Source organism: Melospiza melodia, chromosome 5 (assembly GCF_035770615.1).
Source record: "Melospiza melodia melodia isolate bMelMel2 chromosome 5, bMelMel2.pri, whole genome shotgun sequence".
Taxonomy (NCBI): Eukaryota; Metazoa; Chordata; class Aves; order Passeriformes; family Passerellidae; genus Melospiza; species Melospiza melodia.
Window position 1 is genome coordinate 21,904,188 of NC_086198.1, and position 144,179 is coordinate 22,048,366.

Sequence of the window (144,179 nt, forward strand, 5' to 3'; positions counted from 1 at the left end):
GCTGTTCAGTAGTGTATTAAATATTCTAGGTGGTTCAGCACTTTTCTGAAGATCATGGCTTTTTGCTGTGTTGCTGATGAGAAACATAAATTCACTAGTCACCTTTAGAAATCTTGGTCGAAGCCTGAAGAACTAAAAAAATTGTTATAATTTAAAATTTATTTTCTGCCTTTATAGATTTGTCCTTCCTTGTGTTAGCATTTTCCTTAAGAAGGACTTCAAAGCACATGAACAAAGATGCATGGGGGATCATCCAGGTCACCACGGCAAGTTACAGGTATAAATTTCCTCTGAACCACCTTCAGCTGCACTGTGCTTTAGCATCTCCACTGTTCTAATCTCAGCATTTTGGTGAATATGAGAAATTGCTATCCTGACCCCCAGCTGATATAATTTTCATGACTCCTTTAAACTCTTTGCCATTTTATCAGTCTGTGTTGTTTGGACCATAAGGACTCGTGAGTAAGTTAGCCAGTAACACTCTCAAAAGCTGTTTTTCAGTCAGCAGTCTGTAGGATCTAATTATCACACAAGCACAGATCATTTGATCAATGGTGCCATGTAGAAATCTATGAAACCAGTGTACCACAGAGCAGCACAAACCTAAAGAGCTGGAGAAGGCTAGTTTTGCAGAAAGAATGCTTTTCATGTGCAAAGCAGCACATGTCATCTAACAAAAGCTCAGACAGAGATAAGGAATGGGAGAATATTAGATTTATACATTTTACATCTAGATGAGAATGTAGAAAATGTGAGCTCTTATGAGTATTTTTTTCAAAATCTTACAAGTAATTATTCTGTGTTTTGCATAAGCAAATTCTTGAATATTATGCAAAATGCCACTGTTTGTCTTAGCTGAAGTGTTGATGAAAAGCAAAGGCAACAATATGATTTGAAATGTGAAGTACAAACAGATGTTACTTTTGAATGAACTTCCATTGCTTAACCACTGGCTCTAGTTATTGCCATCCAAAGAGAGAGATGAAGCAACTTTGCATGCTGTGGATGTGGCTGTAAATTTTCAGTATGCAAATTAAATTGTAGCGATTCTTTTAAAGACAGCGCCTCTAAACACGATGGGTGGGCTCAATTTTCAGATGCAGTTTGGCTCCATAGGACACTATACCAACTCCCCATGTTAAAACCAAAAAACATAAGGTGGGATATATGTTTTAACATTTGTACTGTGGTTGCCTGATATAACTGCCAAAAAATAAACATTTCTTGCTCCATACCTGCTTCCTTCTTAACACATCTTGTATGTGCCTGCACTGGGCAGGGCATTCTGGCAGTGGGACAAGCCGGGGACTGGGACAAACCTGTGGTGGGTTGACCTTGGCTTGAGCTGAGAACAGAGAGAGATCACTAACCAGGAAGGGCAAAACAAATTTGACCTGGGAAAAATTAAATGTATTTTATGTCAATCAAATCAGAGTAGGATAATGAGAAATAAACCCAAATCTTAATAAACCGATATCTTCTGTCAGTCCTTCCTCCATGCAGGGCCAACTTTTAGTCCCAATTCTCTACCTCTTCTCCCCTAATGGTGTAGGGAGATGGGGAATGCAGATTATGATTACCAGCTCATCACATGTTATTTCTGCTCCCTCCTAAGGTAGAGGAGTCCTTCCCCTGCTCTAACATGAGCTCCCTCTCATATGAGACAGCTCTCCACACACTTCTCCAATGTGAGCTCTTCCCATGAGCAACAGCTCATGAACTGCTCCAGGGTAGGTCCTTTTCCATGGGGTGCAGCTCTCAGGCACAGGTTGCCCCAGTGTGGGTTCCCCTTGGGGTCACAAGTCCTGCCAGCAAACCTGCTCCAGCATTGGCTTCTCTCTCCTTGAGTCCACAGGCCCTGCCTACTCCAGTGTGGGCTTCACACATGGTCACTCCTTCCTTCAGGCATCCTCCTGCTCTGGAATGGAGTGCTCCAGGCTGTTGGGGAATCTCAGCTCCAGCACCTGGAGCGCCTCTTCCCCCCTCCTTTTGCACTGACCTTGATGTCTATATAGTTGCTCCCATCACGTAGTCTCACTCTTCTCTTCTCTGGCTGCAACTCATTTCTCAGCAATAACATTTTTCTTTTCCCTTTTAGCTACATTATCCCAGAGTCATTGCCACTGCTGTTGATGGTCTTGGCCAGAGTCAGATCCATCTTGGAATCAGTCAGCATTGGCTCTGTCAGACACATGGAAGCTTCTGGCAGTTTCTCAGAGATGTTCTCCCTCGCAATCAAAAGTTTTGGGTTGCCACACAAACGGAGTAAAGGCCTGAATTCAAAGTGTAGAAGTAGATAAATAAGAAGATGGAGTGGCTTAAGTGCTGCTGAAATGCCAAGATCTTTGCTTAGAATAATTGTTTTCTGAAGGCTATTGCAGGCGTATCTAAAACTTTAAATTATGCTGAGATGTGGGAGCTCTTAAAGATGACTTTAAGCTGACTTTTTCCTTATTCGACTGCCCTTCTGCTGTGTCAGCAGATCTTGGATGCAATCAGTCATCTGACCTAAAGTACTTATTTGTAATTAGGTGTCAAAATAAAGTGATAATAGCAGTCTAATTCCAATGGGTCTGTCTACCTGAAATGCAAATCTCTCTCCATTTGAGTAATTAAGCTATGAAATTCAGAGTGCTCAAAGCTTTTGATGTTTTGAAGTAATTAGCAATATGGAGAAAGATACTGCTCTCTGCAAGTACCAACAGCTGATTTGTAGTGAAATCAATGTATTTAGTTTTCTGTTATTAACTAAGTTATATTACTCATTATTTACCAGTATTTTGCCAGCTGCAAGCATTTGTAAGAATGTTTGTGTAGCCCAAATGCACTGCAAAGATGAGCACAAACTCTTCAAATCATTAATTACCATTTACATGAACAGAACATGTAGGCATTGATCCTCATAAGGCAACAGAGCCCTATCATGCAAGAAGCTGTACAAACCAAACCAAAATTGTTACAAGTTTGATAGCAGGCACTGCTGAAAAATGAACAAAGAAAACATTCTGTAGAGAATTTTAAATCCTCTATTGGTATGTTTATGGGACTGTGTAAAAATGCTGCCTGTGCAGAACCACATGGAGCTGTGCAGGCACTCAGCGGCTGCCAGGTAGTTTGCAAGCTGTTGTGTGTTGTATTCCTGGGCCTGGGCACAAAGCACTCGGAGGAAGCAGGATGGCTTTCTTCACTGACATCAAAGTTGTAGGCAGGCTCTGCTGAGTGCTGGGCACAGAGAAAGGGGGCAGAGGTGGTGGGGCTGTGTTGTGGTGTGTTGTGCCGCAGGGCTGGAGACAGAGTGTGACATGGTTCCTAGTGAACCAGATGCAGGAGAGGATTCACCCAGCTGCAGGGTTGTGCTCCTTGATGGCAGTTTTACATTCCAGTGAGTTGCATTAAAAATATTCATTTGTCCAGCCCAAGTGCTCCCTCTGAGTTTTGTCAGGTGCCTGTGGCAAGGTGAGGATCTGTGAGCAGCCACATGCATTGGGAAATACTTAGAACTCTTTCCTTTTGTGGCTTAACTAAAATGCAAACTCTTGGCCTACAGCTCGTGTGTGTATCTAAGGATTAATCTTTGAAACACGCTTCTTCATACCAGCTGGAATGGTATGCTTAAAGCTTATGGTTCTCATGTGGGAGTATAGGAACTGCTGTTTTAACCTCAGAATTGCCACACTTTCATCTGCAGATTTCCTAAAGGATGATTTGGAAAGACAACTGGCCTGGGAGCATGCATTTCTTGCTTGCATTTTCCTTGATATAAAGTCTCTGTTTCCTGTGCAAGCAGGAATATTCAATTTTTTGGTGATATTTTTATTATTATGATTATTTTATAAACAGCCTCTAGTAATCACAGACCATCAGTCTGCAGGCTAAGGGAGCAATACCAACTTCTTTTCAACTCTTGCAAAGGCAGCATGTTGGCCATCATAACTTCATCTTTGTTTAACCTGCTCTTAAAATCCTGCAAAAAAAAAAAAAATTGACCTTCCACATCTTTCTGGGGGACCTGTCAGGTATTTAGTTACCATTTCAGGACATAAACTGAGGCTAGCAGGCTTGTGTAAAGGCTCAGCTTCTACCTGAACACTAAACTAACCACCAGGCACTGTAACAGGCTCTTCAGGGAAGTGATCACAGTCCCAAGCCTGACAGAGTTCAAAAACTGTGTGCACAACATTCTCAGGCACATGGTGTGATTCTTGTGGTGTCCTCTACAGGGCCAGGAGCTGGACTTTGGTGATCCTTGTGAGTCCTTTCCAACTCACTTTCTTTGATTCTATGAAAATAAGGTTACTGGAAAGTAAAAGCACAATTATTTTATCAGTACTGAAATTATGAACCAATTTGAAAAGAAGTTTAGAAGTGTTCTGAGCTGTTTATGTGGTGTTTTGCAAACTAATTAATTTGAATGTTGATATTGCTATCTAGCACTAGAAAGAAGCATGTTTAGGTAGGGATTTGGGCCTGTGAAACATTGTTCTGGTCAATCACAACAAAGCTTAAACTTGTTTGTGAATAACACAAAATGAAGCTGTTTATAATCCTATTCATAAATCCTGGAAATAGATCAGATTTGAGTCACTTTTACAGCAATTTTTTTTCTTTTATCTTGCACTTTTTTGCATTATTTTCAAAACAAAATGAGAAAACATCAATTTTTCAGAGTTTCACTAGTGCAAATGGTAGGTTAATTAGCAGTGTAGAAGAGATTCTGGGAATAGCATCTGCCCTTTCAGTATGGCTAGGCAGGGATGAGGGAGCATTGTTTACACCACAGAGCTCACATATAGTCACATCACAAAGATGGTTGATGGTGATGTCAGTATGCTTAAATCAAGCAGGTGTACAAATTCTTTGTCATTTGTAAATCTAATGAATCAACTTATTCTCTTATTAAGAATATTTAAATCCTGAAATGCCTGCAAAATACCCTGATACATTTTTGACATCATACACCCCATGCATGCAGCCCCACTGTGGGACACACATGGAGCCTACAGGGTTGCAGTAATTGTTACCTTTTGTGATTGCAGTGATTGTGCAGGAACAGAATACCAGGCTTGGAGATACTTCCCAGGATGACAGATAATGAGAAAAGGTTAGATGGAGGTTTTCAGATACCAACTAAATCACAATATCTTAACTCCCTCCCTGTCTCCTCAGTATCCAAAATCAAGATCTTCACAGGTTTTAGAGGTGGGTTTGTTTTGTTGTTTATTTGTTTTTTTAATTGAAATTTCCTAGGCAAAGCATTTCACACCAGAAACACTGTTTCTGATTAATCCTGCAGGTGCAACATTAGTGCATAAAGACTTGTACTTGCATAGCCAGCTCCAGAGATACAGATGCAAATCAGGCTCAGTTTATTTGCACACGTTTAATTATCTTACTTATTTCATTATTCTCCTTTAGTTCATGGACCAGGTGCTGTAAACACTATGGCATCTACAGTACTTACTCCTCTGGTGGTTTCTTCCAAGCTGAGTGTCTGGCTTGCTGGTATAAAAGCTTGGAGCTCACTGAGAGTCTAAAAGAATCAAACCAGTTTGAGAATGGCTGATGAGATACTGGAGGTAAATAAAATCCTTTCATGTTATATTTTACTGCCATTCAGGTGAGATTTAGTTACTTTACTCTTGCAAAAAGCGAGTTTTCCTTTTCTATCCAAAAAAACCCCACCGCTGCCTCTGTTGTGGGCAAAGCTCTTGCATGTAATCTGAGTTTATTTTCAGAGTTGTAAATCTATTGTTTAGATGGGCTATGTGTTAAAAGATACTAGGTGGCCTGTGAATCCTCAAAGTAAGGAGGAGGCACTTGAGAGGTTTTAAACTCCTGGATGATAAAGAAGAGGTATAAATAGTGGCTTGTAGCAGTATTAAAAAGCCTCACCTACATAGAAACTGGCACAATATTTACTACAAGTAATAAATATTTGTAATTGTTATGTGGTGCTTTTCAAATGATATTTCATGTCTAGTTTTATTTTGAGTTATTTTTTACAACTTCAGTTCCTCATGAAAACAAGTTGTATAGCTTATGGTATTACTCCAGCAAAATGATTTCCATAAATAAAGCAAGAGGAAATAGAAAGGAACATATATAAAGATTAATGTATCAGACTTTTAAGCCTACACTGACTAACAATAATTTCTGAGACTTAAGTTATTGTGAAGGAAATCTCTCATATGGAAACAGGCAACAAATTCAAAGCTACCTGAGCAGTATAGGCAATTTACTTTCCTTCCACTTAAAGTATTGCATTTTTATAGCCGTTTTCCCTGAGCTTATTGATTTTGTATGCAGTTTTCTTCAGAGACAGAAAGCAGCTAGATTTGGCACACAAATGGATGCAGGCAGCAATTAATGCTTGTGCTGTTTGTCAGCTGGGGAGTGTTGCTGTGGGGTTCCCTGCTCAGGACAGGGAGTGCTCCCCTTCCTGTGAAACTGCGTGGGGAGGTGACCATGCAGCTGTGGAGGGTGGGCACCAGGTAGGTAAGAGTGGATCAGAGAATCATGTCAAAATAAGAGAGGCATCTACAGAGACAGGCAGTTAATATTTCCTTCTTTAAAAAGAGAATAGTCACAACCAAATGCAACTGGAACACTTTCTCTTGTGTCATTTCCAAATTAATTTCCACTGAATTAAGTGTGGGAAAAAATGCGGAGCAAATGTCAGAGAATGTAAAGTCAATTTTCTAATTAAAGGCAGTTAACAACCTTACCTTTAAGTCCTAGATGTTGAGACAAAAAAGAAGCCAACCAAAAAACCTCATATAGCCTGAATCCTAATTAACATCTGTAACTTGTAGGAGCTAAAACCCACCAGTTTCTTTTAGAAATTGACGTTTCATTTCTTATTGCAGTAAAAATAACAGTTCATTAGGAATCAGGTTAAACCCACTTTAGACAGAAATATATGAAGAATAGGGGTCTAAGTTATGAATATATATATCTATATCATTATATATATAATATATTATATATAATAAATATTATATTACATTACATTATATATATTATGTATATATAATATTATTATATCATAATTGAATGATAGGTATTATTAGAGAATAAATCTAGAAAATTTTTTAAGATTTTCCTTTAAAAAACAAGAAGAGCATTAATTCAGATCTGGGACAAAAATGTACCTCAATTTTTATTTCATTTGAACTTACAACTCTTCATCACAAAGAAGACTTGATGTGTTTGGAAGGTACTGCCAGTTAATGAACTGATGCAGTTGTATCACCAAAGGTGCATGTTATCAATGGTGCAAATCTAGAAAATACTTTGTTACAAACTCACTCTGTATGATGCAATCCATAAATTACTGAGATTCTCTTACTGTACCTAGAATGACAGAGATGTCAATGCCGCAGCTCTGCAGACTGGGAAACACTGGCATCCAGTGCCAGAGCATGAGACACTAATGATCATTCTTTTTTGTTTTCCATCTAAAAAACATGTTCTGTATAGCTGGCAATCAAAACAAGAATCATAATTGATACCTAAACTTCCAATTATGAACAAGCCACACACATCTTAAAACAGAAACCTGAAATACCAGAGGCCAGGTTCAACCCTTCCCCCTCCAGATATACCTACTTGAAATCCTTTCTTGATTTCTGCTGTCTTGCCATTTCCTCTGTCACTGCATGGTGATCCCTTTCAATGGGCAATAATTCAGTGTGTTTGTCTCACAGCCTAAAGAATTATGCCAGATTAAACAGGTACAGTTCCCACACCAAGTAACTTATTAACTTCAAATGAAACCAACAGGGCAAATTGTGATTAGAAATCCTTACAAAAATGCCTTACACCATGGAGAATCAGGAAATTCAGCTATTCTCTGTGAATTGCAACATTGAAAAAAATACATGAATTTAGAACTCATGAGGAAGATGCTTTAACATTCTCAGGAACCTGATTTCCCTTTTGTTCTCCTTGTTTCTGCCAGAGCTGTATCTTCCATTATCTCTGGAACAAGGCATTGTTTTTTTTCTGAAGGGCTTCAGGAAGCCTTCATCTGTGCCTCAGAGTTTGTTAGAGCCCATGTTTACATTTTGCAGGGAAATGAATTATCATTTTTAAGCACAGAACCTTGATTTGAATTGGTGAAAAAGGACTTCACAATTAAAATTGTAAAGCCGGTATGTTTTATTTTAGCTGGGATGCCTGGGGGATATTTCCACCATGCATGGTGGAAATATGCCTGGTGACACAGGTTCCAGGTTTAAATAAACACTGATCCCACAAGCCCACACCTCCCTGCCCACCCATTCCCTGCCCACCCTCTGCCTCCTTGTGCTTCAAATTATAATTAGTCTTTGGTGGTGCCATGCCTCCTGGGCAGGGGTCTTTGATGAAGTAACATAATCTTCCTTGGTGATTGGGTTTGACTTTCTCCCAGGTGAGTTTGCTCTGGCCAGAACCAGGAGCCTGGTTCTTGCTGGCTCCTTAAGCAAAAGGTTCTGCTTTATGGGTTTCAACCATACCTCAATCTTGCTTTACTGAGTTTTCTTATCTTTATGGTCTTTACCTAGCAACTAAATTCCCATGTGTTCTGTTACAAGTTGTGTCTACCTAGCAAGTTACATTCCGAAGATACATCTTTCCCGTATCAGGTTCATGTTGCATTACAGCAAACATATGCTCTGGACAGTGTGTATGACACTCATGCCACAGAACTGAGCCTGGAGCATGTTTCTTCATCATCACTGCTTCCCTGGGAAGTACCAGGAAGGAGACAGGAGTGATGCAATCAGAGGAGAGTTTTAAATGTGTCTCATGTTGTAAGCAGTGATATTTTAGGACTTTTCTTTCCAACGAGTACAGCATTCCAAGGTCTAAATTGTACAGGGCATCAAGTGCAAAAGGGAAAATGTGGGTATTTCCTTCTGCTTGAACCGCCTCTAGATGCCCTAAGGCTCTTCTCATTTATTCAAGGGTCTGTGCAGCCAGCTTTGCCTCCCCGTGTCCCTTCCACACACTCAGGAGCCAGCAGTTCCAGAAAGGATTTAAATCTTTGTGTGTGGAAGGTGACTCTTTGGCCTCACACCTGCACAGAATTGCCAAAGCAGCACTGGTGAGCAGCTCCATGGGGCAGACAGAGCATTTGCCAGCAAAAATCACTGCAACGAGTGAATGCAGCGGCTCAGAAGGTAGACATAGGAAGTTTTTAGTTTACAGTGAAGTCTGATAGAGAAAAGAATTCTTTTGGAAGGGAAAAACTTTATTTGGCATGGTTTACAGAGAGACAATTCTCTTATGGCCTGGTGGATACACTTGAAAGAAAATGCTTTGTATGGCAAGACAGCCACATATATTATTTCCTGCAGAAACTAGTGGTTCTGTGAAAAAACACAATTAGATTTGGGACTTTATAGTATAGAAATATCAAAACCAGTTTAAGTGAAAGGTTCTTGTCCTCATCTGGATGTGGCCTATGGAAAGGAAGTGTTTTATTTGAACTGATATCCAGTACTGCTATTTCAATATTTTATTGTTGTGTATATAGAGTTTCCTTCTAATGAAGGAAACAAGATGCTTATTGTGTCTTTGAAATGTATGTTTTCCTCATAGGAAGGCTCTTGTCACTGTGCTAAAAGATGCTTCAAGTAATTCATATGTGATATCTATCAGAATAATAAATTCTGAGGTTTTGATACCCATAATCCTTTTCTAGAAGAAATCAGAGAGCTTTTGCAATTTTTCTGTGATAAAGCTCATCAATCATACTTGTATCATCTGTTTAATCTGTCATTATTGCATTGTGAATTTATTTCCTATAGCTCCATTTCTTCTTGGTGTTCTGCACATGCATTCTTTGTCTCTAGATTTATGAATCTTGGTCTTGACCTTTGCAATAGTTTAATGGGTATTTAAATCAAATTATTTTAAGTAAACAACAGGAGCCATTTATTGATTGTGAGCCAGAAAAGGCAGGAGTTCAGAGGGTTGTAAATTGTATGTATAAGTGATTCACCTGTGTGAGCATCAGACTAATGCCCTGCCCAGGCAGGAAAGGAGCATGTGTTCCAGTCCAAGGCATGAGTTTAAGCATACCAAAAATTAGGATTCTCCACAAATCATGGCTTATTTTAGGCTCAGTTTTTCCCTCTGATACCACTCTTCTACCTTCCCCTACCCAACAGCACAGGGGGATGGACAATGGGCAGCTGTGATCCCCTGATATCTCCTTTTTGCTTCTTCTTCTCTCTCACATTGTTCCCCTGCCCTGGTGTGGGTCCTTCAGGACAGACCTGCTCCACCCACCATGGGCTTTTTCTTTAAGGAAATATTCCCCTGCTTCAGCATGGGTCAGGAGCGTGGATATCCTCTCCAGTGTGCTCTCTACAGGCATTGCAGGGAGTCTGTGCTTCAGAGATGTCTGTTGTCAGGAGCTGCACCTTCAAACAGAGTTTTACACCAGCCACACTGAAGGAATCCTTGTACCTGTGCAGGATTTGGCATGGCAGAGAAGTGAGAGCTCAGATATGGAAGGGACAGCTCTGTTCCAGGGTCACTCAGAGCCAGGGTGTATCATTAAAGCAATGGCACACTTTAGGCAGGAGTAGGACACCTTTAAGCTTTTTATCCCTGCCTCAGTAGAGGCTGAGTTTCTCTGCCTACAGTACAGCCTTCCTTGCAGTTACTTGTTGCAGTTGATTTTGCTGATGCTGCTGAGCTCTGTTTGCAGGTTGGCAACATCCTGCCATTAAGAGTCGTGCCCTAAAGCCCAGTGCAAACCTTACCAACCTGTCTAAGATGTGTCCAGCCATCATGCACAAGTCCATTGTGAGACTGCTTTTGGCATTAGTTCCTGTTTTGCTTTTAATTAAAAGCTGTTATTGATAAATTTTTGTACTCTCTTGTTCAGATGATTAGGAAGCACATTCCTAAACTCATGTTCCCTGCCTTATAACACAGTGGGGCTTATGCTTGTTTATGAACCAAGGGACAGATATATGGAAACCCTCTGTATGGATTTGTATGTCTTTATTTGTGGACAGTTTGTAAGATTAAATTACATATCAATATTTGCTTACTCTGCCATTTGATTAATACATTGCAAGCAGATTTAGAATCTTGTTTTCTGTAGGTTTTTCCGGAGCTGCTTAATATGTTTACTCGTGGAAGTACTCGCCCATTAGATTGAATATACACAAAATAAATCATCCAAACAGTGATTAAAAATAAAGCATATTTGACCCTCATATCATTTAGTTAGGATCAAATATTTCTGTAGAACTGCTGGACTATGGCAGATGAAAAGAGCAATTCCTGCCTTAACAGCTCACCAAAGTGCCATCACTGCAGTGAAGGATCAGATGGATATCACCTGGGTAATGTGCCTTGTCAGTAGCTGTGATGTACTGTGTAATGCAGGTGGTTTCAAGAGGTTCTCAATCTTGTTATGCTGCTACCAATGCACTGAAGTGGTCCTTTCTCAGAAGTGATGGAGGGGCACCTAAAGTCAGCCTGCTGCTGAGGAGCTCTTCACGTTTCCCAAGGACATTAGGGAGAGTGGGACACATACCAAGACCTTACTAGGTTTGCACACAAGATTCAGTGAGAATGAAGTCTCAGGGATGAAAATGTGCTGAATGTGTCTGCGCTGCAGATCAGAATATCAGTAGTCTTAGAGAAATGATCATTTGTTCCCTGGTGCTATAATGACAAAATTCCAATAGAGCTGGTCAATGCCCATTGTGTTGTGCTCTTGCTTGCTTTTGCTTTTTCTTTCTTTTCCCAAAAAAAAGCTGTAAACCTCTAATGTCCTCTTTTACAGAATCCAATTTGTGACCTGCCATAAGGGGCACTATCTCATTAATCAGTGAAAGCAGAAACAACACGCCAAGCCCACAGAGAATTATGGGTGTGCCTTGCTAACAATTGGAGCAGCTCTCCTGACAAATATGACACACAGTTTGTTCTCAAGGCCTTTGACAAAAACCCACCCAATGTAATTAGGCACAGCTGCCTTTACACTGTATTTGAGATGGTGCTGGCTGCACAAGGAATATTTTCTCTGTATTATCAACACAAATGACGTCAGCACACAGAGTGGCTCTTGAAAGGCTTCTCATCTCCACTGCTCAGGTATGGAGGGCAACAGGAAACAGAAGGGAGGGTTTTTTGACTTAGACATTCCTTTATTTAGAAATAAGAGGATAGAATAAGCCATACCTGGATCCAGTCAAGAGACAAGTATGCAAAGATAGCAGACCTGACCGTGATGTTCTGTGAAGGCTGACCTAGAACAGAGACTAGATGGAGCTAAAGAATACAGTAGGTATTTTATTAAGAGGCCTCAATAGATCCACCTAGGGCAGCACAACCCAAAATGGCCACAAAATGGATGACTGGTCATGGGGGTCTCATACTTTTATAAGTTCTCGTCCATTAGCATATTGGAGTTAATGGCTCACTTATAGCTTTAGCCCATGAAGTCCCACTCTTCTTGTTTTTCTCTCTTCAGTCCAACTACCATTGTTTATGCTCCTGGGCATGAGATCTGGATTGGCTGTCCTTGGTCCCCAGCTAGAGAATGAATTGTTTTGTCTACCTATTCTGTGAATAGAGTTTACCATCCCCTAATATGAAGCCTAGACTTGCACACTAAAGCAGAATAGAATCTGAAAGATATAAAAGCTAAAACCTGAGGCATCAGCTGAAGTGTGTAGTGTTTGTACTGGTTTAGGCTGCTGCTCTTCTTGCTTATCAATTTTTGAACACTCACACTATATGTGTCTCAGTGGCTTTCCAAGACCCTTTTTGTCACACCTATTTTTATGCTTTTTTATTTTTAGAACTTTACTGGAACCCACTGACTTCACTGATTCATTAGAAGTGAAGTCCAGAAAACCCTTCCAAAGGCTGTAAAGTTAAAAATATTCAAGTGAATTGAGTGAAGCTTTCCTACCAACTTTTGGCCAGCTACAAAAATACCAGATTTCTCCAGCTAGATCTAGAGGTGGCAGAGAGAGATTGAGAGATGTTTTCAAACAAAATTTGACTCCCCTAATGGTAGGGATTTTTCCCTGATTGTAGGGATTTTTCCTTTTTTTTCATTCATGCCCCTTAAGTCTTCACAGATCTCAGGGAATGCCACAGTTGTAAATATTATTGACTGCCATGATTATGCAATTTATATATTTTCAATTTTGCAACTTTTGTTCTGATTTTTCTTTCCCTTACTCTATATTTCTCACTGTTTATGTGTCACACTGTTGCTCACAATGTTTTGAAGGTGTTTTGTAGCTCTAAGTCAACTAGAAAATGGTCAAGTGATATAACTTTTAAACCTATTTCTCTGAAGACAGCATTTCACCTCCTTTTTTTGTGTGATCTCAAGTAGGTCGTGAAGCTTCTTTGATATTTCTGTCAGTGTGCAGGTCTACATCATACCTCAGTCACTGCAGAGGGCTTTTGCTTTCCTTAAGTCATGCTGACCATGCTGAAGATCTATGTTTAGATCTTATTTGTTTGAAGGGATAAATGTCAATTATTTTAATTCTTCCTGCCCTAGTAACCTTAAATGTTCTACATTATCATGACAAATGTTCCAACTATATCATGACAACCTGAAAATCATACTCTCCCACCTACCTCCTATATGATAACTCCCCTTTTTCTACAATAATTAGAAATACAGTGGCTCACTTTGGATAACTGAAGAACAGGTATCATCTTTTAACCAAATAAATCACAAACAATGATTGATAATATTTCTCTGTATCCTTTTAACTTTTTCCTCTATTTCTACAGCGTGTCCCAAAGGCTTTTCTGTGATAATGAGGAACTATGTGAGGTTCATGCTTCTGCTCTTCAAATGAGTCCTTGGTAATTACTGGGTTGGTTTTGCTGGCAGAGTGTAAGATGTCAGCAGTGGACCAAGTGCAGTGCAAGAAAAGAGGGAAAGAATATTTCCATTTAGATGGGATAAATGAGACAATTTATTGATATAATAATTAAACAGTGCTCTCAGAGGCTTAAGGTGGTGTTCACATTTTTTTCTCCATTCATTATACTTCACCTTTTCCATTCTCTTTCCAAAATGAATATGTTCAGTGCTCAAACTGAGAAGTATGGATAGCCCTACATATTAGGCACTATCTTCTGTACATATCTGAAAGAGTAGGGCTCTATAAATAAAAACCTATGCTGCTAGCTCAGCATTTCAGTTCATTTAATGAGACACATGTGACAGCCCCACATGCTTTACAGAGCACATCTAGAAGGGATATCCTCTTGTCAGCTCAGCAAAAGTATCTGTGTCTTCCAGCAATATGAGTCTGCTCCAGCCTGGCACTATTTTGAAGACTGGAATGTGGGAAAAGATTGTGTTTCTAAACAAAGCACACCTGAAACAATCAGTTCCTTTGAGGTTCTCTTGAGTCAGATTGTACTGGCACATAAAGCTGTTGACAAAACTTGTTACATCAGATTGTGTCTGGTATGACTGAAAAAAACCCCTTATACAACATATGGTAAAAGAACTGGATTATGTACCTTTTCTCTTTTTCCTTTTGTTTTTTATCTTTTTCTTTTTTTTCTTTTTCTTTTTGTTCTTCCTCCCTAAAAGAGAATGTTCTGTCTTTGAGACCGCTGTGTGCTCAGTTGTCTAGCCTTCATTCACCTGCAAAACACAGACTCAGAGTAGTCACACATTCTCAGGGTACTGGGTTTCTGTTTTGTTTATTCATCCTTTCATTCTCAGCATCTACTCGTGTTTTCCTTTCTTTTTATTCTTTTTTCTTTGAAGCTTTTATTAAGTAGCAGTACAAAAGATCTGTGACTGAAAGATAACAAACCCTCTGAGAAGGTACGAGACAGCTCTTGCAGGGTATTTGCAGCGTGAGGCTGACAGAGCATCTCTCCAGGATGCATTGCAAACAGGACACAGGGCTGGGAATCACATTCTGTGGACATTTTTTAAAGCTGGGGAAGAACCATGACAGGCATCTAATTCCGTTTTTTCACAACACCACCCAAAGTACCTTTAATATTTTCATAGACAACAGACTGGATAGACTTTCTTTCATCCCAGATATTCATGCAAATTAAGGACTCCATGTAATGGGACAACACATCTGTACAATCTGTTGCTAAGTACCTCTTATATTCACTTAAAACTGTTGTGCATTTAATTCCTAACTTAATATCCCCATTGCCAACATAATACACTATGAAGTTGTGGATTTTTTTTTCATTCTTGTTCTGTAATTTAGTCTTCAGTGTTCATAGCAGAAATGCATTTTGTCTGAAGCCACTGAGGGACAGAAATAGTTTTGGGTTTTTTCAATGGAAACACTGATGTTAGGAATGAAGTAATTGCAGCAGTTGGAGGCTTTATGAAAAATCTCGATATCATGAGACTTGCATTAAAGGTGAAAAAAATCTCATCAATTAAAGCACCTGAAATTTATGTAGCTTAGCTTCTGTTCTCATGCACTGACAACACCTTGCAGCATCATCTTTTGTTAGCTTGAGGAAATATCTGGTGTTCATTTTTTCCCCCCTCTAAGTGTTCTTAAAACCAAATAGATCCTTTTAAAATCTTCTTATGGATAAACTAGCTATATCCAGGATGTCTGGTTTCTAGACTTGTCACTTGGCTGGTATTAAGCAATAGCTGCTTTCAGAATCATTGAAAGCTCTTGCATGTGTGCATTTGCCCCAGTGGTCCCGGGAAACACAAGAACTGACGCAATGACACCCAAAGTGCATGGGCACCGCAACTCTCCCTCATTCTGGCTGCTCTCACCTGGCTCAGGTCACTTGGACAGGGCTTCTGACTTGGCAGCACCCTGTTTAGACAGAGTTTAGAGAAACTCTACACATGATCTAGCAAGATAAAGTACAGGCTCTTTTGTGATTCATCTCTTACGGGTGTTAACCACAAGCTCCCGCCCTTCTGAGGGAGCCATCACGTCCTGTCCTGTAACTCAAGTACAATTTTAATGAAATTCAGCACAGTGCATTTAGTAGTTTCTGTAGTTTTTCATGTAGCTCATCAGTCTTTCATGTAATCTATTATATTCAGTTGAGTTAATCATACCAGGTGTTGCTCTTAACAAGCTATTTTTAATTTTTCTTCTTATTTGGAGAGGATTCTAGTGTCAGTGTTAAAGCATTCCTTCAACATGGAATAACAATTTGCTGTGCTTCAAAATTCTGTTGCTCCAGTGGGTAATCATGTAATCATTACCATCTTATCTGTAAGACAGTAATAATTTTGCTGCTGTGGGATGGGAGGGAGCATTGTGAGAATAAGCCTGTAACTACTTGGAATGTAAAGGGATATTGCAATTAGAGATGCTAGGAAAGATCTTACTGATAAAAAGTGGAGAATTCTTCCTGAAGATACAACAATTTAGAGGACTGAGTTCAGATTTTAACAGGACAATGCAAAACAGCTTTGAAAAATGGTTTGGTTTTTGTTTCTTTCTGCTGTGGAAAACTGCATACACAGTAAGGAATAAAATGAATGGGTCATAGCAATAATGTGCACTTCACAGCTCTTTAGACACTGAGCTTTTGTGCAGTTGTTTAAGGGGGCAAATACAGATTTGGCCTGTGGTAAAATTGTGAACAATGCACAGATTTGTCAAAAGTTTCAAAGAATTTGTTTCCTTAAAGATATTTTTCATTAGTTAAATCAATGTGTCAAACCACAAGATGGAGTTAATGCAGTTTGTCAGAGAGACTTGTGCTTTGTTTTATGCCAGAGTTGTCAAATTCATGTCACAAGAAGATTCCAAGTTATCAGTGGCAAATATTAATGAAAGTTGCAGTAAAATACACTGTGCTAGAAAAAAATGAAATATAATGTTCTAGTTCAGGAGTCAGTCAGAATGGAATGCACCACATTTGTCAGTAAATGATATATGAGGTGGAGCTGAAATGTCCCAAATATATTTTATTACTCTTTGGAACTGTCTTTGTTTAAAATTCCTAATTTGTGCATAAATGTTTTGTTTCAGAGAGAAAGCTGTAAGATGGGAAATGATGTGACAGGTTTAATTATATTTAAGAGAATACAGAGGAGATCAAAGCCAAAGAGATAAAAGCTGCAACTACTGTGTGGGCTGGAAACTTCTTGTGAATCATAAGCACCCTTAAGTGTAGTGCTTCAGAGGCAGCCGTCCTGAATTCAGGACAGAGGCAGAACTGAAATGGAATTCTCTTTTTACAGTGTTTTATGACCTGTATTGGCTGCTCTTGGTGAGTCCTCTACTTAGGCAGGCACCAAAATATCTGGGAACATTCACAAGAAAACAGTAAACCAAACAGTGCCACCTAAGTCAGTGGTTCCAAAATAACCCCCCAGGGGCAGAATTGCTGTGAGCTGTTTGCAGAGATGGCATTTGACTGTGGGCCAAGAAAAATCTTGTATCCACAGAGGTAACCAGAACCCCTATGGCAGTAATGACTCTGTCACAGTTTTCATTAGCTATTAGGAATTTGGAAGGAATGGGCTTCCTCCCCCACTACCTTTTTTATTGGTGCTATAGGACCTATCACTAAAGCAAATTTACCAAACTTCTGCATCTCCTTTCTGAAAGACAATACTTAATAAAGGAAGTGTAAGCCAAAACAAGGTCCTGCTAGTATTTCAAGCAAAGATGCATCTCCACAGTTTTGCTTCTGTTGTTTTACTCTAAATCCACTAATCCTATATACTCTGCTCTCCTCAAAGCATTGCTGCTGTATTCCCCCTCTTCAGAAGAAAAAAAGCCAGAATCCCTACATTTCTTCCTAGGAAATTTTTCCCCACTCTGTTCCCCAGCCTCTGTACCCTGATCCCCTAGACCCAAATATCCTCCAGATCCAGTGTGCCTCCAACTCAAGAGTCTTGAGGAGATTCCTTCCCTTCTTGTCGATAGGCCTGGCAAGATGTCTGTTGCTTCTTCTACAGAAGAAGAAGAGGCAAAAGGCTGCCTTTGACATGGGGCATTTGATTGAAAGGAAAGAGCAAGTCTTTTTCTTGGAGGGTGGAAGTCAGGTACCCAGTCAGGTGTTTTGAGGAGGTGGAATCTGTTGTTGGTGCATGTGGTTGAGTAAAGCTGCTTTAGAAACAAATTGGTATTCAAAGTTACCAAAGGATTGTTGGAAGTAACTCACCTCTGAGCTGCTGTCCAGGGTATTTCTCTTCTCCTCTGCTGCTTTTTAGACATGGAGTAGTTCAGTTGGCTTCTCTGCACATCTGAAAAGCCCACTCAAGAGGATGAAGTAGAAATGCTCATAATCATCTTAGTTCAGTCCCAAGCTTATAAAAGTCATCACACCAGCAAGCATGGCTGCATGTATTCTATTTTTTTCTGTTGCTGCTGCTCTTTATTAATGTATGTGTAGAAGAAGATGATAAGGATGAAACACTTTTCCTATGAGGAAAGCCTGAGACAGTTGACATTGTTCAGACTGGAGAAAACAAATCTGAGGTGACTTTTCCACAGCTTTTCAGTACCTAAAGGGGGCCCACAAGAAAGCAGGAGAGGGACTTCTTACAAGAGTGTGCAGTGATAGAACAAGGGGGAATGAATGGCTTTAAACAAAAAAGAGGGCAGGATTAGATTGGCTATTAGGAAGAAATTCCTTAATGTGCAGGAGATGAGATTCTGGAAAATGCTACCCAGAAAAGTTTTACATACTCCAGCTCTAGCAGTGTTCAAGGCCTGATTGAATGTGTCCCTGAGCAGCCTGGTCCACTGGAAGGTGTCCCTGCCCATGGCAGCAGGGAGTTGGAAATAAATGACCTTTCATTCCCTTCCAATCTGCACCATTCTGTGATCCTATGACAATGTAAACATGAATGTCTGGTAAGAGCTGTCACATGTTCTTGCAGTCATTTGAAATGCATACACCAAAACTGATTTTTTTTTTTTTTTCCCCACACAGCAGACTATATTCAACAGGAGTAATGGTATTGCTGCAGAGCAGAGGGAATTCCTGGCTTTCTGGGCACTGGAGGCTTGTAAGCCACAATTAAAAAATTCTCGATGCTTCTTGGAATTGTTTGCAGCATGTGCAGTGAGAAGAGTGTGTGTGCAGGTACACCAGATCACAAAAACTGCCACGTCAAGGCTAATACACATAGAGCTATTGATCTGTTTTTACAGGTTAGACCAGCTCATCTAAAGTGTAATGAAACTGTGCAGCCTTGAAGCAAACACATTCATAGTGGTGCCACTGGGGTCTGTGTCAGAATCTACTGCTTGTTTGCTCACGTAGCAATAAGCTAATTTCAACACCAACTGGCCAGGGAAAACCCTGGGTAGACTAGAGGACCATAGATGTTATGATTTTGTACTCTTTTCACATAAAAGAGAGTGATTTAATACATATAAATTTTGCTTAAGGTTTGTCCAACTCTCTGCAAAATTTGGTGCCTGACCAGAGTGTTCTATGCTGCTGTTCAGAGGCTTCATTTTGTTATTCATGTTTATGCCCAGGGGGACTATCTAATCATTTGAACATTGATAACTGGGCAGGAGCAAAAGGATCAATCTTTGTGATGTTTTTAGTAGTACTTATTTGCAGCAGTCATCCTGGAGAGAGGTTGTTATATGGCATATCAATACCAGTGGTTGTGAAGAATGTGAAAGTGGATGAAAATGAAAGCTCTAGGAATTTTATGAAGTAGAACTGATAGGGATCACTTCCAGTATCAGACAAGAACATTTTTTACATGTGCTCCTGGAAAACATTGAATAGAAGTTCAGAAGCATGTAGTATTTTTAATGCAGCTTTTGCAGACACTGTGAGATAAAAAGTTGTGTGCACAAACTTTGAGTGGCAAAATATGTACTGCAGCCATTTCATAGATAAAAGGGGTGTGTGTGTAAACAAGCACAATATATCAAACCACTTTGTTTCCACAAGGGAGGCTGTCCAGGTTTTTGTAAGAAGATTTTTTTTATATCTTGTATCCAAAAAACTAAAAAAAGGAGACTTATGAATAGGATAGGGCACACTTCATACACACAGAATATACATTCCTGTGTACATCTAGATGGTACACATTGAGTCACTTCTGCAGCTCCAAATTTACATAGCAGTGTTCCAAAAGTCATTAGACACAGCTTACAACTTCAAACCAACATTTTAGCATCTCTGAAGCACAAATAGTTTTTCTTAAAGCTGTGTGAAAACCTGCATTTTCACAGTTCCTTTAGGTACAACCCTCTGGAATCAATAAGAGCTTTTTCCCTGCCTCTCCACTCACTGACAGCATCAAGAAGGCTGAAGCTTTGGCTTTGTGTCAAATTTAGGAGAGACTTACCCTTTTTCTCCCAGAATGTGTCAGAGGAGATAAAATTATATTTCCAAGTTTTTTTCAAAGCCAAAAGTTCCCTTTCTCAAGTACTTTACTGGCCATAGGGTGGGAGATAAGAGAAAGCTTGGGGTGTGGGGCTTCGGGGTAAGTGCCAGCAGAACGCTCCACAGGACTCAGCATGTGTCATTCCCAAGTCCACTGGGGCATATAGTCCAGTATTAAATCTAAACCTCCTTAAGACTGTCCAGATGTTTTGCAGGCACAGCCTCAAAGTCTTAAAAGTGGTGGTATATGATGGGGATTTTAGAGCAAAACCAAGATCCAAGCCTTTGGTAACTTGAATGCACGGATATGCTACAGGAGATTTCTAAGAAGCAACACATGCTGCAGAAAACTCTCCTGAATATGAGTGGATAGGAATAATTCTGTGCATCACTGGGCACTTTTTCACCTCTATTATAAGACATCCATAAATTCCATTTCCTCAAAACAAAGGGAGCATATGGATTTATTATTTTCTCATAAAGGCAGGAACATCTGAAATAATGTGTCACAGCCACAGTCCATTCACTGACAATGCTAAAATTTCTAGTAAACCTTTTTCCTCCACTCTATCCTTACAATTTACAAAATGGAGCACTATTCCTAATTGTTTAAAATCCATACTCCAAAGGAGCTGAACAAATGAATGTCTGGAAGGAATGTCTGGAAGTGTTGAAAATACTTTTTTTTTTGCCATAAAACAATGCTGTAAAAAAAAAAGGTTGTTATATATTTAGAAAAGTGGTTTTAGTTCAGTGACATTTCTCATACAGAAATTGTTTCAACTAAAAGTTTTCAGCCACTGCAAAGGAGTAGGTGAATGCTTAAATTTTAAAAAAGGGCAAGTCCTCCAATTAACCAGTGGAATTACAGCTAAAGCAAGAAAACTTTTGTTTAAATAATGCTGTCAGAGCAAAAGATCATTAACTATAAAGCACAATACCTTTTTATTTGCAAATTTTTTCTTAGGGGATGGGGTGGGTGTGTGGGTGTGTGGGAAGGAAATGCAATACCAGCTCTAGGATGAAATAAAAAACCATATAGTTTTCAAATGTGAAAAATAAAAGTATAATTTTCAGAAGACAACTAAATGCTAGAACAGGACCAGACCCCCAACTTTAGTCAGATTGGGAGGTGCAGTTATAGGGATGCTGTTCATTGTTGGCTAGTCAATACAATGTAATGTCAGGCAGAGATCCCATGGATTTTATCACTGGTGATGAAGGGGTGGCTTGCAGTGGGTGGCTCATCACCAATAAGGTTCCCCAAAGCTCAGTGTTGGGGCCAGTCCTGCTTGATATCTCTTTTGATCTGGGTGAGGGCATTGAGTGCAGCCTTGATAAGTTCACAGATGACACTGAGTTGGGTAGGAATGTTGATCTGCTGGAGGGTAGGGAGGGTCTGCAGGGGATCTGGACTGGCTGGATCAATGGGCTGAGACCAACCAATGAGGTTCAACAAGGCCAAGTGCTGAGTCCTGCCCTTGGGTCACAGCAGCCCCAGGCAGTGCCACAGGCTGGGGCAGAGTGGCTGGGAACCTGCCCAGTGGAAAAGGACCTGGGAGTGCTGGTGACAGCAGCTGAACATGGGCCAGGCTGTGCCCAGGGGGCCAGGAAGGTCAAGGACATCCTGGCCTGTGTCAGCAGTGGTGTGGCCAGCAGGAGCAGTGACTGTCCCCCCGTACTGGGCACTGGTGAGGCCACAGCTCAAGAGCTGTGTCCAGCTCTGGGCCCCTCACTGCGAGAAGGACATTGAGGTGCTGGAGCATGTCCAGAGAAGGACAATGGACCTGGAGAAGGGTCTAGAGGGAAATGCCTATGAGGAATGGCTGAGAGAGTTGGGGATATTTAGTCTGGAGTCCTTATCCCTGTAAACAATTCCCTGAACAGATGTTCTAGTAAGGTGTGGGTCAATCTCTTTTCCTAAGCAAGTGGTGACAGGATGAGAGGAAATTGCCTCAAGCTACCTTCACCAGAGGATGTTCAGGTTGGATATCAGGAAGAATTTATTCACTGAAAGGGCTGTTAGTGTTGGAACAAGCTGCTCAGGGAAGTGATGGAGTCACGATCGCTGGACCTGTTCAAGAAAAAACTTGGATGTGGCACATATTGCCATGGCCTAGTTAACATGGTGGTGTTCAATTGAAGATTTGACTTGATGTTCTTGGAGATCTTTTCCAACCTTAATGATTCTAGGATTATTAATAGTACTTAATTTATACTATGAATTAACTCACTTTTCCATTTTAACCAGTATTTAGTACTTACTGCAGTGGAGCACCCTCACCACGGGTCTTCGTTTCAGCGTGGTTTTCCTTCCCTCTGCTGGGAAGGAAATCATGAAGACAAAAATACAATTCCCTGGTTGTTAATGAGTTCGTAAGAGTTGATGTAGTCCTCTTCTAAACAAATGCCCCATCACATCATGGCTCATGGATCTTAAATTTTGTCATTGGGAATAATCAGTTCAGGTATTGGTAGTGTGCAAGCACTGAGGGATTCTGGTTTGTGTCGATAGCTGTGCTGCCTGCTCTACTTGATCCTAGACCATGGAGTTTTGGAGTATTACAGCCACACATAGGTTCACCCAGGGATAACTCTCATCTGCTAAGAAACAGTGTAAATTATAAATGGCTTGATGGCTTTCTAGTAACAAAATTAATGCCACTTTAAGTGAGAAAAAAACCAACAAAAACTAGCATGAAGTGCAAAGCAGGAAGGTATTTTCTACTTTTCCCAGGAAAATAAGTTTTATCCTGTGTGCTCTGCTGGATCTTTGAGAAAATACAAAGCATTCCTGGTAAATCCTGACAAGCTTACTTAGGCTTTCAGAAGGTCCCTTTCTCTGATAAAGATGCCAACAGTCCTAATATCGGTATAACACAGAAGAAAGAGTCTTTGTTCTGCCTAAGGACCTGAAGTCTTTCAGATACAAAATCTTTGTAGAATTCACTTAAAAATAAAGTCTGGCAGAAAGTACATTGTTTGCAGCTTTTTCAGAGTCATTGGGGCCTTTTTGAGTAGATGCTTAAAGCATCTGAGCAGCTTTAGGAATGTGTATTACTTAAGACAGAGGGTAGCCACTGCAGGCTAATGAATAATAACAGTTCTGCTTTAAAAGACCGGGGTTTATAACCTGTGTTTTTAATCCAGCTCTCTGGCCATGCATTTAGAAGTGCTGCTGGACTAGGAATGCCCCATTAGTGGCCAGGTGAGGTGGATGGTGACTGTGAGGGCAGGGTGTGTCCAGGGCATCGCAGCACTAGGCTGCATGCTGAGAACTGCAAAGGTAAGTTGAACACCTGTCTTAAGGAGCTAGAAAATTTCTGAGTCTTCATGATTGGAGTATCCTGATTTTAATGAAATAACCTAAATGTTATTTGTATGATTATGGCAAACCATTATCATCACAAAAAAAACCAGAACAGATTTGTTTGTGTCAGAATTTTCTTTTTTTATCTTTAGAAATCCATTCTTTGGCAGTTCTAACATCCTCCATGGTTTAATTTTTAAGGCAATTCTTTCTATAGTTCTCCTGCTGTCGCTGTAACAATGTGAAGTAATGATTAAAGAGATATCTCCTGCTGGCTAAGACTCCTCTGTGATATGTTCTGGAATTGAATACCATTGTTTTTAAATGTTGGGCAATTACATAGCAATAAGTTAAATATGAGGAATGCAGTAATGTTAAAATGAAAAAGAAATAGTTTTCTAATTGCAGCAGAACAGCTAAAGCAAAAGGGGATTTTTGCACTCTGTAGCAAACAATTGATGGCATTCATTATGAGATAAAAACACATGGATTTTGAATTAGATTATGGGTATCTACACTTGGCTATTTGTGATGGACACAGAAAGACACATTTATGATACTATTCACAGTTCTAGAAGTTTCCTTGAAAAATGTTTTGTTTCTTTAGCTATATTTAAAGTACTGATGTTGAAAGAATGAAGCAGTACTTGCATAAGAATGTCTTTAGTAATAGTTGGTATACTCAGTTATCTCACTAGCTCTTAAATAAGTGCTCCAGATGAGGAGGCACTGGAGCTGCAAGGAAAAAAAATATTATTTATAAGAATGTGTCACAAAATAATCCTTAAAAGTGCTGAAAATTCTGAAAACTTCTAGACATACATGACCTAGAAGTATCAACCATGTTATAAATGTATATAAGTTTTGGATAATAGGATGGGAGACTGAATAATGAGGTAGCCATAATAAAGAGGTAAAACACATTCAGGGAGCTCTTCACTTCTCCTAGTGCTGCTGATATGGCATCTTAGCAGGCTAGCACTGACAAAAAGTGCTATTCTTGTTTCATGTCCCAGCATTGCTGGAATGAGAAAACGTATCTGTGTGCATGTATTTATACAGAAAAATATATAAATATATATAAAGGAATTAACTGCCTGGAAGAAAATGATGATAGCATTAGAGTTTTCACTCCCACAGTGTTACCCAAGTAATCAGAGGGCTCAATAGCAATACTGAAATTTCTTTCAGCTCATCATTAACCCTCCTCATTTGACATTCCCAGCAATTAACCCCCATGCCCTAAGACAAAGCATCACAGTGGGTGAGAGAGACACCACTGCCAGCCCTGAGGCTGCTTGTGCCAAGGACTTTGGCAGTGGTGTGCCCCAGCCTGAGCATCGTGGCAGTCAGGGCTTGGGATGCTGGCTCTGCTGTTACCTTCAGCTCTGTGCTGGCCTCCCCTTTCCCCACATGTGTCCCTTGCCCATTTAGTGATTTATTCATGATTTGCTCAGTGATTTGCTCATGGGTACGCTCATGTTGCTGTGCCAGTGACTGTGCTCTCTGTGCTGTCCTACCTCACCCTCCTCCTTCCTTGTCAGGGCCTGCAGCTGGTATTGCAACATGGACTCATGACACCTTTTTCTAAGCTCAACTTTCATTTTCTGAATTATTTAGATTTAGTTATGCATCTGTAAATAGGGTGAAATCTACAATTCAATGCAAGAAAGAAGTGTGAATTTTTCACTGATGCCTGAAGCTCCATTGTTCTTTGCTCCTTTGGGCTGGGCAGGTGATACATTCCAGCTGGTGCTGGTCAAGCTGGGCACACACTTACCTGTGTGGGTAGCTAGGGTGAGGCTTATCGTTCCTTAATTCAGGAAAAGCATCTGCTCTTTAGTCACATAACTTGGGAAGCAAGCGTTCCAAGGAACATCAACTAAATATTTGTGAAGGACGACGTGTACTCTGAGCTCTACTCAAGGACAGTTTGAGTGCTGTGGCAAGGCCTAGGGACAATAAGGTGAGGTTTCTCTGCTGTCACAACAGCAACCTGAGCACTGTCAGAGCCAGCAACAGATATTCAGCCTTCTCTGTTTACTGTTGTGCATGGCAGAGTCTCATTCAGTCCTGTACAATGCCTGCTGCAGGGCTTCCAAAGTGCTGTCTAGGAGAAATGAGTGTTTTGCCTTCTTGAGAACCTTACTATGCTTTATCAAATGATAGTTAGATTTTATATTGTTTTTAATTAATTTTCTGAAAGTTTACTGGCTCAAGGGCTGGCAAATAAGAGGATTATGGAAAATGGGAAAATAATTGCTTGCTTCACCTGATTGCCATGAAGGTAAATAAACTGAAGGTATACTTTGAAGCACCTGGAATACAGACTGTGGTTTTCAGCTTGAGCCCCTTAACGCCAAGAGCTTGTGAAGGATCAAAACTTGCTCTGGGGCAGCAGTGCTGATACAAATTACCTCCTTTTATTAAAGAACACAGCTAATGAAAGTGATTCACTGTGTTGTTTTGTTAGTGAGCTTTCTATCCAACTAACAATTCTTCATTTATTTTCTGCTTTCAATTACTTTGTTAACTTGTGCTTTCATTTTCCTTTTTTTAATAGATACTCCTGTGTTTGTACTGTTTTAAGGTGTCCCACTGCTCAAAAGCTTAGACTATTCCTCATAAAGCTCTTAAAGTATCGTGTCCTATTCTGTTTGATTTTAGTTGAATCTCAATTTAGCTTTTCCTCAGTATCATAAATGCATCCCACTTTATTGAAGGTTCCTGGCAACTAAAAGCCAAGCCAAAGTCATTGGTGAATGTTGCATTTCTCAGATGCAGATTTTGCTTGTTTGTGACAAATTGCCATTCTAAGCCATAGGTCTCTACCTTAAGACACATATAAGATTAAAAGAAAGTAAAGTAATGTAGGATAAAGCAAAAAGTTTTCATGATCATATAAAAACAAGCAACATTTACAAATTTTAGCACTGCTGACCAGAAGTGTTTTGGTTTGGTGCAGTTTTATTGTACTGTGGAGAAAACTACCTAACTGAATCAGGTACATAGAAATTATCTGGGATTAGGCCTACCTAAAACATTCACATGGAAGTTAAGGTATTAAATGAATCAAGAACAAAAATGATGAGGCTTCTCTTATAGTTTTTATGTTTTTACTGGCTTTGAATTTAATTATCTTTTAGAACATCTGAAAGCCTCAATGAATATGTCTTTGCCACTATTTATATTCTCAGCAAAATGACATAAATGTATAGGTAGATCCAGATGAATAAGTAACTATCCATGACAAGTCAGGGCATATTTCTGGTACTTGAGCCCACTATCACTAAACAACATGAGAGAAGGCAGGGCAATAACTCATAACATTAGCAAACTGCTTCTTGAAGAGGTTCAGGGTCTTTGCAGAGCACACACCTTTCTCCAGTATGTCATCTGAACCTGTCATTTGCAATTTCTCGCTGGAAGTGAAGGAACAAAGTGCTTGCTCATAGTTGGATGGGATTTGTTTGCCTTTTGTTGAGTGCTTTGATAATAATTTGCAGATATGCGAGATCTAGGTTTTATGAGTGACACCCTTTTTTCTGGAGCAGCTTCTAGTAAAAAGAGAAGAAAGCTAAGACATCTAACTGATATTAACATGATTCTTGGTGTATTCACGCATGCTGTGTATACTTAATTTTGGCAGAAGGGACATGGGTCCAACCACCAAATCATTGAGTTTCTATGTTGATTTCTATGTAGATTTCCTGTACCATAAATTTATATATTTTCGTTGGTATTTCTGTGCCTTACGTTTTGTGAAGAAGTAGAAGGAGAAGCATAAGTATTACCACGCCTGAGTGGGTCGCAGCTGGTGATAGAGAGACGGTGAATCTTGTTTCTTGATCAGAAGGCTTGATTTATTGAGATATTATATATAATACATTATGACTATACTAAATAGAATATAGAGAGAGGTTTGCAGAGCAGCTAGGCTAGGCTAAGAATCGATAGAAAAGAATCTATAACAAAGTTGTGGCCAAGGACTCAGTCCCCTAGCTTGCACTGGTGATTGGCCCTTAATTATAAACATAGAAAATGAGCCAATCAAGGTGTTCCTGTTGCATTCCACAGCATCTGATAATAATTGTTTACCTTGTCTTCTGAAGCCTCTGGCCTCCCGAAGACACAGAAATCCGAAAGAAAGAATTTCTGTGGAGAAATGTCTGCGACACATAAGGAAATATAGATTAACTTGTTATCAAATACATTTTCAAATTAAAATTGGGATACCTGAAAGTTTGAGGACATTTACTGAAACAGGAAACCTCACCATCTATAGCTCACAGAAGAGAGCTGTTCCTTACCATAAGGCCATCCTTCAGATTTGCATCCCTTCTCAAAGAAAATTCATATGACATTTGGAATATCTTTAAAGCTTTTGGAGTATTATCTGACCTGAGGGCTTGAATGAGCTGGTAAATAGGAGTCATAAATATTTTCCCAGCCCTTGCACTGACTTGCTGTGTGACCTTGAGCAAACACTAGGAGTTCTCTCTGATTTTGTGTTCTTTATTTGCCTTATATAGATAATCTTCTTTTCAGGTGTAAGTTACCAAAGGAAAAGGCAAGGAAACTATTTGTGTTTAACACCAATAGCAGCCAAAATGCTGGCCAGCATTATTGAGAAAACAGTGCATTAAACTCTGCCTCAGTTGTGTTTAGAGTTCCCCTCTACAAGGGGGAAAGTAATGTGGATAGTAAGGTGCTTGTTTTTAGAAAAGGAAAAAATAATCTCTGCACAAATGCAAAATATTATTTTATTTTAGGATTTCCAGCTGCTGTGCGTAACTCAGGGAATCTTCGCATTCTCATGAATGAAAAATCTATCTTCTATTTTTCTTCCTTCCCATGAGAGGGAAAACTTTGGCATGCTCAAGTATGCCTTAAAGGCAGCTCTGCCTCTGGGATCTCACATTAACATCATGATAAATGTGCTGTGTATTGCTTGAAAACACCATGCACCAACATGTCAGCATACGTTTTCCCTGCACACCTCTTGATTAGCATCTTATTTACATATTGGCAGGAGAAGGATTCTGAGAAAGACCTACAAAATAGAATTTGTGTTAATACATTCTTCTCTAAGGCCGGAGTATTAGTTCCAAAAGCAGCTCTCTGGTGGCTAACACATTTTGGAGTACTGAGCTCACGTGAGTTTCAGCAAGTAGAAGTGGTGCTCATACATCTTAGTTGGATTTACTGTATCATCAAGACTCAATACATACCTTGGACAAAACCAGTTTCCCACATTCCCTGGTATGCTACAGGACAGAATATCTAACTTGAGGAGAATTTTCTTTAGTTTCGACCATTCAAGTAGTATGAAAATGTGGAAGAAAACAGTGGAAGCATTTAAGATCACTATCAGATTGTTTCTCATTGCTTTTGCTTATGTCTAAGTATACTGATTATTCTTTGATTTGGTTTTGTTTTGAAATGATTTTCTGCTTGCCAGTATCTCACATTATTTAGAGATACTGAATAATGTGAGATACTTCATATTCTCGATACTTATTTTAGCAGGGATAAGCTTGAGTGTATGCAGTCAAAAAGCCACTGAAATGATACTTTCTATTCCTTCTACATAAATTAAAGATACTGTTGACCTTGTAATTTATACTTGTGCTGTGCTTGTAAATCCTTGTTATTAGAAAAGCTTTAGGGTACGGACTTCAGGGATCTACCACTCTAGCATATTGAACTGAGTCAAAATAAATTTCAAGATACAACATGTAAATAATGTGAACAGCAAAGAACGCATGCCCAAAGAATGCATGCCCAAAATTATTACGAAAATCATCTCATTTGAACAGACTTTTGTGACTTGAACAATTTTGTGGCATCATAGAAAATTAGGTGCATATTTTCACATCTGAGAATAGATGTGAAAGAAATTAATGAAGTAGCCATTAGTAAGGTAAATGTCATTTTCAGGAAGATGCTGCTTATTTAAGACAAACTTTTTCAAAACCATTGAAAAGGATGTTGTAGCACTTGAGATGAGAAGTGATCAGAGTAGATGAGCTAATTAGGCATTTAGAGAACAAAAAAAACCCTCTTGTCTTAGAGTTGATTTTATGATTTAAGGACAAAAAAAATCTCAAACCCCTCTCTGAAGCAGACACAGCCTGGATGCCATGCCTGGAGATGCCAGATTGGAAAAGAATATGAAAGAGAGGAGGGTGTTATGAGTCACCATCTTCTGGAAAGGGCATTGCAGAGCTTGAAGAGGAAGATTTGATAATTCAGTTTGTTCTTTCTGATTTTTATATGAAAACTGGAAAAAAAGTGGGGTGAGGTGCACAAACTAAAATTGTAGTTCAGAGGAAAGAACTCAAGAAAGAGGTTTCTGAAGCATTAGAATAGCGTTAGGGGATTAATTCACGCTTTCATTGACTATTACAAATGGCTCTGAGCAAAAAATTGGTTCAGGCTATGATAAATATTATTTTGAATGTTACCATGTTATGCACAGTACACTAATATCCCCTCAAGCAATGACTGTAAGTACAGTTGTTGATATTAAATGTCTGGAGGTCATGTTATTTTAATTGCCTCTAGAGAGGACTATCTCAGGGAAGTTCTACTCTGATATTGAATGTTACTGGCTCCTACTGGCAACTATGAAGTCTAAAACTAGAATATTTCTGCTCAGAAAATCTGGAGAGCTGCCAGATCCAGCTGAAGTCAGTGGATCAAATTCTGCTGGGTTTACACATGAGGAGTCTGGTTGACTTCATTAGGGCCTCATGTGTGTAACACAATACTTTCTTCCAATATGATTACATCAGGAAACTGGGATTCAGCTGTAACTGATTTATTATTGCATTATATATCAGTTTGCCTGCATCATACCTTGTCAATACCACCTTGAAATAAAAAAAGAAAAAATAACACCTAGAAAGAAAATAAATTTGGAAGACAGATGATGGCTTTGGAAAATGAAATAGATTAAACAGACAAAAGAAGTGAAAAACTGATAAAAACGTCAAAGCAAAGTGCCAGGGCCAGACCGGGAGGCTTAACATCTCTGCTGCCCTCTCATTGATGGCTTGACTTAACAGCACACTGAGGAATTTAAAATGCAGTAATAGCTGAAACAGGTTCATTACAGACAGCAGGTGGGATTTTTCAAGCACAAGTTGAGCACTCTATCAAGTCCTTGATGTTTTAGCTTTGGTTTTCAGTAGGTGCACAGGTGGACCAACCCTGGTGTTTCAGACCTGAAGCTGGTGTGTCTGCTTACAGCCACAGAGACTTGGCTTCTACCTCGTGTTGTGCTTCTGTAGTTTTCCCTCAAGCTTGCTCTAGACAGCCAGGCTACATAGGTGGACTCTCATCCTGCATCATTACCAGAGCTAAGAACTCAACTTGAAGGAGTTCTTGAGAGAGCAGTTTTAAATTGATTACTGTGCTGTTCAGAGGCTCTGGTTACACAGCGCTCATTAGTGACAACTAAGGCACTGAATAAAGCAGGCCTGTCAGACTTGCTGCCTTCAGAAAGACAGATAAATGAGTCCGGGCACAGTGCCATGCTAGTCTGGTTCTATTACTCCCAGTAGCTGAAGTAGCTCCTAGAGCTGGCTCAGGTATCCCTTCAGGAGAGGAGAGCATGCTGTCCGGATGTCTCCCATGCAGACAAACAGTTCATAACACTTTGAATTGACTTTGCCTGCTCTGCTTCAGTTAAAACATTCTGGCAACTCAAAATAATTGGGTAAAAGTCACAAGTTTTGCTTTCTCTTGTTGGCTGTGCTGTACAGGAGACCTACTGCAGTGCAAATGGTGGGTGGCCTTTAACCTTTCCAGCTGGCTCTGCTATTACTCAGTCAGGTTCCTTCTGAGGTGCACTCATTTGTCTCCTGGCCCTGGGGGCTGGTGCAAGTGCAGCATTGGCTCAGGGGAGCTCAGCTAATGCAGAGCCTGACATTGAGGGAAGAAAAGAAAGGACAGAGTTTTCTTGCTGCTCTCTCTTTCTGTGCCAGGCTACAGCTGGACCCAGAGAGGGGCCATCAAGTTGAGTTGATGTAAAAGCTGCAGGATGCCTTTGCTCATCTTTTCAGTGATGTGCTATCTCCACAAATATTATAAAAGTGTTAGCAACAGGTTAGCCATAGACTTCTAATTTGACCAGAAAGCGTATAAATTAATTCACTCAGACAACCAAGGGAAATTTGTGCTGGAAATACAGTTTCTCAGAAACTGTTTTCCCTCCCTTCACAATATATTTTCTCACCTCCAATATGAAGATACAATCAAAATATTCACAGTAATATCTTCTTTTTCTCCCTCTGCCCCTCAAATATGAATGAAAGAGGAACCAAAGAGAAGGACAGACTGCCTAGAACTTTTCTAACTTCAGCCAGGGGTTTGGATCAGCAAAAGTTTGCACCAAGGCAGACAAATCACAGCTACCTTAGGCAGGGTGGGAGGTCCTCAAAAGGAGAGACGTGTTTCCCTCACAGGACTCTAGCCTGGAAAGCTTATGCTCTACAGAGTGGTAGGAAAACTTGAAAAATTGTTTCCCATTTCCCAAGGAAATCCTCGTCCTGTGCATGTGTTTGGGCTGGGTAAGGCCAAGCTTGATCAGTTGGCATTTTCTGATGATACGTGTTCGGACATACCTCAGTGAAGCCATAGGAAGAATGACAGGACATCATACAGCAACCTTTTGCTCTTGAAGTACACATGTAATGCTCATGGTACTGGAGAGGTAAATGAAGAAACACAGGTAAAACTGACATCAGCCCTCTGGATCACTGGTCAATATGTCCCTTACCAAACCATGTTTGGTGTGGCTGAAACATTTGGTCTTGCAGATAAACAGTGAAATCTAGGGGTTCTGGTAAACATTGATTTAACAGAATAAACTCAAATTCTGTCTATTTAAATACCCTGGTGTTTTAGTTCTTAGACACAGCTGGCGAATTTTAGAAAGCTGGGCAATTTTATCAGGAGTCCTTGACAGAGACTCACATTGCTGCTCTGTGTGGATGGGCAGGAAGGGTGTTACAGAAAACAGCAGGGCTACTGCAACCTCTCATAACAATATTCATCCAGGAAGGACTCAAAAATCAAGTCTCAGCTAAAGTGGACTCTTTGTAACACTCCTAATGACTCACTGGAGACTTGCAAGACTCTTACCAAATGCTGTTAAATAAAATTTTCTACTTCAGCAGCTTATTCAACCAGAGGGAATTCAGTCTGCAGCACAACTGAAAATATTCTTGTTCAGAAAATAGACATCATTGATTACCCAGCATTTGTGAAGGCATTGCTCTTGATGCTGCCCACTGGTCTGTGCTTTGAATAATTCTTCATGATTGCTACTGAATAAGTCAATGTTGCAAAAGCATCAAGCAGGGAATGCTTTATTATTATAACCATTTGGTTATCCACAGTTGTTGCCACAAAGGGTGGGTAGAAACAACTAAGATTTCCTGTTAAAATGATACCACGTTCATCACTCTAGAATTTGGGGGTTAACAATTGCCATGTAAGGTACTCTTAATAAGCAATGCACTCCCATTTATAAGTAATGAGTATAAACAAAGAGAAAAACCTTAGTGGAGGAGAAAAAATTCACAAGGGCAACTTGTAAAAGCACTTGATAATACATCTGTGAAAGGAAAAAAACAACCTTCAGTTTTCAGGACAAGATAATGACTTAGGTTTGTTCATCACACTCCAGTGCATCGGTCCAATAACCTAATGTTCCATCACCTCTGTGCTGGTCCTTCCTTCCTTCCAGAGAATCCTGCCACGTTTCAGTTTCAGCTTCAGCATGGTCCCAAAATGAAGGCATCCCTCCAGCACCTGGTCCTAATCTGTTCACTCATCCTGCTGTAGGTATTTCAGATAGTCTCATCTTATTTTACTCTGCTTATCTTCCATGATGCAAGGTTATCTGCAACAGCTTTTTCTGGGAAATGCTCTGTCAATATCACTTCACAGTGAAGATCCCAGCAGAGTATTCCTGTTATTTGTATTGCCATAGTTCTTTGAAGTTCCAGAAAGGGTCTAACACCATATTGCATTTGGTGCTCCCCAAAATTTACCTGAGCATTTCCATCATTACAGAATAAATATCCTTTCCCTTACTGTCATTTCATTCATGACAGAGAGGATTTTAAGTTCACATATATTAAGATGGGTCCTAAATCATCACTGAGAAATTCTGAATTGAAAGCCACAATCAATTAAGTATTTTCTGTCACTAAATTCCCCATGGCCACTAAAATCTAACTGGCTCCTTCATCTCCATTTATCTGACTGTGCATAACTGTTTCATGAAGCTAAATCAGCTGTGACCATTCCTTGCTCTTGTTACCTTAGGAAAGGAAAAAGAACTTCTTACCTTCTCAGAGGCTTAAATTTTTATTCATTTTTACATTACAGCCATATCTAGACTTTCAGGTCAGTAAGACACTGTTGGCCCAAACATTAGGCAAATACTGGTGAAAATACAATGTCTCACCTTGAAAAACCTGTATTCCAGGATGAGTGTCATGCAGATGGAGGGCAGAGAAGGCTGAAACCAAAGTCATTATACAAGTTATACTAATTTCAAACTTTTTTTCTCATTATAGATTCACAGGAAAAGTGTTGAAACCCACCATCTGTGCTTTAAGCTATTAGGCAGGGCCCAAGGATGCATCTGTAAGGTGTCTGGCAATCATGGTTGTCCTCGGCATTTAGAATATTCCTGGAAGACTTTACAGAGAATTCAGGGACAGATGCAGCTAGAACAAAGCCTTCCTCAAAATATTCAGAAAGGAACAGTAGTTTTGAAAAGCCTTGATGAAGGGCAGCCTCAGAGTTGCTGTGGCTAGCCTCTGTCCAATGATTTACAAGGATCTTTTACAGTTTATTTTCAAGGAATGTGTTGTTCTTACAGAGAAGATTTCAGCACAAAGGCAAAAGTGATCAAGGTATCTCTGAGATTCTCCCTGCCAAATGAAAGCTGGTTTTGCTAGAGAGGTGGACATCTAAGATGGCTACATAGCAAAAACACTACAATTCATTCTTAAGACAGGCACACATTCAACAATAGGTATTTTAATAATTGCATGAAACTACAGATGTACCTGTTGGTTTTTTACTATGAACTGGCAGAAGTTGCACTGAACAAGATAGAACAAAGCACAAGATAAGAGATTAAAATGCAGTAGCCTACAAGGAACCCATTTCATGCCATTTTTATCTTTATTTATTTTTTACATACTGTGCTGGATGGTGTTGTATGTAATGCTGGATGCCACGCAGTGTGTCTAGCTGTTGTTATATGCCCAATATATTAAGATAAGGGTTCAGTGCTGGTCTTAAAAATGGTAGGCTAGTCAAAGGTCTTCTAGTTTTCAGTTTGTTCTCTTACAGCAATTGTCATTTTAACTCTTAGTAGCAAAGAGTCAGAGAAGCTGCAGCTATGCCTAAGTGGTGAAAATTGTAAGCTTGGTTGTAAATGAAGTGTGGGATTCACTGCCAATACAAGCTGCCCAAAGCATAATGAGAGCATTTAATATTTTATGATTTTTTCCAATGTTCTACCAGAGATTGAACACTGGAATGAGTCTTAAGTGAGAGCAACTTACCAGATGAAGAACATAATGAACGTCTTTCATAAAAATTAATATTTAAGCAGTGTAGTTAGTTGTATTATAATTGTTCCACCTCAGCCCAATAAGGATATGTCACTATTATTTCCCCTAGTATAATTCTGATCTGAATATTATATACATAAACCCCACTGAACAGGAATCTATCAGGCATGGAATCAGCTCTTAGAAATGCAGCTTTTTGGAATGGTTACTCCAACCTCATTTTGAATATGTTCCTTCAAGTCCTGCCCCATTTCACTAAAGAAAAAAATCATATTTACTGAGTGTGGCCATGCAGATCCAAACATACACACACAGGCACACTTACTGATAGACAACAGAAACACAAATTTCAGGCAGGCTGGACTGGGGAGTTAAACCAGTATGTAAGGTCATCTGGGAACATTCAGCAAAAAATTCAGTTAGCAAAACTTTCCATATGAGTATCAGCTACCTTTCCACTTAGCAAAACTTTTGCAGTCATGTTTTAAATCAGCAGCATATTTATCCTTCTGAAGTATCATATAAATTGTTTTTTGAGGACCATCTTGTTAAAACAATTTTTGCAGTTAGAGATCAAACTCAGTGCTTAAGTCTGGAGGCAACTCTCAAATCTGCACAATAGGTGTGAATTCTCCCTGTATGCAGGAGAGGATTCCAGTATGGGAACATCTTTCTTATTAGTGTGGATAGCCAGATGAGTGGGAATTAAGGAATAAATTATGCCAGAAACTGTTGTTCTGACCACCAGAAGAAACACAGTGGCACAGCACCTTTGGATATTCAGTGTAAAATGAGATTTAACATTTTGAGCCCAGGAATACGCTGGACACTAAGTCCTGCCCAGTGCTGGTCAACAAGGAAAATTGAGAGAGATGGATAAAGAAAGCAGAACAGAATAATTTTTGGATGAAGCTGGTGTTCCAGCTTCATATAATTCACATTAAATAATCTAAGTCCGTTTTTAAAGGGAAGATAGAGCAGGAGTTTGCTGTTTTGGAGCTAGTTAATTTTGAAACACTGCTATTGCTCTTGATCCACATTTACTAGAAGCATGCTGCATATCCTTGAAACCTCTCTTATATTTGCTTCTCTTTTCAAGGTTTCAATGTTATTTAAAGGACTACCATACTCTTCTGTGTTAGCACATTAATTTTTTGTTTGGTGATCACAGAAGTAGATGGGGAGAGGAACGCACAGTGGAATACTTAAATTAACTAAAACACATCTGAAAGTAAAGCAGGTAAGGTTAAAAAGAAAAAAGCAAACAAACAAACAAACAAAAAAAAAAAAAACAAAAACAAAAAAAACCCCAAAAAACCCAAAAAAAAACCCAAGAAAAAAACCACCAACCAAATCCCCAAAATCTACCAGGTTAAGCTGTTCCTCTTGAAAAATCGTTACTGCAATGAAATCTCTGCAAACACTAATCCTTAGTAGATGGCATTTTATTTCATTTAACTGATTTTCTTTATTGCAGCCAAGTAGATAAAAGACTGAAAATCTTCTATTGTACATGTGTAAATACCTTAAGAATCCTTTTTAATATGCACACCAATTAGCTTATTAACAAATTCAGACTAGAGAACCATGCTCTGAGATGCTATTCCAGCTATTTGCACAACTAACCACCTCAACCCCTGTATCAAAACAGGGGCAGGATTATTAGCACAGCTTTGTACGTTTATAACAGTCCTACTATCATGGTTATGTGGTGTTTGCTCTTATTGTCAATGAAGAACAGAGCAGTGCTGCTGCTGCAGCAAGGCATCCAAGAAGCCAGCAAAATCTAGATCTCACTAGAGCATTTTCCAGTTTTATCTCAGAACTGATGTGCTGCCAAGGCTCTTACCATGTTGACAATGGTATTGCCTTGACCAAGACAGAATCATAAAACCGGTGGGCCCCTACAAGGCAAGAGTAACGTTTCATTAAGTCATCCTTATGAGATATTCTTTGGCTTCTCCATAAATTTCATTACTTGCTCCTGCAAAGTGTTCAGAGACTTTCAGCTCCCCATGGGCTCAGTGAAGGATAAGACTTTCTCAGCTCTTGGATGGATTATGCTCATGTGGACCCTGCAGTCAGGAAACTCCTCTGCTTCACTAGTGCATTTAATTGCCCCCAGCCATAGTTTTCACTCTCTGCCATGAGTACAGTCCCTTAAAGGCACTTGACAGCAGCCACTGCGAAAAGCCTTTGTTATTCCCATGCTTGAAAAGTGACTGAGTAACACATGATTGGAGGAATGAAGCATTACCCATGTGTGAGCAGCGAGGAGATACAGAGCAAAAAGAGAGGGTGAATTTTGGGATAGATTGAAAGAGATTTGTGATAAAGATAAGTAGTGCCAAGAGAGAGCAGAGGGGCGGAAGTTGAAGAACGTGATAGACTCTCCATAAAAAAACCACTAATTGGAAACAAAAGGAGCTAAAAGATGATAAAATAGTTACCACCTGCAGCCATCCAGGGAGCACTAAACATGCAGCTTCAGAGCTCCCTTTAGGTAGGACACCCAGGATGAATGAAGGATAGATGCAGCAATTTTTAAATGAATTAAGTACTGTATTTATGAAATTGTATTTATGAAGATGCTGGTAAAGCATTTCATTAGATTCTTGCCTTGTAAAGGCAAATATACTCAATTTTAGCCAAGAACCTTCTTGCTCTCCTTTCTTTTATTTTATCTAGGGTAGATGACAGCCTGAAAACATTCTAAGTAAATAAAATAAGGGGAGTTGGTTTTAGATATGGTAATTACTCATCTGCTAGAAAAAATCAACCTAGAAGTCACTAGATAGTAGAAATAAATCCTTGTTGGGCTCAGATTTAACACTTCGAATCTGATTCTTCCACCCGAATCCATACAGGATGCAATTTTGGGCTTAAACTAACTGCTTTTACAACCCCAGTCCTTCAGCTCATGTTTCACTGAATAGTTCTTACTGTCTGGTCATATTAACAATAATATTTATAGCCATCCTTTTCATCTACAGTATTAAAGTTGTATTTTCATGTCAAATTATCTTATTTCATTGAAGAATTAAGATTTCAAATTAATTATGTAACATGAGTCTTAATATTTTATTCTTTCTATAGGTTTTACTTTTATAGATATTTGGACTTATTGCACTGAGTCAAATCCTCAGCAAATGCAAACTGCTTTGGGTCCAGGGAAGCTATGAAGTTGAATCTATTTAAACCACTTAAATACCTGGCCTTTATTTCTGCATTTTAACATCATTGACTTCATTAATGTACATGAGCTGAGAAATGCACGGACATACACACACAAATGAGCACAAGGATAGTGAGCTTCTACAGAATCATTTTCAAGAATTACACACACGCAGCTGTGGCTCTGAATCCAGCCCTTCCCCTGTTTCTCTTTGAAGTCTTAGAATTTTCTAACTTTGTTATAATCTACCACACTAGCAACAACAAAGCCTGACAAAGAGCCTAGCAAACAAATAGTAAATTTAAAAAAACACATAAAGAACCAGCATTAAATGAATCCCAAAATAACAATTAATTTTAAGCCACTCCGTGTTTATTTTGGCAGCCATATCTGTTAGTATTCGGGGATGAAGAATTTAAGTTTCAACAGATGCCCTGAAATGCAAGGAAACCAAGGAATTATTTGAATTACAGCAACAGGACATGGTTGTACTCATGCCTTAAGTTTTAGCTTTTATATTTTTCAGGTTCTGTGCTGCTTTAGTGTGTACTTATGAGCTTCATTTAGAGGATATTAAGCTCTCTTCCCAGAGTAGGTAGACAGAACAATTCCATTTCTAGCTGGGGACCAAGGACTAATGATCGAAGTTTCAGGCCCAAGAGCGTAAACAACGGTGGACTGAAAAGAGAAAAACAAGAAGGATGGGACTTCATAGGCTAAAGCTGTAATTGGACAATTAACCCCAATATGCAAATAGACAAAAACTTATAAAAGTGTGAGACCTTGTGATTGGTCATCCATTTTGTGACCATGTTGGGTTCATCTTGGGTGTAGCCCTGGCTGGGCTCTTGTGCTGCCCAAGGTGTATCCATTGAGGCCTTTTAATGAACACCTACTTTATTCTTTTACTCCGTCTTGCCTCTGTTCTAGGTCAGCCTACTCAAGGCATCAGTTCTTAACAGTCATCAGAGTGACTTATTACAAAGTGTCCTGCAAGGTACAAATACACTTAGAATATTACAAGAGACAAAGCTGTGAGAGAACCACTTATCTTGGTGTCACAGATACCTCCCTAGACCACCCTCAACATCTATTCTAAGCACACCCCCAGACTTAAAATGGGGCAGTGTCAGGCAGCATCTTGCTCCATCTGGGTACAAAGTCATTTGCAGTCTGTTTTCATGCTGCAGTTGATCCTCTTTACTCACATATGCATCATTTGTCCTCTGAGCTATGTGGTACACCTGGCCTTGCTAACATCACAACAGGACTACAAGTGCAAGCCTACAATTCAGGTAGTATCTCTCCCTTAACTCCAAAAGCAGTTCCAAGGATTAAAGGCAAAGCATTGCCTTCCTTGGGCCCGAGAGGCAGGACCAATTCATTTTACTTTTGATGTCTGAAACCAGAGCTGACACAAGGGATCTGATACAAGTCATATATTGTATTAGGACTATGTCATACTACTCTGAGTGCTGTGGTAATATCCACGCATAGGTAGGGTGTCTGGAGAAATACACCTGCAGCATGCTCTGACTATGAAACTGAGTTTTTGCAGGTTTGGTCATATGGTGAATCTTACCATGATTCTTTATTGTCCCATCAAATAGAGAAAGCAGGATCATGTTTATATTGCATCTGTATAACTCATTTTATATCAGCTTTATTAATACCATGGTAGCATGTCTTTCATTTTTTTGCCTGATGTTACCTAATAATACCAGTTTCCATAATTATAAATTCAGAACAACAAAACACTTCTAAACTTTTAGAAGTTAAATGCAGACAAGCAAGTACAAAGCCTGGCACTCATTTTTTCCCTGATATTTTGTTGCCTAGGTTTTCAGAAAACCCCACTAAAAGAATGCATTTCGATTTAAAATTCAAGACCAGACTCGATCATGCAAGTTTAAAAATGGAGTCTATTATATTACTGTGTGCACAAATCTGTGTATTACAGTGTCTACAAAATATGCAATCCCTTGGCAGTTTTCCAGCACAGACCTCGATGCCATTTTTTGGAAGCCTGCTGTGTGCACGTTTCAGAGCCCAGGAGACAGCTGTGAGCACGGATCCACTGTCACCTATGGAGTCACCTGCTGGGCTTTATCCCAAAATAAAACATCCTGCAGCATCCTACCAGGGAGCATCATCACTGACATCTAGGCAGCGCTTGCCTGACTGCCTGTCACCATTTCTAGTGTTTTGTTTTTCTTTTCATTTGGGAGAATCCTTGGAGCAGTTCTGGTGGTACAGGACAAGGCACAGGAGCAAGAGCATCCCCCTGGAGTCATCCCTGACAGACACCTGAAGGCAACATCATGTGGCTCTTTCTGACCTGCAGTAGATTGCTACTTGCAAACCTTTTTACGCTGTTATTCATCTCCTGAGCCATCTGGCCCCTGTTGCAGGATACCTGCAGATGGATTAATAAACCAATCTAATAGAGCTGTACATATTAAATATACAGCGGAAGCAGCTGTTGGGTGTTTGTTGTGAGCTTTCTATTTTTCCCTGATGTTTCAGCCACTGTAATTTAAAGTTCTAAGCCAGTTCCTTCAAGGAAAGGAACAGTTTTTTTCCTTCAACTACCCCAAAAAAACCCAAAATAAATTTATCTCTCATAAAAGAAGCCTGTCATTGAAGAACAAGTTATAATCAGCATAAATATAATTCTCTCCTTGGAGTACAAACTTTTGTTTCAGCCTTTGAATAGCATTGCCAGTTCATCTTATTATAATATACCCCCCTGACAGCTCTCACATTAATTGCACCAGATTGCCCACAGTGTGTTCATTTGTTTGTTTGTTTACTTTTAACTAAGAATGACTTTCAGAAAACTTTGCTTCCTTGCTCATACAAGGGCAAACCAAACCTATCTTAAAGACTTCAAATTGTAGATTATTAATTTGAATGATACAACTAGTGCTCTTTGGGATAGTGCTTATAAATTTCTCAAAGTGGGCCTATAGATGTTGTTATATAAAACAGCAAGACAAGAAATATGTCTGTTCACAATTAGTGAGAATTAAGGTGCCTCTGAAAAATACCTGAGGAATAAAAAGGAAAAGGAAAAAAGAGCATATCCCCTAACAGCCTCAAACCAGTTTTTTTTCAGCTTGATTAAATGGCTGTTTCAACTTTCCTCACCTGGTAGCTGCTGATCTAATTATGCCAGCATTTAAAACACAATTTTAAGATTAAGAGAAAAGTGCAGATGTGGGATCAAATAAAAAAAAAACAAAGAAAAAAAAAAAAAAGAGAATTGCTAACACCACCAATTAAAGGCTACAGAGTTGAAACTTAAGTGTGTTAGTTGCAGTAATTCAGGATGATGGGGTGGAAAATAAAACCAACCACCATATCTGTGGCAAAAAAACCAACAAACAAACCAGCAGACCTCTCCCCTGCCCCCAAACAAAAGCTAAAATGCTGCCTGAGGCAGGCAGTAAGAATTTGAAGGTATTTAAATAAAAAAATACCCCCCTCTCTTTATAAGCTCAGCTGCACGTCTTAAAGATCACAGAACATGAGCCTGCAGTTTTAAAATCTTGCAGAAGTGTTTCTACTGGGCCTATACAAAAATCCTAGGAAAAAACCCTGAACTACTCAGATTGGACAACTTTACTTTTGCCTAAAGCCCATGAAATGTCATAAGGAAGTTGTAGATAAGATGTGGAGTAAATAGTAATAATTCTACATATCCAAGGAGAACCCTGTTATCAAAGCCACAGTGTTCAAGCTTTGAACACTCCATACAAATTTTCCAGGTGAAGCCCAACAGCTGTTTCCAGAGTCCCAAGTATATCAAAGATCTCCTTTTTGCTCCTTACATCTGAGTTCTGAATTTCTTTTTCTCTTTTTTAAGCACCTTTAAGTTAAAATAATCATAAGTCCACCCTGTGATGATCAGAAGTATCATACAGAGAAGATTACATAGGCTCAGCACAATCCTCTTTGACTTCAGATGCTACAGTGCAGAACAGGAGGCAATGTTACTTGCTCACTGCTCCACGTTCCTCTGAAAACATGCCAGCCCAATTAGTAGTTTTCTGAAAACCTTTTTTATTCCTTTTCCTTCCCTGTGTATGTACTGGTGTTCCTCAGAAGGACGTGCTCAATGTGATTCCCATTACTCAAGTATATTTCGCCTTCTCTGTCTAGTGAGTCCAAATTGCTACAAACCATCCTCATAACCGGTCAGATTTATGCCGACCCAAGCCTCATCTCCATCTGTTTCAGTGGCTGCACTTAAGAGGGTCAAGTTGGATGTGAGCCATTATCCCAGAGGTGGAAAACCAAGGCTTTACACGCTAAATCTATGGTTGTCTTTGTCCCAGTGCACTGGACAAAAGGATGCAAGATAGAGAAGATAACAATTCTTCACTAGAGATACATAGGAGAGTATTTGGCAGGTGAATTGCACTTTTGGCACCTGTCAGTAATATACATGGCCATCTAGTGAAATGAGCTTACATTTTTCTCAAAGGAGAAAAAGCATTTCAAACTCACTTCTGAAGTACAAGGATGAAGCAAAACCGTAAAACCTAGCATAATTTGTAGGTATATTAAAAAAGACATTAGTGACATAAAGGACTGCCTCTCTTCTCTGAGACAGGTACAAGGATGCACCTTGCTCTGAACCATAAAGTTGTTACAAAATTTTTCTCAGTCTAAACCGTTGAAGAATAGTCTGCAGAAACTGTTGTAGAATAGTCAGTTCTGGGGGAAAAGAGAGGCAGAGAAGCAGCCATGGATGGATACAGACAGGAGAATACCCTCCACTGCATGCAGACGTGCCTCCCTAACTGCATGAACTAAGCCCTTAAGCGCTCTTTGGTAATGAAATATGGATTTTTTTCCCCAGTCAGTGTAGAAAAGCATTATTGCCTCTAATTTGTACGGTGAAGTTGTGGGGCTGCAGTAGGTAAGGTGATTTGTTCAGGCTCATCAACTAACCGCAGGCTGAACCTCAGAGAGGAGGAGGGTGCTCCTTCCCTCCCAGGCTATTGCACACAGGCTTCTCCAGCACAGCTGCCCCAGTCAACAAGTGTTCTCCAGGAGGAAAAAAATAAGAGGCCAAAAGGCCACTGGACAAAGGAATCAATCCCTTTTCAGCACTCACAGCTAGAGAACTATTGGGTTTCATGTTCTTTTTTTCCATGCAAGTATGACTTACGTGCGCTGGAACTCATTAATGGCCATTGCATTAAGCCAATTCGCCATCCAAATAATGCTTAAATAAGAGTATTTTAAAAATGAAAATACATCCTGCTACCCCAGTACAACTTCAGAAAACAGCATGAAGTGACTTGTTCCTCCCCAGCACTGCTGCTAGAGCAAGGTACAATTGCCTCTCTGTTCTTAGTGATGTAGGCAATATGAGAAGACAGATCGTTTGCAGTGTTTCCAAGGCTGTGCCAGAAAATTAGGAGTAGTCTGTGCTGGGATTTGGCACACTGAGCAAGTGTTTCCTGAATGTGGCATATTACAGTATATTTAACATTTGTTTAAAGTGGATACAATTATTAGTCCCTGGATCAAGTTTCCTTTCTACTGGGCATTGCATATTATACATTGCTGTGAAATGTTTCAAGGAAGATAAGCAGTATAATTAAGCAAGTGAAATATAACTTCCATTTCTCTTAAGATATATCCTGCTGTCAATTCAGTCACTGATTCAAATTTTCTAAGAAGTGTAGATGTTTGCCAAAACAGTAATTTCCTGTTATTGTCATTCAAATACTTCAAAGCACTTCAACATGGAAGGCAAAGATCCCTCTCTCTAGTCAGAGAATCCTTGAGAAACCTCAAAATAGCACCTTCCCTATGATCACACTCTTCCAAGCTGAAGGAAATCTTGGATTGTAAAGAATTGGCAATTTTGAAGGTTATGAAATATTTTCCCCCCTTTTTTGGGATCCTGATACAGCTTAAAAAGTCCTTCAAAACCCTTGAAAATCATGGCCAAAGCCAGTGTTACAGTAACCTAGAGACACCAGAGTGTAGTTTTTGAACTTTTTGCCAGAAGCAAATATCAATTTTGAAATGTGGATTGTTACTAAGGGACTGGCTCCCACAGAACCATATGTTACACAGCACTTGAATTTCTGCTGATAACTTAAGGTTTCTTCCCCCTTTTTCTCCAGGAAAGGTTGATCATTGCAGAGCAGAAGCACAGATGCAAATCCCTTTCACATGCTCACAGTTTCAGCCTGGGATTTCTACCTCAGGTCTGTGTAAAGAGCAGTCTGGCTTTGAGTCACAGCCTGAATGTGACAAAACTCTCTGGAGAAAACTTATTGCCTCTGACCCTGAAACCTGACCTTCACCAGATTTGTGTCATGTGAAATCCAAGCAACAAAAACCAGCATAGCATATTCTAAGTAATCATTAAACAATAGCTCATCTGTACTAATTTTCCTTGCTCTCCTTCACCACATTACAATGTAAGCAGTCAGTGCAACGTTATCTTGCCCTTAGATGATAAATTTCTGTCCTATGAGCAAAATTTTCAAAAAACCACCTCATTGTATTTTTTTGAAACAGGTATAAATGCCATCCCTGTAGCACAGTCCACTCCAATTGTCATGATTATAGCAAAACCAAATTCTTTATCCTCAATCCTGTCTTTAGTGTTAGTGATGTATTTCTCATAGTTCTGATAATATTGATCAGAAAAAATCCATTAACATTTAAAATTTATTTTAAAAGGCACTTCCAGGTTCAAACACCCCCGAAAATTTGAGGTAACAGGGAACTGCATTGGATTTAGAAATTCTTTCTTGTGCACAACACAAAAGTTAATATTCCTCACCAGCAGTGCCATGCAGTTCAAAATCTAAAGAGAGATACCATTAGGATCATTTAAACAATGGTTTCCTTTTTTTAACACTTTCAGATGCATGGCTGAAAAGTACATTAAGTATGAGCAGTACATGTTCTTTATCATTGAGCAAATAGAGGCCAATATATAGGCCTAAGCTCACTTAGACCTGTGTTCAAAGTGTTACATAGCTCTGTTATGCCATAATCCATCAGCATTATCTTCCTTCGAAGCAGCATTTTCTACTTCAAGTTCCATAATGTTCTTGCACTAAAAGTCACTTGTAGTTAGAATTGCAACTAAAGAGGTACCTGCCTATTTCTTATTAGTGTGTTTTATAACAGAAAAAACCACCTATTTCAGGAAAAGTAAATCCTGAAATACATACAGTGAGCTTATTTTTGTGTCTTATCTGATATGTTATCAGTGAAGATCTCAGAAGAGGTTTTTTTCCCCTCATCAGTCATCTTGAAAATGAAACCTGGCAAGAAGGACAGATGGCTGTGTGTGTGTACGTCTGCATTTTTGTTAGAGGAAAGTGTGTGTGGGTTAATGGATAGCAAAGGAGTGGAAAGGGAAAGGGCATGGCTTGTCTCCTGGTCTTTGATTCAAGCCTTGTTCATCCAATGGATCAGTGGCTCCCAGCGAGCAGCCGCAGGCAGCGCTGCCTGGCAGCACACGTTGGCTCAGCGGGGCTGCTGAGCTGCTCGCCTTTGCTCACCCACCCCATGGGCTGAGCACCTACTGCCACTCATTCCCCTTCCTCTCATTTAAACAAGTGTTTTTATTACAGATACAAGCATAATTATAAGTAAATATTCTCTCACACAGGCACATTCACACAGGGAAGGAAAGTGTTCAGCAGGACTGAACTAATCCTTGATGGAAGTCTGCTTAATTCAAAGCGTTAGTGCCATAGGCTCCCTCAGGTAAAGGGGCCTATCCACCTTTGGCAAGTTCATTCAGGAGAACAGAAAAATCCTATAGCCTGAAATCGAGATATTCTGTAACTCTTTTACAAATTATCATTGTCTGCTCCGCCACAGCAGCAAGGAGAAACAAAACAGTATTTGAGATGATCTGGAGAATATAACTCCAAAATCTATTTGCACTTTGAGAGAGAATTACTGGAACAAGAAGCAGCTGCTTTTCAAAGCCATATACACTTTGGATTCAGGAAATTCACAGAAATTATATATGCAAAACAAAACTTGTCCCAGAGACACTGAGTGCTTGGTACAGCTTTAGAGCTAGCAAGGTATAGGCTTGCAACCAAAAACTCCATGTCTTTTCTTAGTCTTGGTCAACAGAAAGTAAAGTTCAAGAGAAGGGGAAAACCTTCAATTGAGCAAAGACTAAAAGAAATGGTGCTTCTTATTTAAAAGTTCCTTAGGCCCACCTAATAAACAGGAAGTTTGGCATTCACAGCCAACAGTCACAGTAAGGGACTACAAAAGATACATGGTCATGAAGTATCAGACTCAGGAGCAGGTTTAACTGGTTTAGGAATAAGTACAACAGATCTTATTGCTGGTCATAGGAAAATGTTCAAAGAATTTGGATTAAAATATATATATTTGGCTATTCATATTGATAGTGCCTCTTTAGATTCCAGAAATTAAATTGTCCCGTAGCAAATTTTGTGAATTATGATTTCTGCCTCTGGCTATCAAGGAAGTCCTATGTGTTGGATAATAACAGGTTTTTACTTCCTTGATCATCACTCAGCTGGATTAGAACCATACAGTATATCCTCCACAACACAACTATTTCAAGAACATCAAGCTTTTTTTCTGCTTATGGCAGGCTGTAAAATTGTGAGTCATTATACCTTGATCTTTATCTAAAATCAATATATAATAACATTACATACATACAGCCCCCACAAAGTATTTTTTAAAAATGCCCTTAAGACTTCCTGTAGACACAGCACTGCCCATACTTTTCCATTCAGAACAGACAAAACATCCTACAACAAGTGATGGCTTCAAACTGAAAGAGGGTAGATTTAGGTTAGCTATTGGGAAGAAATTCTTGACTGTTAGTGTGGCGAGATACTGGAAGAGGTTCTCCAGAGTCATTGTGGATTTCCCATCCCTGGAAGTGTTCAAGGCCAGGTTGGGCTTGGAGGGGCTTTGAGCAACCTAGTCTAGGGAAAGGTGTCCCTGCCTGTGGTAGGGAGGTTGAAACCAGACAGTCTTTAAAATTCCTTCCAACCCAATTGATTCTATGATTCTGTGGTTCTGTAAGGTGTTTAGATATGTCTCCTTATACTTTGCTCTTCCAGTTAAGCATTAAGAACATAATCTTTAAAAAGCAATCCAAATTTCCTTTCTGCATTCTACAGCTTCAGATTGACGAATTCTCAGGGGATTAAAAAATGTACAGCACTTAATGGCTCACATATAAAGACTGAGGTAGAAATCAGAGAGCCTCTTTTCTTCTCTAATATTAAACATACAAGGCTTGTGTCCTTCACTTCCTGCTATAAAATATGCTGATGGATTTTACTTGTGAAGTGTCTCTGCTTTGCAGAGGTGAGAAGGCAAGGAGAAGCTCAATGGAGGCTCTTTTCTTCTGTTCAGTATTGCTGTCACTGTGCAGCCACTGCAAATAAGTCACTTAAAAATTCATTCAGAAAATCACAGTTTCTGAGGGACAGAATGGCTCAGGTGAGAGGTGACAGGATACAGCTACAATTTTCTCCCTCATTCAAAATCTATTTGAAGATCTGTAAAAAGATTTTTAAAAAGTCAGAATACTTTGGTCGTCAAGAGGACCACTTGTCATATTTGAAAATAAAATAATTCAAAGAAAAAAAATCATCAAATGAAAGTGAAATGGTTGAAAGGAAAAAGTTAAAATATTTTCTTAATTAAATGATAGCACAATATGCCTCCCAGCCAGGTTGTTTCATTTTTTTTTTTTAACTTGTATCTTTTGAAAACAGTTCACAGTTTTACTGAATCACGTATCAACACTGAAAATCATTAGAGTCTCCCTTGATTATTTCATGAGAAAATTAATTGGAGGAACAATATATCACATTATAGAAAAGGTTTACAAGTGAAATCTACTTGAGTCCTTACGGACCTTTGAGTTGTACAATATATTGGATGGAATTCAGTCTATGACCTGAGAAGAAGTGCTTACGATTAGTTACATATTGCAAAAGGAGATCAACTGCCAGCTGACTTATTTTCTGATTTGTTTTGTTTTTTCATTACTATTAGGAAAGCATACAAACTCACCTTTAAAGTAATTTTTTTCCTCTAAAACTTCAAAAGTAATTTTAGTTTAAAAATTGAAGGGGAAAAAAAGGAAAGTTAATTTTAAAATCCCCAAGACTGCTTTGGAACGGGGCTGTAATCCTTCAGTCAGCTCTATTATGCCCAAGACAAAGGCATTTGACATACCTATATTGATTTACCATACTTATATTGATTTTGCATCTAGAAAAAGATAAGAACATGTTTCAAGCAGATAAACTCTATGTAGAAAAAAAGGATTAAATAATAGCACAATACCCAGTATTCTGACTATAGGTATACTTTGAATTCAAAATCAGCAATAAGAATTTACAAGTTAAAAAACACTAAGAAATTAATTAAGAACTTACAAACAGTGTAGTCTCTACTACAGTGGAGGAGGACTGCTAGAGAACCCACTACTTAGTGATGTTACTTTACTAGTAGTGCAATATTCAGTACAAAGGACCCTCAAGCCCCTCATTCTTCTTTCCCTTCCTTAATTCTTTTTCCTCCTTACTGCAAAGATACAATACACAAACAGGCAGTCATCCAAATGGCAGTGGTTGTAAAAAGGAAATACACACATATATATAATTGTTAATTAGTTCCACAACTAGAACCCTTCTGTATGCTTGCATAGCTACCCTGGGGCATCATGACTCCCCTAAAGCTATGCAGCAGGAAGGAGGTGTTTGAGGCAGAGTTCACTGCTGGGGAATTCTCCAGCTGGTTCATGTTGTCACATTTTGTGTAGTTGTGTACAGCCAGGGATCTGCTTCTGAGGAAGCAGAGGCATTGCACTGGGGAGGCAGAGGAGCAGATCAAAAGCACAATGGGTTCATCCAGAGATTCAAAGTTTTAAGGAAACCAGAGTGAAAATGACCCAGCCTGTGATTTAGATGCATGTTCAAAATGTTTTTTCCTTACAAATGTTTTTCCTTACAAATTCCATAAAACCCTGCCTGCTGTTCATTAAGTCAGATGCTGATGAAGAAAGGAGCAGTCCCTACAGCAGAGCTTTGCTCCTGCTGAGAGTCTCACACAGCCTGAGGATGGGATGTTGACACTCTCCAGGTGCAACAGCACATGTCCAGGGCAGAGTAACCCTAAATCCAGTCCTTGCAAAGTGTCAGGAGAAGAACCTTTTCTATATGGTAAAATTTTTATCAGTCGAAAGAAAGTCCAATAGGTAGTTCGCTTGACTTTTTAATTACTGTTTACAAGGCCATAAAACTTAGGCATTATCAGCAATATGCATTTACATTTTTATATTACATTTCTCATAAGCATCAGTAAGGTCCCCTCTGGGTCACCTCTTCTTCAGGCTTAACAGCTCCCTCAGCCTGTACTCATAAAAAAAATTCTCCAGCCCCTTCATCATCTTTGTCACCCTCCCCTGTACCTGCTCCAGGAGCTCCATGTCTCTCTTGTCCTGAGGAGTCCAGAACCAGACATTCAGAACAGCACTCAGATGTGCCTCATCAGGACTGAGTAGAGGGGGAGGACCACATCCCTACAATAAACATAATAGAAAAGTCTAATGTAAATTATAGGACATATGTCCAAGTTTTGGATTTAAAATTTTGCAGAGAAATGAAAATTAGAGTCCCTCTGTAGCCATAGCGCCAATACCAGCTGCTGAGTTTTCACAGAATACGTAAACCAGGGAACATGTGTGGTTCATGTAATGGACCTACCATTTTTATGAGGCAACAATTTCTTTTTCCTTGCAGATCATTCTATCTTTCTGCAAAGAAACAGGGACTGGCCACTGGACTACTTGGTTTTGTTATTTCTTCTTTTTAAAACTAAGTCCATGTTGAATAACCAAAAAGGAACCAGGTGAATTGTAAACTTAGCATGGTTAACTTTGGAAAAAAGTTGTGGTCTACAGCCACCCAAACTTGCTATACTCATCAGCCTCAGATTATAGTTTTGCAAAGTAATTCTACTGTAAATACTTAAATAATGCATGGAAGTGTCATGAGTAAGACTGCTGATGTATTGCAGTAAGAGACTGCTTGCTATCTCTGTCAGCCAGCCAATCTTGATTACTATTCATCAAAAAGTTTCCATGGAAATAAAAGGTAATGATTCCAGTACTGCATGAGAAATTTTTAATTATTTCCAATACTTAGTCATCGTTAGCAGTGCTCAGGTTATGTATGAATATGTGAATCTGTTGCATTTGTGGAAGTCAAGCAAGGGTCTCGGGACACAGTATTGCAAAAAGCTAGGGAGGATGAAGTTTTTTTTAAAAACTTACAAGTTTTTAAAAATCTAATCTGGAAAAACAAGATCGTGTGCTGGGGGTGCTTTTGATTGAGGTTTATCAACCTGAAATACCCCAGGCACGTGGGATCAAAGGTTACAGAAGACTGATGTCAGAATGATCAATAATACTAAGGTGACACTAATGAGAGTATCTTCTGCAAGTATGCCGTTGGTCTTTTATGCCCATGGGTGCCCAAAAATAAAGAGGCAGTAATTAATCTCTATATTAACTAGCAATTGTTTACAACACACAGAGAAGCAAAGGGGCATCTTGTCAGCAGGAAATCATTTGCTGAGAATAATGGACTGTGATTCTGGAGATCTGGCCAGGATTGCTTGGCTACTGTGCCCAGACCACACAGGGAGACCTTTTAAAGTTTTGATCTCATTGGAGCACTCTTTTTCCCTGCAGTGTTGTGATGAAAAGCCTTTTTGGCTGTTCTGGCTGTGAAGCTTGATTTGAAGTCTGACACAGATCTGAAATCATACAAAGGAAGCAGGGCCAACCTTTCTACTCCTAGGTCACTAGGAGGGAATCAAATATCCTGGTCTTGCACCAAAAGAGAGCTGTTAAGTTGCAGGTTGAAAGCAATAGGTTGAAGGTTTTAAACTCTTGTTCTGAGTAATATGCTCCTGCCTTGCTAGAAAAGACATTGCTGAATTTTTAGTGTCTGTTTATGCTCCAGGAATAAAAAGCACATCAGTTTGTTTTAGAAATGTGAAATTAATTTCAGAAGGCTAAGTGGGAAAAGTGCTCCTCTCTTCATGCAGGCAAGACACATTAAAAACTTCTCTGAACAACAACAACCCTGTATTATGCATTAACAACCCTAAATTATTAGCAGAAAATTCTACACGCATATTCAATTTCTAAGCATATGATTGGATTTTAAAGATATTTAGCAATTTTATTAATATATCTTATTTTTAAAAAATGGTGCTAAAGTTCCAGGTGCTAGTAACTTGCACATCAAAGTAAGCAGTTTTCACATTTAAGTAATGCATGCACAGTTTTCTGATTTTAAATATTTGTCTTTCCAATCGTTCAATTCATCATTAAAACTTTACTGAAGTGAATTCATAGCTGACTTCTTTTCAGGCAGTAAAAAGTCTGTACTGCATTAATTTAATATTTTTAACAGTGGTCTGTGGACAGAGAAAAAGAATCAAAATAGGGATACTTTTTTCCCTTCTCCACACATTTTCTATCAGGTTGTACATCTTTTTGAGCAGTAATTAAAAAAAAAATACTCTACACAGGCTCAACCAAAAATCCAGTCAAGATATTTGAAAGATGTAGGATTGACAGCCTTTTACAAAATATGCTGTTCACCTCAGTGTTTCATACATCTGCAAGGAAGAGTGGGAAGAAGTATATCACTGGCCCTAAAGATAGAATAGCTGTACTATGAAAGGATTTATTGGACTTTCAGGAAACTTTATAAAGACCTTAAATTGACTCAATCTTTGTAACTCACAAATCCTAAAAAGCTCTCAGGAAGATTGTAAGAACCCAGGAGCCTAATGGCTTAACAGCTCCATCAACTTTCCCTTCCCATTTCAATGTTTTCCCTTTCCCTGTACCCTGTCAGTCCTGGTTTTGCGCTAGGCACAAATCAGGTACTCAAGGACAATCAAATTTCATATATTTAGGCATAAATAATTGGATGCTGAGTGCATGCACCAGGATTGTTTCTTAGAAAGCAGGTAGCCAAATACCTGAGTCCATCACCCAGGCCACATATTTAGCCTCTGATCTCCCATGATATGTAAAGTCTCATTTACAACTAATCTCAATTTCATTTACATATCTGAGTATCACTTCATTTGCCTCTCAAGTGTCTTTTCAGTGGAACTAGTGGAATTGCATTAGCAGTCTCAGATCACAGCCCAGCCTCCTGCTAGCAAGCTGATATTGGGTCTCTCCAAGCACAAGTAAAGCCACTTTCCTTTACTTAAGCTGCACATTTGACCTGGGCTTTAAAGACTCCTCAACCTGCAGCAGTCCAGCAGCACTGAGCAGTGACTTGGTTTGTCTGGAACTTTGACAGTTTCTAAAAAATTGCATAATCTTGAGTGACATTGTGCTCTCACAACAGTCAGCACTACAACATTCAACAATATAAAAGCTTTATGGAAAAATGTTGTGGGCAACCCTTCTTAAGTTCAAACTTTGAACTTCAAACATTCCTTTGAAATGTTTATAAATATTTAGGATACAAAGATAACCAACCATGCAGAATTTGAACCATATGCATTTCTGTGCTGCCTTTGGCAAGTACCAGTTTAAAATACATTAAATACATCAAGAGTGTTCATGTGACCATGGCAACGCAAACTGAATTATAAAACAAATATGAAATTTTCACACTGTTGGTCTTATTAGAAATGTCTGTCTCATTTCTGCCCAGCATTCCTTCTGACAACTCCTGCATCATTCAACAGCCACAACCCAGAAGGGTGTATGGAGAGGCTCTCATTTGGGTCAATGAAGCGCAATGAAGGATAAAGACAGTGATTTTACCTGCCATCACCACCTGCCAAAAACATGCTTGTTTTATCAGAAGTTGCTGGGCACCAAAGACCTCACTGGCTCATTTGGAGATTGCAAGGTGAATGCCAAACACCATGAGGCAAATGGCAGCCACTGAACGGGAGACAAACTCAGCACCTGTTGGGTTGACAAGGATGGAGAGCCGCGTGTCAGGTCACCTCTAGCACTGGTAGCAGCATCATGAGGAATACTCAGCTATCTGTAACCACCATGGTCTGATGGATGCCAATAAATGAAACAGAGGAGAAAACAGCTTTATATATGAGTATGGACAAAATTAAGTATCAAATCCTAAAACATGATACATTTTAGGCAACAGGAAAACGATGACTTTGACAAGAACATGCGGAAGCCTTGTAAAGAAATTGAAAGCAGGTTCTTGGGTAGGATGCAGAACAGACAGGACAGATGGGACAGTGATGTATTTGGATAACTATCTCTGTCCTTCACACATGAGGTGTGTGAAGCAGTGTATGCAAATGAAAGCAGCCTTCATCGACGGAGTCCACTACCTGGTCCTGAAGACGAAGGTTATGCACTCTCTGAGCAGCCTCCCTAACAGAGAAATCATTTCTGAAAAGCTGAGCCCATGTGCACATCCTGTGAGTTAGGTTACCCTTACTCGGTGTCTGGGATAGAGCTTAAAACACTGCTCTGGTCCATTTGGAAAAGAAAGAGATCACATTTGAGGTGACTACTCCTGCTACACCCTTCTCCTCAGATTTAGAGTCCATTGGCAATAATTATTAATTATTCTTATTCTGCCTTCATCTTCATCACACTAATAAATGCCATCTTATTGCCACAAAACATGAACCTAGAAATGTCTAAAGAAGCAATGAAATTGCAGGCTTAAAACAATATGCAATGCTGATTGATTTTAAGAAAGCTCCTGGCATACTAAAGAACTACTTGTAGACTTTGGGCACTTTAAATCCTAAATAAACAGACAAGTTATATAAAACCAGTTAACCAGTTATATAAAAACAGTTAATATTAGATTAACTGGTAGTAAGACTGGGAAACTTTATCTATAATAGCTTTGAAATGCATTTTAATTAATTTTTTTTAATATTACAAAGGAAAGGAATATTCTGGAAATATTTGGGAAATTCTGGTTGTTGCCAAAAAAGGCATTAAGGGAGGATCAAGTAATCAACTAACTACATGTAGCTGCATTTAAAAGTGGGTCATTACGCATTTTCTAAATTAAAACTTAAAAGTAGCATTTTTCACAGACTGTTACATATCTTCTAGCTGAAGCTCTTACACTTTAAGTTACATATGCAATTTCATACTTCCTGTTTTGTAAAACAGGAATAGCAGGTTTCCAAAAATGGCTAAACATGTAAAGACTATATTTACAGCTTGTGATGAGGTGAGAAGCAGCGACAGAGGCTTTGACAATTTTGAAAGCAGGTAGTGTGAATAAAGAAGAAAAAAGTCCAGAATCTTCAGCTCTTCCCTCAGAGAAATGCAAAGAGCCTGTAGCTGACATGAGATGGGATATTAGATTAGCATCTCACATGTAAAATAAGAATAGCAGCTCCAGGTTACCTATAAGGTGTGAAGAATAATTAATGGATGTTTGCATTCTTTGCTGAAGATGTAAGACACTGTATAAGTGCTAAGCATTACTACAAAGAGGAATTTTCAGATCTTGGTACATTCAGTTTACATAGTATAAATGACTTCATATTTCTGCTAAATAATTCTCCAGTATCTTTACCAGTGCTTGCCTCCATCTAATTCCAAAAATTGAAACCTCAGCTCTCTTAAAGGCAAGATGACAAAATTTTGCAGACTATCTGTAATAAAAACAAGGCAGAACAGTGCAAGAAAATATTAACTATGATGAAGGCCCTGTGTTTCATTCTCTTAAAACTGATTCATTCTTGTTTAATGCATTATAGACATGAGAAAAACAAAAAAAGGAAGAGAAGAACTAAAATTTATTAATTTCTGTCTTTCTAAAAATCAAATAAAGGATGTGCTGGAAAAACCTAATCTCAGTGTGTCCAGCACTAGCCCCATTAAAGTTAACATAAAAACTCTACTGACAGCAGAGCAAAAGGGTCTCAGCCAATGGCACAATTTTACTGAAGAAAAGCAAGTTGTGCTAGATAACTACTCATAGGTGATTTGGAAAACAGCACAAACACTGAGGTTACAAAGGCAGCTGCTGATGCTTGCTTGCCCAATTTAGTAAAAAGGGAAGCAGATTTGTAATGGTGCAGGAAGACCTCTAAGCACTGACTGGAGATAAAAGGAGTGGAGACATTAAATTTATATACAGTTAGTGCTATATTCTAAAGAAAACAAGTTTAATTCCATCTATACAAAAATAGGCTTGACCAAGACAGTTTACTGTCTAGAAAAGAGATGTTGCCATTACATAGTTCTGGGAAATATCACTTGGGGAAAAGATTCTGGTATGCTCTAACTTCTTCTCAAACAGAAACTCTAATCTTTCTACTGTGAACAGTAGAAACAATCATTACCTATAAGAAAAGCCTTGGTTTAGGAATGAGCAGAAGTCCATAAATATCCACATATATCCTGCTGCTTCACATATTGCTTGCTTTTATTTGGACCAGCCATCTAAAAGAACTAAAAAAGAATTAGTCTGAATATAACTTGGGCTGGAGGATGGCTGCATAATTTTCACACAGACCTTTTATTCAGTTTGCTTTTCCCTGCTGACAGGATGTCCCATTTTCAGGAAGGCAATCTGCTTTTCAGCTGCTGCTCTCCTTGGAGAAGGTATGGCAGGGCAGCTAGGAGGGAACATCCTCGTGTGCCTCCAGCTGTCTGCAGGAATTGCCAGCGTATGCTGGGCCACAAAAGGGAGAGGGAGGATCACGGCTCAATTTCTGGCTTCCTTCTGTCTAATTGTGTTCTAATGATCTGACTGCTGGTTATCTTGCCCATCAACTGCCCTATGCAGCAAAACAGGCCCCATGAATCAGGCACATCATCTCAGCAGGGCAGGGCTATTTATAGCACTGAAATACCTAATTTAATAATACTTCAGGCCAGATTCTCAGCTGATGTGAACATGTACAGTCTCACTGAACTCACTGGGTCTATTTGACCAGCTTCAGGCAAGGAGCTGGCTATCTGTTCATAAGGGTTGTAGAAAAGAGCCTTTATTTATGCACTGTGCAAGGGCAGGAAAATCCCATACTCCCACTGGGCTGTCTCACTTCATGCCAGTTTCTCAGAGCTCTGAGCTAATTTGAGGAAACACAATTAGAGAGAGTGTCATAGCTGCTAAAGGGTCTATAATTCATCACCTGCAAAACAAGGGTAGTCAACACTGAAAAATGCATGAGCTTTTTGAGCCACTGGAGCAGTAGATCACAGCAGCATATATTCCAGTTCCTTTCCTTCCAGGTTAACAAAACCAGGCTGTGAGCAGAACTCTTTCCCTGCAGAGACTGCCTCCTTTCTGCACCCTTTGCACAATAGCAAGCATAGTTTTTCCAGCACTCTTACTGACACTTTTTTTGGAGCATTTTAGCATCAGGGTCAGTACCCTGGAAAGTGATACATGGGTGTTTAAAATCCTTGTGCAGTGGATATATTGGACTAGGATCTCCAACTCCCTGGTTTGACCATCCCTGATTCCAGTCTCAGTTCAGAAGCCCAAGTCAATCAAGGCAGCTGGCACACTTGGGCCATTCCTGCTAGAATGACCTCCACAGGGACTAAGGCAATGTCTAGTGTCTGAGCTCTGACTTGTTTGCATGCACCCTTGGTGCTGTGAGTCAGAGTCTGGTCAGGATTGCTGAGACAATGCTGAAAAGCAAATTCAGGCACCTGAGGGACTTCAAAGTGCAAAAACGAGTCTCTCCTCAGATGCCCAAATGTTCAAGATACCAACTGAGTACAGAGACCTAAGGAGAGCCATTAAGACACAGGTCTCAAAATCCATTTTTGCAATTTTTTTAGCAACAGAAATGGTTGGCAGTTTAGGCTTGAATCACTACATGTTCAGATCCCCAGCTCTGCAAATCTTTCTCAGCTTAGATTTGACCTACATGTTGTGTTATATTCCACTACAAACTTCCAGGTAGTTTAAACCTGGTTTATCAGTTTGGTTGGTTGGTTTTTGGTTTTGTGGGTTTGTTTTGTTTGGTTTTTGTTGCTAAACTATCAGTGTGGCAGTAAGAAAATACATGAAAATAATTTCTGAGCAAGTCCTTCAAAATTAAATAATGCCACATCAGCTGCAATTGTTATAAGAGAGAGACTTTGCGGAGAAGTTATTAGATGAGAAGAAGCACACCTTTGACATAAGAGAATTTTTGGGGGTTGTTTATTTGTTTTTAACAATATTTGTCTTTCATACTTGAAAACAAGGAGGTTATACTGTCAGCATTTCAGGTGCGTATTCAAAACAGGGGTTGCATTTTTAAGCACAAGAATGAGTGGAAACTAAGGAGAAAGTGAGTTGCAAGAAATAATTTGCACTCTAATGCCAACTACTTGGACTTACTGAAGTACACAGCAGGCTGTGCTGTCAATTAATGGGAGCAATGGCATGGTGTGCCCTGGGACATGCCACATCTGGCAGATGTTCTGAGGACAATCTTTTCTCTCTCAGCATTGTGTATGGCTCTACACATCTGTTTGTGAAAGCTCAAGGCTCAGTTCATACAATCATTAAACCCAAAAATATCTTCTTACATATAGCAGGCACAAAACACAGTGAGAGAAAGCTTAGGAAATAACCTTGAGAAGAGAGCTGAAAGCAGGAAACCTCACAAATCAGCAACAGTCTGCCTGCTCCTACCCTAGTTCCAAGTCCTGGCAAGGTGGAGGTGAGAATTTGAAGAGATGATAAAGAGGTCTCATATTCCTTGACGACCACAGAAACAATGACTTTCTCAGATTGGATATATGTGACAGTTGATGTGGTGATGAGAAAAACTTATCCTGCAAATAAATGTGCTTTGTATTGCTGGTGAACCTGAGGTGGCAATCGTAAATACTGAGGGATTTTTTTCCTCCTGGGGAAAGTTTTGAAGAGCTTTTCAGAGAAAGCTCTCACTGCTACATTAATATTTTCACCTTTAGATTCAATTGACCTGACTCTGCTTGAGGTAATAGATGTGAGAGCCAGTAGAAACACCACCTGGATCAATGTGGTAGGAAAGTTGAACCAGGTAGCCAGTGTCAGATGTTAGATGAAACAAGGTGTGCTCAGAAATATTTTTAGCACCTCTTTCAAACCACAGTTTAGCTGATGTTTGAAGTAAAGCTAGTGGCACCTTTCTGACATAAGGATGTATCCATGTTGATGAAGCTGCATCTATTTTTGCCAACATTAGTAGCAAACCATGACAGTTTTACAGGTTGTAAAGGTGGTTTTGATTTAACACAGATTTTTCTCTAGTGCTGAGAAAGGTGTTAAAAAAGACTTAAGCACTCTCATTTTTAAAGTAGCTATTTTGTGTTAAGCAGTCCTGTTTAAATGAAAGTCATAAATTGTGCATGTGCTCCTGCTGGCTATTAGCTTCTAGTTAGTAGATTCTGAATTACCTTCCCAGAGTGAAATGCTTATGTGAGTCACCGTTCATAATATTGCTTATTCAGCTACACCTCTGTCATTTGAGCTAATTGAGTTAAGTAATAGTGTCACAGGATTTTCGTATAGAGTTTCTGCTCTGGCTGTAGTTACCTGCTGTCAATTATCAACTCCCACTAATCACTATTACTGTCAAAACTGACATTAGTGTATGGCAGTATTTATCTCACTCCAAAAGGTTCATTTACATGTGGTATCTATTCTCTGCATCCATAACTTATTGCCATTATTTGAAGTGTTCCCACCTACCCTCTCCCATTCCTCTTTCTGTTATTAGCCATAGCCCTCTTTTATTATTGTTTTTTAATTTATAGTATTAACCCCATTATTTCTAGCACTGGTTAGCAAATGTGGGTTCCCTAGCAGCTTGCTTTCTCTTCTCCTCCTCATCAGTCATTATCACAATAGGCTTCTTGTTACTCTGAAAGCCTGCTCTGCACATTTTTCCAAGGAAGGTGCTGGAGAGTCTAAAAAGCCCCTCAGCAGAGGAGAACTGATCTGCTGAAGTCCAAAGGATCACCATCACTGGAAATGAGGGAAAGGAATGGCTGATTGTGGCTTTATCTTGCACTGCTCTGCTGAAGTTTTCAAATTTACTTGCAGCTGCTTCTGCTAATACAATATTGGAGAAGATTTTACAGCAGCAGTATATTGATGCTATAAATAAGATCAAACAGTATTCCTGTTAATGATGAGGCTTAATAAGGAAGAAGAGATAAAAAAACTTTCAAATCCATATAGTGGTTCTACAGTTTGCTTATTCTCTTGCTTTCTACATCTCTTTTCAATATTCCATTTCTCTTGTGATTCTTTGTTATGACTTTGATAAACTTATATATCTGGCTTTCTTCTAGGCCTTATTTTATGTTAGACTTGGATTACTTTTTCTCATGCTATATGGACAATATTTGTTTTCCCATACCTTCCCTGTTCTTTATTCTATCCACATCTTTTTTTCTGCTCCTATCTTGCTACATGTCTCTCCAAAATTCTGTGACACTTTCTACCTTCTAGTGACTGCTTCATCTGTTCATCTTCCTTTTCATTTCTATTCCCAATGTTCATTCTACTCCTTTCTCTCTTTGTATCCTTCCTTATACAAGGCCTTTCTATATTTCATTTGGACTGCTTATTTCAGAATACAGTCCCTAAACACAAGTATAATAACCATAATTTAAACTTCCCCACAACACAATTTCCTATTGAGTGAGAATTTTTCTGGTTGAATTTAGAGAATACAATTAGTTAGCCCTATTATGCAAAAATACAATCTGAAAAAAAAATACATAAAGATGAATATTGGGGTGTACCCCGGACTATCATTTTCTTCCATCAGAGATGCAATGAATGGTATCACAGCTCTCTCCTGAACATCTCATTTTCATTTTGCTGAAGACCATGCACTAAACCACCCCAGTTCATGTTTTTAAACCTGGCTTGCAGCCTGCACTCCAGCATACCTTTTCAGAAGAAATATCTTTCCCTCCAGTCTTCCCAGTGGCCTTGGGAGTTGTTACTGGCAGCTGAACCATCTGCAGTGCACAAGAAGGGTCTGCTGCTGATAGGATGTACGTGCAGAAATTTTGAGACCTGACCTGTGTGCTGGCACCTGGCTGAACTCATCCTTCTCAGAGCCTCTGCCTGCAGGGCAGGGCAGCACCCAAGAGCTTTTTCTCCTCCCTGCAGCAGCTGGGTAGCAACAGAAGCAGCTATGGCAGTCACAAAGCACTGCTATCCTCCTTCCTGCATGGGACTTTCAGAAACAGGTACAGCTGAGGTATGCACAAAGTGTTTCACAGTGTACTGTGAAGTTGGAAGACAAGCCTGCAGTCAGTCGTGTCCTGCCTGTACTGAAAGCAACTGCCTGGAACACTCAGTGCCCTCCCAGCAGTATTTCTGATTTACCTCTGTACCTCAAGAACTCACCAGCACCCCAAGCCCATGCTGCTCCAACAAAGAACCCCCTTGCCCTTACACATTCTGCCCGACAGCCTGACAGCATAAATCTGAACTTTTCCCTACAATAAAGAAAGTGTTGTGTACATCAAGCACTTGGCTGTGTGGGTTCCTCCTTAGTGCAATTCCTCCCGAGTTCTTCATGGGGAATTGCTAAAAATAGCATTTTTGTTTCTTGCCTACTGCTTGGTCTTTGGAATTCTATTGTAGTTTTGCAAGCAGTCAGTTTGTAAGAAACACTATGGAGAGACCCTGCATGAGTTCTCTCAGAGTATTGTGATTTAGAAAGCCTAGACAGAGCTGAAGGACCTAGTGATAAACCATACAGTCCTGGAGACCAGACAGGGTCACTCTGGACTTTCCTACTAATCATCACTGAAAGGGGCAAACAACTTACCTTTGATATACTGAAATGCAAGAGTTTTGTGCCAGTTTTCCCCTAATAAAGCAGAGACATTAAACATACCAATAATTTTATCTTCCAAAGTGAGCCTTACGTATCCAGCATAGCTGAGGGAAAAGGAGAGGAAATAACCTGCAACATAGATGGAACAAAGGCTCTGGAGATTTAGTGTGCAGCTTCCAATGTGAAGTGTCCTTTAGCAGTAAACCTGACTTAAAATATCCTGTTTTTTTTTTTTTTTTTATCCTTTACAGCTTGGTTCTGCTTCTATACCTCACCTAGACTGCCTCCTCCACATAGAATTAAGGCAACTTTTAAGGGCATGGACTGAAATAATCCAGGTTGAAAAACCCCTTGGGATGGGGAAAGCGGTAGGGTGGAGAAGGCAACAAAAATCTGATGCAAAAATTTAATTATTGTCATTGTTCATCTAGTACAAATTACTTTTGGAAGGGTTACGAATCACAATTATTTTAGAAAATGCTTTGTTATTATTTATGGATTCTGTAGATTAAAGATTGTTGTTGAGACTTACATGCTGTGATGAAAGGCTTTTGAAAATTACTTGAGACTAGTAAAATTCCAGTAAACAGGAACTAGTTTCCAAATATGCACAGACTGAAAAAGAAGAAAGGAGGCAAGGCATTAAACACCACAGGAAAAAATGGTGCAGGTTTTAGATTTGGAATTCCACAATGCCATAAATTTCTTCACACTGTGGGAATGAGTTCTTGTCCTGAAGAAAACGGCAACAGTGGGCGACAACTCACGTGTAGGTGAGAGTGGGGTAACATCTCCTAAATATGCAAACTGTGATGGATTTCTCCAAAATAAAATAAAAGTAGCCAAGTAACAGGTTTCTGGATAACCACAGAACCCCAAAGGAGACCTGCGAAATGACACAAGACACTGGGGGAATGAGCACTTCTTCCCATGGAAAAAGGCCACCATTTGTGGCCACTTGCATGTGGCGAAAGTGGGGTGCAATAGCCTAAATGAGAAAATTTGTAAGAAATTCTTTCTAAAAAAAGGGTGCAATATACTACAACACTGCACACAGGACCCCAAAAACTACATCTGAGCTGACACCCAGGCCCTGGGGAAAGGAGTTCCTTTACCCATGGAAAATGGCCTCCATTTGCAGCCACTCACACTAGACCAAAGTGGGGTTCTGACCTGAAAATTTGAAAACTTTGCAGGATTTATCCCAAACCAAAGCTGGAAGCAATGAGGACCCTGCCTGCCCTTTGAGCCCCAATTACCACCTCTGAGCTGATACCCAGATCCTGGGGAAATGAGCTCTTTTTCCCATGGAAAATAGCCTCCGTTTTCAGTCACTCCCTCCAGCCGATAGTGGGGTGCCAACCTAAAAATTTGTAAACTTTGCAGGATTTCTCCCAAACCAAAGCTGTCATCAGATTGGACTCTTTTCTGCCTTTTGAGCCCCAAATTCTGACTTCGATCTGACCCTGAGAAACTGCGTGAATAAAGGCTTTTTCCCCATGGAAAGTAGCCACTCTTCCCATTCTCTTGCATGGTGCTGTAAATGCCACACTGACTGCAATGTTGTATTTTTGTCAATTTTTTGGAAAGGCCTGGAATTTCTTTTACTCTTTCATCTTCTCTTTAAGTAGCTTTTGATTTGGCAATGTGTCTGCCTGTTTTCCTTTCCTGTAAAGATTTAGAGATTTTACTGCAAATCACTAGCTCCTTATCAGAAGAAAAACTACTTTCAGAAGTTTGAAATGTGTATGAGATATTTAGCAAGCAATAAATATTTAGTATATTTATTTTATGCATAAATATTTAGGAATACTTAGCTCCAAATCATTCTCACTGCACCAAGAGGTCTAAAGGGCAAGTGTTTTTTCAGTATATTACAAAACAGTTTCATATATATTTAATGGATTTTGCTAATTTGACCAGATGTCAGATTAAGAGGACCAGTGACACAAAACAGTTGCAGCTGTCCAAGAACTTAGGTGATTTTTAGACAATTTGAATGTGGAGGATTGGGCAATGTAGATAATTTTTTTTTCCTTTCATTCCCCTTTCCTTTATTGCACCTTTACCACAACTTGATATGGCATTAGAAGGATGCTTTATTATTTCATCTGTTTCTTGGCACTTACCGAACCTTGACTTACTGAAAATGTCTCTCTCGTGGAAGTAGTGAGAAGAAAAGGGCCTACTGGAGGTTTTATAACGATGCAGGCTCACAGGCTAGGCACAGGAGAAACAGCAGCTCGCTGCTAAGATTTCGGCTGCAGCCGCCTGAAGGGAGACTGCTGAGGGGAAAAGTGAGAGCAGGCACCAACGCGAATTCAGAGCAAGGCAGTGAGTGACAGATGGCAGTGTCAGCCTTGCCCCAAGGAACAGGAAGAAATACTGCCATGAGACTTCCCAGGGGCTCGTGGCAGGCACAGCCATGCCTGAGCCTGACGGAAGGGGAGTCTTATCAAGACTGCTATCTATTTTGTTTTTCCAGGGTGACCTCCACAGCACTGATGGTTGCAGCCTAGGCTTGAAACCAGAGTTCTCATACCAAGACATGTATAGTTACATGACATACCATAAAATAAGGTAATTTGTAAGTCTATAATACAAAAGAGGATTATGGATCACTATACTTCAACAGGAAATTCATGGATATACCTCCCTGACATATCAATTTGGAGCCCATGCCTCCGGATGACTTTCCCTTCTTTTTTTTTCCTCCAAGCATGGATGTCCTTTCGAGGAAGCCATAATAAAACTAATTTCTACCATCACCAAGGGCACTGCAGATGAAAAATGAGAATACAAGTTGAAATGAACATAAATATTAGATGCTAAAATACATCACTGTTCAGAATGCAGTAGGGACTGAGCACTGTGCAGTCCTCCATATATTCTGTAGCTTGTGACAAAGTCATTTCTGTTTCTTTCGGGAAGATAAATAGGTCATAGAGTTCAACTATATAATCAGTTAACATGTATAAGGTGTAGGAGAGTAGCATTTTCTCTTCCTATATCAATCTTTATGGAAACAAATAAAGCCTAAGAACTTCCAAACTTTCAAATGCCAAATGAACCCCAGAATCAGAGTTTAGACACAAAATCAACAAGATTCTGTAACCAAAAAAGGGGAAAGACAATTAAAGATCAAATTTAAGAGCTTGATTTTCATGATTCAATGTCTATAGCAAGAAGTGGAGCCTTGTCAAGTTGTTATTTATTACCTGTGAGACTGGAGAGTCATACAATGGCACTCAAAGTGAAATGATGTCTATCAGGATTTTGTTGCTTTGGATCTAAAAATAAGGCTTACCTTTCATATTAATTTCAGTTAACATTTAAATCTGGCTATGGCACATGTAAGGGATTGAGTTCCAAAAAGCCAATTAAAAAATATTGACCTGTGATGTATATTTTTTGCCAAGTAAAATGTATATTAATTATGTGAAAGCTTTTAGTCTATCTTACTGAACTACCTGTTACAAGTATTCATTGTCCTTTCATAATGTGATTTGGAAAAAATTAAAAGCTTAAAAAGAACATGCAAACTTACAATTTGATCCATAAATGGATCATATTAATTTCTTATCTAAATTTACTTTAATGTTTCTATAGTATACCAGCATATACAAGAAGTTAGAAGAAAGTAAATTTGGAATAAGGATTCTTATAGCAAAAATTTCCCATTTCCATACTCACTATAGTATGAAGAATATTCATATACTTCTGTTTTAATTTCTTTAGGTATAATTACTCTGGGAGATACTGTCATGTAGGAGGAAATACAAAGATAAACATATTTGGGATGAAGAAGAGAGAATTTTCAGTATAATTTTCTTTGTGATTTATTTCACTATCAAAAGGAACTTTTCTAGAAAAGGAAAGGGAGCTGAAGATCTGTGCCAGTATCCTCAGATCATCCTAAGGAAAAAAATATAGCATGCACATGGGTGCTCATGAAATTCAGCAAGGCTAGAGATGGGTCTGCCTTAGGGCAGGTTTTTTGGATATATCTGGACTCAGAAGCAGGATGAGTGCCAAGGTCCTTGGGTCTCCAAGGTTTCTTTCTGAATTCCCTGGTAGTACATACATTTAAGGAATCTAGTTGTTTTCATGAGGCATCTAAGCTGTGCCACTCTTTCCTGTGCTGGATAGCACTTTCTATATTTTGGAAGTAGAGAAGATGATCAGAGTAAAGAGGATCCCTTCGGAATGAGATTCATAATAATGTAAAGAGAAAGTCCAGATTCTGGCCCATAATTATAGTTTTTAATGGGATTGCATGACACATTCAGGTGAAATAGGAGCTCATAAACCTTCAGCCAAACTTTGCTCTGTGCACTTGTGTGCCTTTGGCTTTGTAGATGACGACAGCCTCAGACTCTGTCACTACAGCAGGCTCTGCCAGCTTCAAAATTCTTTAAAAATTAAAAGCCTATTCAACCAGAAATTGAGCATGGTTTTTTTAACCTCTTTAGTCTGTGAAAGCTTTCCTGAACCAAATCATCTAACCCTACTCTCTTGGTAGAATGAGACCCAGAAAGAAAAGGGTGTCTGGGAAGGCCCAAATGAGACCACTTTAATACAAAGTGACACTCAGTGTAAAAAGTAGGGATAGAAAATTAGGCTAAAAGCAAAATATGCTAATAGTGCACAATGATAAATTATGTGAGAAAATATAACTACAAATGTTCATAAATTTAGGCAAATAGAATAAACGAACCTTAAATCCTTGATATCTACTCAAAACTTCATTTAATCAATTCATGGATATTATGTGAACCTGATCTTTCAGTTTTTGTACCTATTCCCAGCTGTAACAAGAACAGAAGGGTTTTTTGTGGTGTTTTTTTTTTAGATTATTACATCACAAGAGTTAAATGGAAAGATGACTTGAGAAGAATTCAACTAAATTAAAGAGTACCCTTAAATTGTATTTGCATGGAGGAAATACATTTTACCATTACAAGCTGCTTTCACAACAAGTTTAGCAAGAAGTCTGTGGAAACATATGCTGCAGCAATGGCAGATATCAAAACCCCTTCACTACTGCTGTTGGTTTATAAACAAAAACCAGCCAGCCCACCTGACATAAAGGAGCATTTAGAATTCATCACTCATTGCAGACCCTTATCAACCCAGGTGACTGATAACTGAGGTTATCTCTGACTGTGTCCAAGGTGTAATTACTTGTAAGGTGATAGTGATAGTGTCTTGCTCTTCAAATAATCTAATAATTGGCAATTTAAATGGGGCTGGGGTGTGGAAAGAGCTCCAGGCAGAGCAATGGTGGTCTCTTTGTGGTTACAGGTATGGAACAAAGGAGTGTGTTCATACCTCTGAATCCCAAGCCCAAGCAGCAGTTTCTGAGCTGCATACCAGATGGGGTTGCAGGACTTTGTAGGGAAGCTTTTGAGTTTGGCCACCCTTTTCCTCAGTGCCCCCACTGAGCCACACTGGCCTCACCAGGTGACAGCATTTTACAGGAGGCTGCAGACCCAGACTGGGACACCCAGCAGCTGGTTCCAGACAGGAACACAGCAGCACAGAACATCCCAACTGCTTCACCTTGCTTCAATAATCAAAGTGCTATCTATGCTTGCTTCACCGCTCCCCATTATTGCAATAAATGAGGAATTTAGGATTCCTGCTTTGCATCCATGGATGTTTTTCATCTCACATTGTCAAAAAAGGGACTCAGCAGTGAGGAAGGCTGTTTGCATAAATGATAAAATCTAGGTCAGGCTGCACTGCAGATTTTATTTACATATTGCAGGTCCCTCTCACTCAAAAACTGCCAGGGGTCTGGAGGTGTGGCTAAGATGACAAAGGGAGTGCAAAGGAAGGCCACTAGCAACCATCATATCTCTGTAAAAACCAAACCACCAAGAACCCAAAACTATGGCTGAGATATGACATGTGTGAGAGCATTTATCGTGGGAGTTGTAACTGAATTATAATTGGAGGGAAGAGAAAGGAGAGAAGTCCTCAGGACAGGGGCAGCCTGCATCCAACACGAACAATGGAACACAAGTTTTCCCGTTTCTGCTACCCACATACCATTCACACAGTTTCCCCTCCAAGCACCTCAACCTTATCAAGCAAGCGTTTCTCAGTATTGACTGATCAGTGGCTCTAGATAAGAAGCACTTGAATTTTTGAAGACCAGCCCTTGGACTACATCTTAAGATCATTCAATCCCTGTAAGAGCAATGATATGTTGAGATTATATAGGATGCTTTTGAGGTCTAAGCTATGAAAAAGCCCACAGCAAGCTGGCATCTGGGAAAAATTATCTTCTGTTAACCAAACAGAAGGATACACAGGCAATACACATATTTTTACCGTTCTCATTCATACCTTTGGCTATCAAGACCTCTCAGTTTTGAATAGCCAAGTTTTTTACCAAAACTTTAACAAAGATGGAAAAATAACTATTCATATTCTGCTGTGTGTGTAAACATACACATTTTAGTAAAACAGATGCCTGTAGCTTCTTAAGCAGATAACATTCATTAAATTATAATTGTTGGTATTTAATGTAATTCGTGTGCACTCCTAAATGGTGTGAGGAATAGAAGAACAGAGCATAACACATTCCTCATTGCCTACGTGTCAACGTGACAATGTCACTCGTTCACATACTCAATAATTGGTTCACGTATTCCTAAGTTAATTCTTAAGACTTTTTAGAGATGAAAATGCATATACAATTAAAATTTTAAACTTTTTATTTGTTTAGGATATTCACCTACCACATTTTACAAAGCTTGATTATTTCAATTGTAAAAAAAAAAAATACTGCATTTGCCATCTGCCCCTAAAATAATCACCATTGTTCTACTTATGAGACTCAGACTCACAGGGTTGCAAAGGAAAATACAACAGAAGGGAAATAAATTGATTATTATATTCAGGACCATACCAAGAAAAAAGACTTTCTTTAGCAGAAAGTAATTTGGCTGCCTTTTTAAACATCCACTCAGGTTTTCTTCATAGGAGCATCCTGAAAAATGTACAGATTCACTACATTTCAGAAACCAGGTGACTTTCTAACCAAACATATCGGGCAAGGCAAACACACACATACATTATTATTTACAATCCAGTATTCCTGAAAGCATCAATCTTGATGAGTCCTTCACTCCGCTCTTTGATTCTTGGTAGTAACAGTTCATCAACAGAAGAGTGACCAATATAAATAAATCAAGACAGAAAACAAATGACCCTAAAAAGAGACTCTGCCGTCTTCATCTTGAATCTGTGAGAGCTGAGTGATGGAGAACTGGACACAATAAAAGATTTAGCACTGCAAAGAGGGGCTACAAGGAGCACCAGCCTCTCAGTCTGAAACTGCAATTCAATAGCAGACGCCAGCTACCACTTCACCCTGAAGGGACCTGTTCTCCTCGTGACTGAGAATCCCCCAAGGCTCACACCTCCACAGGTGCACCTGCTGCTGCTGCTCTCCTCAAACATAGCAGTGAACCCTGCTCAGTCCTTCATTACCAAAGCAAGGAAAAAAACCAGTTCTGGGGATATCCTTTAGGCTCTGGATGCAAGCTGGACAAAGAGGCCTTTTTACAATGCTGGGTGAAGCTCCAAACCAGCCAAGTACTCACCCATCACTAATGAGGTCTTCCCTCCTCCCCTCCTTGGCAGATCTCCCTTTGGCAGTTCAGCTGCTTTTGGTTCAACTCTAAGGTTGCCCTGCCCTTCCCACACCTTTTTCAGGAAGCTGAGGCACTCAGCATTAATGTTGAAGTTCAGGAGCCTTTTTTCTTTTTTAGTCCTTAAAACAAAACTCCACAATGAAAGCAATTCCCAAGCTCCTAATAGAATCTTTTATTAATATCTTATTTTAATATGACCTTCTTTTATCTCAGGTAATTTCAAGCCTACTTTTTTGCTGAAAACTTTTGGAAGTATTAGTTTTTAGGGAGAAAGACATTTAAAATATTTTTTTAATAGCAGCATTATTTTTCAAGCATTTTCTGCTCACCTGCCTCCAGTTCTAAGTGCCATTCTGAGCAAAAAATGGAAGGACAAAGATGGGATCCATCCTTAATTTAATTCAGGTAATCAATCATTTTAGCACAGTTAAACAGTAAAAATGTGCAGACAGATAAAGGCACCACAGAAAAAAGGTGCACATCAGAATCTTATTACCAGTCCTTCCATATCTCATATTTCAGAATTTGTTGCAGCACACAGAAATCATTTGCACTGGTAGTACCTTCTCTGAGCACAGCAGTCACAGAAGTAGCAGCACCATTGACAGGACAGGAGAGACACTTGGCCAAAGTCTGAACTGAAGCTGAAAAGTGAACTTGTGCTCTTGGCAGAGCAAGGTGTGATTTCCCAGAGGACAAGTACTGCAGCATCACAAAAATAACAGTTTCATGAGAGATTCTCAAACTCAGGAAAAAAATTATTGGCAGAATGAAAAAAGATTGAAAAAAAGATTGAAATTACACCTGTGGTAAAAGAGGACTAATTTTGAATTCATTGCATGACAATGGATGGAGCCCTGTTACCTGGCCTGTTTTGAGGCAAATACAGCACAATTTTACCTGCTGCTCTGAGCTCTATCCTCTTGCAGGAGTCACATGGCTTTGCTTGTCCTTCAGGCAGAAAACAGTCTGCATACTTTTCAAAGATCAGACGCTGCTGAAATCTGACGAATTAATGGTTTAATTTTGCCAAGCTACCCTTGAAGAGACTTTCATTTCATGGAGGAATTTAAAAGGGGTTTGCTCTTTTTGAAATATTTTGTTTGGTTAAGAAAAAAGCACTTTCACACATCCTTTGCAGTACCAGGGCACTCAGCAACTCCTCTAGTGGGTCTTTACCCTCTGTCTAGAAATAATACAACTATCAAACTTTAATGCTTTTATTTTGTGTTGAATTTTTGGCCTTCTCTGAGCACTGTTGTCTGCTGTAATAACATATTTTGAACTAAGCATTGCTGAAGTTCATTATGGACATGCACACAGTGTTGTCTTCCATTTTCCTTAGAGCAAACTAAAATATTTTAAATTAATTCCAATCAAAATATTTGCTTTTTATTCTTCAAGGGAAAATAAAACAAATAGATTTGTTTTGGGCTGCAATATGTGTCTAAACCATGGTGTCACATTTAACTTGAGGGAATGGCATGAAGCTGTGTCAGGGTAGGTTTAGGGTGGATATTAAGAAAATATTTTTCACTCATGAGGTGTTTGGGCACTGGCACAGGCTCTCGATGGCAGTGGTCACAGCACCAAGCCTGGCAGAGTTCATGAAGAATTTGGACAATGCTCTCAGGCACGAGGTGGTTCTTGGGGTGTCCTGTGCAAGGCCAGGAGTTGGACTCAATGATCCTCATGGATGATCCAGCTCAGGATATTCTATGATTCTATGATAACCCCAGTTGGCTATTGAATTGACTCCCGCTCTCCATAGTGGGACTGGAGAGGGAATCAGAAAAGTCACCCTGAGAAGACTCATGGGTTGAGACAAAGACAGCTTAGCAGGTAAAGCAAAGGCCGTGCACACAAGCAAGGCAGAACAAAGAATTCCCTCAGCACATCTCACGGGCAGGCAGGTGCTCGGCCATGCCAGGAAAGCAGGGCTTCATCACATGGAAAGGCTACTTGGGAAGACAAACACCATCACTCCGGCCAACTTTCATGTAAAGAAGTCTCATTAAAATGTCCAGGCACGTCTAACTTGAAAAGCAGTGCTCCAAAGCTTTCTGAAAATGCACTTGATTTATGTCATTGCTCTTCTGCTTTACTGAAAGGTAAGTGAGCATATAAATAGTGAAATTCTTAAAAAAACTAAACCAATACATGGTCTAGAGCATGGCCTTTTAAAATACAGATAATCTGCAGCCTGCAAGCCATACAGGCAGCCTGCAAAACTACTGTTCAGAGGTTCTGATGCTCCTGGACATTGGTGTTGCAATAGTTAAAAACCACAGCACAGTGTACACCTTGGAACCAGTCCTTTTTCAAGCAAATTTTCGGAGCTGAGTAGGAACTGAGAACTGTGGGAAATGGATTTGTAGAGTTCTCAGGGCCTGACAGAAGGCCCACACAGTGTGTATCTGTATGCAAACTTTGAGATAAGAAATGCTGACTTAGAAATGCTGTAGAATAGGATAGATATTGTTGAGAGAGAAATGGAGTTAGAAAAAAGTTTTAAAGGATGGCCTTGCAAATAAGACTAGATACTTTGGAGAAATAGAACTATGAAAGGTGTTTTGTACTAGGACCCATGAGGGGTAATTTTACATGATTGGCTGTAAGATATTCACAGTATGGTGCAGTAAAAAGCCGATAAGCTAAGAAATGCTTATAGTGTTTTGTAAGAGAATTAAGAAATTTTAAGAGCCAATTAAGAAATAGTTGGCTTCTGATTTGATAGTGTGAATTATAACATTGGCATTGTGTCACCCTCCTCATGAGACTGAAAATGGAATAAAAGTTTTTAAAATGCCTCTCAGCTGCCCCATCTCTGGGTTAGAAAAGGGTATAGTCTGACAAAGAGCAATTTCCAAAAACCACAGGTTACATTCCACAAGGTCCTATAATGCCATGGGGAGAGATAGGAGAATTGCCGGGCCAAAGCACCAGTTCAATCCTGAGCAAAGAGTTTTGCCTGACTCAGCAGGCCTGTGAGGTGAACAACAACCTCAGACAAATATGGGGCATTTGTGCCATTTCCAAATACATGCAGCCATCCTACCTGTCATTATGAATTCATACTAAAGTCCTAACAAACTCAGAGACATGACAGAAACAGCTCATACTACCACATCAAAATGGAAAATGGGGGCCTGACTTTCCTAGGTTTTGAACAGTTATTAATGTCCTTATATATTTATATAGTATTTAATACAAGCTCACTATGATCCTAGAGTCAAGCATGATTGATCATTATGAATTACGTGTTAATAATGATTAACTGCAATGATTAACTGCTGCTGTTCAAGTCAGTGACAACTATAGTTGCCATTGTTATGTTAATTTGCAACACTGTAAAAATGATGATGGACTAAATTGACTTAAATTACTTTAACATAACCTATACTCCATTTTAATTATTGTAAAACCTGTTCTTACAGTTCTACAAATAACTTGCTGGAATTCATGTCAAACCCCATTCTCCCCACTCCTATGTTATTAGCAGAGCTTGTTGAAGTCAAAGTCAAAATATATATCTTTCTAAGATAATTTATCCATAACAATATATTAACGTTCTTTTCTATTATTTAGGAGATTGAAAGGAAATACAGTTAAATTCAAAATCCTTGAATAGACCCAGCAGAAAGAATTCTCACATTACCTGACTGGAGGAGAACTACCCACAATTGCAACCCAGAGGGAATGTGACAACTCCTGTAAAAGCAGCTGCTGCAGTAATTGAGACAGTCACCAAAAACGTGAAGTTTCCCTGCCTTGCAGGATAGTGAGGGCAAGCAGGACACCGATGCTGACCAGTGGTCAGAGGGGCTGCCTGAGGCCTTGGCCCCCACTGCCTTTGGCAGCTGATCACTTCTGCTCAGCCTTTTCTTCCTACACCAAGCTATTTCACCTTTTTTGTCCCCAAATCATACCAATTGCTCTGGTGGAAATGAGAGCTGAGGTCCCTCAAAAACCCAGCACAGAGAGCAGCAATGAAATGAGGAGATGAAGAACAATCATTTAAAAAAAAAATAAAAAAATCAACCAACCCTCTCAGTGGTTGGAAAACTAGGAAAAAAAATTCTAAATAACATGTAGTGATAAACCAAGAATGGGTATTTCCTTCTTTTAGCTTTTGTTTATTATGAGCCTAGAACTCTAGGCTCATAATAAACAAAAGGTAAAAGAAGGAAACTGTGGCAACATGTCTCAATAGCTAAATTCAAAATAATTAAGGACCATCTGAAGATTCCTTTCCCAATATCTACAAACTGAAAAATAAAATATAATAATGGAGTTATAAATAAAAAATATAGGCCTATTAACCATATGTTTCAAAACTATTAAGTGTCTGTCCTTCTGATTTGTACTTAGAAGTGAGATCTATCTTCTGATTTAAATACCCCTAGCTATACTGACTGTAAAAAGCCAGCTTTAATATTCCATGTACAACTAATCAGAGGTAAAATAAAATAAAAATATTAAGCTATTCACAGGCTGTGGAAATTACAACCCCCATTCAAGATTTGGCTGGTTTGCAAAGTGTACCCTTTATAGATTTCACAGTATTTCCAAATTACACTCAGTTCAGTGAAGGTCACCAACAAAATTTGAGCATATCACAATTTCAGTTACCAAAGACATTATTGAAATGTTGACAGCATATGTTACAAACATTGATCAATAAATTTTAGTGGAGGGTTTATTAAATGCATGTAACACAACTGATTATTACTTTTCAGTAGTAATTGGTAGATTCATAGTCTTTTCCACATTAAGGAAGGTCATGTGGGGTTAGATGAAAAAGTGTCAGATGCTTTGTGTAGGCAGGGCTATTGGAGCACACAGTGACCCTTTCAGAAATGGAATACAGAAAATGCAAAAAGTTCTGTTTGCTCTTGAACAGCCCACAGCAATGAGATTGGGTGCCTGGTCCCAGTGTCAAGCCTACAGCTTACTTCTTAAATTTCCTGATGCCCCAGATTTGGATCCTGCCTTGTAAAGAAACTAATTTTTTGCTATTGTGCCTTCAGGAAGAAAATACTTGACTGTAATATCTATCATTTTTGTTTGCTTTATTCTCCTGCTTTTACAGTGCCTTTTATGCAGGGCATTTTTTTTTCCTCTTTTCATTTCTAACAGTGATTGTACTATTTTTATACAATTACCTGAGCCAAGATAGCTCAGCTTGACAGATTATTAATGTTCAGAGTATCTTTTCTAAAGTGCACTAAAAGCTATTGACATGCCAAAGCACTGACTACACACACACAGAGAAATGTAATTCGAAATTATTGCAGATCCCTGGACTCCCATTTACAAAGGACTCTCACTCGCTCTCATTTTCTGCTGTTGTACCTTTTCCTCTCAGGCTTTATTAATCAACACTCCCACGGGGATCAAATATCAAAGCCTGACCGCCCTAAGGCAAAATACCATGTAAATGTGGTGTTTGAAGAACAAAACAGGAGAGGGTTAAGCCAGTCAGATGCCTCAAGATTAGGCTTACTAAATTCAGCAGTGCCAAAAGGACAGAGGTCAACAAGGGCTTTTACATCTCCCTAAGTTTTACAAACCCAACATTTTCTTGTGCTTGAAATGTGAGAAATACTTTTTATTGTGGTTTCCAAAATCAGCAAGCATCAATAGTGTGGGAGCTGTGGTACTGCTGTAATTATTATTTATTTTTACTTCTGTCACTGTAGTTTATGAGAGCTCAGGTGCTGAGCCATCATTTTGCTGTGCTAATTTGTGTTTGGACATAAGGAAAAACCAGAGCTCCTGGACGCAAGAAAGCCCAATGGTTAACAAATCAAAGTGCTGTTCTGACTCACCATAATTAGGAGGAAATTTTGTAGGTAAAATGTTTCCTACCTTCCACGGACCTTGCCATGTGTAACATTGTTTTCCAACCAGCTCTATGATAAGAACCTCTTCCTGAATTCAGCAAGGCCTTGGTGCAGCTCCAGGATGTGACACTGCATGAACAAACAGGGCACAATGGGACATGCAAAAGCAGCGTCCCCACTACACAGGCAGGAGCAGGATATAGAAATATAGAAATATAGAAATATAGAAATATAGAAATATAGAAATATAGAAATATAGAAATATAGAAATATAGAAATATAGAAATATAGAAATGTAATTATAGTAATATAGAAATACAGAAATATAGAAATACATAAATCTATAACTATAACAGGATATGGCAGGAGCCAGGTCCCAGACTGCTCCTTCTGCTACCCAGAGAACTTTTCCTGAGATGAGTTTGCACTAATGACACCACTGAGGATCCTGAGGATACAAAACATCATTAGCCTTACCTTCGTTTCTAAAATGAAGATGGCGGGAAGCATTTCTAGCAGTTCAGGGACTATTAACAGCTGAAGGATGTTATTGTTTTGCCACCCTGATATTTTTGCCCTCTTAACGATCCCTCTCTTGTAAGAATTTTCCTTGAATTTATATTTTCAAAACAGAAGATAGCTGAGAAGTAATAAAATACCTTGTGCAGAGCATTTATAATGTCCAGAAACCCTATTATCTTGATTTCCTAAAGAATGTTCAGACACATACAATAAATTGCATTGAATTATACATATTAAAACAATTGATAATGGGCATTAGAAAGTCAAACTATTTCAGAAAGTAGGCACCTTATCCAGTAAGCTTGTTATTGCTTGCATTAGGTTGAAATGAATAACAAACTGTCTGAGATCTCCTGTGAGCTCTAAAATACCATTTTTAAAAGTACTCTCTTTCCCTGGTAGGCATTTAAAACACCATATGATTCCTGAAAAGCCAGTTTGCAATACTTCATTAAAAACTTTTTAAATGACTGAAAAATAAAGGAGAGGCAGTAATGCTTTTATAGTTCTTTGCCATGTTAAATAGTCATCTGTTCCCTGCCTTTAACATTTACAAATGTGCACCGTGACTGAGGGAGAACAGACTCTCCTCTCTGTGTGTGCACACATCTACCCAGGAAATGCTGTACAGGTAATCTTCCTTCTGTGCTGCATCGTAAATTACATATTTACCCCTCAGAGTCAGGCTTTATTTAGTCATTATCGTCTTGTTCCAAGTATTTTCCAAGGTGAAACCAATTCTTGGCATTTGATGACCATTAACATGGTGGTGGTGGCACTGACTGGCAGAAAGACTACAGGCCTGATGTTTGCAGTGGTTTTGGCAAGCAAATAGCACTAAAAGACAGATTTATCCTATGATTCTCACTGGCCAAACACTGTTTAGCATGTAGTTTGCATTTTGTCTATATGTGTTTCAGAGAGTAGACGATGAACCCTTTCACTCAAATGTACTTCCAATAAGAGAAGACCAAGATAAAAGGTTGTCAAATAAAAATGGAAGAAGTACACATGTCCCTGCCCATGGCAAGCAGTTTGGAACTAGATGATCTTTAAGGTTCCTCCCAACCCAAGGTGTTTTATGATTCTGTGAAATCACAGCGTGTCCAATTCCATAACCTTATGTTTTAAAAACGCTAGACTATTCTCTATGTTGGCATGTCTACACTGAGTTTCACCTGCATATCATTACTGGGCTTCAGAATTTCTCAGTAAATTACTGTGAATTTCCAGTGAGATATAAAGGATGCCACTATTACCCTTACCCTGTGACTCATAGGGAATAGTACATCTATTTAAGTTAAGCACAAACCTTCCTTCAGTTTCTGTGCTCTTCATCTCAACATCACAGACCCGTACTGCAGATTCTCAGTAGTCATAAACCAAGCACTCAGGCATTGCATACCCCCGAATCTTTCAAATATTTCATTAGCTTCTAAAACATAGTTAAATTCAAGAAACAAAAAAAAAAAAAAAAAAAAAAAAGGTGCCATGAGAATTACCTGGTTTGGCAAATTCAAATGCAAACGCAAAGAAACTTCCCATAAGAAAAAAAAAGAAAAATGTACATATCATGTGTTCTTCAAAGGCAGGGATGGCTGCTTAACACTGCATCTAATAATCTGTCCTGATGATTGGTAAGGAATATAGTTTATATTTAACTGCTGAACTAAGGAAAAGCATATCAATGACACAGCCATTGGTAAACAGCTCTAACATCTGAAGGCAGCTGAGTCAATTAAATCAATGGTAAAGATTATGTCTGTAAAGCATTGTATTTCCAGCATGTAACTAATGGGAAAGGAAATCATTGGCTTTGAATGAAGAGATAGATACGATTCCTCTTAATTACACTTCATTACCCAAGAGCAGTCCTTGTGAGTGATACACAGCAAAACAGTATGCAATCAGTTCAATGTTTTATAAGTAAAAAACCACCATGGGATATGATGCATGCTAAGAGAACATAGCATTACTGTTATCTTCTCATTTATATTTCATGACTTGTGGCCCTTTCAATGATGAGATTTCCTTTTGTCTATGAATGGATGTCCTTTGATAAGGGACTACTTAATTAGTAATCAGTGATAGAAAGGATTTTTGGCATTTTGGATATTGCAGTCTTAATCTCAGTCCTTTACAGCTACAGATGAAAGCCATGCTTTAATGACTGATATGTCCCCTTTATTGGCCAAAACAAGAAGCCGGTATAAAGGAAAATTTGGATTGACCAAAAATATGACCACAAGGCAAAAGAAAAAAATTATTAAAGATTTATTTTCTAGTGAGCATACTTCAGGTAACTAAGAATGAAGTAGTTTTTTTGATGATTTTTAACTATAGAAAGTAAATTTACTATAGAAAGTAAATTGATGAAGATGTAGTGAGGCAATTTAAAAAAAAAAAGGTTGTTTTTTAAAATTTTCCATACTTTTATGAGTTTTCCCAATTTTTGTCCTATAAAATGTTAGAAATGATACAAATGTTTTGGCTGACTTTGTGATGTAGTTTGTGAATTAGGTCTCCACAGAAAAGATTCTTCCAATGGCAGGAGACATAATGGGAATTTTGCCGTCAGACTAATGAGAGGCTGAACCCTGTATCAGCTTTGTACCTGGCTTTTGGAAAAGGCCAAAATTGGGCATCAGGTACTTTATTCATTACTTCATTCACTAAGAACTTTCATGGTTATATTAGAAGAGCAACAAAACCTAGATGGAAATACTTCAAGTAAAGAGCTCTTCCTATCTGACAGAAGGCCAGGAAGAAAAATTACTGTTGCACTCTTCTAGTACACATTTCCTTATAATGTCTTGTTATGCATGTGGCCATTTTTGGAGCCTGAAAGGGTCTGATCTGATTGAACAACTTTGATATTCTTATACCCTTAAATGGTTACATTTAGTCATTATTCACTCATGGATTCAGAGCAATCTCAAAGTTATTACTTCAAAGTTCTTTTGTGTTCTGGAAACAACTTGCAAAAAACTTTACCTCTGTCACTTATGAACATATGTTGCAAAACCAAAAATATGCCCAAGGTCCTGATTAAATAATTCCTCTAATTTCAGTGAATATTGAACCAAGTTTCCAGAGAAGCCAGCACGTCCAATTTCATTACATGAATTCTTTCCTATCACTTTTGATGGATGCATTTGTGGAGGAAGAGAAGTCCTCTAATGAGACCACAGATGTGGTGACTCTCACCTTGAGGCACTACAAATCTAATTCTTCTAAGACCTGTCTTCCAATTTTCAAGAACCAGAACAGTAAAGAAGTAAGAATAATTTTTTTGAGCAATTGATTGGTTTTGAGATCTTTGACACTGTGTGTTCCATTAAAATCTTGACATATACCAGACCTTGGTATTTACATTTACAGTTTCCTTTTTGTGGTATTCCTATATGGACGTCAAAATTTTAATGATGCCCTCTGTTTTCTGAAGTGAAAGGGATGGAGCTGTCACTTGCAAGGGTAGGCAGGTCTGTTATCTGAGAAAGAAACAGCCATTCTGAAGATATTTTTCACATGAAACAGTGCTAAGCTAACAGCAAGGGACAGTCTTCTAAGTGTCAGTCCATTCTTAACTCACTCTGTAGTGCCTAGATACTGTCAGAGCACAGTGCAGGATATATGACACAAAAATCTTCAAACAGCATGTGGAGGGGCTCAGCATAAGAGCTGGGCAAGACAGATACATATGTTATAATGCAACACCTCAGTGCAACAGAGCTCAGGTTCTGTATTTGTCACTGCTACTTGTAGTCAGTCTATTTATATATGTGTGTGTGTGTGTGTATATATATATAGATGTATGTATATACATCTATATTGTATATAGAGATATATATATTTCTCTACATCTACAGATATACTGTCCCCAACAGTTTAACCCCTCTTTGCTTAACTATTAACTTGAGCTCAGCTTAAACATTCACACAAATACATGTGTGTGTATACAGTATATACATGTATATATCTCCAGGGTCACAGAGGTGCTTGTTGAAGATATAAGCCACAAAAAAAATTCATCTTCATGGTCGGTACCTGCAGTGTTTTGTTCCTTTTGAAATCTTCTCACAGGCAGTGCAACTCAGTGACAGATTCAATTTTTCTGAACACCAAAACCTGGCAGCTCCATGACTAGGCTCTTGGGAGTTGCAGCACTTTGGAAAACCAGAGATATAACATCTGTCCTCTGAACATCTTTTTTCTTCTTTACAGGAGCTACAAAGCGTCCTCCTACTCTTGTGTAGTAGTAACTGCTCTCATTGCCAAAATGTCCAAAGGCAGTCAGGCAAAGAGTTTAGGATAAATCCCCAGGCACTCTTACGGGCGGAGTCCTTGAACAACAGAATTTTACATTTCTTAGATGCCATAGTGGAATTACACTCTTCATCCCAATGGTCCCTTTGTTGCTGAAAGAGCAGGTCCAGATCTCTGAAGAAGTAATCAGACTCCAAGTAATCACACCCTCTTATCTTTCATGACCAGTGCTTTCCCTGAGCACTCTGGAAGCAGAATTAGCAAGGGTTTAGCAGCTGTGGAGCCATTCTCTGTTTTCTTTTATAGACATATGTATAAATCAGGAAGGCTCAACTGAAAAAGGGGTGCATTTACTTAGGCATAAAAGCAATAAGAATCTGGCTTCATATGTTCTATTTACTCAGAAAAGTAGTAACCTCTCCCCAGGCATGGAGCTGGGCCAAGCTACATGGCCCTGCCAGCATGCTGCCATAGAACAGGGGCTAAAATTTGGCTCTAAAAATTTAATCCCAAGGAGTAATTTGATTACTTTTAAATGCAGCTTCGTTTTCAATTATTTTTCTCAGCACGCTCTTTCCTCGCCTCCATCCGGAGCTCGAGCTGTGCCATTATGTGCCTGCGCCTGGCCGGAGGAACACGCAGACCTCCGCCAGGCAGGGGGTACCAAACCATCCTTTATCAGGATGGCACCTGAAAAACGTCCTCTCCTCCTGCCAGGGCCTCAGGGGACCTCGGTTTAGCCTGGGGAGCCCGCGGAGAAGCCGCAAATTCTGTCACCAGGCTGTGCCTGCACGGCGCAGAGCAGGGATGGTTCAGAGCCCAACGCCGGCCGCCCCCAGCGCGGCACAGGCAGAGCCACGGAGAGCTGCTGGCTCCGCTCCTGGAACAGCAGAACTGCTCCAGGGGTTTTGCCTCCCGCTCGGAAACTTGCTCACGCGGTGCTGTCATTACCTCACCGTGCTGCAGTTTGTTTGACAAGCATGTTATAAATGATGGAATAAAAAAAGGAATGCTGCTGATGCTCTCCTTATTGTCCTTATCAGATGACAGCGTGCGCTTCTGCAGGCACTTGCCAGCGCTGAGAAGGCTCAGCACTTTTCTGAAACCCAGGACTTAATGCTAAAGTCAAATATAAACCTAATTGTCTGCATTTTGACACTCAAAGTAGAAAATATATGTTCACCTGGTGGCCCTTAGCTCCTCAAATATCAGTAAAAAATGGGTCAGTCTGCAAAGTGAGAATATCAGCAATTCTCTCCTTTTTCGAGTTCACTTAGATCAGGGCATGGTGATATTTTATACATATAATTTAAAAAAATCAAAGCATGTAAATTAATCCAGTGCAACTAAATATTTTAATTTTCAGGTCCTAAAAATAGATCAAGGAAGACAGTACAATATTTCTTCAGAAAACTAAATAAATATTAGTGAGATTTTGATGACATTCTTTAAATAAATTTGCTACTAAGGATAATGCCTGAAGGTCTAGAAGATAAAAGGACACAAGAAATATGTCAGGAAAATTCATACCCTGACTCAGAACTGGATTGTGAATGTAAGTAAAGTGATTTTAGAAAAAAAGAAAAAAACCAAAACCTCTGTGGGATGTTCTAGAAAGCCAATACAGTAATATTAAGGTATCTATCATAATTTCACAGCTATTGAGTTGCAAACACTTAGCCACACTAATTCACTCAAATCTCATATTGATCTTCACAGAAACTAGTCAAAGATGAACTACATACCACTGCACTGAAACACTAAAATGTAATTATTGATCCCTCCCCCAACACACAGCATTTCTCATGTATGGTGTGAGCTTTGCTTTTGACTCTCAAGTGTTTAGCACCACTTCATTCAGTCACAGAGCAGAATCATTTGAAGACTGGCATCTCCCCATTCAGTAAGTCACAAATGGTATAGAGCATCTAGTCAAGATGACCTGATGGCTGGTCTGGGACTTTGACCAAGAGTTTAGAGCAATGGAAAACAAGCACAGCACATTTTTAATGGATTCAGATTAGAGAATCATCAATGATAGATGGAGTTTTTATCAGAGATGTACAGTGATCAGGTTTTAGCCCTTATATGTTCAGCAGTTTTATCAGTGCTCTGGAGGATCAGAGAAAATCACAATCTAAGCCACAAAAATGGCTGATAAAAAAGAAGAGCACCTGCTAAGTTAGACAAAAAAGAGCAAATCCTTACTGCTGGAACATAGCTACATGTAAAGGAATATATCCAGGAATAAAAAGTGTAGGACACACAGGATAGCAAGAATTCCCTTCAGGATCCCCAGAATGCATTTAGGAATGCTAGTGGCCAAATAGCAGTACATGAGTGCCTGTGTGATGCTGCATCCAAAAGAGTCAGTACTGTCCCTGGAAGAATAAACAGGAAAATTTTTGCAGGCAAGCAGAAAGGAATTATATTAAGTCTGGATTTGGCACTAGAGCTTCATGTTTGGGAGTTTATATGATGAATGAAATATGATGTCCATGATTCACCAAGGATGTTGATAAATTGAAGAGGCTTCAGAGAAAATCAGTGAGAATCATTAGAGGATTGGAAAGGAAACCTGTAGACTCCAGGACAGTCACATAGTCTGTTCATCAAAAAGGTTAAGGGATAACTTGATCTGTATCTTTAAGTCACAGGAAAGAAAACTTTGATAATAAAATTATTTAACAATATTCAAAATTAAAAATCAGAAACAGAGTAGAATTTAAGCTGACATTTTTACTAATCACTGAAACAATTTAAGAAATATCTGCGCTAGACTCCTAAATTTGTAAATGCTATCAGTAACTTAGGGGTGACTCTAGAAGAGTTTCTTTAGTTAACTAAGGCAGGAATTAACTCAGGAAAGGTCTGTGTAAGTATGAGGTCAGGCTATTTTTATAAAAATGGTCTTTTCAATTTTCACAGTCTAAAAACAAGTTATGAGTAAAAAGTTGAAACCATACATTCAAAAGGTCAGCATCACCTAGAATTTAGAAACTTACTGCCCCTTAACTTGAAACTTTAGAGGACAACCATGCTCCTTGCTATCTTTTTTCTCTTCACAACATACTTGCAACTCCCACTGCCCTGCACATTTCTTTAAAACTGAGCAAGAAGACTTTAAAAAGAGCCAGCCCCACAGAAGGTACAAGCTCCATGTGAAGCTGCCACTATTGCCTCAGGGACTCACACTCAGAGCTATTCCTTGGAATGCAGAATGAGAGCTCCAAGTCACACCTCTGCCATGAACCTGAGCAGCTTGTTCAGAGTTCCCATTTGTGCACAGGGTTCTCAGTCCTCAACAGAGACAGCACTTGGCACTGGTCTTTTTGGAACACAGTTATTGGTTTCAGTTTTGCATCGCCCTGACTGTAGTTCAACCTGGGCTATGGCAGAGGGGAATGGGCCCAAAGCCTGGATGTCACATCCTCTGCCTCCTCACAGTACCCACTGGAGGTGCAATGCTGCTCATATGATTTATTCATGATAAATCCATGTTTGGGGCATCACTCTCAGTGTGGGAAAGATCTTTACACTCTCTTAAGGTATAGAAAATCAGCTCATTAGTCCTTAATTCTCCTTCTCTTTTATGTCTCCCTCCTTGTTTTAAAAAAGTAAGAATTATGTCCATCCTCTTGCATTCCTCTGGAATTCATGCTTCCCTACAGAGTATTAATCACTACCCAGCAACAGCTCATCCTAATCTCCTAAATACTCCAAGGGTACATTTCAGCCAGCCTAAGGACTGCAGCACACTAACTCTGTGTTATTTGACCTGATCTATGACTATCTGGCCAGAGTTCTTGTCCTCCCATTAACTGCTGTGAATTGCATCAGAGGTGCAATTACAAGCTCATTGTTTTTTAGCATTAAAAAAAGGAAACAAGCAAATGTTTCCACTCCTGCCTGCATTAGGCAAGAGATTACATTTTCCCCTGTCTCCCATAAAGGAACTATATCTGTAGAAATATTATGTTGTTTCTTATGTCCATCACTAGTTGCAATTCCATTTCTTCCTTAGTCTTTCTGATCATTTGTATGTGTGGCCATGTATTATTTTACAGCCTCCAGCACCTTGTTTCTGCTTATGTTTTCTCTTTGATTTTCATGTCATTCAATAGCTCTTGGTGTTGCATTCTAGTGTTTTATTACAACCACTGTATTTTATTCACATTGGGATGGATTTTCTTCTGGTCAGCTTTTTGTGTTTTGTCCCCTAGAAACTTGCAACTCTCCTCTTCGTGTTTGTACTCCTCCCTATGAGAACCTGCCAAAGAATTTCTCTGGGTTTACTGAAGGTCACTTCTTTAGCTCACTGTTATCACAAAGCATGTAAATCCTCAGGCCATCACTACATCCAGGATTCTGTAGGACACAATCCAGTGATCTGTCACATCAAGCCACTGCTGGCACATCATATCCTGTGTCTCCTCCAGAAGTTCTCTTTCTGGATGCAGTTCTTGGCTAACACACTGGTTCCTCCCCCTCCTGCCTCTTGTCTTCCCATGCCTTACTGTAATTCCCCACATGTATTGTCAGCATGATCTGAACATCTACTACTCCAGCCAGATGAGGGACTATATTTGTGTTAGCTCCTGGCAATAGTAATTTATTAAATTCTGGAAGACCAGCCACTAGAGTGAATCTAATACACCCTGCAAGCATGTTAGCTCTCTCCCTTTGATCCTTTTCCTCTTGTAGAGTGGCATTTAGAATGGTTTTATGCATAATGAAAATCTACTTTTACCACTTTTGATAGACAACAACTATTTGAAATGTCTGTTCTTTGCAATGGAATAGTTTCGTTGAACTGTACCTGCTGAGGGTTCTCTCTCAGTCTATTTCAGTCCTAAAATTAACTCCACATTAACTCCTTCTCACTGTCTCCCCAGATGCAGTCCAGTGCTTCCTAGGGCTCGGCTGTCCAGGCAGTGAGAAGTGACTTACACAGAAGCAAAAAAAAACAAAGTATGTCACACACTAGCAATTTTGGTTGGTGTGTTTGCATCCTGATGAGTTTACACCTTCTAGTACATACAGGAGAATATGGTGACAAATCCTAAAGAAGTGGGAGTGTCTGCAGCTGGAAAGGAAAAAGATATCAAGTGATTTCTAAAAAAAAAAATCCTTCTGCTGAAGACATTAAGGGGGGAAAACAGGTAGGGAGAAAGAGCATAACATACAATGTGGATGGCACATGGATAGACAGCTTTAAAAGCTCAAAGTGATTAGAACTTTTATTTTTTTCTTGAAAGTAGAAAAAAAAAATAAAAAGAGAGAGCCCCTTAAGTCCTACTGACATACTGGGGCTGGTAAGTAACTGCACCCTGTGGTTCGCATTACTATTTTATGTGTTCCTGTTTTTATGGAGTGCTAAATGGCTTAATTACATTTTACTGGTTTATTCTGCTCACTTGCTCATAACCTCATTAATCTGACACACACTGTTTTTTTCCCAAAATAGAGAATACACAATCATTTTATGTAATAGCGTCTCTAGGTATTTGCAACTCTCTGACAGGTATAATGTGCTTGAATTTGCTATTTATTAGGAAATTATCACCTCTGCATAAAGGTGCAAGTTATGAATAAAAAGCATAAACTGGGCAGACTAAGCTCTTTAGCAGCACATCAGGATCCTAGCTGATTTAAGTACTTGGTGGTGCTGGTGGAGTGGAAAGGATGCACTGCTCAGTCTAATTATCATTATCTTACTTTCACATGAGGAGATAGATTGCTAGTGTTCACCCAGATAATTTCTAGGCCATAACTGCACACTTTTCAAGCTTGATCCCTCCACTATTTGGCCCACTGCAGACAGTGTGGGATATCTAGTTCTGCTAAACAGAAAAGCAGAGGTGTGGGGACTGCAGAGTCCCCTCATCACAGCCTTTGCTAGGAGGTAGATTTTATACAGCAGAGGGATGTTACTTGACGTGTCTGGGATGATGCATCTTTAGGGTTTAGTGCTGCAGATAAAAGGAAGTTGATTTGTTTTGACTTGTTTTGGATCATTTTGTGTGAGATATGGCACAATGATGCAAACTGAAATGTCCAATCTCACAGAGATCAAATACAAGACCAGATTTGAGAATAACTTGGAGATCTTTCTGTGGTTGAACCCATTGCTTTCCCCCATCCCTAAACAGCATTCACTCATTATTTTAGCTATTTAAACCTAGTAGAAATGAACTCAGTGCCTGTGAGACAGGGAAAAAAACCCCAAACAAATCAGCTTCTGAAAATCTTCAGATTTCAAATCTTAAAGTATTTCAATTAAGAGGTCTTCAGCAGAGACAAAAGGACTGTTTAAATTTAAATCCTGAAGAAATGGCATGTTCTGTCATGTCTCTGATTCCACCCTTGTGAAACAACTCCGTGAGACTCTTCTGAGGGTAAAACAGTACCCAGCAAGGACTTCACTAGAGGCGCTCTGTCATATTTTGATGTGATGGTTGTCTACCTCTGTCCCTCTGTTTTGCAGCAAGGTGGTTTGCAGTTTACAAGCATGCAAAACACATGCACAAGGTTTCCACATCTAGCAGTGTGATAAAATTTAAAGACACTGCTGATGACTTAACATGTCCTAAAATGTTATATGTATTACTGTTAGAAATAACCCTTAAGGCAACTGCAAGTAAAAATAATGGTAACACTCTTTTCAAACAGCCTTGCCCTTCTCTTTTTTTCTTTTTTCTGCACTGAGCCAGCAGTACACTGGAAGGCAGTGCTTACCTGAAATAGCTGTCACAGAGAATTGGAATTGAAACTGGAGATGATCCAAGGAGAGACAGGGGTGAGGGCAGAGAGGAACCGGATGGGCAGCAAAATTCAAACACAAATCAGGGCAAAAGGCCTATCCTTTACACTGAAGAAAGAGACCTTCTGTTCCAGGCATCTGTCAAAAACTCAATGGTTCTGTATGATCCACTGCAAAGAGACCACAGAACTGAAAGCATCCTTTTAAACAAGCCATTGAATCTCAAGTAACAGATTTGCATTGCATGACTCAAGAGACAGAGACTACAATAACAGAAGAAAGAACCAACTTCAGGTTCAAAAGATATGCATCAATCTTTTTAAACTAATGTTAAAATAAAAAACATCTCCTTGCTAAATTATGGGGTTTTTCCTGATTGCTAAATTAATTTATCCTGCTTTGTTTTTTCTTCAGCTATATTTTCCCCTATCCTTTTCTTCTTTTCCCTTTTTATTTTGAAAAAAACCCTCAGTTTCATATTTTTCTTTCATCTGATTATATCAAAACGAAGACTGATCTTTTCCCCTACTTTCTGCACAGCTTGTTAGCTAAGGTCTCAATCCTGCAAACTCATTTGCACAGTGTATCTCCAACTGTCAGTGAGCTGAACATCCCATGTAAAAAGACTGAAAGGCTTGGTTCTGCTCAGTTCACCCATCCATCTTGTCTACCCTCACATATACTTTTTATTGAGATGTCTGTAAAAGAGCTGCCATGCACACAGGATTGGTTATTTTCTAAAGCACTTGATCTGAACCAATAACAACCATAGGTGGTTGTTCCCATTGGCTCCAGAAAGGGTGCCTTCTGCCTCACACAGAGTAACTCCAACTAATAAATTATTTAGAAATAAAAGGGAAAATAAATATGCAAAACAATGCAATTAAATAGCCTTAGTTCTTCTATTTTAAAAACTCAAACTCCTATCATTAGAATTCATCACATGAGGTCAAACAGAAATAAAGCATTTCCTCTTATTTTTGTACATTAAAATGTTCAATATAAATCAAAGGAATTGCAATAATTCATAATTTAAAACTAAAGCTCACCACATTTGTATCACAGCAGGAGGTAGTCTTCCTGCAAGAACACTCTCATACAACCAAAATTTCCCAGCTTCAGTCATAGGTTATTCTAAAGCAAAACACAAAAAAGTGATTCAAACAAAAAGGCTCAACACAACAACAACTATGTTAGATCGATGTCATGGTTTGGGCCTGGCACAGAGCCAGTGCCCCCATGAGAATACCCTCTCCCTGGTGTCTGCTGTGAGATGTGACCAGGAATAAGCAAAGCAGGCTCCAGCTTAGAAATAAAGAAAACTTTATTACCTAAACTACAAGAAAAGAAGGAAAAAAAACTATAAGGGAAAAAATTGAAAACCTTACAAAAAACACTTTCCTCCTCCCCACCACCAAAATTTCCCAATCCGATACATTCCCCCAAATCACCAACTGCCCAGTCTAGCACCACCCTTTAGAATACTCAAACTTCAGTCCATGAAGAGGAGAGGAGTCCTTCTTGCACCATAGGCTTCCCCTGGAAACACGCTGAAACCTCGTGTGCTTCCATGTCACTTGGCACCGCCCGGAAAGTCCTTTTGCTGCTTGTGACATCTTCCTTCCATGCCCAGGGCTCTCACCACTGTGCATGGACCAGAGCTGCTTCTAGGGTTGTCTTTTAAGTATGCCTTGTCTCACTCCAAAAAGGCGCAGTCTCTGCTTTGGGACATCTGTCCCCCCCCATTTTTTTCCAACCCCCTGGGGCCGAGGGGTCCCCACACTGAACCCGCCTGGTTCTGAGGCAGTGCCTCCCCCTAAGTGCAGTCTCTGTGTCACAGGAATAAAACTGGGTGAGTCTATGGCTACACAAGAAAAGTACAGCCAAAAGGCCACTCCAATCATCTCTCTCCACTCAGCCAGTCTTCTCCACATCCCTCGGCCCTAGTTCTTGGTTATCTCATTTCCTATCTTTCTTCTTATTCAGCTCCGAGGAGGATCAGCATTTTTGCGAGGTCCCAATCACGAAAGAAAGGGTTAAAAATTCAGTCTCTGCCTGTCCCAGATCTCCGGCACTCCCACACTCGCTGCTGCTCCAGCTGGGCACCTTCTCGCTGCACTCCCCCCCCTTCCTTCTCCTCCTGGCCGGCCGCTATCACATTTGTCGTCGCCAGCTCTCCCTCTCTGTCTCCTGGGGGGGGATGGCTGCCCGATGTCTCCTGGGGCTCCTCCACCCTTCCATCCTCCAAGGCCTCCTCACCCCCCATCTCTGTCCAGGCCCAGGCCTACCACAGGGCTGCCCCTCCCCTGCCCAGCAGCAGCGGCTGGACGGGGGAAGGGAGATCCGACCTCCTTCCCTCAAAGTCCCAAGAGAGCCTCCCAGGGCCGAAGCTCTGCTTTTAACCCCTGGGTGTTCTCACAGGTGTGTCCAAACCCCACTGGCCACATCAGGTGCCAATATCAAAATCTGAGCACCCATTGGTTTGACCACAGCATCCCAAAATTCCTACTTCTTCCTGGTCAAACCACCACATTCGAAGACAAAGTTTATCTTGTGAGAATCCCCAAAGGTTTATCTAGGACAGGATCCCACACGATTCAAAAAACCCATGAGACATCTTTCTGCAGTCATACTTCTTCCCAGACAGTGAAGACAGCATACAAGAGAGAAGGAAGTAAAAAACGGAAAGTTATTTCCACGCAAAGCAGTTGCAAATGATCACCTTTGGAAGTGCCCTTTTGCACCACTTCCAGCTGGTGATCCCACTACTGACACTGTTGAGAATCTTGAACTAGGCTTTAGTTAACCCTGGGAATGAACCTGAGACTACAGAGGCACCAGAGGTTTTGCAAAAATTGAAAGCAGCACTTTTACAGTCTTGCTGATTCTACAAAAAACTTTGAAAATATAAGTTAGGTGTATCCTTGCACACTCTATACTTGTTTTGCTTACTCAAGGAGTACTAGGAACGTCATTTCATTTAACCTGGTCTGACAATATAATGGCTTGAACACAAAGACCATCCCCACCCATGCAGACACCATCATAACAAAACATATTTGCATGCAGGAGTGCAGTTCAGTACTCCTTTCTCACCATAGAATAGTTTGGAGAAAAGTCCATGGCAGGGCACATCCTCCTGGTTTAATTTCTAAAATGGGCTCAGAAGCAGCAGCACCAGGAGACCATCACACATCTGCAGAGATGCTGAGCCATTAAATCTGTGCTGTACCACTGATCTCTGAACCTCTCCTGTGACCAGGGGTGGTCCTTCCAGCACTTAACATTGACGGGGCACTCAAAAGTATTTCTGATGTTGCAGCTGGGTCCAACCAAAAGATTTTTTGCTCTACAGTTTCACTGAAACCAAAACTCTGGGTTTTTCCTCAATCAACCAAATTTATTCTATCTTTAACTCTACTTTTTACGGCGTAATTACATCCCAAGGTGAAGTGACAAACTTTCAATCACCAGTTTTAACACATACGGGCATAAACAAAAGAAACAAACAAATAATTTGCTCAGCTTGTGCTTTGTGAGTAATAATTATAATTTCACATGTATCCTGATTCTTTAGGATTATCACTTAATTAGCTACATATAAGTAGAGTAAATAATTGGTGCAAGCCCCACTGGAGGCTGCTCTTGGCTCTAAGATGGATCCTCAAAAGAAAGCCTGGCAACTGGAAAAAGGCAGCTCTAACAGCCACCTGCTTTGGATCTGGCATGAGTAGATGGACAGAGGCTTTTAGTCTCTTTCAGGATGCTACTCTGCACAGTGGGGTATTAAAAACAGCAGCTGTGATGTCAACACGGTTCTTTGGAGTGCTTTCAAGCCTCGTTTCTTCTCCTCAGAATGGGCACGTTTCAGGAGCTACAGATTAATTTCAAGAAGGTACCAAAGGTTTCCTTTATGCTGTATACACTTGCAGTAGGATATTATTTTCACATATGTTACGACAGAATGCAAACTGCAGATACACCATTCTTTTGAAAACATGGCTCCCATGACATTGTCAGTACAGGTGCATCCAGACCCTCAGCACAGAAACACCACAGCCCCTTTTCTGGGGTCTAGGAATCGGTTTACATGCAAATGGTCATGATACAAGTGGATTTTTAAAAAAGCACAGCTAAAGGAATTTTCTCCACTGGCCTGTTGAAAATCTCTTTATATGACTAGTGGTGAAGTGTATTTAAGAGTACTTTGTGTTTTCCTGGTCTGTGACAGCCTTGGAAAGTGAAATCCTGTGACTGTCACAACCCTTGGAGCTAGCTGGAGTGGCTGACAGGCCCTTGGCCTTTTGCCTGAGCAGATACCCGCTTTTACTATTCATCAACAACCAAACCGTGGCCAAAAACAGGCAGCAAAGGATACAACCTGTCATTTCAAGCTCTGTAGGTACCTCAGTCCCTGAGGTGGTATAAGGGTAAACCTGGATGTAAATGGGAGTGCAGTCGAATGGGATGAAGCTGGACCCTTCTGTTTTTACTGTAGTGCAAACCACAGGAGAAATTCGTAGTGTCAAATGAGATTTGTGATTCTTTCTATTTTGTCAAGACATCTAAGGCTGAAGAAACATAAGATCTGTGGATCAAAACATATAAGAATACTTGAGGGAGACCCTGTGAAATCAGTCAGACATGTTTCTCACCATTTTATAGGACAGAAGGATGGAGGTGTACAAGCACGTAGTCACAGTAGTCCCAGCAATTTTCTTAATTCCATCTGCCTACACTGTGGGGAATTTTCCATTTGAAAACTTCTTAAAATGAAACAAGAAATGAGGATTGCTGAGGGCATTATGTAGAACACAGGTCCTTGTAGTGTGACCCTGAGTAAGCCAGCACTTAGATTTTCCAAGTGGATGCCTGTGCCTGCAAAAGAAGTGCACGTGTTGGTGGCAGATCGGACATCTGCCTGCCCACAAGTCGTGGCTCTTTGGTCTCTTAAACCCACATATTTCAGCTCACAATTTCCCTTGCAAAAATGTTTGCAATTTAATTGCAAAAGTCTGGCCCTTAGTATTTTGTGAGTGAGGGATATGACACTCTCAGATGTACCAATAACATTGGTGAAGGCAGGAAAAATGGAGACAGAGAAAACACACAGCAATATTTCCGTTTTGGGCTTTAAAGAGAGCTTCTACAATACTAGAAAAGTCCTGTATGAAGAAGCTGAACTATCATAGAAATGGATTTTAATTGCTCTCTTCACTGTATTTTAGTATGATATCAATTTGTGTGCCAACTAAATGCTGTCTGAATTGAACAGTGCCCTGACAGAAGCTGCCAAGGTACTAGATAATTCTGTGCAAATATAGGTATTCAGAATTAGATCAGAACATTTTTGACACTTGCTCTATCTCAAGTTGCTAGGATAGTGCTAATAAGGAGTTTTGAAATCCTTTCTGCAGCACAGCATCTATATCACAGAACATTATTCTATTTTCCTTAAATAAGCAATCAATATTAGCCACCCGGGAGAGCACCACTTGCAAGCTCTCCTTGCTGCCCCATCCTTCTCTGCTTTAGCACAGGATACCTGCTCATGAGCTAATGCAGCTACAGAGGAGACACACGTGTACCTCTACAAATGCGCTGCGCACCATTTCCCTCCTGTTGGCGCATCCTCTGCCAGGCAAATGTGAGAAATGAGTACAGCATCAAGATTTTCGCTGCCAGCTTCCCTCCTCTACCAGCTGGGAAGAGTGAGGGCAGGGGCAGACGGAACCGAGAGGCTGGTACTCGTCTCCCCAGCAACAAACCCGCCACTTGGCTGATGTTCCACTTGAGTGGCCTGCCGGGATGGAGAGGAGCCTGGCCGCTCTCCGTGGGGGCCCGCTGGCCACCACTGCTCCACTGAACTGACGGCTGCTTCGCTGGTGCGAAACCGAAAATTAAAAACTGTGGTGAACTCTTTTCTAAGTGAACTGAATTAAGTAGCAGGCGAGAGCACCTCGGAGCAGCTTCCCACAATCCCAGCACTTAGCTGGCATCGCTGCTGATAAGGAAGCGCAGGCGGTGCTGCTTTTCAATCCCCCTTTGTGGGCTTGATCTTATTACAGAAAACAAATTTACCAAGCATGAATTATCACTAAAATTCCTAATGCTCTGGCAGAGAAGAAAGCCTGATGCAGACACCAGTAAATAGGCACGTCTGTGGATGAGGATGCCTCTCCTCTGCACGCTACTCTCTCCCAACTTTTGGCTACGTGCTGCCGCTGCGAGAATTATTCAAAAGATGGGCTGCAGAAAAAGGATCAATTAATCTGCTGAGCGAGCTTTCGAACCCATTCTCAATGCCGCTGACAGCCGGAGACCCCCTCCCTGCGCTTGGTAATTACCCCAATATTTCCTGCACGCTTGTTTAAACGGCTTACACCGGGGCTGCCTGTGAAGAGGAGCTCTCCCTGCGCCGATCTGAGGCAGGGCAGAAAGGCAGCTTCCCTTATCGCTCTGCTTCACTCCATCTGCAGCCAGCGGGGCGCTGCCTAATCGCCGGCCCTGGGACAGGGACGAGCAGGCTGGGGGATGCAGATAGATGTCACACCAAAGGAGACCGGGACTTTCCTACCGCGCTGGTGCCGCGGAAAACTCATCACGCTCTCGCTGTTTCAAAGGAGGGAGAGGAGCCCCTTTAAACCAGAGGCCTGTCCCTTAATTATACAAATGCAGCGATCAAAGTTATTATCTGTCCTTACAAAGGCCGGAGATTTAATTGAATGGTGTGTTGCTACCTTTGAGAGAAAGTGTTCAGTACTCCTGGAGAGCAAAGTGCCAGGAGGGGGGAAAATGGAAAAAGAGAGAGTGAGCAAGAGGAAAAGAGCAAGAGGGAGAGGGATGGTGTTTAACAAGGAGGCTGCTTTATATGGAAATGTAATGAATACGGTTGATAAAAAAAGGGAGAGACAAAAGTTGTGAAGTTTCAAGCTGTGAAAGAACTTCAAAGTGTATTCAAATGTCACATTGATTTTTCTTCAAATCTCTGAGTCGTAAGTTTTTCAAAAGAGGAATATGATCCCCTATTTTATCCACTAATGTTTTATCTACAAAAAGGGCAAAAAAAGCACTATGTTTTCCTTTCACATGATATAATCCCTATATTGGAAGCCTATTTATTTTTTTTCCCAAGCAAAGATTTTTTCTGTGTCTTTGAAAGTGGTGAGGTCTTCACCACATTTGTGTATTGTGTGTTTAATTCTGGAGAATTCTGGGTCTGAAAACCTGCTCTAAGTGGAGAAGAACCATATCCAGGTGGGACCTTACTACCACAATACTCCAAGGCAACGCTTCCTTTCCTGGAAGGAAAAAATGTGACAAGTCTGGGAGCAATCTTCCCGTGAGACATGAACCAACAAGTTTTTGTATCACAGTAGTAATATGTTGGCAAAGTAGTAGATTAAAATTATGCTAATTACTAAGGCAGCGACACAACCTAATATGCACAACTTAGCTCTAAATGAAAATCGGCCGCATAATGGTCTATCATCTTCAATGGCCTACCATGGATCTAGGAAGAACCCTTTTCATGCCCCAAAACACTAACTACCAATTGTGTTATATGTCTGCCACTATGATAGGTTGGTAGACATTCCAGATAACATCTCTAAGAAGCAGAGCATAATTAATGCCAAAATCATTAGACAGAACAAAAACTGCTTTATGGTAAATTCTGAATATCTCAAGCAGTTCTTACAACCTAAGCTCCTACAACAATGTAAAGGAAAAGTTTCTGCAGCACTCACAGTTTAGTGATTACCCTGTAAAAATGCAAGCCTCAAAAAGAGGTGAATGCAAAGCAAAACAAATATATTTTGAGAAATCTTAAAGGTTTTGAGTGAATGGTTTCATAGTCTTCCAAAAATAGCTTTCATCATTTCTCACTTGGGATGATCACAGCACTAGGGCTGCAGGAAGACCACAGAGCACACCTGTCTCAGGTGACTCACATGAATTCTTACACTTGGCAAAAGAAACTGTCATTGCTTAGGAACCTTTCTCCTTTTTCGTTGTTTTGTTTGTCCTTAAGATTTAGCCATCTTGTTGAGAAATCACAAAAATGGATCATTCTCTTCTTTATCATGTCCAATTCCCTTGCACATGGATTTCAGTGCTAGTAATACTAAACTCAAGCAGAATACTCTCAGATTTATGAGCAAAATGGCACAGAATTTGGGTTTCTTACAGAGATTTGCATTTTGTCATCAGCTAGTGGTGGGAAGGGAAGAGTGTAATTACCTTAGACAAGGTAATACAGGGACAGGATCTCAACTACACTTTGTCTAGAGATTGCAGCTCTGTCACTTTGTAGAAGGGCAGGAAGGTTTAAAATACTGCAGTGCTGTGCCAAAATACTTATGAAATTGTCAGAATCTGTCTTTTAATTACTATTTTGAACATCAAAAGGTACTACTGTACAATACAGGAGTTTCTAGTGAGAAAAACCTTGGATACATTTCTAGTTAACCCAACATAAAATTTTTCCAAAGGCTTCAGTAACAATCCTCATATGCATGATGGAGTTCTCCACTCTTTCTGTTGACAGTTCTGAAGTCAAAATAACCATAAGTAAAATTTGTGCTACAGGAACAGTACCGGTCCTGACTCTGAGGCGGCCTCCCAGGTTTTCTTGAGGAAAACCTTTGGTGGAATCAGCATTTGCAAAAATCCCTTTTCCCCAAGCCCTTTCTGCAGGAATAAAGCAAGCCTTCAGATATATCCTCCTGGGTTATGTAGACTGTAGATCAGTCTTTCCACACAGGGATTCCAGTGGTCTTTCCATGGGGATTTAGACTTGATCTAGTGCAAATGCAGATGGGACATGTGAGCAGTCAGAGTCAGGGCTGAAAGTGTGATGCCTACAGCAGAAAAATTGAATTTTAGGAAGGAAGTTTTGCAGATGCCTTTGATGCCTGGTCCTGCTGACATGGATCTAGCAGGACAGAACTATGGAGCCACCATGAATGAGACCTACTGAGAGAAAAATCTAAACCAACCAAGTAGGCACCACAATGACACAGCAGAAAAGAAATAATTTACTTTTCCTTGCCCAAAGCATTCAGATGAATGAATAATTCTTTTAAAACTGTCAGTCCTCTTTGGCTTTTTACATGATTCCCAAGAGCTTTTTGCTCTCTGTGCTTCTCTTTCTTTGACCACTTCTGCTATCTCTGTTCACAATTCTGTTCCTATAACTCACTCACTACTCAGGCAACACTAATCAGGGAGATTTTCTCAACAGGTGGTTCAAGCCCCAGGAATACCTGCTAAATTTCTAACATAATTGGAGATAAGATCTGAATAATGCTAAATGTAATTCCCCATCTCAGTATGGAAATACCAATTTGTCTTGCTCCTGCTTTTAATAGAAATCCATGCTTCTTAAGAAAACAGAAATATGCCCTTCTTGTGCCACATTTTGAGTTACCTATGAGATAATTGACATAAACTTCACAGGGAGAGGTTTATTTGTTATTAAATTCCACTGATGAAAAATTTATCCGAAGTAGAGCAGGATGCACTGAATTTCCTATGGTTACTGCCTAAGATAAAGGATTCTTTTGGAAGCTGAGGAGAAAAAAGGGCTGCCATCAGGCCTAGGGACCATCACAAATCTTAACTTGCTCATGCTCCATTTGTTCGGTGTATTTCCTTCACCCTGCCTATTGTAATGCAAGCACACTGCATTTTAAAGTGAAATAAATATCTTATCATGACAGACATTACTACTGCAGGTTTGGACACCTGGTGTGATAAACTCCTTCCCTGCTGCCTCCCAAGATGTTAACACTGGAAGCCTTCATTTACATCATCCAGCTCAGTAACAGCAAACTCCCCCTCCAATGAACCCCTCTTCTAGACACTCCTTTCTAGAAACTTCTTTAAAAAATCCAAGAATATTAGAGCCATTCAGTTATGAATCTTTTTCTAGAATGAAATTTCCGACACAATTATGGCTGTTTTTCTTCCAAAGATTTCTCTCATGCCAGAGAGTCATTATTTACCCCTGTAGGAGATGCCACAGTTTGGTCTAAAATTATAATTAACTAATACTTGGATTGTAGTTGGATTGTTAGTAAATTTCCTTGAAGCTGAGATTAAGCTTATCAGGCTGCCATTCTTGAAACTGATCTTTTATTCAGTTAAAAAAGAATAATAATTTTTATTCTAAGTACAGGCTAGATTTTCCCTTTTAAAAGGAACAGCTGCTATTTTTAATGATTTATTGCCAGTATCTTCCCTCTCTTGCACTTTATTTCTTTCAGAACCCCCCGATGAATACCATCTGGTTCAAGTGATTTACTATGCTTGCATTTCATGAGCTGCTCCACGACATTCCAAATTAAGACAAGGAAAATATAGTCTGAGTTTCAGGAAAATATTTCTGACAGATCTATTAGGCAGTGGAGTAATCTTTCAGTGGGAGTCTCATTGTCTGAGTCATTTATAGCAAGACTGGACAAAGCATTGGTAAAATATACTTCAGGGGGCAATTTTGCATAAGCAGAAGGATAGTATAGATACATGACTGAAATTGAAAAAGACAAAAAAATTTAAAGGAACTATTTCCCATTGGAAAATGCAGTTCTGCAGACAAAACTAGAAATACTTTACTAAAATGTGTGAATTTTGGTGAATACTATTGAAGAAAAAAATAAAAGGGGGAGGAATTATAATGTCAAAATGTCATATTGAATTATTCTCTCAATAAAGAATTTCATTTTTTAATGACATTTTTATCTACCCTATTTCTATACTACATTCTGAAGCAGAAATCAAACTAAATGCTAAATATTTCCAATTCAGCCCAAATTTATTGTTCGTCCCTCCAGAATTGTACTTCCTAGAGAAATACAGAAAAGCATAGTTTCTTTCCTGTCAAAAATGAAAGCAAATAAGAAATACAACTTGACCACTGAAAATTGCCTTCCAACAGCTTCTGACAGTTTTCCATGGTAAATGACATCTCTTTGTGTTCCATGTTTACAGGACATTTCTCCACATTTCCCTTTCACTTTGTCATTTCAGTGCCTTGTGCCTCAGTTCCTTCCAGATTAAAAGCAATAGAAATGTGCATTTTGCTCTGGCTGGACTGAAAGGCATTTCATAACAGTTTAGATTTTTATTAGTGAATTTCTTTCTCATTCCCTGTGGCTTGGCTACTTGCTTGTCCTCAGGTTGCCCTGCAGTTTTATTCTGCTTTCATTGATGTGTTTTATCCTTCCAACTGTAATATAATTGGAAATCTTAATCACAGCTGAAATAACTCCAAAGACAGCCTTGAAGAAATGGTCAACACTGAGGTGAACTGTGTAGTTTTTTCTAAAGCGTGGCTGGTCACAATATTTCATTGAAGCCTATCTTTTTCAAGAGTAAGAGACAAAATACAGGTTCCTTTTGTAAACAAACAACTTTCAAAAGTGTCAAACCCCATGTTAAATTTTGAAGTCCTGGGATCTGGCCAGTGCTTAACAGCACTCAAAATCACTGAGTGCTGTTATTTGTCCTTAGAAGCACAAAGTCTTGATATTTGAAGACTAACTGTTGCTTCCTCTTTCTAAAGGAAGCAGCTTTCTGAAAATGGTTTGCTTACCCCTTGATCTACAGATCCTGTTGGGTCTTCCCCTGATTTAATCTCTATTTGACGCCTAATATCTTCCACAAACTTAAAACAGGAAGCTGAAAAATCCATACATGCCTGGACTCCCGTGTACATTCCTCCCACAGTGAGGTTTTCTCCCTTTCCTCACAAAAACACACTCTTCTGCCACCAGTTGTCTCCTGCTCTCAGTGGTGAACCACCTTGCTGTCTCTAATGAGTCCTTCATGCTTCCCACACACATCCTGCTTCCTTGGAGACGATCGGGATGGCTGGAGGGTTCCTTTCCTGTTCCCTGGGCTCCATCTGTCCTTCACAGAGGACTGGCAGAGGGAAGCATCTCTGTCCCCATCTGCAGAACCAAGCTGCCTGCAGGCAAAGCACCACATCCAGCCATATCTGATATCTTAGCAACTATCTGATCATACTTGCTAAGGATAAGCTTGCTAAGGGCCCCCAGCTCCCATGGGTGGTTTTGAGGATCTTCATCCACTCCTACATTTTGTCCCAGTAGAAGGTAGATGCAAACTGGGCATCTTCTACCTTGTATGATGCTCTGCATCAAGAGACATGGACATTTAAGAGGGTATGGAAAAAGGAGGTGCTTGGTGGCCCTATTTGTCAGCTTTTTAACAAAGAGAAGACCAAAAAATAGCTACCAGGATGCTCACACAGCTTTGAGAAACTTCCCTGAAGCTGAGCTGCAGCACAGAAGGTGGAAGGAGATCTCCGAGTTCTTTTACAGGTAGCAACTTAGAGAAATAATGTCTCATGGTTAATTTGGTAAGAAGTGAGAGAAAAAAGAAAGCCCCAGACGGGTAGAAAAAGTGATTGAAAGATTGAATTTCTGAAAGATTTCTTGTCATAGTGCACATAAGCACACCAGGCTGCATGGATCTGCTGTAATACTGAAATCACAAGCACTTATCTGTACCAACTGTAATATAAATGCACCACTCTCACACATTTTCAACACACCTCTGGATCGCTTTAGGCAATATTTGAATTAATTGTGTAGCTTTTTAATGTATATTTTGCACATATGGGAGTGCAAAGAGTAAAACTTGAGTAAGAGAAGAATAGTTGAAACTAAGTCCTAGAAGTATAGGCAATGGATCAGGAAGAATTCTTATTTAATCTTTGATTTAAAAAGCATAAATGGAATCACTTGCCACTCTACTTATGCAAAAGAAAAAATGAGGCAAACATTACCAATTTTACTGAATCTACATTAGGAAGGACAAGTCTCCTGTGAAAACAGTGCTGAGGTATAATTGACCGTGTTACCTTCTAGCTTAAGGGCTAAGTTACTGCCAGATCAAAGAGGTCAAGTTGTAAGTAACAGTGGTTATTTCAGATTCAGGGAATGTCATTAAAGTTAAAAGCAGTTGTAATGCAACTTAATGCCTTTGCCTGTTTTATTTACATCTTATTCCTAGCATTTAACAAAAAGGTTATGGAAAAAAATAGCCACCTGTAGGCAGAAGGGAATTTCATTATGATCTCACTTTTAATTATTTACTGTTAAATGGTTATATTCTGACACACATTATTGCCTTACTCTGTGAATACTTTATCTAGTTTCGACAGTACTATGTCTTTACGCCCATAAAATCAAGAGGATGGGAATTTCACTTTTAAATTCTGCAGGAAAAAAAATCACTGCAGTTTATTCTGGATCAGATCTACTGATTGATGTTTGCTGTCCCACAGAGAACTAGACAAAATATTTCTAGTTCTTTGGCTACTACATGCCTCTTTAGATACATAATGATTCCAGAAATGGGTACACTGTCAGTAAAGCAGCATCTTTGGATGTGTGTCGCTTACCTTAAAAGCAATATTTTATTATCAAGCTAAAAAGTCATATGTCTTTTCCACTAAATGGGAGAGGTGAAAATCAAAGGAGAATATTGCAAATTACCTGCAAGTGGCCATGCTGTTCACTGATCATCTGTAATGCAAACAAAATGCCCAGTGCACAAAAAACAGCCTGCACAATTCCAAATCCAAAATCTAAGCAACTCCATTAAATACCTTCAACAGTTGAAGTCAATTAATTTGGAGTGGCAGCATACAAGTAGCCTTATTTGTTTTATTTACGAGTTACTTGTCTCAGGTCTCACCTTCTATTAGGAACTTAGGCTGCTGCCTCTAAATACATGGCTTCTTGAAAGTGAATTTTAGTGCTCCTGAGAGATACTGCAGTTTGATTTCTGACTCCAGGTCACAAGACTATCAAGTGAATTTCTATTTTCTCACTTTTCTGGGCAAGCAGGTCAGGGGGTCTCCTGTGAGACTGATTAAACTAGACAAAAAGTGGATCGTGCTCTGGTCTGGATAAAAATACATGCTTGAGAATCAGAGTGGTAAAAGCTAACACCAGTCCAAATAGTCTTGTAAGGGGTAGGAGGACTGGAACGCAACTGGCTTACAAGAACATTTTAATTACTCTAACTGTAGTTTCATCTATACAGAAATACCATTAAATGCCTGGTGGAATATTTTCATGCCACATCTAGATTCATTAGCTCATTTAAAACGCAGTGCTAAAACCAGTGCATTAGCTGAGGTCATTACAATACTGCTATCAGATCATTTCGGTGCTTATGCTAATTAAAATGATGGCACTATAAAAGAAGAAACCCATCTTGTGAGGTTCAAAGGCACTTTTGGGGAGAGGATTTACACTCCCTTGGCTGCATGCCCCCATCATGTCCCCTGAATGGGGCTGCCCTTGTGCAGGCCCTTGTTAGGGGTAAGTATAAACATATTTGTAGAAGATGGTGTCCCAGAGAAATACAGAAGTACTGGCAACTTGTCAGAACCTAGGATATTCCTCTGGCTGCCCTGGAGGACTTGAGACCCAGGTAGGGGGCTCAGAGACCTTGGCACAGAGTCAAAGACACCTGTGCCTTCGATTTTAACCCATGGAAACAATTACCAACTTTGTGCCAAGAGTTACAAGCCACAAGGGCTTGAATAGAATGACAGTGAATTTACCACAGGGTGGAAAAGTAGAATTTTGGGGTTTTTAGAATAGGGGTCCAAGAGGCAAGATGGAGGAAGCTGGGCATGTTCTGTCTTTCTCCTTCTTATTCTTGTCCTCCATCTTCTGCTGTGATGGTGGCACTTTTGGATTGGTTTAGAGTAGAGACAAACTGTCTACCATAGGTGACAGGTATTGGAAAATTATTGTAAATAAAGTACACGTAGTTTTTAGTATAAAAAGATAACACCGCCCCAAGGGCGGTCAGTGTGCCTCCACCCGACCTGCCAGACAGACCTCGGCGGGTTGGAGAAAGAATTTTATAGATAAGAAATAATAAACAACCTTGAAGAGCAGAACCGACACATCTTGGCTTCTCCTTCTTTGGTCTTGGGGATGGGAAAAAGAGACTTTCTAACACCTCGGGGTCATCTCGACACCAGGGACCTCGTCAGCAACTAAACATTTGGTGTTTAGTTTTCCAGGGAAAGGACAGTCGTGAGAAGTCACCTTGGTTTGTGTAGTCCCTGCCATAGTAGACACCAGGGAAATCCTGCAGACCACTTCAAATCAACTGACTTTCCTGTGACCAGTTTGAATCTTGAATCCCTACTTTAAGCACTTTTATGCACGGTGTGACTTGATTTACCTTCAGAAACTGAGAATTTTTTTTCTCCTAATTTTCTTTTTTTCACAAGCACTGAGGTGAAAGGGGAGAAAAATGCCAACAAGTGTTAAGAACCCATTATGAGGTTCTCCCAGGTGCTGCAGTCCCCTGTTGCTACCAGGAGGCAATAAACATTTCATACTTAGACCCAATGCTGTGCCTTCTTTAGAACGCAAAATTACTTTTACTCCCTGCAGCATGGTTAACAATAAAAAAAACAACTCTGATATAGCTGTAACATTTGTAAAAACAGCTACTTTGCAAATTCTTTTGACATAACTGCTATTTCAAAGTCTACAAAAGGTTATCATGGATTAAGAGTTATGTACTAAATCTGACTGGCCATTACAACATAATAGCTAGATACTTATGATGAAATAATCATGTAGGTAAGATAAAATTAGCTTCAAATTCTTAGCTTTACAGAGAAAATTCCATTACAGATTTCATTTTTTAAAGCTTCTCAGTCAGAAAAAACAAATATGAAAAGGCAAAAAGATTCATCAGTTTTTAAATGTATGAGAAGTTACTGAAGCAGAACATGAACCAGCCTGTTTGTAGTTTTATGAAAGAAATATTCAAAGTGTAGTTTAGACCTTTCTTTTCACCGAGATCATGTTCTATCTTGTATTCCTGCTTTGCTATATTGTATCAAGAACACAAAAGTCATATTGGCCGTGATTACAAGAGATTTTATAGTTTTACAGCTTCATACACAGGAAAGTGCTATGGTATTTCTAAGCAGATTAGAGAGCATACACAGAAATTATGTCATTTCAAAAAATGAAGAGTAGGATTGATTTTCATTGAGTTGAATAAAATTTTAATGGCTGAGATGATAAGTGGAATTCAATACACATCAGAACTTCACACTTTAGGTTAGAATTAAAGCCACACCTTCCTTAGGGGACAAGTCTAGATGAGATTCTGATAACTGCTTAAGTAAACTTGAGTTTGGCAGCAAGCAGTTCTACCTGAATTAAGAGCCACATACCCCCTAACGTGATGTCTAACTCCAGTGCCACTATAACAACCTAGTGCAGAGCATGGGGAATTTTTCTGAGTGGCTTGATTTGATTTCTTTTTTCAGCAACACATCTAATCTGATATAAATATTGCTGTGGATGCCTTAGAGCTTGTATACTTTGATACATTAACCCACCAGCTAGAGAGCAAAGATAGTTTATTCCCTTAGACCTGTAACAATATGATTCCTCTAGATGGACTTCAGCCCTGTGTATCCAGGAGTGGGTCTGAAGCAATGACTTTGATTAAAAAGCTCTGTTTCATACCCAATTTTTGAATCATTTGTGCTCCAGAATTAGATCTTTTGATTACAGAAGGTGTTAGCACAGTTCAGAGAGAAAGATGGGATCCAAAAAGAGTCATGAGTCAATTAGACATAAAGATGCTGTTGTGGATGGTGGACTCACCTAAGTCTTCTGTTCAATAATAGATACCAAGGAAAAGCATGGGAAAAGGCCATTAGGGTGGAAAACATTATAGGATGGAGGAGAGACTAGCCAAAGAGGGAAATGGAATTTAAGACTAAAAATGAATAAGATGTCATTCTCATAGGTAGAAGAGAATAACTCAGGCTGAGTGCCTGGATTGATGTACCCATTAACCTGAGAACATTGTGGCACTGAACTGAAGTTTTAATTCTTCTGCTGTGGCAGGGACAAAGATAACTGGGAGACCAGGTAAGCGTTCCATGAAAGCAGAGTAGCAAAGCACATCACTTGTATAATCTTCTTGTGATTTCATATTGGGGTACCTCTAGGCTCTCAGAGCACAAAACCTCTGCATTCCTGGCTTGGGTCACACCTCAGCTGTGTCTGGGCTCTGCATTCAGTCAAGAGCCAGGCATGAACCTGAATGTCCTGTTGGTGAGGCCTTTGAAAGGATACAGCCCCCAAAACTAGCCTCAGGTCATCTTATTAGGCAGCTTGTTTTGAACAAGGTGGTGATGAGCAGCCTGTGACAGGCTTGTGCTCCTTGCCAGCCACCATGCGTGTTCCCAGCAAAAGACAGTAGGAAGTTAAGAAAGAAACTGAGGCAGTAGCTCAAGTTCTGATCTTTAGTTTACCTTGGTTTGCATCCAAGATTCTCAAAGGAAAAATGAAATACTAAAATTTTGATTCAAAGACGGTATAGTATTCTCAAATATGTTCAGGAAAGGGGATAAGGTAATTATCAACAACATTTATAAACACTCTGTGTAGAAATTTGTATGCACATCTGAAATAAGTATTTTATCTAAAAATAAATATTTCTCCTGCTATTTACTAAGTGAAACCTGCCCTAATAGTGTGAATTTTAGGCCCTTTTGAAATGAGGTGACATTTTTATACATGTGTCCATAAAGTGATATAATTCAATTTATGGAAATAGCAGCGGAGTCTACTTTGTTTGTTTGTTTGCAAACTTGCCTTGGTATTATCTGCCAAACCCCAATTAAACATACTTTGGTATCATATAAAAAGTGTGCATATGCACCAACTAAGCAGAAGACTTAATTAGCTAAAATATGCCAGCTCCATACCAAGGGAACGATGAATATTCATTGACTCAGTTACAAAACAGGTAATCAACTATTCCCTTTATGAATTATGTCAATAGCACCATCAGTTACTGCGTATTTTCTCAGAAAGCAATTTTTAAAAAACATTCAAGTGCACAGTTCATGCCTCTTGAGAATTATACACACACACACACCATCTATATGCATTTAGGAATATAAATAAGCATACCTGAAATTATTCTGGGCTTCTGAACACCATTAGACACTTAAAAGTGCAATGGTCCTAGAAACTGGACTTGGCAGTTCACATTGAGTTTCGTTTGTACATTCAGGACTCAAAGTTGAAAGTACACAGGATCAACACATATTTTGCGAGCCCATGGGACACTTATGCAACCAGACTGAAGGCATGCAGAGTCCGTATTTGTGAGAAAAGTTGTTCCTTCAGGCTGAAAGGGGAGTAGGAAAGCAGAGCATGGCAGAGGAAAAAACAATTCTAATGCAGAAACAAAGAACTAAAATTTTGCTTTGCTTGCTGTTAGTCTGTATGAATAAGAATCATACCTTTTCTGCCCCCTCATTTCATGGAGGTAAGCTCTGCAGGCAGCTGTATTACCCTACAGCTTTGCTGAAACTTATTATTTACTGCTGTATGTCACCACTCAAACTTGTTGTGCTGTGTGTGAAAATCACCATAGATGACAGAGAATGAGTCCCTACATCTCCCTAGAACTAGCCCATATTACTTTGGCATTTTCCCATGATAGCACTTAGCTTTTTCCTACTTAAAGCCCTAGTGATTAAGAATTGAATTGCTTGTAAGAAGACACCTTGCCTCACTGAATTGTTCTTACAGTTACTGAAAGGTCTCTGAAAATTACCAGTGGTGGCCAGTATTTCTCTTCCTGTGGGCATCTGCGACACAGCTTCAGGATTGGGGAAAAACGGAACACAGCGAAAAGCAGAAGCTGTGCCAAAACCAGAACAAACTACAGCCAAAGGCCTGGTGGCTTCTGGATAAAAATGAGCATGCAAAACCAAATCCTGTCTATATGTCAATACAACCCTCACTGTATTGTTAGCACTCCCTTAAATATGTAAATATTTATTGCTCTTCTAGAGATTGAGGTCACTTGTCTCCATAAATTCTCAATAGGTACGTGATCAAATTGCGGAGGTTCATTTTCATATTTATTGTATTACCAAAGATGCAGTACTTTTAGCATCTGCTTCACATGGTCCTTATTGCTGACTGCAGAGAGAAATGTTAGCAGCTCTCTCTAAACTGCAAAAATAGCAATTCTCAGGAAAGATGTTAAATCAGGGTAGCTACTATGCTTCTAAACAGATAATACAGACATTGTATGATTTTTGAGATTTTAAGTTGGTTTGAAAATTAGTGAAACTCAAGGTATTTATAACGTGGGAAATGAATTGGTAGAGACTTTTCAAAGAAAGTTGTGGCAGATGTTTTTGTCTTTACAAATAGTTTTCTTGCATTATGGCCATCAGACTCTGTTAAACCAGTTACGCTTTCCAGGTTCTTAGGGAACAGTAAACAAATAGCATGGAATTATGAAACTGAAAATATCATAGAATCATTACAGTTGCAAAAGATATCTAAAATCACAGAGTCCAACCTTTAAGCTCCAGGAATAGAAGAAAATGCCCCAGAAGAAAGTTTTAACACTAATTTTGTGAAAGTCCTGTGCATGGGCTGGACAGAGAAAGAGAGGGATGTGTGGCATTTCACAGGACACAGAACAATAAAGTTATTTCCCTGGATCTGCTCCTCCTTCACACTGACACCGAGCTGTGACTTCACAGGATTACAGACTGTTTAAGGTTGAAAGGGACCTCTGGAGGGCATCTGATCCAATCCCTCTGCTGAAGGAGGCTCACCTAGGGACAGCTACCCAGGACCACAGCCAGCCAGCCTTCAAGTATCTCCAATGGCACAACTGACAACTGTATAACAGTTGTAATCTTGTATTAGGAGATGAGAACCATATTTCATAATAGAGAAAATTAGAGAAAAATGGAGAGAAGCAGGAACTGATTCTTCTACTGCTGCTCAGTACAAGGGGTCCAGTGAACACAGGCACTCCTGCTCATTTCCCCAGACTTTGATCTGTCTCCCTTAGGTTTACGTAATTTGTCCTTTGAAAATTTACAGTCTGCACCCAGCCTTTCACAGTCCTTCAGATCTTTGCACTCAGTTTCATTTTCTCATCTCTTCTCTTTCACTTTGCTGCTTCCTGGCCCTTAGTATACTCTTTCTCTACAGCCAGACACCAACCAGTCACACAGACATTGCTATGCCCATTCACCACAGAATTCTGGCTTTCTTTTTATTTGTTTGTCCAAACTTATTTTCTTTATATGTGCTATTTCATCTTCCTGTTTGCCCAGTCCCAGCATCTCCTTCGGGCCCTGTATGATTCCTCTTCATCTTTTCATACCTATATTCTCATGTGTGTTTTCCCCCTTCAGCTAATTCCCGATTTGACTTAATTTTGTGTGTCCTACAAAAACACCCCTACTCCATAAAAACCCAGTCCTGGTCTATTCTAGTTTCTCTTCCAACCTTCCTTTTCCTTGAATCCAATAGCTGATTCCCTTTTCTACCATCTTTTTTGTTACTTTTTTCCTAAACATACCTATAACCTGAAACTAGAACAGATTTTCTGATGAGCAAGTTTTGTAAAGCTTATAATCTTGGAAAACTCATCTTGTACCATAGTCCTCCATGCCATAAATTGTACTGAGACAACTCTTTATTAAGACACGTTAAACCACACCACTGAAGCTTCCAAAACAGAAGTGTTGGGCTCAATGGATTCTATCCCCAAGATATTCAAAGAGTTTAGCGGCATGTATCTAGCCTTCTAGAGCAGAGAAGGTCAGAGTCCGGCTAGCTGAGGTTAAGGCTGACACCTCGCTGCATAACCTGCCAGCACCCCTCGGTGTCGTAAGGCCTCGGGCTGTGCTGGCTGCGGACTGGATCGCTGCTGAACGATGAGAAGGAAGGAGCTGGACACTCGCCGGGGGGGCTAAACAGGTTTATTGAGAAGCCCACAATGTCCCAGCGAATGATCCAGAACAAAGGGCCCTTAGGGGTTATAAAGGGAAGGAGTGGACCCGGGAGGGGTTTACAGAAGACCAATAGGGGGATAAGAGGGGATAAGCTCAGCACAAATGACTTAGTGGAGAGCCCAATAGGTACCAGGTATGGGAGGGGCCCCGGGACCACAGCCAACCACAACCCCCAAAGAGGAGAAGCTTCTGGAATACCAGGTGGAGTGGGGGGGGCGATTGACTTGGCCCAGGGAGGAGAAAAAGCACACATATAAGGGAAAAAGGGGAGGAGGAATTATATAACCTAACAGATTGACAATAGAACTGGCAGGGCTGTGGCGGGAAAACTGAGGAGGGCAGAACCATTTTACACAAAATGGGGGGAGCAGATACATAAAATGGGGGAGGAATTAAATGAACTTAATGAACACACTACAGCAAAAGAGAAACTTGATCAACATAGAAAATGTTAATCTCCATTTGAATAAAGTTGAAAAGCACTTGAGAATGTTATCATATAGTGTACAATGTTGGAGAACCTTAAGAGAAAATCCCCATGTGATACCTTGCAAGATAAAGCACAATTTATAAAATATTCTCTTTTCTGTTTGTATCAACATCCTTGACTTTGCTGTACAGCAAATCTGTAGTTTAATGGTACAACCTGTAATGTTAGTAATCCCCTGAAATAAGTCAGATTACTGAACCAAGGAACATATGCAGAGTGCATGGTCTGTTGCCACTCAAGGAGTAACATGAGACCTGTTTCCTGTACAAATATGTAATTTTTGAAGTACGTGCTTGATCTCAAATGATGAGGAAGAGATCGCATGCGTTTTCTGCCTCCCTGTGTACACTGAGGAAAATAGCTTTAAAGCAGAACACCAGCTCTAAAGATTTTCTTTAGAAAGGTTTTCTGTTTGCCTACCTAACAAAAATGAATTGTGCAGAATAATCCCAATGGTGTTTGGCCTAGAAAAAACCATTTAATATTAAGAGATTACTGAGAAAAATAGAAAGAACTTCCAAAACAGGAGCACATCACTGCTCTTTGACTTTACCAAGCAGACCATGTAAGCAATTATTAAAACACAATTTTTCAAAAGAAAAAACACGACAATAATTGTGCTATTTTGTTTTCTAAAGTCAGCAAAAGCCCTTAAAGACATGACACATTCCACTGATATGGATGAGAATGAAAATTTTTTGTTTCTTACCAGCATCTGCTGGTCATGGCAGAAGAGAAACTAACCATTCTATACATCCATCTATTCTCAAATGCATATAAGTGGTAACTTTTTTCTCAGTTTCAGATCTAAAAACTCAGCAAAAGGGATCACTGGATGCAAAGATATTCTTGTGGTGTTTGTGTTTGCATCAAAACTTGCAAAAACAATTCTCAGCAGGTAAGTGAAACCAAATTAGGAAAGCATGCTGCCAATTCAATAGGAGATACTGAGTAGCTAAGGAATATAAAGAAATGGAAATCATCTAAGATTAATTTGTACATATTAGATTTAGACAGATAAATTATAATGCTAATTTTTTATGTATAAAAAAGAACAAATATAAGAAAACTCACTCACCAAAGAAATCAGTAAATAGCTAACTCCTTTCCCCTCCACCTCCAAATTCCCACACACATGCTGGTATTTTTCAATTCATTGTAAACAGGTGTTATAATTTAATCAGAAACAGTAATTTTCACTTAGTAATTTTGTGCTTTAAGGACTTGTTTAACACTGTATATACATTTGCAATGAGCGTCCTACTCATTTTCTATATAAGTCATGGAACAGAAGTCATTCACTAAGAGTCCTGTTTGCTCAGCTTTGTCCCAGTTTCTCTGTAAACTAGTATGGAACTTCACACCTATACTTAGCCCTGTGCTGGATTATGATGAAATTTGATACATAACAGCACATATATTTTGCTTACTTCCTCTTTCACGTAGTTTCTGTCACTGGCTCCATAATCATGTACATGTTCTACCTGTTTCAATTGTTTCTCCTCACTTCTCTTTTATCAAGGTGTCTTCCATAGCCATTAATTTAATTTTCCACTCAGCTCTTGTTTCTTTACTCAAATTAATGACCATTATTTAGCTCTCTTGCTGACATTTATGTATCCTTCATGCTACACAAGAGGCTTTCCTTTATTTTGGGCGTGGGTGCATGGTGGTGTGCACATGCGCTTGTCTGACTGACCCAGCCCTTCTAGAAATGCATGCAGGGTCTTGAAGAAAGGTCAGAGGCACAGAAGAAAAGCATTTTCTTTAAAATGTTTCATTTTGCTGTCAATCTTATCCAGATGATCTTGCTTTGTCTAACAGAATATAGGCAGCCCTGTGCTGAAAGTATGTGCACATAGAAAGAGATATCATAATCTGAAAATCAGTTGTAAGAAAGACAGCTGGATCAAAGCAGGATTAAAATTTCTAACAGACATAAGGTTAGCATAATAAGATCACTGGATAGTTTCCCACCCCATTTTTCTGCAGTATAGCATGTTATTTTCTTTTTTATTTTTCTTGCAACAACCTTTTTGCCATTATAAAGTATTTAACAAATAATTCTTTACTGACTTGTTAGAATTCAGTGGAGAAGGAGATGAATAGATAAAGGTCTGATAATAGACATAAACAAGCTCTTCACACTTTGGGAGCTGTAGTTCAATGGATGCATTTAGACAAGCATTTTTATAAGAAAAAGCTACCCTACAAGTGTAGCACTGGCATCAGTGTATGAATATGAAACAGAAGAATTTAAATTCAAGAGGAAATATTGTTAATGAGGAAGAACATGCTTTCTTGCTGAGTTACAAGTTGACTCTCCCATTACAGACTATCACAAATGTGCTGAAATGAATCCCAAGTAATGCATCTCTGTGATTATTACAGTCATTTAATTCACCCTTTCTGTCAGGTCTTTTCCTCCTATTAGGAATTATTAATAACTCCTATATAATTTCACACTGCTTACCTTTTCTACAAGGTTGGCTGATCTGCATATCAGCTGCTAACTAAAATCCTTATGCTGTTGAAAGAAAAAACAAATTTCCTTCAGCTATACAGTGGCTTGTTTACAGAGTGAATATATTCTAATTAGATCCCTAACCGGAAAAATAAACTTTATTATCAAAAGGTATAAAGTAAGTTTTACTTGAACCATGCAGGTGCATCTAAAATATAACATAGGGTCTGGAATGGACTGCATAGAACATAACACAGACCTGCAGCTGCATCACTCAAGAGCCTCAGGCATCTGTGCACTGTGAGATAAATCTAAGGATATGGTTACAGAGGAATAAAGTTGTACAGTAGTCCAATTTGGATTGGTTTTTATTTTAATACATTTCCTAGTTAAAGGCTCTAAGGATTCCTTTGGAAAACCTTGCCTCTAAATTATGTTACCTCCAAATTATAAATGCCATGAAATGCCGAGTTTTCATTCCCAGTCAGAACTGCCAGTGAAGTACACTCAGTTTTGGAATATGCCTTACATGGCATGCAGAATGACCCAGCTGTAAGAAGGGCTTCAGAATATCTTTCCTGCCTAAAACCTGTTTAATATTGGAATAATTCCACCAAATGCTTGACTTAAAAAAATCTGAGTGTTAAAAAAATTAGGTTGGATCCTGGTTTTGATCCTCAAAACTTAGAAATGCTAGAACAGCAGGTTGGTTGGGTTTTTTTCCCTCTAGTGCTGGCACTGCTGCTCAACAATTCATCAGTTGTGTAGCTTTTCCCTGGCATGGGACAGGATCCTGACCTTTTGGATTGCACTGACTGCACTTTGCTGTTCAGATGCAAAGCACATGGACACAAATCTACAGGAAAGGTATAGTAGAAAACTTTTATAGTAATCAGAGTACTTCTCTACTTAGCATGACATGTAGATGAGCTCTAACAATGACTGTTATATTTTGCTATGTTTTTGCTGGTAATGTTCAGAGGAAAGCATTATCTAAGCCTATGGTGATAAAGAAAAGGAGTTTAACACAGAGGAAAATACACTTAGGACTCATAGGAATTACAGAATATCTCCTATTTCATAAAATGTGAATAGGAGTTCAATTTCCACTTCGTAGAACACAATTTGTATTAATGTTCTGGCCAAAAGTCAAATTTCACAGAAAGAAGAATTAATATAGACTCTGCATATGGACACACGTACTTCAAGTAGCAGTAGCGCTTTAATTGGTTCTGATACACTTGAAAAATTCATCTTTGTATGAAGTTATTTCTATTGATTGTGAAAGGCACACCCAAGCTGCCTTTCTGCTCTCATTTACGCCAATTCACTGCCATTCAATTCAGCAGTTGAGAGTTGAACAGAGAGCAGAATTGGGCCCCAATGCTCACTCCAGGAAAGGGAGGCTTATAACTCATCCACCAGATGACATTTCCTATTCTCAGGCATGTAAATACAGTTTTGACTGTAACTTTAGGCAAAAAAAGAACTTGAAGAGAATATTTCTAAATTTATGCTTGTGTGATGCCTGAGACACCTTCAGAAAAACGTGATTTATTTACACTAGACATAAATTCAAGTGGGGTCATTAATCAGTTTTACCAGACTCTATATACACGATTCTGGTACACAATTTTCCTGTGCCTTTCATCTACTAAGTTCATTGGGGAAAAAAACCCAAAATCTGGATTATTTTGTTGGTCTGATATGAAATCCCCGCTTCAGGGCTTCCTTTCAAAAAGCAAATATTTTCCCAGGTAAGTCAGTAGGTGCAATGCAGTGATATTTTTTAATCTAGATATTAAACATACCACACTGCAGTATCTGTGCACCCATCCTTATGGGACCAGTGGCAAATAGGAATTGTCAGCATTACGTTTTTATAGTAGCTTGCTTCAGGCATGCATGCAGGCTGCTCTGCATTAGCATGAGCTGGCATTGGTGCTCAAAGGCAGCATCCTGCTCCCACCTTCCCCAGACCAGCTACTCCTCTGCCTCCCTGTTTCTTGTTCCACCCCAAGAGCCAAAGGGAACAACTGGCTTGGGTTAAAACTAACTCAGGAAATTATGAAAAACAGTTCTAACCCAGAGCAGCTCCTCAGTTTAATTCCCATAAAGGCTCAGGAATATTTGTCCAATACAGGGAAACATGGAGCAAAACCAGTCCCAGGTTCAGTGACAGTGCTGGTGCCTGGTGACCCAAAGTGTGTGCCACTTGTCCTAGTGTCAGCAGAAGGCACGTCCCACTTTCTATTTCCATCCCTTGTGACAGCACTGAAATCTTCCAAAGGGGGACTGAGCAATTCAAAGCATGTAACAATCTTTTCAAGCCAGCAAACCAGAAAACAACAAAGAACAAGCTGTTCCTTGTCACCATAGTGATGAGCTGACTGCAACCAAACAACACAATACTAATATTATTATTGTCATTATTATTGATAATAGCTTATAAGACCTGTTTCAGAAATAACTTGCAGATTTATCTCAGTTCTGTGTGGCAGTAGGGTGTCTGAACACACATGGGCAATCCACACAATATAACCACAGTCTTGATTTTCCTTCTGATTCACAACACAGCAGTAGCATTACTAACCCAACTTACAAAAAAGAAAGAAAATCAGATAATTCTCCTAGCAAGTTTCGGGGCACAGAGAAGGTTGAGGGAAAGTAGAGATGACCATTTTTCTGTAAAAATAAGTAAAAGATCTTAAGATTTTTCTTGGCAAATAGGATTCCCCTCCATTTGAATGCTTACTCTCACCCTCTAGACATTTCTTATTATCACACCTGTTCTGTGCAAATGTCCCTACAAAGCTAACTTCCTTCTCCTGTTCTCCAGACACCTCCACACCTCCTGCAGCTGGTGCACCACATAGAAACTTCCTTTCCTCACAGGCTGTCTGTGAGCTCCCATCCCCATAACGTGCATCTTGTCTTTAGTCTGTCCCCTTTTACTGTTCTACTTTTTAGTAACCAAAGGTAATTGGGGCTTCCCCGTACAATTTCTCAAACCCTTGTGTCTATAGATCTCCTGAGCTCCTCTCCCACGGCACCCCAGTGTGCCCTCAGCTGCTCCAAGGTGGTGGTGCAGAGAGCCCAGGGCTGCCTGGGTGAATTCACAGACCCTCTCTGCACCCTTGGTGCCTTTCCCCACTCCAGGAAGGAGTGCAAGGTGGAAAAGAGCAGAGAGAAGGTGGGAGGGGGACCTAAGTCCCTGACAGAGCTCAGCCTGGGGCAGGGACTCACATCCTGTAACATAATAATGCCAGAAAAGAATACTTAAGCTTTGCACAAAGTATTTCAAACCTCCTATTTTTTATCAGTGCAAGAGTGGCAGGGAAAATAAAAAAGAGCTAAAACACTAACTCTGTCGGGAAAACCCAGCACAAAGACCACAAGAAAAATGTCCTGTAGTTTGTCTCTTTGCAGAATGTTTTGACAAACACTGCCTTTTATAAAACTTGTCTAACATATAATTCATATAATTCTTTGGAAAATTACTTAGCTTGCCTTTGCATTCAAAAAAAGTAAATACACACGAACTGCAAAGGCTATATTTAAGCAGTACCTATTGCAATCTAGTTTATTTTCTACAGTATAAACTGTGGAGCTAAAGTAGTATGTATTCCTCAATATCTCAGAAAACCCTTAACTTTCATCTTGTCTCTACTAAAATAATTTTTTCTTCTTGCATATTAAAAAAAATTAAAAGGTTTTCTTGTTGCATGGAAAATACTTTCAATAATCAAATTGAGTCACAGAGCAGTTTAGATCTCTAGCTGGTCATGTAAACCATTTCACCCTTCTCTTATCCATAATTAAATTGCACAAGGTAAACATAAAATTAATTATCTGTAAGAGTTGCCTAACTTTGTTTTTTCCATTGAAATAGTTTCTCAGACATCTGAGATAATTTGATTCATCCCTGTACCTAGCAAAATTTTCTTTTCTTGTTTGTTTTCTTCTTCGAAGGTTAAGAAAACTCATTTTTATTCTCTTATTATCCTTTACTTAACAAGAGTTTTTTGGATACCAGTATTTTGATTTTCTTTCCTTCCAATCTTCTCTTACAATATATTACTTTTCTCCAAACTGTATCTGAAAAAAGAGATGCTGAAAGGATATTGAATAAAACAACAAAAAAAGTTTAAATTAATTACTGTTATCAATATTTTGCATTAGTCATGACTGTAGGAAAACAAATACAGTTTCATCTGATTCTTTTCTCCCAGCCAGATTCTGTTATGCTTGTTTGGGTGGAGGATGACTTTCCTAGTCACATGATCTCATTGAAATTTGCAGGATTATCACTGCACCAAACATTTTTCATACTGAAAATGATGTCAGAATCTTGATATGTCATAATGCACGTGGCTCAGTAGATTCTTTATCCCTAAATTCAAATATTTGTATTAAATATGTATTTGGTTCCCAAAATGTGGATCACCTTCAAGCAGCTGCCTACCTTTTGTCAACACCTTACACCAAAAAACACCAGTTTTGCTCTCCAGCCTGTGACTGATATGCAGAGACAATTTAATTGCTCAGCATTCCTGAGTAATCATTTTGTGATGGGTTTATTGCCACCTCTCCCTTATCAGGGCATGGCACTGCTACAGAGCCCAGTGATAAATTACCCTTTAGAGAGGGAGAAGACTGTGCCACTTTAACAAGTGCAATAAAGCACTTTTTATACCGTGAGAGTTCAGTGCATTTCCCATTCATCATACACCCTCAGTGATTTTACACAGATTTTACACTGTTGATTAGCTCATTAGTGGGGTTAATTGGATACATTAACTGGCAGAATTACAGCTTGACTATGAACCAGAGGCTGCAGCATTATAAATGACAGACAAACTACAGACACGCATGACCAGCCTGAAGGAAGTTCTTCTCTTTGATTAACTTCCATTAGGTTTTAATTCTTCCCTTCTTTTATAATTGACTCTGCCTGAATATTTACTATAGCACAAAATAATAAGGAGGTAGATCGCATGAAGCCGCATTTTCTATGGCCAACTCTCCTAATGTCACAAATCTTCAGAAGACAACAACTAGAATATCAGCAGTAAGAAGACTTTCAATAGTTAAACCTTACAATTTAAGTGCACAAGCAGTCAAATCCCAGCTGCTTTCACACATCCTGCTAGAAAATAGTGCCCACAGTTGCACATTTGGGGCCCAACCCTGTTCTCTGCACATAGCCAGAATTTTACAGATGGATTAGTGTGATATAAAAAGATAAGAAACATTTGTTGTCTGTGGCAAGCAGGATGGAGCCACCAAGCAGTTTTCTGCTTAACCCAAATTCTGCAGTGCTTCTGGAGCTGCTGGGATGATGTTGGTGAAGGAGTCTGAATGGTTACATCTCCCAGAAGCCCACTGGCCCAATCATTTTGTAGGCAGACTGCTTTTCTATCAGGGTAATCAGGCTTTGAACAGTACTGACTGATGGTTATAGAAGTTTAAAGTTAAGTGATTTACTGTCAGGAAATTATTTGAGAGCTATGACAGGGTTTTTACACTGTTTTCCCTAAAGTTAGTTCTGACCATGTGAATGGAGGTTTTTCCACTTCAGATATTTAATTGTACCTGGTAAGAACTCAAACTCTAAGTTTTAATACCTCAGAAGGCCAAAAGGGAAGAAACTCTGTCTGCTTTACCCCTCCTGCCTCTTCCACCCAATCAAAACCTCATTTTTTCTTTCTAGCAGCAGTGTATGTAAGCTTGGGGCAGATGCAGCATATGGAGCCACTTTGGCCACCCTGTCTCTATCTCACAAGAAGCTCTCCTGCATTTGCACACTCTTCTCTGCTTTACAAATCATAGTTCAAAATGCTGTTGATAATCACAACATGCACCTCACAAGTTCTAGACCCCTACACAAGCATCTGCCATGGGTGTCATTTTGTTTCATTCCCCTTAATTCTCAGGCGTAACTGATACAAAAAAGTGTTCACACGCCCAAGAGGGTATTTCAACACGCAAATATAAGAAAAAGAAATGCCTAAATTTGTTCAGCACACAGCTGGAAATGTGGAGCAGGACCTCAGGCAAACTCATTTGACTACAGAAATAGGGATTACTTTTAATACCACTCTATGGCTGTTTAGGCCAAAGCTCTTAATGGAATTTTGTTCCAGGGTTTTTGTTTTTTCATGTATGCCTGCAATTGTCAGCCTAAGACTATAGGTTGTTCCACTAGGAAAGAATATTGTAGTTAGTGAATTTGACCTAATTAGTATGTACAGTTGAGTTTGTGACCTTCATTTTCGCTTTCACTTGCCCATCTGGAAGGGAATATGTTTCTTGGTCTTTTATTGAATGGTTCTGATTTCCATCACTGTACATTATCTTAACTTTTCTCATTTCAGCGAGATAGGTTTTGGGAACAAAAGCCCTTCATTTTTACTTAGCTTCTGTTTAAGGCCTCTTTCATTTGCTTTTTAATTTCTGTATTAAATAATGCTCTAAGTTTTGGATTGCTACCAGTCTCGGAGTTTTTTGTGTCTCATCCGGATAGACAGCACTTAGTGGTGAGTAGTAACAACATCAAAGCACTCTGGTATATTCCCTCTTAACTACCTATAAACCATTACTTTCCGCATTATGTTATTATCTATGAAAAAGTAACTACAAGCAATTTGAAAACTGAGGATGAAGTCTGTGGGTTGTAAAAGCCATGCCTATATCAGCATGAAGAAAAGTAGTTTTGTTGTGGATTTTGTTCCAGTAGCTTCAGTTTCTGAAACACCATCTCAGAGACAATGACACTTTTTTTTTTTAAGAAATAAAGCCCTTTATAAATAGGATTCTAGACTTCATAGGTAAACAATTTATTAATTCAGCCCTGAAAGCAAGGCAGGATGAAAGCAAGTCAGCAGAAAAATGGACATTTTTTCTTCCTAATAGATGGCTTTCTTATCTTAAAACCATCAGAACAGCTCTCAGAAACACCCAAGATGAGTATTTCTTCATGTAAGAAGAAATGTCTAGAACAATGTCACCCCTGGTTTTCCTGTCAAATAATCTGGTTCCTTTTGGTTTTGTGGCATGATTCTTTGGGGACAAGATTAAACTATAAACCAGCAAGTGGTTAATATTATCCCTTAATTACTTGTAATGGTGTGAAGCTGAAAAGTAATATTGCATAGCCTATAACATGAGTGTTAATATGCCCTGCACTTACTGACAGGGAGGTTGATCCTAGGTCTGCTTCAGCACCACCAGAAGGGAAGGCTGGGATGAGATTTGTGCTGTCACACAGACACCACTAACCAGGCTGGGGTTTTTACTCATTGAGTAGCAAGGCTCCTCTATGAGTAAAAACAAATTGCAAATGGCCCCACCAAAGTGAAGGAAATGCTAACAGAGTGAGGTAATGATACTCAGCCTAAGTAAACATATTTGATCTTGGCTCAGTGTTCACAAACCCCTCCTCTGCAGATCACAGTAGGCATCAAAGACAGGAGTAACATGGTGTGACTGCAGAAGGCGGCCTCTGGCTGCCTTCACCCACAGGCACAAGAATGTGCCTGTTTGTAAATGCATGAGAAGTGCCCTTCAAGTCAACAAGATTGCTCATGCACCTAAGGCTAGACACTTGTGCAAGCCCCTGGATTGTTTGCACAGGCATTATGCATGCTGCTGGAGCTTCAGAGCACTCCAAGAGACTTTTAGCGCTTTAAAAAGTCGCCATGTTATTCAACCTCCCATGAGGGAGCTGATGAACATTGCTCCCAGTCACCCTCTAAAGAGAGCACATGAGGGCGCAGGCACAGCACACACCTCAGCTCTGCCTTGCCCCTCAAGCTTGTTCACACTCACAGCTGCTGCACTTACTTCAAAATCTGGAACTTTCTAAACAAAACAAAGGGAAAGCAAAAACTGAAAGCTGTTTACTCTGGTTTCTTGTCAATTAAATGATCCATTTCCTAAGACTGGCTTTCTTCCCTATTCATTAAGGTTCTTAGGCTAGCAAAGTTCAATATCACCATGTGGGCAAGAGAAGTGTGTGTCTACAGCTGATTGGGCAAGTGATTTGGTTCCCCAGTTTGCTCCTCCTTCCTGCCTGACCATGCTACATCCATGTTAGTTTTCTTCCCAGCTCTCTTTTGAAATGAACTGACTTGTTAGTCACCTTTGAGGCAAATGCAGGTGCAATTCTGCACCTGGTGCAATAACAGAAAGGCATGGCTGGTGGAATACAGCGCAACATTTGTATCATTTTAGATGCTGTGAACTTAAATACTGTTTGATAAAATTCTCTGAAGATTATAAAGGAAGCTGGGGGAGACCTGTGGAAGACGCTTTGTGTGGACAACAACTACTAACATTATCATCATAATTATTGTTGTTGTTATTGTTATTATTACTACATTATTGTCATTACTCATTACTATTTAATTACTAACATTATATGCCTATTGAATGCAGTCCAAATTCATTCTGAAGGTGGCTCTAATAACATAATAGCCCAGATAATGCAGGTCCAGCACCTGAGAACATTACCTGGCCCTGCCTAATTCATTCCTGTAGACAGACAGAACTAAGTAGACAGCTCAGAACCTCTGCCCTGTGCACAGGGACATGTAACAGGAGAGATGCCTTTAGCAACCACTTGGCATAACGTGACTTTCAAAGAAGATTGCCTGAGTCTCTGGTGTAACCACTGGCAGATGGTCTTTGAGAGATATTTTTGGGCTTAAATGTTTATTAGCTCGCTATATGAACAATAATTTGTATTCAGGTTGCTATATGAACAATAATTTGTATTCAGGTTAAGAAACTCATGAATAAAAAGCCTGGAATAAAATGGTAAGTCCCAGGACTTAAAAAATTAGTAAAATCCTGTATTTGTTAACGGCAGTCTGATTTACATTTTGAAAGTTCCAGCAAAAACTTTCAATTACTTTTGCCAATGGACTTAGAAAAAGGAAATAATGTGATAATATTAAACCTTAATTCTTCCATGGCTGTTGGTTTGGGAGAACTAATTTGTGATTTTACCATGAAAACAAACAGCATGAAAGGTATAAAACTGCCTAGACTGTTGCTAAAAGGAAGAAAAGAACTTGCAGGGAAAAGCTCCACACATAACTGGATGAATAATTACATGAAATAAGACACTGGTAGTCAACAGAGAATCTAAAAATGAGAATGAGGAAAAAAAACAAAACAACAAACTGATTGACAAAAACAAGCTATGTGTCTTTAGGGACAAAATGCTGAAGAATTTAATGAGAATTAGAAAAATTCTCACTAGCTGAACTAGAGCAGTCAAGTAGATTAAAAGTACCCCTGGAATGGCCTTCAGGCACATGATAAAAGTCAGAGAGGAAGAGTGGTTTCTTATGTAATGAAATATAAGACAGACATTAAGGATAGTGCAGTCATGAATTAAAAAATCTCAGACTTAAACATCTCATCTCAGTTTTCTAGAATGACAGTGACATGCTTTACTGGAAGGAATCCAGGTGACACTGAATTGGGAAGCTCAGCCAAAACAGGCCTTACTTAGGTAACCTTGTTTAGATAACAAAGGAAGAGCCATTATTTAGGAAAAGAAATAATCACCAGATTGGCCAGCTAGCTTCTCAAAATTTTGCCAAGCTGGAGAACAACTTGTGAGAAAAAAGCTAAAAAGGACATAAATATAATATTTATTTACTAAAGAGAGTCTCATACTGCTCTGATACCTTTTTTGACATTACAGATATCTAAGAAAAGGTAGCACAGTACAAGTTAACAGTATGTGCAACCCAGGCTGATGACAAAGTAGTTTTTAAAAATAATTTGTTTCTTTAATGTCAGTTTCAATATAGTTATTTATTCTTTTCTGGATGATCTGAATTTATATTTTGTTGGTAGAAAAATTGTAGGAATGGGTAATTTGTTCAACAGCAGAATCCTAATAAGGTGTCCATCTTTTTGTTGTTGTTGCTTCTTCCTTACATATTTAGCTTTCTAGCTACTCTATGATTCATATTCCATAATGCAATTTTAGCCACTTTCCTTCCCTCTGAATTGATGTTTCTTTCCATTGCTGTTAGCTAACATGTTATTCAAATTCAAAACATTATTATATTTCTCCCTCTCTTGCTCGCTCGTTCTTTTTTTTAAAGATCAAACCTTATTAACATCCTGGCTCCAATTGCTCTTTTTTTTCTCTATGCATACAGTATGACTTCAAGTTTAGAAAGAAAAAATAAATACTCCCCCCCCTAATTTATCATGGAAATTTAGTTTCCAAAATTCCTAGTTTTCCCTTTTCTGTATCCCAGTTTTTACTCTTCATTAATGTGTTGCAAACATACACATGCAAATACTCTTATTTTGTGTCTAGACAAAGATTTTTAGCTATTCTTTCCCCACTCGCCATTATGTTCTCTGCTATTCCAACACGGTAGATTTCCCTTCATATTTTGACCATTATAAGGTATATTCAGATTGTTTCATAGCCAGCTTTTAAGATCTGTGTTAATCAACTAATACACACAGCCAGTGCAACTGGATGTAAATGTGAGCCAGGTTTATAAATCAATTGTCAAAGTAAGTTTGTGTCAAAAAGAGTGGCTTTTATAAGCCTCAGTCATCCCAAAAGTATAGGTTCCTTTTTAGATCACCTTAAGAAAATATCTATAATCTGAAGATTTTAAAATACTGACCTTCCTACTGTGGGCAAGTTTTTGTTTGTTGTTTCTTTGGAGCTGATGTAGTTTATAATAAGGTTAAGAAATTTATAACCCAGCCTCAGTTAGCTAGCAAAGCAGATTCTTTAAAATGAAGGAGTTACAAGGTATATTCTCCATTAGATTCACATGTCCAGGCTAAGTAGTTTGGATGGATGGTGAAGAAAACATGCAGACATTTTTCAACAGCCACGTAGCTATTATTTATGATCTGCAGAAGAGTGCTCTAGCAGCAAGCATGTATGTGGACCCAGGCAACACAAGTTGTATAAGGCAGTCCGGTTCCACTGAGCCCAGCTGGGTGACACCACATCATGCCACCTCTCAGCTTCTGATATTTGGAAGGATGGACAGTGTGGTACCACCCATCAAATTCTCAGTTTCTTCTTCCTGTGCTGGCCTGTGACCTCAAAAGGAATGGCTGGAGACCACTTGGTTTTTCACATAGGGTGCCCTTGGCCATAGATTGGCTTTTATTATTTCAGTGGTTACATCTGTCATGCCTATTCTCTTGTTTGACTCATTTGGATTTCAGTAAGTCTTCCTTAAACTATGACTACAGATCATAGAAAAAACTTAAGCACAAAGTGATTGCAACATCTAAATTTAAAGCTATCTCTGCATGTACTTTATGAAAGACTTGGTTAACACCATGATATCTGTCATATCCTCAGCCAAATCCCAACCCCTTCAAGTCTCAGGTGAAAAGGGAAAATACCCGAATCATGCAATGATTCCCAAAATCATCAGCTCTGATGCACAGAGTGGTCCTTCTTTTGGAAATGCAGCAGCTGTCACTGACAAGCCTTGAGGTCAGTTTCCTTCCTCCCCAACCAGGAAATGAAGGTGACTCAACCTGGGACATTATCCCAAAGGACACAGGTGATCTCTCAAATGGACAGAAATGTCACTGACCAAAACATGCTTCTCTGCTTCTGAGACCTTTAATGCAAGAGCATAGGTGTGACCTTGCTGGTCTGGTGTGAAAGCCCAGGCAGCAGAGAAATGGAAGGTGACTGGAAGAAGGCAGAGTTTCATGATCATTTTTCCTGACTGCACACTGGAATATTTCCTTGCTCAAGTCTAGTCAACAACACAGAGCTGGTCAGAGGTGAACAACAAACCTTGTAACAGGGATCAATCTCTTCCAGAGGAGTGCAGTGTGCAGGGGAAGAAAACGATCAGGGCAGCCAGTTCTCTCTGCATCATGCCTTGCAGGTTTGGTTTTCTGCACATTACCAGAGATACACTAAGGAAGAACCTCTGCTAGAACTGAATGTCAGGAGTTTTGAATGTAGGCACTCATCTGGCTCAATTCAGAGCACTGTGATACCTAAATGCTAAACAGCTCCTTCTCTCTAAGTCATTATCAGCTCATGCCACTTCAGCAGGGCTTATGCAGGACCCTGAGGTTCAGGCTATGTGTCCCTAGTAGTCAATGGTTCCCCAGCTGTATTAGATGTGCCGTCAATAGATCTTACAAGTGCTTTTCCCTGGAGTTGTAAATGGAATAACCTGTTCCCCAATGGACTCTTAGAAGAGCCAACAGCAGTTGCTCCATGTGTTTTTCTCCTTGAGAACTACTGTTCTCAATTATTCATATTCTTTCAGGTTTAAACACATCCACATGCATACAAAAACACTGACAGAGAGTGCCTGAGCCCATGAATCTGACTCACCACATGTTAATACAGTGAATAACAAGTCCTTAACAGGAATATATCTGCACTTTTCCTTCCCAAATGTGTTGTTCAGAAAATATTCAAGTTCAGTTTCACTAAAATATTCAGTCACATTTAAAATCAAGATATTTAGTGCAGCTAATGGAGTTACATTACTGAAACTGAATACTAACAAAAAACTGGTGCATAACTTATCCTCCTTCAGAGGGCTAGGAGCATCTCTGCAGATGTGAGAGTCTGAGATGTTAATGGTTAATAACTCAAACCACTGACCATTTGTAAAAGCAGAGGACACTTTGCAGACAATGTGCAAGGGAACCGCACCTGTGCAGAGGGGATGAGCACCCGCCATCAAGGGCTACAAGCTGGGTGTTGACCCAGATGAGCTAGAAGGCTGCTAAAAAGAAGACCCTGCTGAGGTGGGATAGTGCTTTTTGTCATTCCAATGTTCTCCCTTATACAACTGGCTCAGTTGTAAAAGTCCCCCCTCCCCATCATGGGAGCTATTGGGTCAATGTAGTCCTGAAGGTGTTTGTCCTTTCTGATGAGACATAATTGGCTCAAATGCACTGCATGAGAGGCAGCTGTCGTGTCTTACAAGATGTCATAATTGTCATAACCCATCAAAAATGCCCAAAGTGACCACAGACTAATTTCTGGGGCCTTCTACCAGGGAACTGAGCATGATCTATAATACTGCAACAGATTCACAGTGTTTCCTCAGGCAGTGTCAAACTCCTCCCCAGGGATAGTACCTGGGTGTTCCCACATAAACCTGAACCTATATTAACCTGTCCAACTCCATGTTGGGTTCCCCCATCGCCATGGATCAAGACTGTGACCATTTGGCAGCAAAACTGCAGCAATCAAGTCTTTTTTCTGGATCCATAGGTAGTGGTATCTTTCTACTCTTATCCTTTCTTTTTCTTTCTTTCCCTTATCCATTTTCTTAAGTGTCATTTTTATGCTTTATATTGCTGTATCACTATAGATAATACCAAAATGGCTACATATCTCCTTTCCATTGCAACCAAATTGTTCTAAAATAAACACTATACACTATATACTATACTGCTATCCAGGTTTTGTCAGACCCTCACTTATGGTGACAATTATCTGGCTCTACCTGCTTGCAACCCTGATGTCAGTGGAGCCACTGATGACAGACCCTGTCCCTGTGCCTTCTGTATTAATACTTGCATTGTGATTCTTACACTGCTGATGTTAATGTTATTTCAATTATTCTGGGGCATGCTTTCTCTGCTTTGTATTTTACACACAGAGCTTTACACTGATAACCTAGGCAAAATGTATCTTTTTGTAGATTATTTTTTAAAAAGCAATTCCCTTGAAGATCTTCTAGTGTTTGCATATGACAGGGGAGATTTACAGACAAATTATATTTTAGTACATTCTCACTAGAGCTGCACTGTTAAGATATTCAGAAACACTAGGAATATAAATCCAGAAACTTCAAGCAATAGGTGGCATGCTGCCAGGTTTAGAAACATTCCAATAATGTCATATTTTGAAGGTAAGATAGTTTCAGCCTAGCAGCATCTTAAAGCTCGTAGCTCACATTACCAAGTTTGTATTTCATGGAAGTTACACAGATTTCAGTTTTGCTACAAATCCAACTAATTGCAAAAGGAGATGTCACACTAAAATGAATACGAGAAGAGAAAATATGCAAAGTGTTAGTTTTTCTAGAGAATTTCAGGGATCAGCTGTAATGCAAAATTCCAGTACAACAGACACTATATTAGATATGGGACACTTGCTTATACCGCTTCAAATGTAAAACTTTGGGATGTTCACTCTTTTGGTAGACTGAGCATGCCACTGGCCTTCTGAAACCATGTGTAAGCCCATGATTTGGTTGGTATTCAATGTACTTCGACTACATTAAGTGAAACCCACATGGCAAGCTGTGTACAATGGCAACAATGTGGTGCTAGGTGCTTGCTAGGCCATGGTGTGACACAAGCCCATGTAGTTGGACAACTTTAGGAATCAGCCAGCTAGAAATATAATGTCAAAAGACATCTACCTAGCTCCTTTTCTCTTTCAATGAGATTTTGACTCCTCTCTGGCAGTACAAATCATGCAGTAAAGTATCTTGGTATAGGACATCACTTGATATTGGCCTGTTTATATACCATTTATCCTCTCCACATATTTTTCATATATTCCATATGAAAAATAAAGATGAAGGAAAACCAAACTGGATACTGTTTTCTAACTAAAAGCCACAGCAATAAATGCCTTCAATACCTTGCTTCTTGAAATGGGTGACACAGGCATTTTGAATGCATAGCTACATGTGTAGACTGACTTGTGGATAACAATAAATATACACATAATTGCACCTTGGTTTACGGAAAAGGGTCTGGGGGATACAAGGTGAGAAAGAAGAGAAAAAATGCAGAAGAATGACAGGACAAGTAACAAATTTAGCTGTTTTTTAACAAGCAATAGTAAAGTATTGATTGTTAATGGTCTTTGGCATGGGAAAGTGTTCCCTGCTAGAACTTGCATTTAGGCTTAAGAATAGAAATATATATTTAAAGTTAGAGTAAACTTTTTGAGGCATATATTTTTTTAACAAAGAACTATAACTTACTACAACTGTGGATATGCTTAGCACTTTGATTATGTAAACTATAATTTAATTATATTTTTTGCTTAAAAATCAAATGCTGAAATGCAGAACAACCTAACTTCTCCCCAACAATTCATGCCTGTGCACAATTCTTCCCTGAAAGACCTGCCCTCCTTTACCAAACAAAGGATGTAAGTTGCCACTGTTCCACTGCAAGCAGAGCAGTGGTGCTGCTCTACGCCAGCTGAAAACATATGTTTAAACACTATGCATTAAATTCTACAGCTTTTGCAATCAGGAAAAGGAAATATTTTTGCTGACGAGGCAAGATTATGCTAATGCTGCCTAGGGGAGAGCAGAAAGGCTCTGGGTCTTTTGAAAGTCTAAAATGCTTAAAAACAGAGCAAACTGCAGCACCACTGATTTTGCTGGCAAATCTCTAATAGAAGAACTGAGTTTGTCTGTAAGATTGCTGCACACACTCCAGTATCTAGGCAGAAATGTTATTCACCATTTACTAGTTTAAAGAAGTTTTCTTGAATGGAACCTGTGCATGTGATATCCCACAACACAATCTCCACAATGAACCAAAAGATTTTACTCTCACAAAAAGATCCAAGAAAGCACCAGTGTATGAGAGAGAATGGAGATTTAATATTGCTTGAAAAACTGTCTGAATGAACTTCTTATTGCAGAAAGAGATTGAATCTTTCCATTATAATAAAAGCACTGATTACTACATTTTGATAGCCCTAGCTTATTATGGGATTCTTGCATAGTAAGAGGAAGCAACATTGTTGTCTGCCTTTTCCAGGATTTTGGTAGGGGAGCAGATAGGCTTTTCAGAGCCTCCTCAGTCCAATATGACATGGCAGTGACTTCCCACGTGGCCCTCATGTCCACCTCCTGCTTTTGTCTGTTTTGCATCCAACATGCAATGTTACAACACAGCTAAGATGGGCCCTTCTGCATCAGAAGCCCTAACTTACAATTAGATTGGATTACAATTTTGAAACTTATTCACTGAGAATGCCCTTTATTACTCAATAAGCCTTTTACAAATCAAGTCTATGCCTTCCTCGACCTGTATTCCTCAATAATAAAAATAAAAAGCCCACACTCTGTATTTCATTCTGCTGGCCACAGACTTGAAGGTGGGGCTGGATTCTTTTCTACCTTGGCCATCAGGAATGCATGTCTTAACTAAGTGGCTGGCTGTTGAATTGTTTCAGCAGTAAGGAGTCCTGACCATTTAGCCTTCTAGGTAATGGTAGAATTAAAATCCAATCCCTGGTAATTATTGATAGAATTAAAATCCAATCCCTGGTAATTCCTGTAGCTAGTGAGGCTTTTCCTAAACTCTGTCTTTACCAACACTCTTTCAGATAATTTCTCACATGTTTATGTGTTCACAGACACAGTTGCACACAAGTGCACAGCGAGGCATAGCAGGTCTGATTACACCCATGCATAGCATGGGGGGCTGGATTTAAGGCCCTGCAGGAAGAATTCTGTCTTGAGTGTGGAAGGAGGTGGCAGGGCATGTTTTCTCAAGGGATGCCTAAGGCTCCATGGCTATTCTCAATGGCTGCTCCACCAGCCATGGGTTTGGGGTCTTGAGTCCTACAGGACTTGCCTCACTTCTAAAGTAGCAGAGAGTTCTGACACTGAGTCAGGGTCTCTTGAGCAGCGGGAGTTATTGCTGCCCCCAGGAGTAGGAGAGGCCAGAGCTTCCACCTGCCAGTGTTGTGCTGGGGGTTGGAGAGAAGTCATCCCCCTTGGCCCCACATCCCATCTTCAGGGCTCAGCAGGCCTGGCTGCAGAGTGCAGGGCATTGACAACCTGGCCCTTTAGGGGGAACAATGAGTTGATTATTCCTTCATAAAGCAAGTGTACCTTTCCCAATGCCAAATACATGCCTGTGCTTAAACTCACTGTTGAGAAGGGCAGGCTTCAAAACCAAAATAGAGCAGTACCTGTTGTTCTGATACTGAGCAGGGAAATCAGGACCCAAGGGAAACACTAAGGCACAGTTTCTGTCCCATCTCCAGCTCCCAGTGAGTTAATGGTACTACATTGATTTACAAAGACCTATTTTTTATTTCTTCTATTATACTCCCAGACTATTTTAATGGGGACAGAATATTGACAAGAGAAACCACTGCTATTTATTTCCCCAAATTTACAGGTTCTGCTGCAACATTCATCATTTCCCTGAGTGATTTTTTTCTGTAAGTGAAATGTCTATCCTCTATCACTGAAAATTATAAATTACTACAAAATGCCTGCAAACCAACTGCCCACCAAGCCAACTGAATTTTTGTCAGATGTGAGTAAGGATCAGGCTCATTATTTGAAAAATTCCTTTTTGAATGATATTTAATCACACACCTGTTATTCAACAGAGAGTGATTTATATAGTGCTGTTACAGAACCCAAGTAATACAAAATATAGGATGTCTTTCATTTTGAAATGTAATCTGGATATAGATATCTAATTAAGTAGAATTCACATTAATTCATTATGATGACATGTCAGTAGACATTATCCTTCCATTTGGCTTGAATGACTGTTATGAGTACAACCAGCATAATATTGCTATAAAACACAATTTAGCAACAGGTTTGATTTTGTTCTACCTTTCTTTAAAGATAAGAGACTATAAGATGTACCTGATTATGACTCTGAAAGTCAAAAAATACATATCAGAATGTTAACATTACCAATATAATAAAAAATGCCTGCACAATAAATTAATTCTAAACCTTCAGGAAAAGGAATGTTTTCTGTGTATGCAGATCATGACATGGCAGAGCTTTTAACACCTTGTACAAAGCACAGAAAAGCATTAGTCCCAGGGAGAATTGCCTTAATTGCTTTGACCCCAAGGGTAAGACACTAGAGCTATATATTCAGTACAAACAATGGTGCCCTCAAACAGAAAGCAGCCTTTTCACTCTGTTGCTTTGATTTTGACCAATGCCTTCAGTGTAATCAACTATGGAAATGCTTAATCTTGCATTTTTACATGTAGGTAATACAAATCATCTTTACAAATGGAGGAAGATTTGCAATCAATAACTCCTTCCTTACACCAGGCACAGGCAACAGTAATTTTGTACTGCACTCTCTATTTAGAAAAACACACTGTAAGAATGAAATATCTGTTTATATTACAACAATTAAAAACAAATTAATAAATGTGCTCAACAAATGTCAAGCACAGTTCTATTCTTGATTTCAGAAATATGCAACACTTAGCTATTATTACCTGCTGAAGGGGAAAATGCTATAGGCATTCATAATAATGTAAACTTGGTGCACTGGATGCATGCTCGTCCATTAGGCTGGTTAATTTATTTTACTTGCATACATGTCATGAGTCAGAACACTGAATGTGTATTTGATGTATATATTCAATTTCCTCTGCCATATCAGCCCGTTCCAACTTCCTTTTCAACCAGATTTTGCATCTGTTTTAGACGTAGGCTCATTTCTGGCTCTCAAAGGTCATCTTAAATTCCTCAAGTGTGTAGCTTGATTTTTCAACTTTGATATGTGCTCTACTGTCTTATAAAGCTTTTGTTATGTGTTGTTTGTATTTTGCATATCATTTCAGTCTACACTTATTAAGGAACAAAAGCCTCAGCCTGGAGTGTTTCTGTGTGTCTGTAGCTAGACCACTTCTGATGCTATTTTGTTAGAGAAAACAGCAAGCCCCAGAGCATTTTGAGTCACTGGGATCAAGCAACACTGTCATGAATCTTCATGATGTGAACACATAAATGCAGTCCTACTCTCCAAATTCCTTAGGCTTTTCATTATGTTATTCTATATGAACAGTAACAAAAATGATAGTACGAGCTCACAGGTTTGAAACTGCTTTCGTGTGTTTGTGCAAGCAGGCTGTGATTACTGGGCAAACTGGGCTGTGATGAAGTGCTCAGTGTCCCAGAAGGAATGAATGAAGGCTTTTTCTGTGTGGGTGGCTTCAGTAAATGCACACAAGACTGCTCTGCATGGGTGGGATTTAAATTAACCTTGAACCCACACTTGGCCCTGCTTCTCTTTCCTGCCTGTGTAATGAATGAGGAGGAGACCAAAAGAAGAATATCCCCAAAAAAAAACTTAATCATCTTTGCAGCAAGTAGGGTATTCCCCTTCTCCTCTAGGAGGCTTGCTTTGGGCTGAGGCCTTCCCACTCTCCTCAGGCTGACAGACTGGCTCCTGATATGCACATTATTTAAAGAGAAGACCACCCCCAGTTTTAGCTATGAGTGTGGGTGACTTGTCAGTCAGCAGTGTCAATGTATATTCCTCACGCTTGTGGGAGCACCCAGCCCCTCATGGGACCTTTCTGTAGATGGCATAATGTAGATGTCACCTCCTGTTTTGTGCACCAGATGGGCAATTGTGGTTACCTAGTACATCTATTTGGAGATTGCTGGCACCTCGGAGCATGGCATCTCTGATTCAGAAATCATTCTAACACATGCCCTGAAGATAAATAACTGGTTCTAGTGGCATACAAATCTTTTCTGTCCATGTAACTATAGAGAGAATACGTGCTAAGTCAGACCTCAGCACGGTATCTTAAGTTTTCAGAAAGGCCCTTGTTTCATCTGAAGACCTTGATATGCCTTACAGTGGAGGTTGTTCCCATTTACAAACAAGGAAACACAATCAGGGGGAAGTGAATTAATTCTCTGAAGTTACTCATGGGGGGCCAGGAGCAGAATTGGGAAAAATAGGACCTATCTAAGAAAGAAATTACTATGCCCCTGATATACTGATTTAAACAAAATACTGCTGAAAATATTTGGATGAAAGAAATTCTTCCAGAAGGCTGAAGAGGAAAGGCCTACATGAATTAGTGAAAGGCTCTTCTTCTCCAGTGTTCCATGGCTTAGTCCCACCTCTGTGGGGAAGGACGGGGCTGCTTTGATCAGCTCAGTCCTTTAGCTGCACGTATTTGCTCATTGGCAAGGATCTTCTGTGATGCAGGAAAGCAAAGCTCACTTCAGTTGGCAAGAAACCAAAGTCAGGACATGCTGTTCAGCCTTCTCGATTAAAAAATGGTATCAAAGTGAAATGAGTCACCAGGATAACACAGATTGCAAGAATTTAAGTGGCACTCACAGAATGGCAAAGCAACACCCTGAGTATTCATCATAGTTGTGTCAAATCTAATGTGCAACAAAATTATGATGAATTCTGGATGACAGATGACAAATCTCTGTAAGCAAATGTTTCCCCGGGGGCAGCAGCAATGAACAGAGTGGAAAGACCACAGAAAAGAAAATACATAAATCCATATTCTTGAATAAAGTGTGCTGCTGGTAAGCCACACACAAATATACCCAGCTGGAGATAGTCTTGTGATATGGATTATGCTGACCTGAACACAAGCAGGCTATTTCTGTCTACAAAATCAGGGAGAAAGGAGGCAAAGAAAGCAGGTAGAGACTTAGCTTGCCCTCACTACACACAAAAACCTGTCACTAAGGGCTCAGTTGACACTCACACAAGTAGACACTGAAGTACCACTTTGACACAGTGCCACTGGTGTTGCTGTAAGATACTTCACTTGGGTGCTGTGTGCCACTTCAGAAAACACAGGGCTCTTGCAGGTCCTATTTCTTTAACTGTCAGCTCCACCTGATTGTTACTGATACCCTAGGGGAATCTCAAAAATCATTAGGTGCCTTATGTGGAACAATGAATCCAGGCCTAAAAATGCCAAATGTGAAGTGGGTAAGGAGCAGAACTTCTATGAGGATGAACAGTAAGAAGGGGAGGAATCTCTGATCCCTAAGCAATGGCTATCACATTAGCTTCACAGACAAAACTCAACACTATCAGTCTTTCAAATCCCAAAGTAAAAGTAGCCACAGCAACTTGTGAGAGTTGCTAAGTCCATGGGTCCATTAAAAAAAATACAGTTATTATAGAATATCTTTTATCCTAAATGGAAAGAAAAGCTGAGCTAATTTCATTCCCACTGTGTGATAAACATTAGCAACTGCTGACTTTTTAATGGTGAGTACTTTAGGTCTGAGGTTTAGATGGATGGGGTAGATTTCCTGTATATATTTGAATATATTTGTTCTCACTGAATGAATAAACACATGCTCTTTTTCTCTATGAATATATTTTTAATGTCCTTCTACACTTACTACAGTACATGATATAACATTCCGTTTGACCTTTTAAGCTAATCTTTACTTGTCAAGAAAAGATATTTTAGACACGGAAACTATCTAAACCTCAGCTGTCTTTTGGCTTCACTGCAGTGCCCTGATGCTGTCAAATATAATCTAGAAAGCCATAACACATCATACCAAAGGAAGACTTCTGTTACCCTGAATAGATACATCTGTGGCCAACATATTCCATTTATGTATTCTAAACTGATCATTGTATCTTGCAACTGAAATCAGCTTGCTCTACAATTTAGAGAGGAAAAAGTAATATATTTTTTAAATAGGACACTTTGCAAGGGGTTTGCACTGCTGAAAGTTAGAAGCTTCACATGGTATTTAAGAGCAGGGAAAGGATAGGTGAAACCTATGAGGCTGTAAGATAACAGAGGGTTAGGGAGTAGCATAGTTCATCCTCTGCTGAGATGCACACAAAATCATCACCCACATTTGCAGTGCAGGTACACTGAACACTGTGTGTGGTTTGTAGGAGTTAATCAGTTCCCTGAAGTGGGTTGTAAAAAAAAAGAACATTGAAATTCTTCACCTTCATTTAATTCTTCAGCTCAGTAGAGCTGAATCCAAAAGAGAGAGCACAGATGCAAATACTCCACTACTACATTGGCTTTAAGGATTTTTCTCTCACCTGCACAGTTGTGGAAAAGGATAACTTGCATTTCAGATAACTGCTCTCTTGCACCAGTGTTTTTTTAGTCTGAAATCCAAAAAATAGGAGAATATCTAAAGTATTCTCTCCCTCAAAGTATATATTTCTAGAAAATATTAAAAGGAAAAAAGTCAAATGGTGAAGGATTAGGCAGCCCGAATGGCAATGTTTTGATGCTTTTGCACATAATTTTAGTTTTGTTGTTCATGAGTACGACAAAAAAAAAATCAAAAGCAAAAAAAACCAAACAAAAGAAATAAAAAAACCAACAAAAACAAGTGACCATTGATATCAGATTCTTGTGTTCATGTCCCCCATTTTGCACACTCTTAAAAAAAAATTATTTTAATCTTTGAGATTTTAATTAATTCCTTGAATAATATTTCAAATCAGATTAGCTCATGACCACTATCATTAAGGAATTAATTAATTTTTAGTTCTGGTTAATTTTAGCTGCATGTATCTGGGTATTTAATGGGCAATATCTCTAATAATTAAATTTGTAAATGCATATTCATGCAATAAATCTTAAGCATGTAAATAACATCACTGAAATCTATAGGACAAGCCACATGTATCAGGTTATATGTATACCTGCACCTACAGAGAATGAAATTCAAACCCTTCTCCAGTGAAATCTGTTAGGGCCAGGAGACAGTTATTAGCACTAAAATATTTTCCTAATGAATAAATTTATTAGTTTTCTGCTCCCTGTAGTATATTTCTAAGTAGATCACTTTTTAAATTATTATTATCATACAGTCCTGCAACTGTTATTTGGTATCTTTAAGAAAAGCCTCACACACTACATTGTCTGTTACATCCATTATCATCCACACAACACATCTGTCAGATGTTTGCAATGGACTTTGAATTTCTGAATTTCTTTACTGCCAAAGCATTCCCATTGAATGCTATGACTTTTCATGTCCTCAGACAACATATATTACTCAAAATCAGCCAAAGACAACAGCACCTTTAAAACCTTGGGGGGGGACTAAGAGATCATGTTGCAGCATAATGGGGAAGAGAGAAAAGCCACTCTACTTCTGCAGGGCTTTTTTGAGTTTATAATTGCATAGAAACCAAAGGTTAGGCAGGGTATCCTTCATAAAGTGGAAAAGCATTCTTTGTCACCACAGAGTTTTAATAGGCAAGTCATGTCTATTAATAAGGGCACATCTGTTCCAAAGACTTGCATTATGCAGGTGTCTGTTCCCCTTGTGTTTTTTGATTTTACAGTAGATAATTAGTTAGACATGATTACTTGCAACCCCCATTTGGGCCACTTATCTCATTATCAAAGGCTTTAGTTTCTATTATGAAATATGAAACAAAACCCTTACCTTTGCATGTGCAGCACTCAAATATATACCTGTTAGGATTCTGAGAGGCTGATTGTTTTGTACTTAAAACAAATTGGCACCAAGGTTAGTGATAAAAAGACGAACTATTTTTGCTCTACAATATGTGAGAGGAAAACACAGCCTTTCCTATTCTTTTCCTAATATCTACAGAGACCTTAAAGAATATTTCATTGCCTAATCTAGGTTTAAAATACAGCTTTATCAAAATCTTTTCAATGAATGTGACAGGCACAGGTCTTAAAAACAACAATTTCTTCTTGTGAAGCACATATTTAAGTACCTTCTCTTTTCTGACAATTCATGGATCTATTTTGCTATTCCAAAATTTCCTCTCTTCATCCAAACTAAAATAAAAGTCAGTCTCTTTGACATCTCTGGCAGTGGTGCAGCTGTTAGCTTGGGCTCAGTATGGCTAAAACAGAAATGCTGTTCTGCCTTTCGAGATTTACATTTACTCCTTCCATCAGAGTAAAAACCAGTGCAATGCCCATTACTGTCACACTTGTACGAAGTGTCATTTTGGTTTGGACCTTTTCCTAAATCTGAAAATACAAAGTTTGCACATTCTGGCAGAGCAAATACTGCTATGGTTGTGCCTTTCTTACACATGCACGCAGAGAAAATTATTTCCTGAGAACTTAAAATTTGTGTCTTGGCTAATGCACTACTGCTCTCCTCAGCAGAGGAGCAGCCCTCCCTGACCAATGTCTATTTTGATTGTTACTTTCATCTACATAATCCCACCAATCTCTCATTCTTCATATTTTGCTAGTCTCCCCAAGACCTTCACTTGCCTATTAACTCAGGGTAATCTCAGCAGCTGACTTATACAAACTACTGGTGTCCCTGTGCATTCTTGTTGGCACCTCTACAGTTTCAGAAGTCCCTTGTGAAGTCATTTATTCCCTTAAATATCTAAATAATACTCCTGAACAGAATTCATGACAGCAATCAAGAAGCATGACACAGCAGTCAAGCAGTAAAAATATTCACCTTGGGGAGAGACAAGCTGTAAGTCTGGTCTCTGCTGAGGCTGAGTCCATTTCATACCTCTGTTTATACAACAGAAAATGCACAAACTGTTGAGGTGGAATCCAGGATCATCATTCCATCCACTGGAAATAGGCAATGAGTGGGGATGCTGGGATTTTCTCAGGGACTTCTTACTGTGGAATGGATTTTCCCTGGACACACACAACAGATAAAGCCAGACTTCTCAGATGTCTTTGCTATTTAGTGCTGTTTCACTTCACACCTGGCAAGAGGCAAGGAATATTTAAGAGCTTTGGGTATTTCTACATATGTGTGGAAACCTCTGTTTAGGCCTCTAAATGTTCCAATGGTTGCTAATTAAATCCACATGCCTTTCAATTTTTGTTATTTAGAACTTGTAATTTTTAGATTATTTTGACACTCAATTTTCAGAAGAGGTAAAAAATAGTTACCATGCCCTATAATCACAATTTGGGGCCAAGACAGGATTCTCAGCCCTTAAAATATAAATCTACATCAATAGCCAGCAGTTGTTAAACAGTGTCATTTTTCCTGGTACTTTGTTCTCAAAAACATCAGGTATTATCTGCTCAGTTACATGGCCTTTCATTGTGTAATTCCATCACACCTCCCATAAACCCTTGGTGCTGATTTCAGCTACAAAAGGGCTTAAATGAGCACCCTACTATTTTCCTCTGGCTGTGACTCAAAGCTGGAAGGCCTCTACAGACACACTTATCACAAATCCATGAGCTACAGCAGAAAATTATTTAGAATACTTATGAACCCAAGAATTTCCTGTGATATTTTTTGTTCAGACCACATGGTCACAACTACCAATGTAATTTACTCTTTCAGATTCAAAACTAAAATTAAGTTCCTCCCTAATATGCTTCATGAATTCAACAAGATAAATCTTATTTCTACAATTCACTTCAAAGTATAAGAAATATGGTTGAAATATAAGAGGGGCTGTAAAAGTAACTAGAAACATTATCCTGTCTGAAAGGCAGACTGGAAAAGATTGAACTATTTGACTAATAGCTGTAATGCAGAATATGATGGGCATAGTGTCGGAAATAATTAGGCTACAACATACAGAAAAATGACAAGAAATGGATAAAACAGAGAAGCTGACTGTCAGGCAAAGCTGTATGAAACTTCCTTCCAACCCCCAATTCCTTACTATTCTCTGCAAAGTCCCAGGTTTCTTTATCAAACCTACTGCAATAATTTATTATTGTTATACTGACAGATTAAATTCCACCACATGCCACTCATGCCTATAAGTTCAATTAAACTGACAAGACTGACATGCATGGGTAACTTTTGTGCAAAAGGGAAAAGAAAGGCAGCTCTTCAATGGAATTAAATTCCAGTAGCACTTATGGCAAGGTGTTTCTGCAAAGCACAGAAGAAAAATTGTGGTCCTGAGTTTCCATCCCTGGAGACAGGTAACCAGTAAAAACTATATCTGGGTTTTATTAACTCTGCATGTTTTTCTTGACCTCATTAACAGAATCAGCTGATGGATTTCTAGATCAATTTGCATGCAAATGCAAAGGAAAAGAATGTAAATGCAAAAAATGCTGTAATGCTAAGCTTTCTAGACTCCTCCTTACCTCATTTCATCTTCCTGGAGGCAAAACTAAGTGATGAATGGGCAGGGGAAGCAATGTGCCCTTGTTTAGCTGTCAATTTGTCAAAATCTCACGACAGGATTTTGTTCAGGATTTCCTGTTCCCAGAACAGGAACCTTTAGCAAGGTTTTCAAACCACACTTGTCCAAAAATTTTCACAAATAGTCTTGACTTGGCAGTGTGTAGGCTGTTCCCCTTTCCAGAAAATTGATGTACAGAAAAAAGGAAAACTGAAGTAATATAGTTAGGGGAATGAGTAAGCAAGGGTTTTTTCGATCAAAATTTTCACTTGTGTAGACAAAAAAAGCTTTACTGGAATCAACTTGCATAAGCTTCTTTACACTGTAGAGCCTTAGCAGCAATAGAAATAGAGTCAAATCCTCACTTTACTAATTCATTGACCAGTGTCAACCAGTTCTCACATTGAAGAAGAAGCTACTGTTTGCATAATTAATAAAGATTTAAAAATTTATAGCCTGTCCTGTTACATTTTATAATGACAATAGAAAAATGTCTCTTTTCCAATATTATTTTCAGCATTATTTTTAATAGTGTGTAAATAAACAAAATGAAAGTACACAGATGCCAGTAAGATCATTGTCATGGTTTAACCTCTGCCAGCAACTAAGCCCCCCCCAGGCACTCACTCAGTCCCTTCATGCTGGAATGGGGGAGAGGATCAGAAAAGTAAAAACTGAAAAACTTATGACTTAAGATGGACAGTTTTACAGGTAAAGCACAAGCTGCATGTGCAAGAAAAGCAAAACATGGAATTCATTCAACACTTTCCATGGGCAGGCAGGTGTTCAGCCACCCACAAGAAAGCAGCATTCCACCACCCCTAAGGGTGACTTGGGAAGACAAATGACATCACCCTGAACTTTGCTCCCTTCCTTCCTCTTCCCCCATTTTTTATATGCCAAGCATGAAGCCATATGGTCTGGGATTTCCCTTTGGTCACTTGGGGCCAGCTGTCCTTGCTGTGTCCCCTCCCAACTTGTGCACCCCCAGCCTGCCCAGCAGCGGGGTGAGGTGGACTGAGGAGCAAAAAAGGCTTCAATCAACAATAACAAAAACATCTCTGTACTCAGCACTGTTTACAGCACAAATCCAATACATAGCCCATATTAGCTACTATGAAGATAAATCAACATACCCTAACCAAACCTGCACAATCATTCAGGGTTTAATGCTTGACCAAACGTTCACATAATTCTGTGGTTCACACGATTTTGTTTTTAAACACAGGGCATTAGGATTCATTTGTAACTCAGTTTCACTCCTGAGATCTTGTATTTATAAAGAAATAATAGAGGCAGGCAAGGTAAAACTGAGGAGAAAAAATAGGTCTGCAATGTCATATTGATTTGTTTCTAGAAAGTAGGCACTTAGCTACATTAGCAAAGCTTTTATCCACTGGATCAGTCACAAATATCCACTGACTTATAGGAGGCACTAATACAGTATCTGCCTAACACTGGTTAGACATTATTTATCTACATATACAGCTCCAAATCTCAAGCCAGTTTAGAGGAAGAAGGACTACAGAAAACCTTACTGCTGGTAACTTGTTGACCAGCAGATTAGTATCTATTATAAATGACAATATATACATATTCAAGTTGCTTTGACTAGGCAAAAGAGGGATGTCAGGGAGGTGCTGCTGAAAGGCCTATCAAGGGCAGGCAGCTTGGCAATGCAAGGACAAATGAAATTCACTGGTGAGAAAATTAAGGGCAGCACAGAATAAATCATAAAATGCAGACTATCTAGCCACATTATTAAGGTAGGAATGATCCGTAAAATCATAACTAACAAGTGACATGGCAGGGTTCCTCTACCTTTAATATTATGTTTGATAACATTCTCTCTTTAAATGGATGCAATATGCATGAGTAAGAGGATATGGAATATTCAGATTATAGATTTTATACATGAGAAACTGAAAATCCCTTCTGAAACTTTTTACAATGATCTGATCATTAGACAAAACTTCTGTTAATAATCCATCAATAAGAAAGCACAAGAAAAACAACTTTTAGAAGTCTTAATCTGAGCCCAATCAATATAAAAAGTAATCCGTTAGATAAATTTAAAATAATATTAACCATCTTTCTGGAATGTTAGTAACACTTGGGAGTGGGGTTCCATTTTGATTTGTTATTGTATTTTAATTATTCCTAACTAAACACACAACTTTTGCCTCTGAAGAGAATGGAATGACTGTTTATTGACTAGGTAGAATATGCTAGAAACAATAGTAAGTCTATAAACTCAGATGTCTCACTGGGAAAAGAGTTTGCAGAACTGCTTTTGTCAGATGTACCAAGGCCTGAAAAGTCATCTTGTAAGCTGAAAGAAGATGAACATAAACATTCAAACAAGACTCCATCAAATGATGGCACTAGAAAAACCTTAATGGAGTACGATCATTAGCCTGGCATCTGAAAGTCAACATCACGGGAGAAAAAGGAGGTTTGTCATCCCCAGAGCTGAGCCTTGTCAGAATTCATCTGGATTTATGAGCCAGTAAGATAATCCTTCATGATTATCTGTCCTGTTGTTCACCATTATGGCAGCCTCAAGGAGGCTGTTTCATTGTGTGCTCTTCATGTCATGCTTAGCTGAAGTGTAATTGTCTCAAGGACCACCTACACTTACAGGTTATTCATACACAAATTAATGGATGCTGGTGAAGTTGTGCATCCATTAAGCAGAGCATTAGCTTTCATGGCATTCATTTATCTATCAGATACTTTATTTATCACAGTTTTTCTGAAAGCTTGTTTACTAAGGGACCATGCTGGCAGAATACTGCAGCTCTCAATGAATTTTGTGGCTTATACATAAAATTTGAAATATGAAACCTCATATCATTTGCCTTTTAGCTGGTAAAGAGTGGTCATAAGATAATTACTTGCCTAATCTCTGTTCATGAGAAGAACATAGCTCATAAACTTTGGGTTCATTCCCCTTTCTGTTAAAAAAAAAATCCAAGTCAACAAAGCTTTGATTAATTAATAACAGTGATCTTGAGACGCAGAATAATTTTTATCACATTAAAGTACTATGTATTCATTGATCCAGAAAGAGGAAAAGGTGTGAACAATTTTATAACTAGATTTTCAAGAGAAGCATTTTTCAGCCTTGCTCTGGGTGCTTATTTTGTATTCAGACTCACACCTAGAGCCAGCTTTCAAATTTAGGTAGTAAGTTTTGAATTGCAGACCATCACACTCTGATATTATTCTAAGCAGTACATTACTTGGTGGCTTGTTATCATTATCCTCACAGGGACTCCACCCAATCAGAAAATCTTACTTCCTCAAGTTTCCCAGAAAAGATTCACAAAGCAACCTCAGCACTGGAGATCCTGCTAGGGTTATGGCATCAGGTCCAGCTCTTAGCAGGCTGGCATTTGCCAGAGCTTGCGCAGGATGTTTGCCACCTCAGGGACAAACAATCTTTCTGATGGTGATATAATGTTAGAAATTTAAGTTGCCATTTAGGCTGAAGTCCCTGGGCCAGATCCTTTAAGACAGTTAAGCATGAAAAAATGAGGGAGATTCTCTTACTACAATATTCATTTGCACATAGAATTTTGACACATTTCAATTCACTGACCTGACCTATAATTTGCAGGACACTTCCTTGGCTTTTACTGTTTCAGCAGTTCTCAAAAATGGGAGCAAATACTTTCTCCTTTAAAAAAAATATCCTTGTACCTTTTTGCACTGAGAAAGCCTAGGCAGTTAATGACTTGGTGGAATGATTTTGAAGTACCTCCTTACAAACTTAATTGTGGCATTTTCTGATGTTGGACAGCTTGGCTTTCCAATTCAAAGATGGTTTTATTCCATCTTTTGGAAGGAAATATTCTTTTTACTAAGAGAGTATTATGACTTCTATATAGAACAAAATACTATGATTCCTACTTAGCCATAGTAATCTCAACTCCTAGTTCCTCCAGCTGGCCAGGAAAAGACAGAAGATGTGATGCATTTTCCTTTTAATACTCTTGTATTCATGCAAAACTTTTGAGAAGAAAGTAATTATTATAATATTTAAGAAACATCAACCAGTGTTTCTATTTATTTGGCTGCTGTTACCTTCAAACCTTCACCTGCTCTAGGCAAAGATATGAAGGGTTACATTGTAAAAGGGTTACATTGTAAAACATTTATTCCCAAATATGTGTAGATACTAAAAAATTGTAGATTCCTTCTATCACTAATTAATCTCACTTGATTTACTTATTTCTAAACTGAACAAATTCTAAACTAAGCAAGTCTTCTAAACAAAATGAATTCTACTTCTCCGTGAATTGTCTTTTGCTCACAAATCAACATGTGTATTTCACTTGCAAAATCCCTGTTTGTACTACACAGAGATGCTATCTAGAAGTTAAATCACCAGAAAGATCAATCTTTAGAAACATCTTCATCCACACTGTCAAATTCTAATCTCTCATACTGACTTGAAATATGTCACAAGCACCAGTTATTTTACTAAATACTTATCATCTTTATTGATAACTACAAGCTCAATTAGTTTAGTCAGGACAAGTGTGTTTTAACCAAGCTTATTTGGCACTGAGAGTTTATAGCAGATGATTTCAATGGCTCTGGTATATTTTATGTCTTACAATCCTATCTCATATAGTCAATAATATCTTGCTGCCAGTATTCTTCAGCTAGAGTACAGAGAGAGGGAGACAGCTAAACCTGGTACTGTGGCAGGATTAATTAACAAAGCAAAAGCCACATACAACTGAGTGCACTTTTAGGTCTACAGATATGCACAATTATGCAATATTATCAAGCATGTATGATGTTTGTAAACTGTAGCCTTTATAGATTTCTTAGAGACAACCATAAGATTGTTCCATCTACATGGTGGCAAAATGTACTTGTTCAACTATATTTCATGTTGGTCACCTGCAGAGAAAATATTGAACAGAGAGTGTGTTTGGCTTTTATCTCAAGGACAAAGGCAGAGACTCGATGGGCTTTAACTTGTGAACCATTTTGCAAACAGTGACCACCTCATGATATTTTCTTGAGTGAATGGTACCTATTTACATCTGCTCTTACTCAGGTCAACAGGAGTTCTACCACTTACTGCAGCATTAGCCCACTGCTGCTGGCTTTTGAAAATGTCATGTGCAATAAATATGCAAATGATTGCAGTAATTTTTTAAGTCCATATTAAAACCTCTAAATTCTAAAGGGTATCTGCTCATCCTGTTTATTTTTTTTCCTTTTAGTTCCTAGAGTTGTGACACATTTAAACACATGCATTGGCTGTTTTTCCAGGTAGCTCCTCATAAACATTGCAAAATATTAATGAAGTTGTTAAGAAAGCAAAAGGCACAAAACATCAACAGTCATTGCATATTTAATTCACTGCTTTGTTCACTCTTTCCCCATTGCAAATGTACTAAATGACAATATAATTATAACCTAAAGCTGTTGGTAATTATATGCAAAGTGCTATAATAGCAATGAAACCCTAATGCTGAGAGAGAGCAAGAAAGAGTCTGAGGGAAGAGAGACTCAAAATAACCATTACTCATTGTACTCCTGGGTACCCTCAAAAATTGTTTGATTCTGATGGGTTACCTAACCTGCAAATTATCTGAAAGAAATTCAGGTCAGGTATAGAGAAAACAAATTAATTATCAGGAAGTTACTTGCTGGTGTTAAGCCAAGTATTAGCTCATCAGCATTCAACATCATTGGAAGAGTGAAAGAAAACAATATATGCTTGAATCAGGAGCTGGTAGCAGAGAACAGCAGAAGAAAAAGTTTATTAGCAACTTTGTTTCTAATGCTGTCACCTTTCTTCCAACCAAACCTGAGCTCCACGTCCAGTGCCAGAGCGTGCACTACCAGCAGATCACCAGTCTCCTCATCCTCTTGCCCTGGACAATGGCTGCACTATCTGCAGGAGCCACTTTCTGGCTCTTCATAGGGCCTGGGATGAGCTGTTCTGTCAGGTGCCATCCCTATTCCTCCTGGTATTTTATGGGTTCTAGAAGAGCTCCTCTATTCCTTTGGAATTTGGAATCATTCCACCAGCAAAGCAGATAAGACCAACAGTCTCAGAACTGAGGTATATAGTAACTTAGACATTCTCTCCTCTTAGCTTAACAGCTTCTTTCATGGATAGAAATGAGAGCCATGCTCACACAATTTGTCAAGGGAATGTTGGACTTCTGCTTATTGTGTGTTTGCTGGAATCAGAAGGAAATTCCATGTGGCTATCGCTTCATTAGAGAGCAGTAATATGCAGCAGAGCAATGTGCTCTAGAGATGGAACTTAATTGAGATAAAGCACATAAAAACTGTGAATTACATGACAGGCAGAATTGGCAGCTTGTGATGGTGAAGTAAAGTCCCTTCATATCTTACTGATATGTACAGTATGCTACAGCTGAATTTTTTAAACTTACATAAACACCATCAGAAGTTACAGCCCCCGCTACACTACTTGCTCTTGCAGACATTCTGCCATGCTTGAATTTCTCCTGCTAAAATCTGCTTGAAAGAGGAAAAGAAAAAGCATCCACAACAGAACAGAGCAAAAAGCAGTACAACTCCAGTACAACAGGATTTTGTTCTGAACTGTCCTTACTGTCTCCATTCCTTTCCAATTCTTCTCCCTAGCAGTGAGGGGAAAGTGAGCAAGCAGATGGTAAGTGGCACTTAGTTGCCAGCTGGAGTTAAACACGACGACTTAGGAAAAAATATTATCCTAAAATTTAAAATTGTTTCCATTGCACAGTGCTCCTTTTGTGTTCACCCTTTCCCGAGCTGCACAATGAGCTATGAACGGCTTGGGCTCTCAGACCACTGGCTGATCCCCAGTGGCTTCCCCTCTCCATGCTCAGGAGATACACCTTGCAGCGAGACCCATCTCTGCCTGTCCTGAGAGCTCACAAAACCCTTCCAGTCTCACCTGCTGAAGCGCTGAATGGAAAAATGCTTAAAACCACTTGCTGGCTGCCCTGCACCTTATGCTGCAGCTGACACACAGGTAATGTAGCACCATGTGTACTTTGCATGCACAAGCTGGCTTTGAGCTGCCAGAAGGAGGGAACTGGGGTTCTGCAGCAGCAAAGTGAGCAAGAAAAGTTCATTGCTCCTTTTGTGTACACAAGTTCCCCACTACACAAGGTATTTGAGCAGGGTTGCTTTTTCAAAAAAACCCACAAGCCTGAAATATATGAACAGTTTCCAAGGAAAATCCCTTCTGCATTTTCATATTGAAATATGGATTTGTTTGCCCATGTGCTCATTTGGTACAGTGTATGGAGTAGACAAGCACTGACATATGTGACCATGAGCGCAAAGCAGCTGTAAAAAATTGTTCAATCTGAAAAGTTGTGGCAGATATCTTCATTGTACTGATTATGTCCTGGATAAATTATTATGTGTGATTCATAAATCTTAAACCAAAAAATAAAATTACAGTTACCAAGTATTACTTCCTTCATTTTAAGTCCAGATTGTTATCCTCTGTTTTTATCTGAATGAAAAAATGTTTTGATAAACAATAAATTGCATAAAGACACAAATAAAGGCTGAAATTATTTTAAGTAGTCTGGGCACCTACCCAAAAATGAACACATCACTCCCAAATGAAAGGACTGCTCTGGAATATGTGCTTGAAAAAGAATGACTCTTCTGATACAAGAAAAGATTTTACACTGTTTATACCTTTTCAAGGTTTCTGGGATGAAAGGACATTCATTCCTTCAATTTGTCTGACAACTGACAGCTTACACGTGAACATGACAGAACAAGAAGCAGAACCCCTTCCCTGCCTGTCCTCACAGCACAGGTATGACATGGGAGCACTGCCCTTGGGGTGACACCAGTAACACAGGCAGGAGACCCACCACAGTTCTTATCCGCCGCTGATTTTGCCAACAAAAGCAGCCACAGTTAGTTCTAATTGCAGTAATGGTGGGTTTGATACTTTTCCAGGGATAGTCCTATCTCTGAGTTGCTCTAAGCCCATTTTCTGCCTTTCGTGGTCTCTCTGCCCACTCAAGGATATCAGGCAGTGTGGGGCAAAAAGCCTAACTCAGCACACTGCTGTCCAACAGCTGGCTTAGCTATACTGCCAGAAAAATTAAATAAGAAATTTGAAA

The 144,179-nt window shown here is 39.3% G+C and overlaps 1 long non-coding RNA gene across 1 annotated transcript; it reads right to left on the reverse strand.

The window, feature by feature from the left end:
- Positions 1 to 38,769: 38,769 nt before the first annotated feature.
- On the reverse strand, positions 38,770 to 104,433 carry LOC134419001 (uncharacterized). Its single transcript, XR_010027926.1, has 4 exons — positions 104,355 to 104,433; positions 61,812 to 61,894; positions 49,899 to 50,009; positions 38,770 to 39,097 (listed from the first exon to the last, which is right to left on the reverse strand). It is a non-coding gene; the product is annotated as an uncharacterized LOC134419001 (long non-coding RNA).
- Positions 104,434 to 144,179: the final 39,746 nt, after the last annotated feature.